This window comes from Pan troglodytes, chromosome 1 (assembly GCF_028858775.2).
Source record: "Pan troglodytes isolate AG18354 chromosome 1, NHGRI_mPanTro3-v2.0_pri, whole genome shotgun sequence".
In the NCBI taxonomy this organism is placed as follows: domain Eukaryota; kingdom Metazoa; phylum Chordata; class Mammalia; order Primates; family Hominidae; genus Pan; species Pan troglodytes.
In genome coordinates, this window is record NC_072398.2 from 81,978,073 (window position 1) to 82,088,253 (window position 110,181).

The 110,181-nt window shown below is 44.4% G+C and overlaps 2 protein-coding genes, 2 long non-coding RNA genes and 1 other non-coding gene across 5 annotated transcripts; 2 read left to right on the forward strand and 3 right to left on the reverse strand.

The window, feature by feature from the left end:
* Positions 1–13,294: 13,294 nt before the first annotated feature.
* On the reverse strand, positions 13,295–48,181 carry STYXL2 (serine/threonine/tyrosine interacting like 2). Its single transcript, XM_513970.9, has 6 exons — positions 48,062–48,181; positions 47,297–47,422; positions 28,595–28,689; positions 24,844–25,075; positions 22,937–23,154; positions 13,295–16,656 (listed from the first exon to the last, which is right to left on the reverse strand). The coding sequence occupies exons 2-6, from the start codon at positions 47,404–47,406 to the stop codon at positions 13,817–13,819; spliced, it is 3,495 nt and encodes a 1,164-aa protein (XP_513970.5). The 5' UTR covers positions 47,407–47,422; positions 48,062–48,181; the 3' UTR covers positions 13,295–13,816.
* Positions 48,182–51,896: 3,715 nt separating this feature from the next.
* On the forward strand, positions 51,897–90,764 carry GPA33 (glycoprotein A33). The gene is made up of 7 exons (XM_001174712.5): positions 51,897–52,029; positions 68,723–68,877; positions 73,116–73,332; positions 78,459–78,614; positions 87,761–87,880; positions 88,498–88,633; positions 89,130–90,764. The coding sequence occupies exons 1-7, from the start codon at positions 51,987–51,989 to the stop codon at positions 89,260–89,262; spliced, it is 960 nt and encodes a 319-aa protein (XP_001174712.1). The 5' UTR covers positions 51,897–51,986; the 3' UTR covers positions 89,263–90,764.
* Positions 83,656–91,096, reverse strand: LOC107969148 (uncharacterized). The gene is made up of 2 exons (XR_001710789.4): positions 90,834–91,096; positions 83,656–83,891 (listed from the first exon to the last, which is right to left on the reverse strand). It is a non-coding gene; the product is annotated as an uncharacterized LOC107969148 (long non-coding RNA).
* A 48-nt stretch (positions 91,097–91,144) lies between these two features.
* LOC107969147 (uncharacterized) lies at positions 91,145–94,212 on the forward strand. The gene is made up of 4 exons (XR_010151892.1): positions 91,145–91,220; positions 92,794–93,120; positions 93,572–93,698; positions 93,925–94,212. It is a non-coding gene; the product is annotated as an uncharacterized LOC107969147 (long non-coding RNA).
* A 7,846-nt stretch (positions 94,213–102,058) lies between these two features.
* Positions 102,059–102,160, reverse strand: LOC112207530 (small nucleolar RNA U13). Its single transcript, XR_002941970.1, has one exon. It is a non-coding gene; the product is annotated as a small nucleolar RNA U13 (small nucleolar RNA).
* Between the last annotated feature and the right edge of the window lie 8,021 nt (positions 102,161–110,181).

The following is a 110,181-nucleotide window of genomic DNA, read 5'->3' on the forward strand; positions in this document are numbered from 1 at the left end:
TTAAAAAAACGCTTAGCACACTAGGAATAAAATTTAATTTTAATTTTTATCCAAATAATACATCTACATTGTTTTACATGTATGTCAATTTGGATGGCCAGGGTGGCTGACATTATCAGATAAAAAAGGATTAAAGACATTGGGGTTTTAATTTTCAATCTCTTTGAGAGCAGCATACAATGGCCTGGGACAACAAGGTTTGCCTCACTTGGCCGAGCTGACGGAGGATCTAAACATGGCTGACTTGCACATGCTGTTAGCATTAGCACAGTGCCTGGCACACAGCAAGCCTTTAGTAACCTTAGCCGTTACTCACATTATTATTGGCCAAGGTGAATGTATTTGATAATGCCAAGCACGAGTCGGAGTATGGAGAACTAGGTATTATTGCTGATGCTGAATTTATACATACCTTCTAGAAGGCAATTTGGCAACATGTTACAAAGGAGTTTTTGTTTTTTAAGTATGTATGCATTGAGGTAGTGACTTCATAGAAATTATTCTGAAGAAATAACTGGACAGATACACAACCATGTGATTCATGCCAGTGTTGTTTATAACCAAATGATTCATCTCCGTGTTGTTTTTGTTTGTTTGTTTGTTTGTTTGTTTTTTAGGGATGGGGTCTCACTATGTTGCCAGGAGGCTGGTATCAAACTCCTGGGCTCAAATGAGCCTCCCCCTCCTGGGCCTCCAAGAAGCTGAGACTACAGGCATGTGCCACCATGCTCAGCTTTAGTGTTGTTTACAACATGAAAAACTAGAAAACATAATTTGTTCAGTAATAGAGATTGGTAAAGTACGGTAGTCCCAGCCAAAAGATAGAGCATTATAAAGTTATTAAAACTCATGTTACAGAAAAATGTCTTCCATGGGAAAATGCTAAGTGAAAATTAACTTTAAAAATCATCTGTATCATATTATTTCAAATATATAAAGAGTGAAATGTTATATACTTAGAAAAATATCAATGGTGATTCTCTCCCAATGGTATGATTACAGATGGTTTTAAATCTAATTTCTTTTTTATGTTCTTCTGCATGTTCTGTGTTTACTTTTTTCTTCTTTTTGTTAATGGAGGGGGGAAAGTCAATAATGTTATTGAAAAAAAGTATAATGGTCTGTAGCACCCCAGTTCACATTTCATTATCTACTCTTTTAATATTCTTTAATTGATTCTGTAATTGATCCTTGGGTGTTAGTTTCATCTTTTCCAATCTGGAAACTGTACATCTTGTAAGAAACTCTTTTGACATGAAGAGTTTTCTGTTATTCTCAATGTGTGTTTCAGACCAGAGCAATTAAACCCTCTTTAAACAGTGGCTCTACTCTGAATGGCGGCAGAAGTCTGCACAAGTTACTAAACTCGCCAACATCCTTGCACTGCAGCCCTTGTAATACACTAATAGAATTATCAATCGTCTGCAATAGGTACAGATCTTTTTTCTTGGCACTGTGAAGAGGGCACCTCAGCTGTAGAACACCATTAACACGGGATCCATTTTTCTTCTGTCTTCTTCAAAATACCTAGAACATAAAGTACCAGCAACTTAAGAAAGCTGATAGTGGCATTACTAACAAAGGCCATTCTCCCTTTCCACGAATATTCTGAAGCCATAGGTAGTAATAATGTTTGTGGTATGCACCAGCAACTCTGATATCTACAGTAAGCTTAAAGCAAAATGAGAAAATTGTTCCAGAAAATAACAGATGCTCTCAGATCAAATTTATTTCCCTAGAGGAAGACGAAACAAACAGAAAATAACCCCAGACATGATAAGGACATCCAACTGAGGAAACATCAATATTATAGACCACTCAATTAAAAGTTATGTGCCCAGGATTTATTTATGATATTAGTCCTTAATTTGGGGACCTGGGAATGGCAGATAAAATAAATTAGGAGTATCATAGAAGTCTCTAAACTTCCAGAATTCCATGTTGTACCTGTTGGAGCACTTTGTAACTGGGAAGCCACATAGGTAGGAGAGAGGGTCAGGCAGAAATGTATTTTAAGGTTAGCTCCGATAATCTAGACATGTGACTTTGAGTAAGTAATTGAATTTATCTGAACCTATTTTCTCATCTGTAAAATGGGTATAGACACATCTGTCTCAATAGGGTTGTTGTGAATATGAAATAAAAGAATGTACAAGAAGTATCTGGGATAGTGCCCACAGGCAGTCCACAAATGGTGGCACTTAGCATTACTGGCAGCATGCAGGGACAGTGCACAATATCCTATAGAGATGCAAAACAGACTTGGATAAACAAAGAAATACACACAAATGATTGGGTGCTTTAAGGAGGTATCTAGTTATTTATTGGAGAAAATGGCAGAAAACTTTCGTTTAAGACTAATCATGAGGTTAGACCACTGAGTAACCATGGGCTATAACCATATCTAATGTAACCAACATTCATTTGTTTATGAGAATCTTGAGTCCAACACTTCCACATTAAAGTCCACACTAAAATATGGCAAATAGATACCATACCAGAAGAAGTTTGGAAGAAAAAAAAGTGTTGTCTGGAAATTTTAAAGATACTCTTGCGGAAACCCACAATTTCATTTTAAAAGGAAATTAAAAACAACAACAGACTCACCTCAAGGAAACTGATAATATTCTGGAAAGTTCCTAACGACTGGAGGATGGAGGTAGGTGTGAAAAATGTGTAAAATCATTTTCCTAATCCATAACATTAAATTAGAAAATACCTACAATGTTGTAATAGACACACTTAAATTATTAACGAATTATTTTTAATTAAAAAATTTAAATGTCTTTAAATATTGCTTAGGATCTAGAGCTCAAATCAATAAGGGTAACATGGTGGAAACATCGTGGCAGCTGGGGTAGAAGGTATAGCATGGATTCCCTACTCTGCCTTTCCTTAGTTGATTGACCTCCGGCAAGTAATTTAACTTTGAATCTGTTTTTGCGTCTCTAAAATGGTGATTACAAACACTTAGCTTTCGTTATTGTGTGACCACTGAGATTATGCAGAGTCACAAAAGCTGAGATGTATTGGCATCAGCTGACTTAAAGACCATGGAGAGTCCTGGAGACACAGGGTGTTTCCAACACAGGCTGCTGGAGATGAGCTGGGAGATGTTTGTGGAGAAAGAGCGGGGAAAGCTGGCGCTACAACCAAAGCGTCTGAGTCCTAGAGTAAGTCAGAGAGGAATTTCTGAAAACTTTAGACTTAGAGGCACATAATTATACTTAAAAACAAAAAAGATGAAAGTATAATGTGTGATACCATTTTATTGTAAAGATTTTCTTGATTATTTCTTAACTTTATCACACTGAGACAAACATACCATGACAGGCATCTTACATAGACAGATGCAGAGGTTAATGAAATAGTATTTTGGGGCTAAAGGGAAAGAACTTTTGAATGATCTCCATGGAACTGAACTGTCCTGTTTGTTTGCCTTCCATAGTAAATCCCACTTGCTTGGCCAGGTGTATCTGAGACAATGCAGGTGCTGTAAGGATCTGATGGCCAACCCATTCACATTCATCTAGCATGATTTCGAACAGAGCTTGTTCTTAAAGCTGAGATTTCATTGAGGGTCAGGCCTGCAAAGCCAGAGTTTTCAGTACTTAGATCATATTGTTTATTATGAGAGGGTGAAAATATTTTATTATAGTAGTTGCAATTTTGAAAAATCATCCAGTTTATAATAATATCAGAACCAATATATTTTGTGTCCAGTAAACATTATTACCGAAACTCTACCATTTTAAATAAAAAGCATTGATGAGCTTGACTGAACTGCTGGCACATGGGATTTAAGAAAAAGAAAATTTTTTTGTAGTGGAGGGCCAGTATGTGGAAAGTGAGCTGTGCTATGTCTTGGAATTCACTGCATCTCTGCACTGAATAGGGAGGAAAGGAGGTCCGTGTGTTGATTTGCAAATAGCCCCATATTTGCCCTTGTTATTCTTCTGACACAACTTGCAGGCTCCTGGACCTTTTGATATTCCTCCACCAAAACTTACTGTCTGGGTGTCCTCTTTTCAAAGAGATCCTGGCTAATCCATGCCACTGAGTTACCCCTAATTCACAGACTTTTTAACCGCAGCTGAGGCTTTAACTCAAAGGATTGAGTGTAACACTGGGATTTAAAGCCGAAGTAGCCCCTGGGCTTCGAGTGTCTCTCTTTGTTAGCAAACTCACTAGACTTGTGTTGGAACTCTTCAGAGGAAGACATTGCATTTCCATCAACTAGAACAATTCTTGTCCCATGATTAAGTACCCCATGAATACTTGTTGAATGAAAGAAAGAGTAAAAATGAAGCTGATGAGGGAGATCTTTTATGGCAGATCTCAAATTATTGTCATTAATGTATTTTAATAAGTATTTCTTAATACCTATTAAAATTTTCTAATATCTATTAGAAAACACCTATTAAAATATATTAATAGTAGGTATTAGAAGATACCAGTTAAAATATATTAATAACAATAATTAATAGGTATACTTTTAGACCTAATTGTCTAAATTTTGCCCTTGTCTGAAGTCCTCTTTCATCCTGACCCCATTGCTCTCTAATAGGCAGCAATTTTGCTTCTGTTTGAGAGACACTGTTGGGATAAGTAATTTGCCTAATATCTCTCTCTCTCACACACACACCAAAATAGATCTGGGAACAGATCCTGCCTCGACCCAGAAAAAGCCTGCTGAAACTCCCCTCCTCCAGCTCTTTGCCATTCCCCTCCCTGCTCCCCACACCAGCAGCCTTTGTAATAAATCGAGAGCTACATAACTACCTGCACTGTGCAGCTTTAAAAAGAGAACACTGTCTGAAAGACGCACAAATATTGTGACTCCCTGGAATGAAAGCTTCTCTCCTGGGAGTCAGGAGGAGAGAGCGCACAGAAATCTTAACCTCTTTGAACATCCCGTCCTTTAAGTAAAGCTCCTATTTAAGAGCAGTCCCTGGGGGCTCCCTGCTTGTCATCTTCCTGACACTCTTTCACACAGGACTGTTTATTAGTGAGACGGCTAACACAGACGATGGAGGAAGACCAACTGGAGCACAGGCTTTGTTCAGGGACTGTATCTTCTGAATGGCCAATCCATCAGCAGCCCTGCACTCTGATTCCAGATTTCTCTGCAATTGCAGTTTTAATCTCTCCCTGGGCATAGATCTTTTTAAGGCAAAATGGTGTGGTAGAAAAAGTGGCTTTAAAATCAGATATAGCTAGGTTCAGATCCTTGCTTGCCTACTTATTATGTGATTCTGGGCATATCACTTAACCCCTTGTCTTAGCCTATTCATGCTGTATAACAAACTACCATAGACTGTGTAATTTATAAACAATAGAAATGTATTGCTCACAGTTCTAGAGGCTGGGAAGTCCAAGATCAAGGCACTAGTAGATTTGGTGTCTGGTAAGGGCTTGCTCTCTGCTTTTTAGATAGTGCCTTCTTGCTGTGTCCTCACATGGCAGGAAGAGAAAGCAAGATCCCTGGGGTCTCTTTCGTAAGGGCACTAATCCATTCATGAAGATGGAGCCCTCAGGACCTAATTTTCTCCTAAAGACCCCACCTCTTAGTATGGCATTAGGGATTAGGTTTTGATATATGAATTCTGGGGGGACAGAAACATTCAAGCCATAGCACCCCTCTGAATTTTCCCATCTGTAACAAGGTGGTATTAATACATGCTTTGCAGAGTTGCTGTATTGTTCAGCAGATTTGAATGGAACCTGGCTGAGAGGAGGTCAATCAGCTTTCCAAATGGAATTCCAATAAGAAAAGTGGTCGAATTCTGGGGCCTCTTTTGCTCCGCCCCTCTCAGGGGCCACCAGGGCTGGGAGCAGGAAATCACTTGCCTTGTCTTCCTGTTTAAGGGCTCATTTGCATTACATTCTTGTTTGAGAAACGTTAATTAGAGAAAGATCCATTTAAGCCACATGTTCTCAGTGTCCTGCAAAGGCAGTGAGTCATGCATGCTGTCTGCCCTTTTGCTTGCCACAGGGGTTTTAGTTACTCTGTGTTCCTTTGAGGAATGTCTGGTTCCCCCAGAACAGCTCTTAGCCATTTCGTGTGAATGAGGTCACAGCAGGCTGGTTGCAGCTGGCATGGCACAGGGCAGGGCTAGGACCAATTATTACCATGATGGCCTTTAGAGCTGCTTGTTTTCCCTCCCTTCTGCCCCACCCCAGCCTCTTCTTTGCCTTTCAGAGCATGGACATTTGTCAACAATGGCTGTACTGAAGCACTCGCAGCATCCCTGTGGCTTGGAGAGAGACACTTTCAGTAACTCTGGCCCAGCAGTCAGTGTAGGTGTAGTAGGGGCTATTCTTCCAAGCAGCTGGCTAAACTCTTGCACCTCCCAAAGATGCTTGGAATTCCCTCCAACCTCCAGTATCCTGTGACACTCTCGATTCCATCACACCCTAACCATCTTGCTCACTCATGAGAAATTTTTTAAAAAGGAAAAAGATTACTCTGAAACTAGACAGAAATGAACTGGCTTCTTTGGGTCCTAAATATGATTCATGCTGGATTAATTAGCTAATCAATACTTCCATGCTTTCAAAATAAGAATAATTTTAAAACTTAAAATGCAGTAGAGGATGTAAAAGATAGCTTCCTGGGCAATTATTACGTGCCAGGCATTGTCCTAAGCACTTTCCAGATGTTACCTACCCTGTAAGGTGTATGGGCTCTGAAATCAGACTCTCAGTTTGAATTTTGGCTTTGACATGGAGTAGCCATATGGCCTTGGCTAATTTGTGATTTCACCTCCCTAAGCCTCAGTGTCCTTGTCAGTTTCCCAGTGTTGGCTCTGGGTCCTTGCTTGGCTGGCTCCTTCTCCTTCTCCAGGTTTTAGCTTAAATATTACCTCCTCCTAGAGATGTCTTCCTGATTGCCCTATCTTAAATAACGCCACACCCCATCTGCCATTGTTATCTATCAGATTAACCTGATAATCTCCTTCTAAGCACTTATTGTCTTGAACAAGAGCACATGTTTGCTGCAAGTCCTGCTTAGACCAGGCCTGGTTTCTAGTTGCAGGGGATACAGCAATGAATACCAACTCCTCCCATGGAGCTTACATTCTAGTAGGGAGAGGCAGAGAAGTAGACAGTCAGGGCGAAAACAAATAAATAATATTCCAAATATTCTAAATTACTTGTTTACTGCCCATCTGCCTTAATAAAAGTGTTAGCTCCTTAAGGGAAAGTTTGATTTGTTTTGATTTCTGTTGAATGCCCAGAGCCTAGCCCAGTGTTTAGCACATCTTATGCTTAAAAAGGAATTTATGCTTAAAAAGGATTTTTTTTTTTTTCCTGCTTAACAGGAAACAGCACACCCAAAGTGGTGACTGATAAGAATTTAGTGCAGGGATCATTTACAGAGGCATAGGAAGGGTCAAGGGAGCCAAAAAGATATAGTAAAGACACAGAGGGCTATGTGGGAAACAAGGTCTCCTTTATATACTACCTGGCTACTGCAGTAACCTTGTTAGCCAGTTCCAGCTTCACCTCCTTTGCATCTACTCTAGGACCAAATTAATTTCCCAAGTTCCCAATTCTGGTTCTTTTTTCCTCTGCCTAAAAACTCTAACAGTTTCCTATTACCTATGAAATGAATCTTAAACTTCTTCGCTTGGCATTCAAGGACCACTTTCCCCTCCCTTTCCAGCCCTACCGCATTACTCCCTCCGCGCACCTCACCTTCCGGCCATGTGTGAACCGCACAACATTTGGAACACCCTTCTGTGCCCTTGCTCAGGCTTTTCCCCCTGGCTCAGCTTCCCCACCCCAACCTACTGTCTCCCTGCTGAGATCCCCCTACCCTCCAAGGTTCTTCTAGGAGCTTCTCCTCTGATAAACCTCTTCCAGCCACCTTGGCCACATGAGGCTCTCCCTCCTCTGATATCGCACAGCACTTTGTTTATGTCTATCCATGCTTGCCACAGTCTGCTTCTTATTATAGGAATTTGGTGCATAAGGATAAGAATGTCTACCCCTCAGGATTATTGTGGGGTTATAATGAAATAAGACATGATTTTAATGTGCCTAGACAGTTCATAGCATTAAGCAGAATTCAGTAATTGTACATTGTTATATATAATTCTATAATATTTGTCAGTTATTTTGGACACAATGTGGTAAAGTAGTTGAGAACACAACTTTGTAATCCAATTGAAAAACAACCAACATATTAAATGTTTACCACGTGCCAGGCGCTACACCAAGAGCTTCAACGCAGCTATCTTTGGAGACACAGAAAGCAAAGGCATTTCTTGAGGGCTTCACTCTGATACCTGGTTTGGGGAGGTGGTAGTGATGATAACAGAATGGAGAGAGCAAATGCAATGGGCAGAATTACCTGGCCCAGGTGCAGGCAAGAGGCAAAGGAAGGTGTCAAACCCGACTGTGAGGTTTCAAGCGTGAGTGGTTGATGCTCTTCTGATATACTTGGCACACTATTAAATTCAGACCCAGATAGCTTGAGGGTTCTTTAACTCACACAATTTTTCAAAAATTCTTTCTCATGAGGGAGTGGGCCTTTCTCTAACTTGAGATTGTCTCCACCTTCCATGACTTCACGTAGCATGCGCTCTTGATAGCACAGTACCCTGGTGCAGTGCTAGTGCAAGGTTGGCATTCAAGAAACGTTTATCAAGCTGAGCTAAATGGAATCGAATGATTGGTTTGAGGCAACTTTCTTGGTTGCCACCAAAGGTGAATCCAACTTCTGTCTTCAGGAACCTAGAGACAGATGAAGCTAATCCAAGTGGGTCTTCTCCCTGCTCTGAGGGACTTCCACTCAGGATCCAGGGGACTGAATGGCGGGCAGTGGTGTGGCCTGGCTACTGCATCGGCTGATCTATATGCACAGCTTGCTTACAGACACTGTAAGGATCACAGTGTCTGAAAATGATTGCTGAAGTGTTTGGAACCTATGAGATTAAAATTATAGAATATTGTTAATTACCTCTATGAGGCAAAATGGCTGGATGGGTTTACACTACATCTGGCAGGTATTTTGGGGGATGGTGTGACTTAAAATACAGGTTTTACATGAAATTCACTCGTGCATGTATGTGTGTGGGAGGGTGGTGGGCAGGTGGTTTCTGTGTGGCACCTGGGACAGATGGCAGGCATCTTGCAGAGCAAGTGGAGCTGAGGGAAGACTTATTGCAGGGTTCACAAAATAGGTGATGCTTTAAAGCAAGAGCCTTGGATCAGAACTCCGAAGAGTAGATGTTCCTAAGAACAGGTATAGATTTGTATTCAAGATTCTTCACACAAAGGCAATTCTATGTAGCATGCTTTAAGGCAGGTTACTAGTTATTCAGTTGTCGTTGGTTGATAATTCTCCCAAATGACACAAGAAATAAGTTTTAAGAGTCCAGAAAAATCAGCATTTCCTCTTCTGGCAATATTCAAGACACTAAAAGCAGGGTCTTCATAACTCAGCACCAACAACATGTCACCAGCCTGAAATTTCACCCTTGTTGTATATCTTCTGTTTGCTCTTTCAGATCTACATCCACCCTTCTCCCCACTCTCCCTGGGGTCCCATGGGGCTGACAGAATGGACCGCACACACCAACTCTCTTCCCTATGGGTTTTGGTTGGGTTTGGCCTGTGGGGAGGTTGACGGAGGTCAGAGTAAGAGGGGCTAAAGTCCTCTGCCTCCTTTCCTATGGGGTCGCATCAGGCTGGCTCCCTAGACGCAAGGTCTCAGCTCTTAAGACAGCCCCTCCACATAGCCCTCTGTGTCTCTAGGGGCCCAGTAACAGCTCCTCCCTTGTCTCTCCAGACCTAGGAGAGGCCCCTGGCCTTGGAGTGTGCACTGTGCCTGGTGGTTTCCCTGTCCCTGTACCCTGTACCCTGTACCATGTCCACTCCTTTGTAAACAGCTCCTTTAGAAAACGCCCCCTTTGAATCACCCTAATTTGGGCATGCCTTCTGTTTCCTGCTGGGATGCTGCCTGATACCTTATTTCTTATTTCTTCACAGCCCCCACATATCTCATTTCCTCCAGGGCCTTAACTTTGGATGAAGAAAAAAATCTGTTTTCCCTCTCTCTGCCCCTCTCTTACCCAGCCCTCACTTCAGGAATCAGAGCGGGATTTTCATCTTGTAGGGCCCCTTTCAGTGCATGATTCTCTGTGCTGAATAACGTGGGAGCTTTCTCCTAGTGAACTGTTTCTGTGACTCGGGAGTGGGCTCAAGTAATTCAGATCAGTTTCCTCTTTTTATTTTCTGTAAAACAAAATCATTGACTCTGATAGTTGGTTTTATGTAGCTGAAACTCTATTTGAATTCTTAATGAATTCTTTTTTTTTTTTTTTTGAGATGGGGTTTCACTCTTGTTGCCCAGGCTGGAGTGCAATGGCATGATCTCGGCTCACCGCAACCTCCGCCTCCTGGGTTCATGATTCTCTTGCCTCACTAGTAGCTGGGATTACAGGCATATGCCACCATGCCCAGCTAATTTTGTATTTTTAGTAGAGATGGGGTTTCTCCATGCAGGCTGGTCTCAAACTCCCGACCTCAGGTGATCTGCCCACCTTGGCCTCCCAAAGTGCTGGGATTATAGGTGTGAGCCACCGCAACCGGCCTGTTGATGAATTCTTAAGAGAGAGTTGATTTTGTGTTCATTGTATAGTGTTCCTGGTCATTTAAGACAGACATCAATGGAAAACTCCTACAGAGATGGCCTCTCCATTTAAACATATTGACCTCTGTGCTGGTCGTTTTCTGTTTGCCTCCAGATCTACTTATTGTCCTTCTCCAGACTACTCTGCTCTCCTACCCACTTGCTTCCAGTTAGGTTTAGTCCATGGAAGTTACTAGCATTGAACAGAAAACGAGGAGCAAAAACTGGAAAATTTATTCCCCCTACTCCTCTGCCAGGTTGTCAGGTGGCATTCTCCATGGTGATGACTCTTGCTGGGCTCTGGAAACAGCTTTGTCCCTTTGTCCCTTCAGTGCTAGGGTGGTATCAATGTTGCTAGTACACGGGTGCTTTACTATTTCTTTTTGGCTCCCTTGTTCCTTCCTATGCCTCTGTAAATGGTCCCTGCATTAAATTCTTATCAGTCACCACTTTGGGTGTGCCATCTGTTTCCTGTGGGGACTTTTACTGAGATATCTTTAATTGCCATTCGGAGGCTGGAAGACTGGCTTGCAACTTAACACGCTAGGTTAGGTAGAATTCAGAAGTCACCCTTGGGATTCTAACACTTCAAATCTCAGATATTTCTTCAAGTTCATGATAAATCCAATACATTTTCTATTGATGTGATTTCCCAAAATATACTCTAAACTCCAGGAATAAGTTAAATTAAGAATTCTGAATTCTCTGGCAGACACCTCCCTGAGTACAGGATCTCGAGGCAGCTATCTTTAGAGACACAGAAAGCAAAGGCATTTCTTGAGAGCTTTACTGTGAGACATCTGGTTTCCTCTGGTGAGCCAAACTGGTCTATATGTGGGCCATGGGGGTCATTATTGCCCCTCTAGCCTAAGAGCTCAACTAAAAGCAAACTAGGCAGTCTCCATGGTCTGTTTCCCCAGACTCACATCCAGGGATGGAGAAAAACTGGGGTGACTCTTTAAACCAATATGCTTGAAATGTTTGTTCAACACTTATTCAGTGGGGTATGGGTTGAGAGTTACTAAGAATAGTTTTTTTTTAAATTTCTTGTCTACTTTGACATGAGTGAGATCAATTTATATATTTTGTTAGTTATAGTGAAAAAACAAAAAGACATGTATAGAGATCTGAGCTAATTGGCTCCTTATGGGTGGGCACAGGGGACCCATCAAAGAATATTCCGATTCTTCTCTCCAGAAGGTCAGCCTTCTAGAGTAGATGCCCAATTAATTGTGCCTATATCAGAAACTTCTCTATAGGAGTGAAATGAGAGCTCATCCAGAAGGTAAAATGGACCACAATCAGCCTTCTTGCTGTGGGGTGTATTAGAACAACACTTTTTAAAAAAGAGATGGGGGTCCTGCTATGTTGCCCAGGCTGGAATCAAACTCCTGGGCTCAAGTGATACTCCTATCTCAGCCTCCCAAGTAGCTGGGACTATAGGCACGCAGCACCATGCCAGGCTAATAACACCATTTTCTGTGGTGGGAATGACCCGTCGAGCGTTGGAAACTAGGGGCTGAGACTGACTAAAGATGAACAAATGAAGAAAAAGGGGTAAATGGGACAAAGACTGAGCAGTACTTTTTTTCCCAAGTCCTCTTTTCCCCCCCTCAATCAGTGAAGGAGAGATGAGTACCATCAGCAACTGAATGGTGGGCTAAAGTGATAGAGGGAAGGCAAGCAAATTAATTCAGTTGCTTTAACAGCAGCTATGTGGCATTGTGAGTTTGTGTTCAAGTCAGCTCCTGTTTGCCTTGATATATTTATCTTTGTGTTCTTTGAAATATGTGATGCTGAACTAATCTACATAGGAAGGTTACATAATCTCCATGTCCCATGAAACTCCATTTTTGGAAAAAATGATCACACAATTAACACGTACTATTTGTCTCATTGGTGGATTACTTCTTACTCTTTTTCCCTCTCATTAATCATTTCACCACCATTTGTGTCACCTGAATTGGATTTTTTGATTGATCAAGACATCTCAGACCCCTGCATAGCACAAAGTTGTTTTCAAATCCTTCAAGGTGCCGCAGCTTGAAAGGAACTGTAGAAACCAGTCCATCAATCACTGCTGTAAAGTGCTCAAAGTGTCTCTCTGATTTGGCAACTCAACCTGCGTTTTAGGGGAAGAAATGCCTTGGGAACAAAGGTAAAACATTCTCACCAACTTAGCCCACTCAGAGCACAGAGAAGAATCAAGTGTACTATCCACTGCATTACCCAGTGATCCTCCTAGGAATAAGAAGCGAAGGCGACCACTAGATTTTATAAAAACATGTCTCCATCTCCTTGTACTGGGTTTATTTTCTTCTCTCACCATGCTCTGTTTTTGTTTTTCTGCCTTCCAGAGAGGCCTTCTCTCTACTTTACATCTTGCCATTCTCACCACAATAAAACTCATTCTCTCTTTCTCTAGTTCCCTTTATTACTCTCAAGGGTTTTCCAAGTGTAATCTCCTGCTGTATTGTATCATAGGCCAAATACTTGTTTGTTATTTTTTATAATGAGACTATGATGGCATTGTCTGGAGGCACAGCTTTTGTGAAACAAGGTGAGACTGGCTCAGGATAATACATTTGTGTCTTTTAAAGTGGTTTTCTTCTAATATCCAAAAAGTTAAACATGACTAGAATAAAGAAGAACTATTTGCCAACATACCATTTTTAATGGAGACTCAAAACATTAAAAAAAAAAAATCAGAACTGAGCATTGCCAGGAGAGGTCAGACTTGCCATAGGATAGACTTTCTGGGTCTCATATGAAGCCTCTACAGACAGAAGCGTGTCCTATGTTCATGGCCTTTCTGGATGTAAACTGGAGTCTCTGACAAACTACAGTGCTTTTCCAAGCTCACCTCTCTAGCCTGTGATGAACACTGTCAAATACATTAAGTGAAACACCAAAGCTTAGAGGGCGCTGAGCAACAGAAAATGGTATCAGTTGGTCCAGCATTCGGACCTCGTATTCGTATTGATGGTTCTCCCCCTCTTTGCCTCCTCCCTACTCCACCTCTGCTGCCCTTATGCTTGGTACCTCTCATTTTGGCTCTGCCCCTCTGGAAGATCCTCTCTGTATCCTCATCCTTTGATGAGTGGTGGCAACGTGTGCCCTGAGCCCTATGCTAACGTGAGTGGTTTCTTTCAGTGTTCTCAGATTTTCCCCAGCTCAGTCCTCCCTCCTTTTCTGCAGCTTGGCCCTGGTTTCTTCTTGCCGGCGTCTCCAAGCAGCAATGATGGCTTCATCGTCCATTTCTTCCTCTTCCTCCCTGTCAGTGCTTCTCCGATACTGGGACCGCCGTCCAGATGCAAACCTCCCTTCTTCTCTGTTTTCTGTCCTCTCTTTCTCTCCCTCTTCTTCAGACCTCATAAAGCTCTGGGTGAACTTCCTCTTGGCTCCAAATTCAGAGAAGTCTGACTTGGATGACTCTTCCACATCTTCCCAGTCCCTGGACCTGGCCCAATTTGGGCGCTGTGGCTCTGGCGACTCTTCCCTTTCTGAGGACTCTGGGGTCCGGCGGAAGAAGTGGGGCTCTGGGCTCTCCTCTCGGGAACTTGAGGTCTCGTTGTACGTGGACCTGGAGAACTTGTGCATCTCTCTGCCCTCCCTGGTGGAGGAAGATGAGAACCGTGAAGTGCTTCTTACAGAGTTGCCATTTGCCTCGTGGTAGGAGGAGGTGTCCTGTTCCTCTGACTGGGATTTGGAAAACTTGTAACTGGAGGATTTAGACTCTGTCTCCCTGAGCAGGGACGATCTGGTGTACTTCCCTCTGGAACTTCCAGACCAGTCACTTTGGAAAGGAGGTTTTTCCTCTGTCCTGAGGCCACTGAGCCACTTATTAACACTGCTATCCATCTCTTTGCCAACTCTGCTGCCGCTTGCATAGTGATCACAGACAGCCAGGGAGGAGCATGTGTCTGTTTCAGGTTTCTGGGAATTACCGCGGGAAGAATATCGGAAGCTCCCTATGGCACTGTCAGTGTCCTCATCCCCATCACCCACACCATCATCCTCATCTTCCTTGACCTTCTTCTTCTTGAAGAGGGAGCTGCGTTTGTTGTCTGAGGCCAGCTTTTCCATTTTGTACTCAGACATCTTCTCCCTAAGCTCCATCTGCATCTCCTTCTCCTTGCGGCCAAGTTCCTTTAGGTCCACATTGTCAGTAAAGAGGCTGAAGATGGGCTTGCTGGTCCCCCTCACTTTGCTTCTGCAACTTTCCACGGGTGAGCTCAGTGTGGTGTTGCAGGACAGCACAGACTGCATGTCAGAGCTGGGTCTTGCCTGGCTCTGAGGCAACAGGCAGCCACCCAGGGAGGAGCTGCTCTGTCCACTAAGCATGGAGACTTGGTCATCCCCCAGGCAGCTGGCCGCTGGTACTGCCTTCATGCTTGCAACAGACGGTGAGCGGGACAACAGCAGCATTTCATTTTGCTTCTGAGCAAGGGTCTCGCTGACTACATTGGCAATCCAGTTCTGGATACTGGCAATGGAAATGGTGTCTCCAGGCCCCACTGGCAGGTTAGGCAGGGGTGTGGTGGGGTTGGAGGTTGAACACCCCGCTATGTTGCTTGCAGCCTGAGACAGGTGGGAGCGGTGGCTCTGGGTGCTCAGTACTGACGTCGTGTCCCCATCAGCACTGACTGAGGGGGCTGCAGACCAGAACGCAGACAGGGGAATGCTCCCGCTGGCGGTGGAGCTGTCCGCCTCCCAGCTTGCCATAGACTGGCTCTCCTCCAGCGTCTGCCGGCTTCTCTCCAGCAGCTCCAGCCTCCGTTGTCTCTTCTTAGCCAAGGCCGAGTCCTCCCCCTTGCTGAGCTCCACCACCTCCTCCTTGTTCTCACTGCCCACCTTCTCCTGGTGTTTCAGCTTCCAGGCCTGGTAGGCTGTCAGGCTGATGTCGGAGGGGTTCTTCTCCCCTACTGCCTCCTCTGCACCGGGCTCACTGCTGCTGTCTCCCGCTCCCAAGTCTTTCTTGTGAAATCCAAATTGGATTCTCTTGATCTTCCATCTTTCCAGGGCAGTGAGCTTGTCCTTGTTCCTGCTGCAGAAGTTGTAGAAGGAACTGGCCTCAGAGCCCACGCTGTCCTCATCATCCTCCCGCACCCTGCTCCCTGCTTCTGAGCTCCTGTCCGCCGCCTCCTCTCTCTTGCTCTTGGCGTGGTACCTCCGGGAAGCCTCCTTCTCAATCTCCAGCAGCCTCTCGTTCCATGCGTCCCAGGTGCTCTCCGAGGACATCGAGTCTGCGCGGCGCCTCCTGCCGTGGTCCGGGCGGTTCAGCTCCAGCTGCTGCTTCAGGACCCAGATGTCGTGGCTGCTCACGCTCTCCCAGGCGCTGCTCTCGCTCAGGGTGCGCCGCCGCCTCCCCACCGAGGAGCCAGCGTCGCTCTCCTCCTCCTTCTCCTCCTCCTCCTCCTCCTCCTCCTCCCTTCCCCACCTCCGGTACCCTTCTGCTTGGTACCTCTCGTTTCGGCTCTGCCACTCCTGGATGATCCTCTCCACGTCCTCGTCCTCGAGCTCCTCCCCACCCTGGCCAGCGGAGGCTGAGCGCAAGCCACCTCCATCCTGGGGGACCTTGTCTGAGAGGAGGCCCTGCCCCTTCTTCCACTGCTCGTACAGTTTCTCCTCCTCCTCCTCGTCTATGAGGGTGAGGGGCTTGGAGGCCTGGGTGGCCTTCCCCAGGGAGGAGCCACTCAGGTGGCTGGCGCTGTCGTCCTCCTCTTCCACCGTCAGGGCGTGCACTCTGGCCCCGAGCGTGCTCCCAGTGCCCTCGCCCTCCTCAGCCTCAGCTGATCCCCCCTCCCGGCCATAGTCCTCTTCTCTCTCCTCCATCAACTTCTCATTGAGCTCCCGCAGCTGCTTCAGGAAGCCGTCATTGGGGTAGATGGCCCGCTTCTTACGCACGGTCATCAAAGCCTCCAGGATGGCCATGTTGTGGAAGATCATCAGGTAGGCGACCACCAGCACTGCTGACCGGCTGATGCCCATTTCGCTGCTGACCAGGACTTTCCCTGAAATGAAAACACAAGAGAAAATGATGTAATGACAGTGGCTTCCTTGTAGTGTTCTTGTTTGTTTGTTTTCTTTGGTAAGTGCTGTTTTAATATGCTGCACTTAAGGTGTTTACTTTGCCTCTGAAGTTCATCCGGGCTCAAGACACAGGAGGGCTGAGCATCACTGACCCCATATTACAGATGGGAGACATCACAATCCCCACTGGCCCTGTATTTGAAACACTGGAGTGCATTTCTACTTTCTCCTCACAAACCGAGCAACAGAGGGAGGAGAAATACAAGAACAGGGGGAAGGGTGATAAAGCAGAAAAGGAATGAGAGGCTAAGATAAATGAATCACAGAGAAATAGAATCTTGGTGTTGGGAAGCATCATAAGTCACATCCTAAACTTGAGAATTCCCTTTACAACATCCCTGATGCTGGATCACCTGTCACACCTGTTATCCAGCCACTGCTGAATGCTTCCAGTGACAGGGAGCTCATTAGCTCACATGGACACATAGACACAACTCACTCCATTTTTGGATCACTCTAGTGCTTCAAATTTTTTTTCATATGTTAGGGAAAAGTATAAATTTCTGTAACAAGCATCCAGTACTCCTGCTCTGACATTATAAAGTCAACTATGGATATATTGTATGAAACAGGGCTTTTATACAAAAATCCTTAACAAGATTGCTATCATATTCTTCCCGAAATATATATATTTTTCTTTTCCTGGCTATTTTGAGTCCTTCAAACATTATTTGAACATCTTCTCATGTTCCCTTACTATTCTAGCTACTTTCCTCTAGGTCAAAACTTGAATTTATCAGGTTTTTTTTTTTTTTTTTTTTTTTTTTTTTAGGAGTTTGTACTCAGGATGGAGCAAGATATTTCAGGTTTGGACTGACTCACTCACATAGAGTAGAAAGGGCCCTTCCCCACCCTTGTTTGGGTCACTGGGGCTTTACTGATGCCATATAAACTTGCAATATGGGAGGATATGTCACACAATGAACTCAAGTTATCTTTTACATCCGTCAACTGAAACCTGTAAAACGTTTTTTAAAAACTGCAATTAAGTCATGTTCCTTTTAATGTGCAGTCATTTTTAAACTTAAGGATAATTTCACAAATTCCTACTAACATCTTTTGGTGGATGTCTGTTTTTATAGCCTACAGGAGCTTTTGCGAGTCTTGACTCTACCATTCAACAGATCAGTTACCTGCTCCTGGCCTCCTTTTCGGCTTTGCATCCTTCATGAATGTGACAAATATGCCTCCTATGCCTTCATTGTAATAGCTGTTTAAAATGCAGACAGGGACCACTGGAGACCTTCCTCCCTGCTCTCATCAATCTACTTGCCAACAGTCTTTGGGGATGTTTGCTAAATCAGTTAAAAATCCTCTCTAACAATATGAGATGGGAGGTGACTCTTTCAGTATTATATCTTTGCAGCAGTTAAGGTCATGTCTTGGTCACACAGGAGGTCAGAGACAGAAAATTCAGGGGACTTGAGGCCCAGTAATGATGAAAGGTGTTATTGCCAAGAGCCAGCAGCCACTAGAGGGAGGTAAATCAGCAGAGTCAAAGCCACAGGCCGGGGTGTGGTGGCTCATACCTGTAATCCCAGCACTTTGGGAGGACAAGTTAGAGGATCGCTTGAGGCCAGGAGTTTGAGACCGGCCTGGCAACATAGCGAAACCTCGTCTCTAAAAAAAACAAAAACAAAAAACCATGGCAAGCGCCTGTAGTCTCAGCTACTTGGGAGGCTGAGGTGGGAGGATCACTTGAGCCCAGGAGGTTGAGGCTGCAGTGAGTGGTGATTGTCCCATTGCATTCCAGCTCAGGCAACAGAATGAGACCCTGTCTCAAAAATAAACAAACAAGGGTGTGGTGGCTCACATCTGTAATCCCAGCACTTTGGGAAGCCGAGGTGGACGGATCACTTGAGGCCAGGAATTCAAGACCAGCCTGGCCAACATGGCAAAACCCTGTCTCTACTAAAGATACAAAAATTAGCTGGGCGTGGTGGAGAGCACCTGTAATTCCAGCTATTCGGGAGGCTGAGGCAGGAGAATCACTTAAACCCAGGAGGCAAAGTCTGCAGTGAGCTGAGATCATACCAGTGCACTCCAACCTGGGCAACAGAGTGAGATTCTGTTTCTTGAAAAAGAAAAAGAAAAACAAGCAAAAGCCTTATAAGGAGCATCTACAGAAGCACTTGTCTTTTTTCTCCTCTCATCCTCAGCCCAGGGCTTAGCTGTCCCTTACAAGGACCTCCCCTCCACCCTCTGACCAGGCTACCATATACTGTGGCTAGTCTCTAAGTCTCACTGGTTTTCTTTGGAGGTGGAATCACGAGACCAACTCACTTCAGGACACTTCAGGACATGACCAGCCAGTCTTCTTCATAGGAGCATCAAATACTACTTAGACTCAGTCTGGCGGAGACCAGGTTGGGGTGCCACATTTTTCCTGCTGTGTTCCTAGCACACTGGGACTCCTCTGAGGAGCCTAAAGGGCAGCCAGAGGGACAAGAGAGAGGCTGGGTGGGTGAGACTCAGGGATGTTTACCCACTTCATCCAAAGCAGCAACAGGATTTTCTGTCTTCTCTGTTAGAGGCAGGCTGATGCTGTATAGATTCTTCTCTGCACAACTCTAGGGGGCCTCTTCACATCAAAATCAAAATATCAAAATACACTTGGGTTATGGTGAAAATTTTTCCAACAGTAAAATGGTTTGAGGAAGGTAGTGTTTTTCTAATTAGCAGAGTTACCATTTTGATTACCAGCAGGGCTGATTGTGAAGAGGGTCCCTGTTTTTGAAATTTGAAAAGTACAGGCTGGGTGCAGTGGCTCACACCTGTAATCTCAGTACCCTGGGAGGCCGAGGTGGTGGATCACTTGAGATCAGGAGTTTGAGACTGGCCTGGCCAACATGGTGAAACCTTGTCAATACTAAAAATACAAAAATTAGCTGAGCAGTAGTGGTGCGTGCCTGCAATTGCAGCTACTCAGGAGGCTGAGGCCTGAGAATCGCTTGAATCTGGGAGGCAGAGGTAGTGAGCTGAGATCACATTACTGCATTCCATCCTGGGTGACAGAGTGAGACTCTGTCTCAAAAAAAGGACCTTCAAAAAAAAAAATTTTTTTTTTAAGAGTACAGCTACTGGGGAGAGCATCAGACTTGAGCAAGCCTGGATTTGAATTCTCTACACTCTCAGTATGCCTTTATATGGCAGGCAATTGTGCTATACCCTCCCAATTCGTAATTCCCCCTTTCTTCAGAAGGTATCCCCCTCCACACCCGTATTTGCCCAGAAGCCACCCCACTTGCCACCGCTGATGGAACTCAGGGTACACAAAAAGACCAGTATCTGACAAATTCGCCAGGAAATTTGGAAATGGGACTGAGGCAGGAAATTAGCTAGTTTAATGTCAGGCCTGTGGATGGCCATTTGCTATCTGAAGTAGAGAGAGAAAGAAGAGGGAAACCAAGAGTGCTGAGATTCTCCAGTCCTTGTTCCAGGCCTGCCCGGCGTGCCAGGCTCCTGTCTTTGGCTTCTTTCCTGCATCTTCAGAATTAATGCCTTTGCTGCTTGTGAAGGAGTTTGAGATGGTTTCCACCCACTAGCAACCAGGAGAATCTTGATTATTACACCGTGCACCATACAAAGTCACCACTTAATCTTCCATAGGTCTCAACTTCCCAGTGTGTACAATGTAAATAACAACACCCCCTCATAGGCTCTTTGTGATTATCATGTAAAACGCCGGCGCCAAGTGTTTCTTTCCCTGTTTTGGTCAAGAACTGACTCCCAAGCATCCTAAAGTAGAGAAAACCACAGGACCTAAGGCTCAGGGAGTAATTCTAGGGATGCGACGAGCTCTCTGTGGTGGAGTAGAAAGGACCCACAAAAGCAACAAGCACATCAACAATAAGGGCCTTTCCCTGCCTGGCAGGGAGAGTGAGGCTGAATCGGGAGGAGATGCCCACAGGGCGCACTGGCCCCTGCAAGGGATCTGGACACTCAGTGCTCCGACCTACGGTCTCCGGCCGGGGTAGCTGGCTCCTGGCCAGCATGACCCAGCCCGCCTTGGGTATGCTGCAGGGAAGGCAGCGCCTGGGTTACACCCGCGACAGGAAACTTCCTGCTGAGCCCTCGCGGCTCCTGGCACCGACTCCGCCTCCGCGTTTGGGCTCGTTCTTCCTCCCTCCACCCTCCAAGGCTGGCTATCGCTTCTGGGATGCGTTCCACATTCTGGGATCTGCCTCATCCGCCCTGGGATGCTGCGGGGGACCGCCGGCTCGTGGCCGTGTCCACACGCTGGAGCTATTGCGAGCGTACCCGCTCCGCCTCGAGGTCTGCTGGTGCGCGCCAGGACCTGTGAGCGAGGTGGGACACACTCCTTACGCCGCAGGCGACCGACAGACCCATTCAATCCCACGTTGGTCAAACGTCCTACATTTTAAAAGGAAGGAGTTTTTTGGCCGGGAGCGGTGGCTTATTGTAATTCCAGCACTTTTGGAGGCCGAGGCGGGCGGATCACCTGAGGTTAGGAGTTCGAGACCACTCTGGCCAATATGGCGAAATCCCGTGTCTACTAAAAATACAAAAATTAGCTGGGCGTGGTAGCAGGAGTCTGTAATCCCAGCTACTCGGGACGCTGAGGCAGAAGAATCGCTTGAACCCAAGAGACAGAGGTTGCAGTGAGCCGTAGATGGCACCATTGCACTCTAGACTGGGCAACAAGAGCGAGACTCCGCCTTAAAAAAAAAAAAAGGAGTTTTTAAGCATTGAAAAAAGGAGAAAACTGAAAACTGTATATATATGTGAGTGTGTGTATGTGTATATATATGTATATGTGTATACATGTGTGTATATATACACATACATACCTCTCTCTCTGTATATATATATATGTGTAATTTACACACACACATACATATACATATTTAAAATATGTGTATTTGGCCAGGCATGGTGGTTCACGCCTGTAATCTCAGCACTTTGGGAGGCCGAGGTGGGAGGATCGCTTGAGCCCAGGAGTTCAAGGCTATAGTGAGCACTCCAGCAGCCTGGGCAACAGAGCTGCATCCTGTCTCTAAAAATAAAAAGTAAAATTAATTAAAAAAAAGAAAATATGTGTGCTTGTATTTTCCCTTAGAAGTTACCCAACCTGGCCATTGGTGGTGACAGGCAATGCCCTTTCCAGGAAATCATTAACAATATTATTATAGCAATGGCTATAATTTTTAAAGCATTTATTGTGCCAGGTGTTGTCCCAAGGGAGTTATTTTATATGCATTTTTGAAACGTTATTCCTCACAGCAACTTTAGGATTTGATATTTTTGTCTTTGTTCTCTGCAGTTCCTAGGGCTAAAGGAAATGGCCCAAGGTCACATTGTATATACAGTGTAGCAAATCCTGGACTCAAACCCAGGTTTCTGGACACCATATCCTCAACTCTTCCCAGCCAGGCTGTCGGCCCCATTGCCTGGGCTCCACCTCTCCTCCCTGAGGCCTATGACCTCTGCAGACTAGTCTCATGTCACCTTTCACTTGGATATAGCAATAGCAACCCCAAAGCACTACTCTCTACCTTCCCAACTCGGTCTGTTCTCCAACGTGGAGGGAGGGAGTTTTCCAAAACATAAATCAGATCAAGGTGCCGCTCCAACTTCTTACCCTGGCTTTTAGCTTCCTGTTTGATGGGGGGCCTCTGCCACTTCAACCTTCATCCACCATGCTCATCGACACTGGCCTTTGATTCCTGAATACACCAAGCTTTCCACCTTTGGATCTTTGCACTACTAGTTCTCTTCTGCAGGAATGCTCTTCTTCCAGTTTTCCCATGGCTAGCTCTTTGTCACTTGGCTTAAATGTCCCACTGTCAGAAGGCCTCCTCCCCCATGCTCTCCAAGGAGCTAGTCAGTCACTCTAGCACATTGTTCTAGTTAGTCTCTGCCTCACACTTATCACCATCTGACATTTTTTTCTCTTTTTTTCATTTTCTGTCCCCTCTTACAGTGTAACAGTCAAAGGCTGGAAGCGTTGCCTGTGTCTTTCACCACAGTGCCTAGAATAGTAGCTGGCACTTGCTAGGCACTCAGTAATTACTTACTGGATGAATGATTATCCTGTCTTTTCTCCTTTTCTTAGAGAAAACAGCCTTCTTAAGACAGATACCCCTCACACACGCCAACTAATCAGGTTTTCATAACATTCCCCACATTACTTTTCCCCCCGTGGAATTCCAGCAGCCTGGAGCGGCAGATCCCTCTCACCTCTGTAAGTCAGCAGCGCCTCATCCAGGAACTCAGCCGCCTTCCGGAAATGCTGGGAAATGTCCACCTCAGGAAAGTCATCCACCTCTACACCCAGGTACTGGATCTCCAGGCCAGTGTAGAATTCGGGGCCAGTGTAAACGCCGGTGCCATGCGCAGCATTCAGAATGTGGGTGATTCCCAGCCTCTTCAGCCTCCCCTTGTTCACAGCCACACTCCTGCGGGAAGAGGCAGGGACCTGTTTGCAAGAGTCGGAACTAGAAAGGTGTGTCACCACTGTGACGGTGAGCCTGCCTCAGCCAGTCTAGGGCCACAGCTGGGCAAGTGCCTCCTTTTCTGCCCCTGGTTGTCTGGGGATCACTGCAAATACCATTATAGAAAGAGTTGATGACTTGGCCTCAGCAAAAGGGAGAAAAGACATGCAGTTAGGCAAGGAAGGGCGAGATGAAGAGGCCAACAAAATGATGTGTAAGGAAACATTTGAATGATCCAGAGACTTCTAGTTTAAAACCCCATGCCTTGGGAATGGACATTCATCAAGGCACAAAACTGGTAGGCACAAATAATAAAATTAAGTGTATTCCACATTGATATGGCATGCTATAATTGTCAAAATCCTTTCACATGCATTATTTTATGTTATCCTAACAATAAACTTAAGAAGTAGACAGGAACTCTAGTTTTATTCCCATTTGAAGATTATAAAACTCAATCTGAGAGCTCTTATAACTTCCCAAGATTGTGAAAGGAGAAAAAGACAACAAGAACTAGTGTTTTAGATTTCTAGTTCAGAGCTCTTTTTGCTGTAGCTGAATAAGTGCAGCTTAGTTTGAAGAGGCCCTGAGGACAGGTTGTCCGAGAAGGAACAAAAGCTTTTAGCTGAGGATACCTGGCGATGCCTGGGTTCTTAGTGACCATAAGATGAATGCTTCTGTATCTGAAGATCTATTTAAAGATCACTTAGGACTTGGTGCCCAGCTCTGAGGATCAAGTTCTAGGCAACTGATTACTCCTTGGTGAAGATAAGACCCACTGTTCAAAGCTGTTTTCCCTATTCCCTCCCCTGAGGCCAAATTTCCTCCTTTGCTTCTGGATATCTGGATAATTATACTGGGAAAACATCTCATTAAGTATTCGATGAGTCAGCAAAAATTTGTTTCACTAATTAACCAAGTGGTCGCAATTATGCACTGGCATCCTAAAGAAATAGGATGTGAGTGAGTTGTTTTTGTTCTGGAAACCGCTGATAAACTTTTAGAAAATAATAGTTTTTGGATTATAAAAACAATGTCTACTTTAGGAAACCTGTACAAGTTAAAGGAAATCTAAAGAAGAAAATAAAAACTGCTTGTAAAAACACCTCCCAGAGAGAAACATTGTTCACATTTTCTCACATTTCCTAACTGTTGTCTATGCAAAAACATGCACACACATACACATACATCTGTTGCTCAATTAGCAGCACACTGTACATGTCTTCTCTTGTAATCTAATTCTTTCTTACTGTATTGTGAACATTTTCCAATGTTGGTAATTACATATGCATGTCAGTATTATTGTCAATGGCTCCTAGTGTCCGGTTCTGTGGTAGCTACAGATGTCATGAGATGGTGAAGTCGGCAAGACTCTGTGGCAGGAAAGGAGGCCCAGAGGCCTTCTTGAGGGACAAGAGAGTCCTGGCAAGAGGGCAAAGGATAAGCAGTCATGGCGGCATCTTGCCTGGAGACCTCCAAATGCAGGTGGATGGAGGGGCCTTTCTCTGGGCTGGGGCAGGGTAAGTGGCTAGGCAGCCTCATTGTGCTGGATGGACCTATGGGCGCCTTTGGTGAAAGTTGGGGGAGTTTCGTCTGTCTCAGGCACTAACCAGAGGGTTAGGACAAAGGGTCATGAAGAGCAGTCAGACTCACTTCTCAGCTATGAAGACATTGGGCCAGACCTCATCCACCTCATTCCAGGGCGCCTCTTGGCGATCCTGAACCAGGGCCCGCTGTAGGTCCAGGACACACGGTGTATTATAGAGGCTGGTGTCATCCATCTTCTCCCTGACGCGGTTGTACAGGTCCTCCACCAGCAGCTGTTCAGCAGACTCCAGCATGCCTGGACACTCTGCGTCTGCTCTGACCCCCCGTGGCTTGAGTTCTAGAGGAGACAGGCAGCATTCTCATCAGAGAGTTAGGAACATCATGGCCTTCCTTGTTCCTGGGGAGAACATGCTCTTGGCCAGTTTGCTGCCAGGATTCTGGGCATGGACTGAATGCCAGCAGGATCTCCCAGGAAGGACTTTAATTGGGCCCAGGGTACCTGCTGCACTGGCCCAAACACTTGTAATCAGGGTCAGCAAGAAGACTGTATAGATGTGGGTAAAGGGGATCCAATTTCTTTTACTCCCTCCCATGCTTCTCTGAAGCTGGTCGATAATTTTTTAGACCAAGTTCCTTAAGTATTTGGTGTACTTTGATTCATACTTAATAACTCCCACAGTGCCCAGTACAAAGTGGATGCTCAGAAGTGTTTACCAGCCAGGCGTAGTGGCTCATGTCTGTAACCCCAGCACTTTGGGAGGCCAAGGTGGGCAGATGACCTGAGGTCAGCAGTTCAAGACCAACCTGACCAACATGGTGAAACACTGTCCCTACAAAAAATACAAAATTAGCCAAGCGTGGTGGCGAGTGCCTGTAATCCCAGCTACTTGGGAGGCTGAGGCAGGAGAATCACTTGAACCTGGGAAATGGAGGTTGCAGTGAGCTGAGAGCACGCCATTGCATTCCAGCCTGGGCAAAAAGAACGAAACTCTGTCTCAAAAAAAAGAAACCAAAAAAAAAAAAGGTAGAAGTATTTACCAAATGAGTGAATGGCATTCATTCATAGTATAATTCACTCTGTTAGTTTGACTCTTTTACATATGGATTGCAAATAACCCTGGGAAAAGTAAAACTTTCAGCAGTAATTTATGCAATATTGCCTTCTAATATACACCTAATTTACTGATTTATTTCTTGTATTGTCTTCTTCCCCCTACTAGAATGTAAGGACCTATGATTCTCAGCCTCCCAGCCCACAGATAGGTGGCAAAGGTTGGCCATGAGCTCTCATTCTAATCTCAAAACGTGACTCAGGGCCTTTCTGACAACAGGTCAGAAAAGCTCAGACTCCCAATGAACTCAAACCCCAATTCACTCACATCTGGGGTGAATCTTTATCTTCTAATAATATATTTGCTCACAGCTTATCAAATTTGGGGAAATGTAAGATGCTTTCTTTCTTTAAGTTAGACAAAAATAACAAAGAACAAAATCGTTCCTCTCACATGGTAGCCAAAATACTGAATAGAGAGAGAGAGAAAAAAGAAGCTGGAAAGATGTTTCCTCTGTGTTCCCCATAGCCTCTTGATGGCACCATCTCTTCCCTGATGGGCAGTCTCTGGGTGGGGGCTGCAGAGAGTCCAGCCACATTTGGAAGGTAGACTTGGTCCAGCCCCTCGTGGAATCTGCTCCTCCCAGGGGTCTGTAAGCAGGGCTTGTTGCTCATGGACTGCAAATCCAGGGAGCCTTGGGTTCTGCCTAGGGCTCAGGATTTCATTTCCCTTCTCTCTTCCCTCCTCTAACCCCCCTGAGGGACCCCCACATCCCTGCATCAGGGCTCAGCTCTAAACGTTCTCTGATCTCCGTTTCAAACGCAGAAAGAAGAAAACTCCTGCAATCCCAGAGCTCTATTTTGTTTAAAAATAGATGAAGTGTTCCTATTTTCTCCACTACCCAGTTTTCTCCCCTGGCTCTCCTGGGGTCTTTCATAGCAAATTCAGCCCGCTCTCCTTCCCGTGTCTACTTAGATGTCTTTCCCTTACTACATATAAAAAATGGGACTCCTGACACCTCATTAAAATACACAGTGTTGTCTTCCTCGGCTATTTATCTAGCAGGTTGTTGTTTCCATTTCTTTTCTTTTCAATTTAAAAACAAATGTCCCAGCCCTTCACCCCTGATGGCAACTCCTGCTTTCACTAGGTCTCTGGTTCACACTTCAGCCTCTGTAGAGCTTGCCTCTCTCCCTGCATCAATTTCTTTCTATTACCTGACATTTCTTCAGCAGAAAGTAAAGCCCACACATTTCTCCCCTACGCTCTCGGATGTGTGGCATATGCAGACTTTCATTAAAACGGAAGGTTTTCAGCACACATTTTCACCCCTGTAATCACTAGTGAGCATATATTGTTTTTTCTCTCCCTATAGCCCTTCAGCCACTAAGGCTAATGAAACTTGGGTTTGATGCCCCCAGAGAAGGGAAGAATAGAAAAGAGCCAGGATAAAACAAGGCATTGCACATCTTTTGGTTTCAAACTAGACTGAATGTCCATAGCATTCTATAGACTTGAAAGTGAAGCTTTCAAAGAGAGAAAATGTTTTTTATTTTTTTCTCCCCTCAATTCCTAAAGCTGGACTTTTACTTATCAAGAACCAAAACATGGAGAATGGTCCACAGAATGAAGCACAAAGCAGAGATGATGCAGAGTGGAAGGTTAGGGAAATTTCCAACCACAAAAGAGGAAGAAAAGACTTTCTAGAGCTATAGTGGTGCTGGGAGCAATTCAGAGAGAACTGGACCAGGGTGAAGACACTGCCTGGGTTAGTGGGCAAGATATCTTGGGACAAGATATCTTGGAGCAAGATAACAGAGACCCCAGGTATGGAAGAAAAAGAAAAAAAATCCCCCAAAGCAGATGGGTCTTTGAGAAGATGGGGCCTCCTAGAGTGCCCAGAACAGTGAGCAACAGCAAGTCAAATTTCTGGTTCTATGTGAAGTGTGCAAGAGGTCCAAATGTCCTCTAGAGATCCTGGTGGAGACCCAAATGGGTCAGGGGACCAGTACCAGAGTTAGAATGGACAAAGAGTAGCATGTGATTCTAATAATGAAAGACCAAGGAAAGGATTGTGGCCACTGGCGGTGGTTGAGAGATTAAGCCCAAAGGCCAGCTGGGCCCTGCTTCATCAGTGTGCACCTTATCCCACTCCACCCCATCTCACCAGAGTTGTGAGGCTACCCAGGGAGAAGGGAGAAGAAAGGGGAAGAAAGAAATTGCAAAAGATTATTTACTTAAAATTGATTAGAAAAAAATTCATCTAATCCAGTTAAGTATCTTTGAGTGAAAAATAACTATATGTTGTCTGCTTCAAAATTTTACTGTGTAAATATTAACATATTGAATATTGGGTGCTCCCCACCCAAGCCTTTCCCTCCTCCCCATGCATCCTTCAGTTTGAAGCATCTTTAAGCACTGGTGGAAGTGCAGGTCTAAGTCTAGACTCCCTTGGAAGAGAACCCTCTGGATGCTTCTGGCCATTTCTCGGGCTCTCAGGTCTGTGCCTCTGCCATAAGCCACCTCAGGACCCCTGAGGTAACCAAAAATTGAGCAGGAGGCCCTAGGGACAGATTGGTGCTGCCTCTCTGGTTGTCCCTGTTCACACTGATGCATAATTATTTCCACTTCCATCCTATCAAAGTTGAGGAGGTAGGGTTGGCAGAACTGCCTTCTGCAGATCTGCTCTTCCTAACGTGATGGGCAGCACCTGAGAGGCACATTGACATCTTCCAATGGCCCCCCTCTAAGGGTCTCCAGATGACCACTGGACTTTGCTTCCACCCAGCTTTTGATTGCATTACCTTCATTGATGATCTGTTTGGCTGCCATGGCTGAGGAGAGGTGAATGGGTTCCATGAAAATGCTTTCTGTTTCTGCATCTGAGACCATCGAATACCTAAGGGAAGAGGATATTCATGTGAGATAAGCCTGTAGCATCTGAACTGAAGGCATTCTTTTAGATGAGAAACCTGGTTTTGATTTTAGCAACAAGTGGGAAACAACGAGTGATCAAGGCAAAGCCTTCCTAAGTTTAAGGACCCAAGAATACAGAACACTGGGTATCACGTGACTCAGATGCCCACCCATTTTCAGATCACAGTTGGCACTGATGGTGTGTGATGTTTAATGGCATGGTGGTCTATGTTGTGGAGGCAAGAGCGTACGTCTACACTTGGGGGAACCCACCCTGATGTGGCTTCACTTTCTTGGATGTCCCACTGCTCATTTAAAAAATTTTGTCTCCTTTTCCTCTGCTATCAATCTACAGGGTGTCCTTAATTTTGCCTCTGCCAGTCTTCTGCTGGACTGCTGGGCTGAATAGGTTGCCACCACTCTTTCTGTTCCCTTTGTTCTCCATTCCTTCTCCCTGTTTGTTAGGGAATGGGCTAATGATGAAGAACTGGCATAGCACCAAGTGAAATGCTAAAGATGAACTCAAATGCACGGGTACTGATTCTGAGCACATGAAATCGAGAGTCAGGTTGAGCCCAGGGATGCAAAGAAAGTAACTTGGGTAAATGTCATGGCAATTTCCCAAAAATAATTCGGTGCAGTTGTCAAAAAAGACCTTTAGGAACATGGAGAATCTAGAGCAGAGACAAGACCTGGGACTGCACTATGGCGGTGGGGTTGGGACCACACCATAGTTCACTAGTAAACAACTTTCTAGTGAGTTGTCCTGTTCTCCAGGTGTTCAGATGAGCTTTGGGTCATTTTCTTTTTTCTGCTTAGTCTTTCCTTTAGGTCCATAGAGGGAGGATTTAATGGATACCATTTGTGAGTGCCTTCTATGAATTTAATTCTGACAAACCCTCCACAAATTAGATATTATTTTTATTCCTGCATTACCGAAGAGAAAATTGTGGCTCAGAAAGGTTAAGAAAATTGCCTAAGGCAGTAAGTAAATGGCAGAGCTAAGTTGAGAACATAGGGCAGTCCTGCTGTAGGTCCAGTGTTCTCTCCACAATACACAGATACCATTTAGATTAGAACAGGGAGGTGGATTGGTTGGTGGAAGCAACCCCAGCTGGATTCCCAGACTCAATGCAGACTTTGACAGGTAAGTACTTAAGAAATGCTTTATGGGAAGCCTAGATGCATGCATCAGATGAATTATGCTGAGTAAAGTTGAGTTGAGCAGAATCCCGATGAGCTGAACAAAGCTAACTTGAGCTGAGACAACTTGAGATTGAATTAAGTTGAATTGATTAGTAGAACAATTCTCTCGTGCATCCACAACATCAGAGTCCACCCTAGGGAGAATGGTGTGCTCAGTGTCAGCAAGCCCAGTGCTCTTGCCAGGAGAAAGAAGTAGCCTGGGACTCTACCCAGGACATGGCCAGACCTGCCTAGGCAACCTCAGGGACAGCATGATGTGGCATCATCATCCATAGTATCTGAGAGTTTTCTGATAGCAGTTGTGCTGGCTCATTCCTATTCTAGCACCAAGTACTCCTGTGACCAAAAATGCGTTTTCAAATATGTATGACTGCGGAGTGGGGGTGGATTAAGGGTGAGCTTTGTTCACTAGAGGCTGCATGGGCAGGTCTGGCCATATCCTGAGTAGATTCACAGGCTACTCCTTTCTCCTGGCAAGGTTATTTCCTTCTCCATGGCCTGGCTGACACTGGGCACAGCATTCTCCTGAAGTTGGACAACAATTTGTGGATGGTTACTACAAAATAATTGTTCTGCTAATCAACTCATTTTTTTATATTTCAGTAGGTTTTTGGGGAACAGGTTTGGTTACATGGACATGTTCTTTAGTGATGATTTCTGAGAGTTTGGTGTACCCATCACCAGAGCAGTGTACACTGTATCCAATGTGTAATTTTCTATCCCTCACCCCCTCCCGTCCTTCCCTTCAAGTCCCCAAAGTCCATTCTATCATTCTTATGCCTTTGCCTCCTCGTACCTTAGCTCCTACTTATAAGTGAAAACATACAATGTTTGGTTTTCCATTCCTGAGTTACTTCACTTACAATAATGGTTTCCAATTCCATCCAGGTTGCTGCAAATGCCATTATTTTAGACCGTTTTATGGCTAAGTATTATTCCATAGTATATATATATATTTGTGTGTGTGTGTATATATATATATGTACCACATTTTCCTTATCCACTTGTTGACTGATGGGCATTTGGGCTGGTTCCATGTTTTCACAATTGTGAACTGTGCTGCTATAAACATATGCGTGCAAGTATTTTTCACATAATGACTTCTTTTCCTCTGGGTAGATACTCAGGAGTGGGATTGCTGGATCAAATGGTAGATCTACTTTTAGTTCTTTAAGGAATCTCCCTACTGTTTTCAATAGTGGTTATACTAGTTTACATTCCCACAAGCAGTGTAAAAGTGTTCCCTTCGCACCACATCCATGCCCACATCTAAAAGTTTTCCAAACTTTTAGATTTCTCTTCTTTCTCAGGAACACTGATTATTCTCAGATTTGGTCATTTAACATAATTCTAAACTTCTTGGAGGCTTTGTTCATCTTTCAAAAATTCTTTTTTTCTTTGTCTTTGTTGGATTGGGTTAATTTGAAAACCTGGTGTTAGGAAAATAAAAACAAGAGAGCAATGGAGAGAAAGCATCTCAATGGCCAAACAGGTTTATTCACAGGAATAAGCCTGCAAGGGGTTTCCGTCAGGAATCTGGTTGAGACCCTGATAGCTTAAAGCTGAGGTTTTTATAATAAAGTTTCTACAAGAGAGGGGTTGGGGAAGTGCTGGAAGGTTGGAACTGTAAGGGGCTGGGAAAGGTTGTGGTAAGGGCCAGTCGGGCTTTGTTGTGGTCAGGGTTGTTATGCTCCGTTAAAGGTACCGGTGAGGTTGACATTTGCTTTGTTTCTGGAAACACTGTCACCAAGGTAGAAAACACAATCACCAAGGTGGAAAAATGGCATTACTATTGTTAATTCTCACACCTTGTCTTTGAGCTCTTAAGTTCTTTCTTCTACTTGTTTGATTTTGTTGAAACTTTCCAGTGTATTTTGTATTTCCCTAAGTGTGTCTTTCATTTCCAGAAGTTGTGATTTTTTTGTTGTTGATGCTATTTTTCTGGAGTTTGTTTTGTTCATATCCTGTATTATTTCTCAAATTTCTTTAAGTTGATTTTCACCTTTCTCTGGTGTCTCCTTGAGTTGCTTAATAATTGATCTTCTGAATTCTTTTTCTGGCAATTCAGAGATTTCTTCTTGGTTTGGATTCATTGCTGGTGAACTAATGCGATCTTTTGGGGGTGTTAAAGAACCTTGCTTTGTCATGTTGCCAGAATTGTTTTTCTGGTTCCTTCTCATTTAGCTAGACTATGTCGGAGGAAAGATCTGGGGCTCAAGGGCTACTGTTCAGATTCTTTTGTCTCATGTGGTGTTCTCTTGATGTGGTGCTCTCCTCCTTCCACTAGAGATGGGGCTTCCTGAGAGCTGGACTGCAGTGACTATTATTGCTCTTCTGGGTCTAGCCACCCAGTGGAGCTACCAGGGCTTCAGGCTTGTACTGGGGAGTGTCTACAAAGAATCCTGTGATGTGATCGAGCTTCAGGTCTCTCAGCCATGGATACCAGTAACTGCTCCAGTGGAGGTAGTAGGGGAGTGAAATGGACTCTGTGAGGGTCCTTGGTTATAGTTTTGTTTACTGCACTCGTTTTCTCAAATGCTGGTTATGGTAGCAGTGAAGTTGTCATGTGGACAGACTCAGGACCTCTGGTTAGCCAGGATGTTACAGATGATAGAATTAGCTGTTGTTTTCTCCTTTCTTAGAGCAGCATTGTTCTTTTATGAGTTGTTGTAATGGTTTGAGCTGGTTGACCTCCAGCCAGGAGGTGGCACCTTCAGGAATGCATCAGCTGCGGTAGTATAGGGGGGAAACAAACTTGTCCTAAGGTCTTCTGGATAAATATTCAGGTTTCTCAGGTGATGGATGAGGCCTTAGAGCTTCCAAGAGATTATGTCTTTTGTCTTTGGCTACCAGGGCATGTAGAGAAAGACCATAAGGTGGGGGCAGGGTTAGGTGTGTCTGAGCTCAGACTCTCCTCGGATGGGGCTTGCTGTCGGGGATGGAGGGTGTGGTTCTCAGGCCAAAGGAGTTATGTTCCCAGAGGGATTGTGGTTGCCTCTGCTGCATCATACAGGTTGCCAGGGAAGTGGGGGTAAAGCTGGCAGTGGGTGCCTCACCCAGCTCCCACACAGCCAGCAAGGCCAGTCTCACTTTCACTGTGCCCCACCAACAGCACTGAGTTTATATTTAGGCAGCCGGTAAGCAGGGATGAGATCTTGCCCCAGGCTATAAGCCTCCCTGAGGAGAAAGCAAGCAGAGCTTTCAGGCCCTGCCACTACCCCACTGTGGTGGCTTCTGTGCTCTTGTTTGCACTTCCTGTTTGCCATTCCCCCATCCCCATTCTGCCCTGGACAATTTACACTTGGTTGAAATTATTACAAAGTTCAGCTGGAAGTTTCCTTCTCCCTGTGGTCCTTCCCCAATACCCCTGGCTGCCCTCCCCAAGGACCCCTGTGAGATAAAGTCAGAAATGGCTTCCCTGGGGACTGAGAGTGCTTACAGGGCTCTTCCTGCTGCTGCTTCTACTTTTATACGTTTCTCAGCTCTCTAAATTCATTTCACCTCTAGGAAAGGTTAAATCCTTCTCCTGTGATCTGGATTTTCAGGTTCCCCAGTGAGGATGTGTGTTTGGAGGCAGACTTTCCCCCTCTCACACTTTGGGCATTCACAGTTTTTTGGCTATCTCATGATGTTTGCAGAAGCAAGCTGCTTCTTTGAAAGGGTCTGTGAATTGTTTCAGTTTTCCTGGTATGTTCCTGTGGTAGTTCTTGGAGCAAAGGTTCATGATGTGAGTCTCTATATGCTGTTCTGTTCATCCAAGTGGGAGCTGCAAGTTAGTCCTCCCTCCTATCTGCCATTTTTCCCCCCATAACTCTAATCAACTCAATTTAATTCATTTCCAAATTATTTTGGATGTTAAAACTAGAGAGGCCTTTAGAGATCTCATTGTTTGGTGAAGATAATAGAGTTTTACGATAGCGGTTGTGTTGGCTCATTTCCATTCTAGCACTAAGTATTTTCTGTAATGAAAAGATGCATTTTCAAACAAACATTATTGGGGAGTGGGGGTGGATTAAGGGTAAAGTTCATGGGATATTATCTTTTGGTGTGAAAACTAGAGAGATCTTTGGAATCTCATTACTTGGTGAAGACAGTAAAGACTTAAACACCTAGTGGGGGTGGCAGTGAGCTCTATAAAGGTACAGATTAGGTGGATTAGGTGGTCTTATTTACCTGTGTCTCCAGCAGATGGAAGGTGATCAGTCAGGGTTTGATGACTGAGTGAGTGGATGTACAGACAGATGGGTAGATGGATGAAGAGCTGGATGTCTGGATGAATGGATGGACCATGGTAAGGCTGGGCCAGGTGTCCACATACAACCTAGGGGATCAAACCTGATGATTTCCAAGGGCCTGTAGTCTCTGGCCCTTCCTCCTCCCCAGCCTCAACTTGCACTGGGTTCTCTTTGGCTCACTCCTTTCCAGTACACTGGTCTTCTTTTGGCTGTCATTCTCACCAAGTTCCTCTCTGCCTAGGGACTTTGTAGAAGTCCATTTCTGCAGCCTGATGGTTAGTCCTCTCCTGCTTCCCTCATTTTTCAGATTTTAGTTCAATCATCCCTTCTTTAGGGAAGTCTTCCTTGATCTTGCACCATACACCTGTTTTTATGGCACTTCTATCAGATGTGATTTTACACTTATTTATGAAATCATTTGATAAATATTGGTCTCCTACACTAGATCATACCCTCTATGAAGGCAAGGACCATGACTGGGTATTTTGTTGACCATTGTGTTCCTAGCACCTAGGAGAATGTCTGGCACACAGTAAATGTTTCATAGATAATTTCTGACTCACTGACTGAATATGTCTTCAATAGAACTATGCTTAAGGGAATGTGGCAGTTACAACAGTCAGCAATAAGATCTATCAAGTGTTTGCTGCATGCTCATCATTTTACTGGGACACCAGTAGTAAGTCTCAAAGCAAAAGCAGGATCTTGGCTGTGTCCTCTCCATGCCTACTCTCTGCCCTTCAGAGGCCAAGATGTATACAATATCTGAGGCCTATGTTAGCAATTAGTAATTTTTTCTTATGGTAGAGTAATGGTCACCCCAGATCTGTGATACTTCTTGCCTAGAGAGGTGGGGTCTATGTCTACTGCCCTAGAATCTGGGTAGTCTCTGTGACTACTCTGACCAATAGAATGGAACATGGTGGAAGTGATAATTGATCAGTTTTTGAACCCACGTCTTGAGGGAAGCTTTCCTTCTTTGGGTCTTGACACTCTTTTTCTGGGAACTCCTGAGCTGCCATATAAGAAGTCCGACTACCCCCAGAACACCAAGCTAGAAAGGCCACTGGTCAACAGTCCCTGCTGAGCTCCCAGCCAACAGCCAACCATGTGAATGATCCTCTTAGAAATGGACCTTGCAGCCCATCAGGCCACTCCAGCAGATGCCATATGAAACAGAAAAACTGCCCGGTCAAGTCCTGTCCAAATTCCTGACTCACAAAAAGGGGAGCAAAATGAAATTATTGTCCTTAGTCATTAAGTTTTGGGGTAATTTGTTAAGCACCAATAGATAACAGGAATAGTGCTATTCCAAGGGCTAAGAAGCAAGTTTTAAGCAAATGCTTAGGCACTCTTCTCCTCAATAGTGATACACAACCTATAAATATCAGTGACTGAGGCAAATATGTTACAGATGGGAAGCAACAACAAAATAATGCCAATATGGTAGAGCAAACCTTGCCTCTATAACAGACCTGGTGGACATTCTGAGCTCCAAGGGTTCAGGACAGCTAGTTTTCATATAACAATATTTCATAAAACTAGAATCAAAGCCCCAGATTTTATATAAATGTGAGCAGTCATATTTTCCATTTCAACAATATTTATTAAGGGAGTTTTATTATTTTATTTTTCAGTAATTAATACTATTTATACTCCTATTAACAAAACATTAATCATTTTATTTATTAAGGGTCAGTATTATGTAAAATGAGGTTTGGGGCAAAACCAAACCAAACAGATCCATGTTGAGAATTATTGTATTACTGTAGGGATTACAAGGGCTTCTTCCTTGCACAGCACCACATTTCTCCTACTTGGTCAGTTTTCTTTGTTCCTTTGTGTCCCAAAGAGGCTTTCTCACATCTCTAATCAGTATTCCAAGCAACTGACACAGACTGAAAATAGACACAGGAGGCGCCCTTACCTGTCAGGTGTGCAGAAAGGCCTTGCAAGGAACTCAGCAGGTGGGACTGCCAGGATCCTGGCCTGGGATTATCCATCCGGGAGCACTCCATCCTGCCACTTTCCCTAAACAACGTTGACTTTAAATTGTGAGGATTTGGTTTTAAGTAACAAATACTGAGAATCAAGAATCTGTCCTAAATATACCTACACTCTGAGGCTGTGGGTTTGATAGGGGAGAATTTGAAAAGAGAAATCACTGTGAAACATCTTTCCTTCTTATGGGCGGTAAAGATTGAAGTTCGGCTAATGAGTCAGCAAACCTGAGAAATCATACGTGAAGAGCCTACCCGGTATACTCTTGAGAAGCTGGCAGCTTTGTAATTGAGAAAAGAGGGGGGATGAAGAACAGATTTCCTCCTCAGCCCCACGAAGTTTCTGTCTTTGGCTGCTGATGCTAAAATGTGAGCAACATTAAACTCTGCTCCGTATTACCCAGTGTGGAATGTACAATGTAGATTACAAATGCTTTTACGAGTCAGCCACCATGAGGGGGAGATGTAAACCTAATAGTCATAAAACTGTTTGCCACAGACACGGTTTATTAAGTCTAATAAAGAAAGGTGTGGGGGCAAGACCTAAAACGGACGCTTGTTTTCCACAGAGAAGGAGGACTGCAGAAATAGAAAAGAGGAAGGAGGGAGAGACCTGAACAACTGGCCCTGTTTATATTTGCAAGGTCAGTGAGATGGCAGCCCTAGAGGTTTTGATTTATGACTATGTCTGTGTCCCAACTGGCATACCTGAGATGGAGTGAGATGACACTCACACCCTGATTAGAAAGCAGTGAGGGCTGGCTGTTCCAGAAAGACAGGCAGGGAAAAAAAGGACCTAGGATCGATACATACCTCATCATAGGATCAGGAAGCAGCTGCTAAAAAGCCTTGAGGCTGAATTGAAAGAGGAACAATAAAGGGGAGTTTGATGGACTTCCTAACCAAAAGCAGGAGAGTGGTGCAGCTTGCTTTAGACCTGCGTTTTTCAAAATTGCAGACTGACCAATCCATGTATCATAAAATCAATTCAGTGGGTTGTGTTCAGCATCTGGGACAGAAAGTAAAAAAGGAAACAGAAAAAAAGGAAGGAAGGAAGGAAAGAAAGAAGGAAGGGAGGGAGGGAAGGAAGGCAAAGAGGAAGAAAGGGAGGGAAGGAGGAGGGGAAAGAAAGGGAATAGCACCACCCATTGTAAGGATAAGTGTAGTTTTGTGAACTTTTAAAAATTTACATATACGTGTATATATCTCTGAGTTGAGATGCAAATGGCATTGTCATAGTGCAGATTATAGTCAGCAAAGTTTGAAAGCCATTGCTTTAAACTAGTTGCCTGCCGTCCAGACACGGAATGTAGTGGAATTGGGGTCCTTCAGCCCAGACTTTCCTATAGCTGATCACTTCCTGTCAAGGAGTCCCTTGGAAGTGAAATGGAGGTAGAGGCCCAGGAGGAGGTGTCTTTCTTGATTTGGCTTTTGCAAAAAAGGACAAGGTTTCTGAGCTCTAAGTGTTCAGTGACTTCAGAGAAAATGACTGCACACAGGCAAAGTTCAGGTTCTAAGGAAGAAGAGAAGTCAGTAAACGAAAGAAAATAGATTTTTAGCAAGCTGCTTCCAACAGGCTTAGTGAAAGAGCCGACGCGGAGAAATTTTCACCAAAAAAGAAATGTAAAGGAGAAAGGATGGACGGGAGGAGCCATTTCCCAAAGAAACGTAACGAAAACACAGAGAAATTACACTTCATGCCCCTGTCTCCTACCACACCCACCACAGATGCTTGCTCGCCACAGGAAGGGAAAGGAGAGCACAGTTAAAGAAATTCACTGAAGGTCAAGGGAAACAGTGTCACCGTGACAGGAAGCCTGATCGAGCCTTACCAAGCAGTTCTACAAAACTGCGAAGTCTTGAAAAGTTCAGATCTAAAAGCCAAAGCAAGAAATGGATTTTGACTTGGAAAGATATAAAGTCAAGTAGAAAAACATTCTTCAAATCAGGAACAAGAGAATGATAAGAATGCCTTTGCTCCTTTAGTTGGAAAGGAAGAGAAAACTGATGATAATAGCTAAGAAGGAAGAGAAGGGGGGTGGGGGGGCGGGCAGAGGTTGGTTTGCATTACAAGCGCACTTCTTTTTTTTTTTCAAGACAGAGTCTGGCTCTGTCCCCCAGGCTGGAGTGCAGTGGCCCAATCTCGGCTCACTGCAAGCTCCGCCTCCCGATTCATGACATTCACCTGCCTCAGCCTCCTGAGCAGCTGGGATTACAGGTGCCCACCACCACGCCAGGCTAATTTTTCTATTTTTAGTAGAGACGGGGTTTCACCGTGTTAGCCAGGATGGTCTCGATCTCCTGACCTTGTGATCCGCCCACCTCGGCCTCCCAAAGGGCTGGGGTTACAGGCGTGAGCCACCGCGCCCGGCTGTGCACTTACTTCTTAGGCTGTATTTATTTAGGTGACTGGGAAGGCCTGACGGAGACTATAGGTAAGGGAGAAGTCCCCACCAAGCTCCCCCACTGACAGGGGGTTTTAAATTTCAGTGTCAACTCATGAATCACTTAGGGAAATTTGCCTAGCTGTGAGATGGATGAATCTCTAACCGCCCATTTTCTTCCAGAGAGTGACTCATAGTGGCTAGGTTTGAATTTAAGGTGTTTGAAGTTAGTGCCTAACTCAGGCAAAAATGAAGATTTGATACCCCATCCATTGTCTACACCCCTTTCTCAGATTCTTAATTCACCCTAGGATGAGATTTACAGATAAGACTTGAAATGTTAAGACTCTCTGCCAGGACAGCAAGCAGGGTACATCCCTGCTAATTTTGGCTGGCTGCTAGTGGCTGTTTGGATCACTGGGTGAAGTTTTGCAAGGCTCTGTTCTAGTTCCACAGGAAAGAGTAAAATTCTGTTTCCTAGGGGCTGGATATAGGGCTGTAGTGAGTTGAACGGTGCCCTCCAAAATGGCATGTCTTCCAAAACCTGGGAATGTAATCTTTTTTGGAAAAAGGATCATTGCAGGAGTAATTAAGTTAAAGCTTTTGAGGTGAGATAACCCTAAATTAGGATGGACTCTAAAGCCAGTGGCAAGTGTCCTTATAAGAGAAGAGAAGACAGAGCAGAAGGCCTTTTGAAGGAGTGGCAGAGATTGGAATTATGCTGCCACAATGCAAGAAACGCCCGTAGCCAACAGAAATGAGCAAGAGACAAGGAAGGAGTCTTCCCTAGAGTCTTTGGAGGCTGTGTGGCTCTGTCACCACCTTGATTTCAGACTTCTGGCTTCCAATATGTGAGAAAATAAATTTCTCTTGTTTTTAAGCTGCCTAGTTTGTAGTAATTTGCTGTGCCAGCCCTAGGAAACTAGTACAAGGACTAAGAGTCCAGTGGTGAGGTATTTGCTGACTTGGTGCGTAATTTAACTTAAAGACTTAAAATTTAACTTAAAGACTCAAACCTTTATCTGAAGTCATAAAACCAGAAGGATGGAATTTCAGGCACTTATCAAGTACAAGGAGGACTGTTCAGGACGGGGACAAATATCAGTAAGTGATACTCTGCTTCTTAGAATACAGGATTTGCTCATGGCAGAATTAGAGAAGCATGATGTCTTAATCAGTGTGTGTGGGACTCTGGCTAAATAAAAATTCCTTGACATGATGAGTTACTGAAAAAATTTTGTTGTCAGATATCTTTTTCTGGAAGGAAAAGGTATGAGAACCACCATTTATCAAATACATAGTATACCTTTTTATATGTTGTATTATTTATTCTCTACTCCTGGGTAAAACTGGTATTCCGATTTTTTTGATTAAGTAATTTAAGCAAGCTTTCAAGGGTTTATAAGTAGGAGGGCAGGTCTGACCTCAATTTTGGTCTCCACTACACCACTTAATTTCTTTCCACAGTATCATACTGCCTCCTAAAAGAGGGTTTTATTTATCTTTTATATATATATATATATTTTAAAAACAGCTTTATTATTGATATACGAACTGCACAAATTTAAAATATACAACAAGATTTGATATATGTATACATCCGTGAAGCCATCACTGCAACCAAGATCACATCATCCCTTGTGCCCCTTTTTAAGCCCTCCCTCTCACCCCCTCCCCGCCCTATGCCTCCCAGGCAACCATTAAACTGCTTTCTGTCACTATAGAGATGTGTTTGCATTTTCTAGAATTTTATATAAATGGAATAATATAGTATGTACCCTTTTTTGTCTGACTTTCAAGCAGTGTAATTATTTTGAGATTCATCCATGTTGTTGTATGAATCAATAGTTCATTTTTCATTGCTGTATAGTATTCCTATGTGTAAATGTGATGCAATGTGTTTATCCATTCACTCGTCATCGGACATCTAGGGTGTTTTTAGGTTTTTGGCTATTACAAATAAACCTGCTATGAACATTCATGTCCCAGTCTTTGCATAGACATAGGCTTTTTTTTTTTTTTTTTGAGATGGACTGTCACTCTGTTGCCTAGGCTGAAGTGCAGTGGTGCAATCTTGGTTCACTGCAACCTCCACCTCTATGGTTCAAGTGATTCTTTTGCCTCAGCCTAAGTAGCTGGGCTTACAGGTGCCCACCACCACACCCAGCTAATTTTTGTATTTTTAATTAAGATGGGGTTCCACTCTGTTGGAAAGGCTGGTCTCAAACTCCTGACCTCAGGTGATCCACTTGCCTCAGCCTCCCAAAGTGCTGGGATTATAGACATGAGCCACTGTGCCCTGCAGACATGGGCCTTCATTTCTCTTGAGTATATACCTAGGAGTAGAATGATGGGATCATGTAGATATAGGTGTGCATGTTTAGGTAGATGTATGTTTAATTTTATAAGAAACTGAAAAACTGTAAAATGGACTATTTTACATTCCCACCAGCAGTATATAAGATTGTCCCAAGTGCTCTACATTTTCCACCAACATTTGGTATGGTCAATCTTTTTAATTTCAGATATTTTAATAGTAATGTAATGGTAACTCATTGTGGTTTTGATTTGTGTGTCCCTAATGATTAAGGATTTTGAGCATCTTTTCATGTGCTTATTTGCCATCCACATATCATTTTTGGTGAATATGTATTCAAATCATTTGTCCGCTTTTTAATTGAGTTGTTTGTTTCCTTATTAGTAGGTTACGGGAGTTTTAAAAAATATATTCTAGACAGAAGTTCTTTATCAGATATGTAATTTGAAAATATTTTCTCCAAGTCTATAGGTTCTGTTTTCATTTTTTAAAAAGCACTGTAGACTCATTCATCTGAACTGGTTTAGGTGTGGTTCTGTGAAGTAAAGTGGGATTGATTGGATGATAGCTCCAAAGCCTGTGCAAGTGTAATAGTTTAGAGTTCAGATTTTATGAGGCCATTGTGGGAAGAGATAGCCTATGAAGTGTCACCACATGTTTGCCTTCCTTGAGGATTTCTGAAAAGGGCTAGATGATTTGGGATAAGTTTCTAGAAATCAATTGCTGAGTAGTATACACAAACCAAGAAGTGCATTAAAACCAACAGGATTCTGCAGCAGTCACTGCAAATCCAGAGAACATTTGCTCTGAAAAGGCTAAGGACTGAATGCCTTTGCTTCAGTGCTTTTGTCTTGTGGTAGGCTAAGGTGATGTAAAATTGTGAAGCCAGCAGAATTAATCTTCCCTGCCTCCTATTTCCCCTTTTGGTGACTCCCTTCACCCCTGCCCGTTTGTGTCATATTTGTTATTTGCCTTCCTCAGTCAACAATCTGAGAAGCTCAATCACCCCAAAGTGATAGGCAGTTAATAAAATACGTATTTCCTAGGGCAATTCTATGGTTTGTCCTCACCAAAACTCATGTTGAGGCTTGGTCTCCAATGGGGTGGCATTGGAAGGTAGTGTCTTAAGAGGTGATTAGGTTGTTAAGAGAGAGGAATGCTTTTCTCATGGGAATGAGTTCTTGCTCTTGGGGGACTGGATTAGTTACCATGAGAGGGGGTTGTTATAAAGTGAGGCTGCCTCTTGCATTTGGTCTCTTTTGCACATGCCTGCTCTCCTCTTTTACAGGCACTCATGCTATGTGATGCCATCTGCCATGCTTTGAGGCAGCATGAGGCCCTTGCCAAATGTGGCCACTTGATCTCGGACTTTCCAGCCTCCAGAGCTATGAGCCAAATAAACCTCTATTCTTTGTACATTACCCAGTCTCAGGTATTCTGTTATAGCAACAGAAAAGAGACCAAGACCGGCAGTTTTTAAAATAAATATATATGCCAGACTTTATTTATCTAGCCTACTGCTAATTGGACAGTTCATCATGTTGTTTATACATCCTATATCCTTAATGACTATTAGTTGCTAAACATTATAGTATTTATCTTCTGGTGCACATATGTAGTTGTTTTTGTTAAGTATTTATGAAGAGTGAGCCTGCTGGGTCAGAGGACAACCATATGTTTAGCTTTAGTAGACACTGCAAAATAGTTCCAAATGGTTGTACTAATTTACACTCTCACCAGCAATGAATGGGAGTTTTGATTGCTTCACATCTTCATTAATATTTGCTATTGTTGGTCTTTAGTTTGAGATATTCTGGTGAGTATGTAGTAGTATTGAATTGTGATTTTAATTTGAATCCCTGTTTTTAAATTTTTTAATTGATCTCTACCTTTATTCTTCTATGTTCAGATAACATGTTCTGTATTATTTCAATCACTAAACATTGGTTGATATATGTATGGCCCAGTATATGATCTATTTTGGCAAATGCTCCATGTGTACATGGTAAGAATGTGTATCCTGTACTTGTTGGGTGCATGTTCTATAAATGCTCATTAGGTTAATTTTATTTATTGTTTTATCCAAATATTCTTGATAATTTTTTGATATTCTTATTAAAAATTATTCTTTTGATTTTTTTATTTTATCAGTTGCTGAGATAGTTTTTAAAAATATACATACAGTTGAGGGAGATTGTGGCTTTTAATTTTTCATTCAGTTCTGTCAGTTTTTTGCCTTATATATTTTGAGGCTGTGTTATTAAACATAGAAATTGAAAATTATTTTATCTTTCTGGTAAATTGAACCTTTGATCATTATGAAATGTCTCTTTTTGTCTCTTTGTATCTGGTAATGATTACTTCAAAATCTGCTTCACTGGCTTGCTTTTGCTTACTTTACAATATCACCTTGGTACTTCTCTGATGGAGTGATGAAGTTTATGTTGCCTCCCCTTGAAACTTCATGGACATTTGTGTCAGCAGAGTACAGCAGAAGTGGTGCTATGTAACTCCTGAGGCTAGCTCATGAAAATTAATACACATCTATCTTATTCTCTTGGATGCAACTCTTGGAATTTAGCTACCATGCTTAGAGAAAGCCCAAAGTAGCCCACATGGAGGGACTATCTTAGGTATTCTGGCCAAAAACCCAGGTAAATTTCAACATAAACTGCCAAACGTGAAGATGCCTCTGTGAGTCACCCTCAGCCTTAAGGCATCCCCAGTCTTCAAATCTCTCTAGCTGAGGCCTTGGACATCATGGAGCAAAGACAGGCTAACCCCACTGTGCCTCATCCAGGCTCCTGATTATGAACATAATAAAATGGTATTTTATGCCACTAAAATTTGAAGTTATGAGCAGTAGTAACTGAAACAGTGTAGTATAAATTTTTTATTCTTCATTAACTTTTGTATATCCTTATTTTATTTTTTGAGACAGGGCCTCACTTTCTCACCCAGGCTGGAATGCAGTGGCATGGTCATAGCTCACTGCAGCCTTGAATTCCTGGGCTCAAGCAATCCTGTTGCCTCAGCTTCCTGAGTAGCTGAGGCTACAGGCATATGCAACCATGCCTGGCTAATTTTTAAAAAAAAGTTTGGGCCGGGTGTGGTGGCTCACATCTGTAATCCCAGCACTTTGAGAGCTGAGGCAGAGGGATCACAAGGTCAAGAGATCGAGACAATGCTGACCAACATGGTGAAACCCCGTCTCTACTAAAAATACAAAAATTAGCTGGGTGGGGTAGCGTGCACCTGTAGTCCCAGCTACTCTGGAGGCTGAGGCAGGAAACTCACTTGAACCCTGGAGGCAGAGGTTGCAGTGAGCCAAGATCACGCCACTGCACTCCAGCCTGGCGACAGAGCGAGACTCCGTCTCAAAAAAAAAAAAAAAAAAAAAAAAAGTCTGTAGAGACAGGGCCTCACTATGTTGCCTAGTCTTGTCTGAAACTCGGGGCCTCAAGCAATCATCCTACCTCAGCCTCCAAAAGTGCTAGAATTACAGGCATGAGCTACCATGACAAACCTATATCATTATTTTTAAGGTGTGTCTCTTGTAAACAGCATGTAGCCTTTTTAAAAAAATTGAGTTTGACCATCTTTGTCTTTTAATTGGAGTATTTATTCTATTTACATTTAATGTAGTTATTTATATATTTGAGCTTAAATCTACCATCCTACTGTTTTCTTATTATTCTTTTTCTTTCTTTTTTTTTAACCTATAGTTTCTTGTGGAGAAAGTTGTTCTTTTTCTGTATTCTTTTTCTCTACTTTCTTTTCTCCTTTTGGATTGATTATATTTTATTATTTTATCCACCCTTCATGAGCTTGTTAGCTATACACTCCATTGCAAAACTTTCTGACAATTACACTACAAATTACAACATACATCTTGGACTCCCCACCCAAATTTACAGTTTCAGATAACCTCCCAAGATAACTATCATTAAATGGAGACAAAAAGGCAAATGAATGAATCAGGATTGAAAACTATATCTAGGAAAGAACTTTGAGTGTGGTTAGTAACACATGGAGTTGTCTAATCTACATAGATCATAAACCTATTGAGTTTTTGAAAGGGTCGTATTTTCAAAGAAACCAGGAACTTCCAAAAGCTTTTGTGTGGCATAAACCTTAAAACAGCCCCAGAGCCACCAAATTTTCATAAACAGGACACAGTCTGCAAAAGCTATACAGCCTTCAAGGAGGACATGTCTTCGACAAGGCTATGGAGGATAATGGACAAGCAAGACAGCTAGGAGGGCAGAGCTAGAGGTCAAAGAGAACAACAGACAAGGGTATTTCTCTCAGAGAGACAAATCAAGGTCGAATCTAGGAGGACTCCTCACATCCTGGGTCAACATGTTCATTAATTATATGACAGCAGTATTTCCTCTTCCTCTTTTTATAAAATGGTAGCTGTTTTTGGCAGTTATCCTGATCCGACCATAATGTGTTGCATTCAGGCCTGAGGGACAGAATGCACACCCATTGGAGAACCTAGCCTGGAACTACATATGCAGCAGTTGGTAAGTGGGATTTTGAATTGCCTCACTTAGGAGGCCGTAAATATGTTCTATAGGTGGGGAAAAAAAAGGTAACATGGATTGACTGACTAGAGGAGTACATTGTGGCTGAGACTGCTATTATCGACACACTGATTTCCTCTTTTTCTTGGGCTCATGGGCCTTATTTCCCATCCTTCTTTGCAAGAAAGCATGACCTTGCTGAGTTCTAGACGATAGAATATGAGTGAAAATGAAGTGGCCATTTTCACATCTGGACCATAAAACCTCCTGGGAAATTCTCCATGCTTGTCTCCATTTTATGTTGATACTGATGAGCATTGTGACTTTAGAAGCCATGCTTTAAAGTGGTGAACCTTCAAGACAGAAGGAGTCTTAGTTCTTGAATCACTGCTCAGGTACCTGTTTTGGAACTTATTTGAGGAAGAAAGAAATGTCCTTTAGATATAATAGCTAACATTACTCTTAGCAATACACGAAACTGTCGCCTATCCCAACCACACACGAAGCGACTTCTGCCTTATTCGGGGGTATACAAGAGAGGAGGACCTATGTTGAATCTCTCAATCCTGAGAGTTTTCCTAAGTGGGACCATAATGCTGAATTTTCTTTTCTTTTTTTTTGAGATGGAGTCTCGCTCTGTCGCCCAGGCTGAAGTTCAGTGGCGCGATCTCGGCTCACTGAAACCTCTGCCTCCTGGGTTCAAGTGATTCTCCTGCTTCAGCCTCCTGAGTAGCTGAGATTACAGGCACCTACCACCACACCTGGCTAAGTTTTGTATTTTTAGTAGAGATGGGGTTTCACTATATTGGCCAGGCTGGGCTCGATCTCCTGACCTCGTGATCCTCCCACCTCGGCCTCCCAACATAATGCTGAATTTTAAAGGAGACGTCTCTAAGCTCCATTTGGGTGAAGTGCCCTGGCCCATGAGTGCTGAGCACCTGCCCTCATTCCTGTCTTACTCCACTGGGGAAGCCTTTTGACACAGGAAGCAGGAGCCAGCAAGATCCCAAGAGCATCAAAGAAAAGTGAAATCAAGCAGAATGATAAATTCTTAGAGGGGAAGTTAATTTCAGCTGTTTTAGTTAGGCGTTTCCAACTAAAGGCTCAATCACTTCAGTTATTCTTCACACCAATTTGGTGACAGAGATGTGATTAAAAGTCAGGTCTCCTGTTATGATTTATGACAGAAGAAAATGGACAGGCACACACAGTATTGTTTTAGCAGGCAATTAAGCACGACATTTCTTTAATGTCTTGTGGTTTGTCTTAAAATGTTATGCACATTTTTTTCATTCCACATGATAACATAACGTCGATGATTTTAATGTAAAAGAAAGTTTCAAATTACTTGTGGTAAAAAAGAGGACTCTCCAGGAAGATGCCTCATGCCCCTTGGCATCTTGCCACTTGCCCCAGGCATGCACATGTCCCAGTTTAAAAGACACAGCTTGATTATGGATAAAAAATTATTTTAGTGCTAGGGAATGCTTCCATGGGCTTCTCCTCTCCTCATCCCTTTTCTTATAGTCTACGGCCTGTCATCCCCATATCCAGCCCCAGTCCTACTGAATCAAGCAGGGCCAAATTCCTACTCATCCTCTGAGGTTCGGGTCCATCATCATCTCTTCCAGCCAAGCCTCCTATGACCTTCCAAGTCCAGTTGTTCCCTTCCCTATTGTCTAGTCCACCACATACTAGATCCTGGTCATATTAATATCTAGCACACACCTGCCACATTGCAATCAGTCTATTTGCATATTTACCTCCTCCAGAAAGTAGGACACATACAAGTACTCAATAATATTTGTTAAATGAGTGAACCGAGGTGATGGCTGCAGGCTCCCTGGAGCTAATGGCCCAACCTGTCCCCTGCCCCTCCCAGCTGGGGCTGTGAGGGTGGGAGATAAGTGGTCACTTACTGGCTAGGGGAGGGGCTTCGGAGGTAGTGGGCCTGCACCGCCCTCAGGTTGGCTTCGTCCTCCTCGCTTGGGACTACCTGCTCCTCCTCTGTGTCCTTTCTGGTCGCCATGACAACCTGCCAACCTCTGAAAGTTTGGCAAGAAAAAGGCAGTTAGGGAATTAGGTTCCTGAGGTTTTGTTGGGGGAGAAGGTGTGTTGGTGATGTCACCTCAGTGGAACTAGGACTAGGAAGGTCCCGGTGGGCAAACGACCAGCAAGGAAAACCCAGTCAGACCTGGCCCAGCCACTGTTACTGGGACACCAAGAAGTGCACCCCGCCATATTAGGACCCCACCTTGAAGTGACAATATTGAAGTGCCAGTGTGGCTCCTTCCACAGATGTCAGCAAGGGAGCAGGCAGAGGAGCCAGCAGGTTACCTGATCTCAGCTCAAAAAGTTGAAGAACAATGACTTCCCTGGACCAGCAAGATTTTTCAGTTGAAATTATAGGGTGTGCATACACACGCGCCCCTCACCTATGCCCATGCGCACCCCTTTGTCTCTGCTGGGGAAGACACAGCTGGCCTCCGGTGACTCTAACCAAGGCCACAGGAGGTAGGGCCTTTGGCTCAGGCGTCATCCTGGAGCCTATTAAAGGACATGAAGTATACCAGCAGCTGGTCCCAGCCATCATGGCTGTGCCCTGACACTCAGGGCAAAGCCGCTGCCCCTTGTATTGTAAGTCCTGGGCTCACCAGGATTGACAAGGGGAGAAGCACACTCACCTCTAACCTGCGTGGATGTTCCCCACCAAGGGCTGAGGGACCCAGATGAAATGACTGAAGCTGAAGCTCCGGCCAGTGAGACAGGAACCAGCCACCTCCTTCTTCAGGGCTTCTTCTCCTAGGGGCAGGACAGCTGTTAACAGGAAACCTTAGCCACCCTCTAAATTTAGCCTCTGGCCCCATAGGCTGGCAGATTTCTGGGAGGAAGGAATGCAGGCTCTGGACCCAGGCCCCAAAGCAATCCTCACTTAACTCTTTCCCTCCTGGCTGATTCTCCAGACACTGACATTTAGCAGCAGAATTGGAAGACGTTTGTGCTTGGTAGATGGAGAAACTAAAGAACAGCTTTTCTCTGGGTTCTCTCTTCAGACCCTCTTGCCTGGGACAGCCTATTCAAAGTTCTTCCAGAAGAGAGTCTAAATCCAAAGATATAGAAGAATAAACAAACTTACCACAGCTGCATGTCAACTAGAGAGGCCTAAAAAAAGGACCAGATATGTAGAATGGAAAGGGTACTCAACAGATAGATATTGGGAGAGCACTGTGGTACAATTAAAGAGTAGTCATTGCTTGTGACCAGGATTACATTTCTTTTTCTTTTTTTTTAGACAGGGTCTCACTCTGTTGCCCTGGTGAAAGTGCAGTGGTGCCATCACAGCTCACTGCAGCCTCAACCTCTCAGGGTCAGGTGATCCTCCCACCTCAGCCTCCTGAGTAGCTGGGAGTACAGGCACATGCCACCACACCCAGATAATTTTTAAATTTTTTGTAGAGATGGGGTCTCACTATGTTGCCCAGGCTGGTCTCGAGCTCCTGGGCTGAAGTGATCCATTCACCTCGGCCCCCCAAAGTGCTGGGATTACAGGTGTGAGCCACCATGCCCTGCCTGCATTTCTTTCAATAGACATGTCTCTGGATGGTCAACTGGACAGTTGTGCTCACCCTCCACGTTTCCTCCCCTCTACTCACACCCCAAGGTGATAATGGATTGGCAACCTTGGGTGACTTAAGAATTCCGTGAGCTTCATAAATGTCAAATAAGCTGTCTTACCCTACTACCCCCTCTACCATCACAATGATCAAAGCAAAGCCAAATAGCCCACACCTCTCATCCCACACATACCATAGTCATCCTTTCATCCATTTATCCATCCATCTATTTACCCACTTAAAATATTCATTGATTACCTACTACATATGGCACTGTACTTGACCAAAGTTGGTAAAACACACAGCTTAAAGTTGTCTTTCTTCCTAGTTAGGTGGAATGATGCCTGGTATATAGTATCATTAGAAATGGCTGAATGAATGAGCTCACTGTTTATTAGGAGGAATGAGACACAGACCAAAAATAACTCAAGCATAAGAGAGAATGTAGTTAGTGTCCTAAAAGAAATCCAGAGTGCTGTGTGAGTTCAAAGGTGAGAAAGAGCCCTTCTGACTGAAGAAATCAGGAAAGACTTCATAGAAGCAGTGGTGATATATGAGCTGACTTCTAAAGGACAAGTAAGATTATAATAGCAGATATAGTAGGGGAAGAGAATTACCGAGGGGGTGGCATCAATAAAGTTTTGGGGGTAAGGAAGTATGAGTTCTGGGGATGAAAATATGTCTAACTTGGTCAGAGCATAAATGATGTATTCTGGAAGGTAGACCGTGTTTGAGAACAAATGCTAGAATACCTTAAAAGCCAATTTGTTAGGTTCTGCAGAGTCAGTGATAGGACCCAAGCAGACAAGTAATATCATCAGGGCTGTGTGTTAGGAAGACTAATTTGGCAAAGATATTATAAAATGTTGGGGCTGAACAATTATTACATATAATAACAGAATTAACAAGGTGCCTGAGTGAAATGTAATAAACAGAAAACAACAAATTTTGTATGTCAACCAAACCTAGCAGTCAAAAGGATTGATAACAATAAGTCATGTAGGATACTATGAATTCATAACACAAAGAAATGCTAGGGGAAATATTTGCAATGCTTATCACATCCAAAAGTTCCTTTCCCTAATATACAAAGAGCTGCTAGAAGTCAACAAGCTAAAGATCAACAACTCAATAGAAATATGGCCAAACGGCTGGACGTGGTGGCTCATGCCTGTAATCCCAGCACTTTGGGAGACTGAGGCAGGAGTGCTTGAGCCCAGGAATTCAAGACCAGCCGGGTCAATGTAGCGAGATTCTGTGTCTATATTTTTAAAAATTTATTAAAAAAAGAAATATGGGCAAATGAACTACCTAGTCTCAGAAAAGAAAATATATATGATGTGCAACTATATTAAAAGATTTTCAATTTCACTAATAATTTTTTTTTTTTTTTGAGACAGAGTCTTGCTCTGTCGCCCAGGCTGGAGTGCAGTGGCACCATCTCGGCTCACTGCAAGCTCTGCCTCCCGAGTTCACCATTCTCCTGCCTCAGCCTCCCAAGTAGCTGGGATTACAGGCGCACACCACCACACCTGGCTAATTTTTTGTATTTTTAGTAGAGGCGGGGTTTCACCGTGTTAGCCAGGAAGGCCTCGATCTCTCGACCTCGTGATCAGCCCATCTTGGCCTCTCAAAGTGCTGCGATTTCAGGCGTGAGCCACCGCACCCGGCCAAATTTCACTAATAATTTTAAAAAGTAAATTATATATACGTGGGATATCATGTTCACTTAGATTGGTGATGAGCAGAAAGTTTGATAACTGTGTCATAAACACTTGGTAATTGTGTTAGTGAGTGTGTGGGGAGATAGGTATCCTTATATGCTGCTAATAGGAGTGTAGGCTATAAAATTCTCATGGTAGCTAGTTTAGCAATATCTATAAAAATTACAAATATGCATAACTTTCAGTGAGTCATTTCATAAATTTTACTTTTAAGAATTTATCTTACATGTATAATCACAACACGTGTGAAATATCGTACACATAATAGATATTGGTTGCAATCTATTCATAGTTGTGAAAGATCAGGAAAAACAATCTTAAAATCGTTTGGTTAAATAAATCATGTCACTCATATACAGTGAAATATCATCCCCATTTTAAAAAGATGATGGTGGTGGTGTTATACATACCGATACAGAAAGCTTTCTAAAACCTTTCATTAAATGAAAAATGAATAAATCATTGCAGAACAGTGTATATGGCACACTATCATATATCTAAAATATCTATGGAAGAAACCAGCAACAGCCGCTGCTCCTGGAGAATTATGGTCCCACACCACTGATCATTCTTTCAGTAGGGTGACCATCATCCAAATTTGCTTGGGACTGAGGGTGTTCCTTTTGGTTTGAAAACCACGACAGTCCTAGGAAAACTGAGACAAGTTGGTCACACATCCCCAAGATGATCTTCTTTCACTTATGAACTTGCTACTTTCCCAGTCAGAATATAAACTCTGAGGGGAGAGACTTCCTGTTTTCTTCATGACTATATCTCTTGCGCACTGTGGGGGGGAGGCTGTAGAAGAGGAGAGAAGTAGAGAAACAGATCACATTGTGTCTTGAAGTGTTTCAGCAAATATGGGCAACACCCTTCTTTTACTAGCTTGGAACCCTACCTCTGAGTGCATTTCCCTTTTTATTATTTATTTCCTGTCAGTTATAAGAGAGGCCTACCCCTTTGTGAGCAGTCTAGGACTTTGTACACCTGCTAAGTAGGGAGAAGGCAGGGGAGGTGGCTGGTTTAAGGGGAACTTGAGGGAAGTAGGGAAGACTCCTCTTGGGACCTTTGGAGTAGGTGACACATGAGCCCAGCCCCAGCTCACCTGCCAATCCAGCTGAGGCTGGGCAGAGGTGGGTGAGAAGAGGGAAAATTGCAGGGACCTCCAGTTGGGCCAGGCCAGAAGCTGCTGTAGCTTTAACCAGACAGCTCAGACCTGTCTGGAGGCTGCCAGTGACAGGTTAGGTTTAGGGCAGAGAAGAAGCAAGACCATGGTGGGGAAGATGTGGCCTGTGTTGTGGACACTCTGTGCAGGTGAGTAGGCCCCTTTTCTGTCCAGTGCCCAGGGGTGGGTGAGACATTGGGACCTAGGGCTGAAGGAGAGGCTCTGTCAGAGCCTTCCCAGGAAGGGCCTCCAGCAACACAGCTGCATTCCTGCTGGGCCAGAATTACACATTCCGGACCAGTGCCCAGAATCAGAATGGTTTTTATTTGCATATTAGTAAATAACATTCTAGCCCACTGCTGAAATGAAGAATTCAAAGTACTCTCAAGACCATATTTTCTTATCCCAAATTAGATTATAGGATCAGACACAGGATTTGACAATGTGGACAAAGTATTTGAAATCGGAGTTGTCCTAGAAAATCCAGGATGTGTGGATCTAGATTCGTTCATTATCTAGTATATTAACGTTTGTGTTAAAACCAGAGAAAGAGACAGGAAACTGAGGCAGAAGAGACAATGCAACTTATCCAGTATCATTCACAGAGCAAGAGAAGATTCAAACCCTAAAAACAAACAACAAACTAGATGGGTCTTTTCCAAAGGCCAAAGCTCCTTGCCACTTCTGGGACCCTGGTCATTGAAAATTCTGGGACTCTGAGCATTTCCCTCTGGGAGGGAAACCTCCCAGAATAAAATCAGACATTCATGAGTATATGGTTGAATCCACATCAAGTGCTTAATAGCACAGTGTTCTGTGGGGACCTATGGAGTGTCTAAGGGTTAGAATGAAAGTCTTGGCATTAAGGTACCAACCATTTTGCTGGGCATTGGAAGGAAATAGAATGGAGAGAAGGAAGTTGAGAGACGCAGGGTTTGGCAAAGTTTAGGAATATCTTTGGTTTAGTGTATTTGGCCATCACCTTGCAATTCAGACACTGTTGAGGGCTTCCAGGATCCAGCTGCAACGGGGAGGAGAAGAGCTATACCAGGAAACTCAGGAGCACCAAGCCTCGGGAAGTGGAAACCAGGAGACTGGTTTAGAGCTCACTTTTTAGCATACACAGGAAAGCCCCGGGCCATGGGGCCTACAGCTCATTCTGGTTCTCCCAGGCCCTAGACATGCTTTTCTCTCAACACCTGGCCTTGGGGCTCTCGAGGGAAGGGCAGCCTGCTGCTGGGGAAGGGCTGGGTCACACGGTTTGGAGGAAGATCTGGGTAAGATCATTCTCTCAGGCTGGCTCAAGTCCATCTGACTGAAGGCAGAAAGCCCCTCATCATCCACCAAGATGGACTGGTTGGCTCATTCCTTTATCCAAACAACTCTTTACTGAGCACATAGTTTGTGCAGGTGCCATAGAAGTGAGGAGTCTGGAATGATTAGTCATAAGTGGGCCTATCTCAGCCATCAGATTCAGGCAGGGAGGATGCTCCAGGGCCTGAGAGAGGGAGGCTGAAGGAAATACCCATCCTTCCCTGGCTGGGCCAGTGATTCTCCCATCTTCTCCTGGTAAGCCAGAAGCTCCTCCATGCCTGCACCACCCCAACCCCCAACACATATCCCCACACTTGTAGCCTGGCTGCGACCCATGCATGAATAAAAATAAGAAATTTTGGCTTAGAAAAACGATCTTAAAACAAGATGCTCACCCAACTTGGAGGGAAAAGTGGCCGTAACTCTGAATTGCCTGGAGCAGGACATTTTGCTTCTTCCTATGAGAAGGCAAGTGACCCCTGGGGAACTCACCCAGCAGAACGAGTCTTGGGCATGTTTTCAGACACACTGATGAAGTGTCTTCTACCTCTGCCCCATCCCTCCCCACAGCCTGCCCAGCCCAGAATCATGTGCCCACTAACTTTTCTTCCTCCATATCTTACATTAAGAGGAAGAAGGGGCCAGAGCATTGGGGCAGGAGAAGCCAGGCTTGGTGGTCGACTTGAGGCATATAGACAGAGTTTGCCAAATAGTGAAATAGCCATTGCCACTGCAGGTGAGCAAGGAAGACCTTCAAAGGTCGACCAAAAGCAACCAGGCGGCCCTCCCCACCATGCCTCATGAGAGGATACCACCTCTTCCTTTGCGCAGGTAAGGGAGACCCAGGTAGGAGCAGGGACATTAGGAAAGGCTTCCTGGAGGAGGTGGAGCTTGACTTAGGTTCCAGAGGACCTACTGGGCTTTTCTCTTCTTTCTCTTCCCATCTGACCTTTCCGAGGAATTGATTCTGCTAAGAACTGGGCAGGGAAGCACTGCACTGATGAATGGGCCTCAGGACTCAAGTGGTGTTGGAGGAAGCAGAAGCTATTCATAAGGTCCCATGCAGGGGGCACAAACGCAAGGCCGTGCTTTTAAAGTAGGGAGTTTAAAAGCAATCATAAAACCGACTAAGAGTTGGTCTGCTTTGTGTGTGTGTGTGTGTGTGTGTGTGTGTGTGACAGAGTCTGGCTTGCTCAGGCTGGAGTGCAGTGGTGTGATCTCAGCTCACTGCAACCTCCGCCTCCCAGGTTCAAGAAATTCTCCTGCCTCAGCCTCCCGAGTAGCTGGGATTACAGGCATGCACCACCATGCCCAGCTAATTTTTTGTATTTTTAGTAGAGACAGGGTTTCACCATGCTGGCCAGACTGGTCTTGAACTCCTGACCTCGCAATACGCCCGCCTCAGCCTCCCACAGTGCTGGGATTACAGGTGTGAGGCACCGTTGGTCTGCTTTTTATGATTATCACGTGCTGACAATTCTAAACAGAGTCAGTGACAAAACAGACCTCCATGCCTGGGAAATGTTCCACCCGTCCCTCCTAACACTCCACTGCCATCCCAGGGGACCAAAGGGGGCTGACCCCATTGCCTCTTAACTGACTATGGTGTGGGCAAATGGCTTCACTTTGCTAAAGTCTTCTTGCACAGTCTTCTAGTCTGAAATGGAGGGGTGTAAAATTCACGCTGTGCCCCAACAGGGCTATTATAGGTACTAAATGAGTTTGCACGTGTAAAAATCTTAGCAGACCTGACACATAATAACCACTCAATAAATGCCAGTTATGAGTGCAGTTATTATTATTACTGTGGGGGAATGTAAGTTACAGAAAATTAGTAGACTTTGGTGACCAATCATCCGAGAGCTCTGAGATGGCAGACACGTGCCAAGAAAGGGAGTCAGAGGTCACTGTGGATGAACCCTAAATTATCACCAAAAAAGCCGCCATGTGCTGCCCCCCCACAAGGCTGTTAGAGAAAATGCTCCAATGTGTGCACAAAATCAAGGCACTTCCATTCCAGGATTTTTTTTCAGCCACCAGACTTCATGAAAGATTTGATGTGCTGCAATGTGCCGCTGCATGAAAAGGGATGCATAAAGAGGCAAGCTCCAGGAGAAAAAAGTCACTGAACAGCTCTGCTCAGAGCCAGTGAAACCTTTGAAGACCCAATCTCTCACACACACACACTTACTTACACACCCCACCTTCCTAGAATGAGAGGAAGCTTCCTTGTTTTTCTAAGTTAAATGAGAAAAACTCAGGAGAACTTTAACCTGGGAAAGGTGTAAAAGCTTTTTTCTCTCTAGAAAAAAATGTTTTTTCTCCCCCCATATAAAAAAGTTTCAGAAAACCCACAGATGCTTGATCCATGAAGGGTTTTTGAAGGGAACCAAGTTTGCAAGTTGCTGACATTTTGAGGCTGATTGTGCCATTTTAGAACCCTTCCCTGGCATCTTTGTTAGAGGCACAATCCCAGCAGGAAGATTTTTCCTAAATGTGGTGCCCTACACTTGTCTGCTCTGAAGTGCCATGTTCCTGTGGATCACACAGGTGTGGGTTGGTCCCTGGGGTCTGCCCTATCACGATGGCCTATCTGAGCCCAGTGTCACATGTCTAAGCTCTGTGCAGTGGCCTAGCCTAAGATATGTGGTTTAGGGGCTTAGCCTCAGATGTGCACTTCTGATGAGACCCTGGACCTCAAGAGGGTAGTATTTGGGCCAGAGCCGGGGTGGTGTGAGCCCGCAAATGCAACTGCAAGATAAGCGGCCCGCCCACCATCTGCTCTGTGGCCCTGGGTCCTGTTGCCATTCCAATCCTAAATTAGCCTGGCTCCCTGCTGGGGCCTGGGCCCCACCTGCTGGCACCTGAGCACAAGTCAGAAGCCAGTGCTTGTAGGAAGAGCTCATGCACCTGGAATGAATCACATTGCCTCCCTGTCAGAGATGCAATCAGGATTAAAATGTCCTACTCTAGTCTCAGTCCCAGCCTCAATGGAGAAAAGATGTTATGAATGGTCGGTCTAAGAAGGTTAGGTGTTCAAAAGAGGAAGACTAATAGTTTAGGCCAGTGGCTCTCAACCCTGGTTGCCCATCAGAGTCACCTGGGAAGTGAAAATACAGATGCCCAGTCTCCCCCATACCTTCTGAGTCAGAACCCAGAGGGGCAGGATCTGGGTTTCTCTCTGGTTTTTGAAAAGTTACTCAGGTGATTCTGATGTGCAGTCTAGGTGTAGAGACAAATTGGAACTTAAGGAAAAGTTGGTTTAATGAACAGTTGCCTCTAATACACTGCATGTGACTTTTAGCTCAGTTTTGCATCATCCAGCTGCTTCTCTGGTTACTGTCCGATTCCCTCAATTTAGGGGGCTCAATGGTATGCATTCTCCCACATTAGTGTGCATACAAGTCATCTGGGGATCTTGTTAAAATGCAGATGATTCGGTATGTCCAGGGTAGGGCCTAAGATTCTGCATTTCTAATGAGCTCCCAGGGGATGATACTCCTGGTCCAGGGACCAGAGTCTGAGAAGCAAGGCCATAGGGAAGAATTGATTCATGGGCACAGGTGTGATCCTCATCTTGCCTTTGCCCACCAGAGTCCCCTCTCAGGGTTTTTTGGTAATACAACCATGCTGCCTATTGTGATGCTGGTCACCAGGAAGCCTGGGGAAAGTGTGCCTGGCCCAGCATGTACTTGTAATCCTGGCAGTGTTTGACCTGGCTAATCTCTCCCGCATTTCTGAAACACTCTGTCCTGTTGGTTCCCATGAGACTTCCTCTCCTTGTTCTCCTCCTACATCTCTGGCCTTGATGTTTCCATGTCTCCTTAGCAGCCTCATTCTCCTCTGTCCTGCCATGAAATGTCAGAGTCCCTCACCCTCAGTCCCAGGCTCTCCTATTGTCACTCTACATCCACCTCCACCTGCAAAGCTTTAGTTGCCACCCATTCCCAGCTGACTTCTAAATTTCTGTCTTCAAACCCAACATCTCTCCTGAGCTATTGTCTCACAAGTCCAACAGCCCACATGACTTCTCAACTTAGATTTGTGGAGCACTGAAAACTCTCAAACTGAAAACAAAACTCATGATCTTTGTCCCCAAACCTGGGTCTTTCCCAGTGAGCTCTCTCTCAATAAATGACAAACTGTCCATTCAGGAATGAAAGCCAGAAACCTAGCAGTCATCTCTTACATTTTCTATTGCTGTGTAATAAACCACTCCAACATTTAGTGACCTAAAACAATAATAATCATTTATTTTCCTCTTAAATTAGCAATTTGGATGGTGTTCGGCAGGGACAGCTTGTCTTTGCTTTATGCAGTATCAGCTGGGTTGGCTTAACCAGCATTGGAAGACCCACTTCCAAGGTGGTGCACTCACTGGCTAACAAGCTGGTATATAGTCTAGTTCCTCTCTCCAGGGGCCTCTCCACAGACAAGCTTGTGCCTCCTCATAACATGATGGCTGGATTCAAGAGTAAACATCTAAAGAGACAAGAAGTTAAAGCACTAGTTTCTTAGGGCAAAGCCCAGAAACTGACCCAGCATCACTTCTGCCATAGTCTATTGAGAAGCAGTCACAGAACCCAACTCAAGGGAGAGAATAAGAACACCTTTTGTTGAGAACAGTTTAAAAGAATTTGGGGACCACATTTTAAAACCGCCACATCACCCTTGATCTCTTTATCCCCCACCTACAAATTCAGATCATCACTTTCTGTGATGATTTTAGCTCTCCAGCATTTCTTCAATCTGCCCGTTTTTCTCCATTTCCTCTGCCACCTCATGCTCTACACTGCCTCTCCTAAGCTACTGCCACAGCTGCTTCACTTGTCTCCTGAGCCTGTTTGCCCTTCTCCTAACTGCTCTCCACCCTGGAGCCAGAATGATCTTGTAAAATAAAATCATGACCATGTCACTACCTCTGCTTAAAGCCCTTCCATAACTTCCCATGACTATTAGGATAAAGACTCAAATCATTGTCATGGCCGATAAGGGCCAGGCCCAGCCCACATTTCTGGCTGCACTGGCCATGTATGGTGTGATTTGAGTTGCTTGTAGGAGGGTCTTGGTGCGGGCAGGCAATCTGGCTGAAAGGGTGGATAGCAGGATTTGTCCTCAACTACTTGGATGAGACAAGGATGCTGTTTTTACTTGTCCTGTATTTGGACAAGTTTATTTGGATTGACAGTGGGAGGCTAAAGGATATCATATGGGGAATCATACACCCCCAAGAAACCTCCCTGGTGCCATAGCTACACACTGGTTTGTGTTAGTTTCTGGAACATGCCTCGCCTTCTGCCACCCCCTGACCGCTGCATGATGCCCTTCCCTCACATCTCTTCTCCTATTTTCTCAAGGTTCACTCCTGCTTATATTTCAATCTCAGCTCAAAAGGCCCTTCCTCAGGGCACCCTCTCTGTTATATCCTCCCATCATAGTCATGACACTCATTACTATGGTGGTTTTACATTTATTTCTATGATTATTTATTTATTACCATCTGACTTCCCTGGAACGGTGAACGCCGTGAGAGCAGCAACTGCATCTGTCCCTGCCCCACGTTGTATCCCCAGAGTCTGGCATAGTGCCCAGGACACAGGCACCCAGCAGCCGTTTGCTGGATAGGTGTTAGTGAATGAGTGCCGACCCTTCTGAACCTCCCCTAGCAGCAGGCTGGCTGGCTTCACCATTTCCTATCCTGCCTTTCCTGCTTTTCTTCCTCCTCCAGGCTGCCCCTGCTTGTCTCCAACCTCTGTGTTCCTAATCTCACTTGCTTCTCTCAAAATGTTCCTGTCTCACATTCCTTTCCTGGGTTTGATAGATAAGGGGCACTAGCTAGTTAGGGAGATGGATTACTCCACAGGTTAAAGTGACTTAGAGAAAGTCACTTAGTGTGTCTTCCCTGCCTCTCAGACATCACCTGCATTTTAGCAGGAGCTTCTGTGCCTTCTGTCGATGGTGGAAGTTTCAGTATTGCAAGAGCTGGTGGAGGACATAGAGGACTTGGGGGGAAGTTCAGTTGCCCCTCAAGCCACCCCGGGTTGGCAGCACTCAGGTTTTGCCCTCCATCGTCTTCTGTCTGCCTGCTCTGTGGGGCTTGTCTCTGTTCCCAGATCACCCTGTCCCCTTTCTGCCTGGGGCACCAACCGTCAAGCTTGGAACCCGCCTCCTTCCTGAGGTGTTTCCCTCTCCTCTCCTACCCAGTGACCTTTGGACTGCTTCCTCATTTTCTGCCCTGGTGAGTCAGGGATGCCATAAACACCAGGTATGGGCAGAACATGGCGACAGACAGACGCTTCCCATTAGGGCCGTCACAAAGTTCACTGGGAGAGGAGCATAAAACGTATATCTGTTGGCTAGAGCTCACGCCCTGCACGTGTCCACCAATGTATCTCCATCTGCATTTGGGGAACAGGTGACACTTGCCGTGAGCAAAGCTGGCTTTCCAACTGTGCCCTGGCCCTTCCCCTCCTCTCGGGTCCCCTCCCAGGCTAAGGTCTTGCTCCATCTGGTGTCTGCTGCACTTTCAGACTCTTCCTTGCTGGGATCACCTTCCCTATAACCTACAAACCCACCTCCATTTCTCCTTCTTCAATCCCAAAGGGGCTAAAGAAATCTGCTCAGGATCCTCTGTGCCCCTCTGGTCTCAGCTTTCTCATCTTCCAGTGTTAGGCGAGCTCCTGACAAAATAGGCTGCCCTCACTGTCTCTACTTTTTCACCTCCTAGTTGGCTTTATTGTTAAAAGAGGGCTGTATGTTTGTTGCAGAGCATTTGGGAAATAAAAGTACACATAGAAGAAATCTCAGATTGCCCCACGATCTCAGAATCCACAGGTAACTGTTATTAATACTGTATTTTGGTGTATTTTCTTCTAGAAATATTCTCTCTCTCTCTCTGTCTGTGATTGTGTAGGACTGGGACACTGTTGTATGCACAATTTTGCATCCCGCTTTATTCCCTTATATATGCAGTCCAGCACCGTGAATTGAATCCCTTGGGTTCTACCTCCTCAATAAGCCTTCCCATTAAATCTCTTTTCCTGGTTTTAACTCAGCTCCTCCCCTACACACCTCACTCGCTTAACACTTCCACTTTAACACTTAATTAGGCTCTATTAGGATGCTGGCTGACAGTAACCTCTGACTGCTTCCTGAGCAGGGATTGTGCCACAGACCACTCAATCAACAAGGCCTTATTAGGACCCAGCTCAGTGTAGACACCTTGCAGGTAAAGCCGGCAAGTGGTGGATATAAGAGAAGTCTGAGACTCAGACGCTGCCCCAGGGAGCCTGCCATCTGTTGAGGGAAGGAGCCTGATGCACAGCCCATATCAACACGAGAACTACATGTGCCTGGGATACATCTGCCCGAAGTGGCTCGGGAAAGCCAGGCAGCAGGAAGGGCTGGGGTGGTCCTGGTGGGCTTCCAAGATGGCGTGTGAACCCACCTCTAATCATTTTTCTGGTGCCTTGCACTAAACTAGGACATTGGTAGAATTTTATTGGATTGATCTGAATTTATAGATGCATAAAGAATCATGTTGAATGAACGGTTCAACATTTATTGAGTCCTAAACCACCTCCCTCCCTGCCTCTCAATCTCTCCTCTCTCAGCTGCCAGTTTGAGAGCCTGCAGGGGCTGTTCCCCCTGCCCATAGAGGAAGGACAAACCAACCTGCGTGTGTGAACTGCCTTCTTCTCCCTAGAGACCAGCACTTTCTCAACACCAGCACATGGTACTTGGTCCTGGGGCTGGCTGGGTCCCTTCTGGCCTCCAGAATCTCCTCCCTAAGAACATGGTTTCTCTGAGCAAATAGATTTTCCTAAGTGGAGGCATTACTGCCAGTTTCCCAAGGGCTCACATAATGTGCTATGTATGCCTCAAGCCACCGGTTCCATCAAGCATTTCATTATCCTCCAACGTATTACTTTCCATTTAGTTCTCAAGAGACCGTTTATTATATTCTTAATAAACCTTAATTTTTTACAAGCAATCATCGAGACCTCAGGCTGGCTGTCCATACGGACCCCCTTAGGGAGGGGAAATGACCTCTCCCATTTCCAGCTGAGGTATCTTGCAGACTCCACTTCTCATCTCTGGGGCTCCTTTGGTCCTTTATTTTACTTTTGGTCACTTTCCAGCGATTCATTGAATAGGTTCTTCCACCAAGTTTCTCTGGTTTTAAATCCTACCCATCCTGTAAGCTTAAATTCTCTATAATTCATTCATTTGCTGTCAAAAAGCATGTATTGAGACCTTTTACATGTTAGGCACTTTGCTGAGCTCTAGGGATATGAAGATGAAGAAAACACAGGGCAGCAGAGGAGAGAGACATGACAACCTAGATTGCCTGTAGAGTCCTTTATGTCCCAGGGTAAAGGATATGCACTTTATGTGAAGTCATTCAACCCTCTCACAACCTGGAGTTAGATAATATGATGATACTCACTTCACAGTTGAGGAAACTGAAGCCCAGAGAAGTTAATTCAGTTGCCTAAGATTACACAGTTAGGAAAAGTAAGAAAGAGGATGCCAACCCGGATAGTTTGGCTGCAATGTTTGTGCTCTTGGCCATACTGCTGTATTGTGTAATAAAGTTTTACGAGAGAGAAGCACTAGGAGGCAGGAAGCCATGGGTAGTAGGTGACACAAAGGACAAAGTTATCAATTCTTCTTGGGAAGGTTGGGGCATCTTCTTTAGGACAATGCATGTGCTATCATGCAAGAGATTGTTATGATTCCTTCCTTGCAGGTAAAGGCGCTTGCACTTCTAACCTGTATACCCCTGGAGGTTAACACATTGATACATTATTAGTTAGTAACACCTTACAGTAAATTAGCTTATCCGATGGATGCTCTTCTTGAGCATCAGAAGAGCTCAGCCTTGACAAGGAGAGTAGGGGAGAGAGGATGGAAGAAAGAAAATGTCTAGAGCATGACGAGCACAGGGCAAAGGGAGTGACTGGATGGGAGAGCCACAGCTACTGGGAGGAGGGTGGGCTCTGGGCAACTGGAGACCTGATATTCAATGCCAACCTATACAAGGAAGCGGAAAGTGAGGTAGCTGGAAGACTCTGAAAATGAGCTTCACTTCTCAACTTCCTAATCCCAGCTTAGATATCCTACCTGGTGCTTTGGTCTCATTCACTGAGTACGGATGCAAAGACCCCCAGGAGAGAAAATGAGGGATGCAGTGCTAATAAAGGTAAAGCCTATGGAAAAAAGTAAAAGAAACTGGATTTATTCCAGATGGAGGTGAAAAAGCTGGTGAATGCAAACATCAGAAGCCTCTAAAGCTACAATGGCAAATTATTAAAAAGTCCAGCCAGATGTCTTCATTGCCAGTAATGTCAGAACAAGAGGATATTGACTGAATGGGTGGAAAGGATTTAGGCTAGCTATGAAGGATTCCCAAGATGGCTGTTGGCATAAAGTTCTTAAACACGGAATAACTTCTCGTCTCAAATTATGGAAAATGTAAGTGTGCCTCAGGGCACGGGATGAGCTTTTTAAGATGCTTCTCAGGTTTACAAAGAACATTGAAAGAGTGCTCCACATTTTCCACATTTGTGCAAGTTTTCTTTTTTTTTCTTTCTTTTTTTTTTTTTTGGAGATAGAGTCTCGCTCTGTCGCCCAGTCTGTGGTGTGATCTCGGCTCACTGCAACCTCCACCTCCTGGGTTAAAGCAATTCTCCTCCCTCAGTCTCCTGAGTTGTTGTAACTACAGGTGCATGCTGCCACACCTGGCTAATTTTTGTAGTTTAGTAGAGACAGGGTTTCACCTTGTTACTCAGGCTGGTCTCGAATTCCTGAGCTCAGGCAATCCGCCTGCCTTGGCCTCCCAAAGTGCTGGGATTACAGGAGTGAGCCACCACGCCCAGCTGGTTTTTTTCTTTATGAGCTCTTTCTTATTCATTCATTTCTATTTCTTCCTTCACAGGTCTAATAACATCAAATGGATTTTAACTCTCTGTTATAATGATCTCTAAAATTGATCTATTCTTTAGTCATAATCATTAGCAATTACTATTCTTTTTTGACAGCTCACCCATGGTGATGGTGAGTGCTGCCTCTTGTGATTAACTTCTACCAAGGATGCACCTCCACAACAGAGTATGAGACAAGGAAGCAGAAGTGGCTCAATATGAAAAATATATGTAATAGTAACTATCATTTATTGATTATGAGTTAGGAACTATTCTAAACAAAGTACCCGTTTCATGTCACTTAATTCTCACACGGCCCGTTTCTCAAAGGAAAACTCTATGGCACAGAGATCTTAAGTAAACTGCTCATGGTTATATGTATAGTAAAGAAAGGAACCAGAGTTCCAACAGGGGCATTCTAGTTCTAGAATCTGTGCATTCAAATTCTATGCCATGCTGCCTCCTGAAATGGCCATGGAGAAGTTGTGCGATGCAGAGCGGTACACGCTCCAGGATTAAAGTATCGAAGGGATGTTTCTGAACCAGAAGAAAGGGAGAGTTGGGAGACAGAATGAACAAGCGGTAGGAGTGGCTGATGGGAGTATATTGCCCTCCTTGGAAGGGGATGTTCAGAGAATCTGAATACAGCCAATTCGGCCATTCCATTTGGCAGAGTCTCGCCTCTCACAAGGATGTGAGGCTCCTGAGAACTGTGAGGTGCTAGAGAATAGTGGGTGTTGTTTCTATGCAGTTGCCAGCCCTAGTTCTTTTCCTACATAAAGGTCACACTGAGTTCTCTTCTATAAGCAAATACTGTACTTAGCATTTGGTTAAGAGGATCTAAGTGTGTGTGTGAAGCTCGTCTATGTCCATTAATTTGCCAGGGTAAGAAGATGACTTTGTGGGCATCTATCTTATCTCCCTGAGTAGAGCAGGGGGCTGGTTTTATATGCTAGGCACATATTAAATACTTGTTGGTTGACTGAAGAAAGCAGAAGAGTTTCTGTGACAAGATTGAGGGGTGTGATGTGGTCAAGGAACAAAATAGGAAATAGATTCTGTTGACAGCCAAGGAAAACACCATCCTCCTGTCCCTGCAGGCAAAAATTAGCACTTTTCCCTGACTGTTGGGCAGCAGCCCTATACCCTCACCAGGGCTGCCTCTATCTGAAGGACTTGCCAGCAGCTCTGCCATTTGTTAGCTGTCATATCTAGATAGAGCAAAGGGTTTAACCTTTCGGAACCTCAATTATGTCACCAGTAAAATAGGGAAAATACAAATGTCTATCATTAAAGAGAGTATGAAAATAAATGAGAGAATATCTGTAAAATACCTGTATGGTGCCCGTACCATTGAGATGTAATTAAAATAACATGAGATTAACAGGGAATTGAGAATGATTAACTCAATAGAGTGACTCATTTTTCATCCATTGATGGTTGACTTAACATGCCTTTAATCTTGAGTGAGCAGGTAATTAGACACTCCATTGTCTAAAGGAATGACTTAGTGGGTTGGTTCTCTTTGATTTGAGAGTGAGAATTGTTACTATCAGATAGAATTTGCTTGAGTTTTGGGGACCAACTGTGCATGGGCCGTTTAGGTTCTGCCAGTGGCAGAAGTCCCTTAATGTGTAGTGTGTGGCCAGGGTGATAGACAAGAACAGAATCAGTGTAAAGGTCATGGAGAGGCCCGAGAGTGGTCACCGTGAGGACAGGGCTCTAGGGAAAATGCCCTGGTCCAGGCAAGGACAGAAGAGGTGAAGTAAAGATCTCTGGCAGTTGCCATGACTACACCAGGCATATGAGAAATGATATCTAGATGGGCTGTCTGCTATAGCTGGGAGCTGGGCAGACGGCACTGGAGGGCTCCATTCAAGCAAATAACCTTCTGATGAAGGGTGACTTGTTAGTAATGATGACTAATGTGTTTTCTTTTCTTTTTTTTTTTTTTTTTTTGGAAATGGAGTCTTGCTCTGTTGCCCAGGTTGGAGTGCAGTGGTGCAATCTCAGCTCACTGCAGCCTCCACCTCCCAGGTTCAAGCGATTCTCCTGCCTCAGCCTCCTGAGTAGCTGGGACTACAGGCATGCACCACCACAGTATTTTTAGTAGAGGCAGGGTTTTACCATGTTGGCCAGGCTGGTCTTGAACTCCTGACCTCAGGTGATCCATCCACCTCGGCCTCCCAAAGTGCTGGGATTACAGGCACGAGCCACTGTGCCCTGCCAGCGAATGTTTTCTGATAGACAAAGGTGGTGGAAAGACCAGTCACATGGAGGGTCATTTGATAAGTCTTGGCCACTTTGGAATCACCTTCTGGAGCAGCATCAGTGACTCGGGAAGCCAACATTTGAACAAATTTTCAGGGGCTTCTGGCACTGGCATCACCATGAGGAAAATATGCAAATGCCAAAGAGGGGAAACCTGTTTTTTTGACATCTTCCTGTCTCTCATTGCCAATATCCAATACTCCCTGATATTATAAACTCACCCCAGGAGCTCACATGGCCCTCACTATACAGTGCCCATTCCAGGAGGGTGGCTGACTTTCACCTTATGAAATACTGCATAATGAAGTATGAACAACCCAAATGCTTCCCTGTTTCCCAGGAGCGATTTGCATTTTGAAAGAGAAGTGTGTTAATCCAGCTGGAATTTGCCTGGATAGTGGAGTCTTCCCAGCTGGGCGGGGGGGCGGTCTTCAGCAGGACATTTTCCTTCTTTATGCTGCAGCCTCATCATGGGAACATTCAGTAAGAACTTGCTCACCCTTCTACCACCAAATCTACCTGCCCACTTGCACCTTTAGCCACATCCTGTTACAGTGGGTAGACAGCCCGGCATCTCTTCTAAGGCCTGTCCTCCCATAACACCGTACCCCCAGCCCCATTTGCCCTACAAGGACATCATTTCTGTCCCCATTCTCTCTTGGCTCATTCTCATCATCAACAAACAGTGTAAAAGTATTATTTTTTAAATCATCATACACATATTTTGGAAAAAAGGGCGTAAACTCCTCTTGACCCTATAGCCTCCTTTAGCTGCTACAGTCCCCCTGCTCTCTTCCCTTTCCAGCAAACACTGTCTGCTTCCTCTTGTCCCATCAGCTCTTGAACTCACTCCTTTCAGGCTCCATCCCCACCACCCCACTGCATCCACTTATGCCAAGGCCACCTCCATGTGGCCACATCCAATGACCATCTCTCTGCCCTCAGGTCCCTGGTTGAACATGTCAGCAGCATTTGAGTAGCTGACTTCCTTTGCTTTCAAGAAACTTTTCCTGCTCTTGGTTCTCTTCCTATCTCCCTAGCCAGATTTTCCTACTTCTCCCTTACTGATTCCTCCTAATTTCCTCCATCATGAAGCACTGGAGTGTCCCAGGGTTCAGTCCCACATGTCTTTCCTGTCTTCACGCACTTCCTTAGTGATCCTCAACATCCTCTGACCTTAACTGATGGAGAGCCGGTGACTCCCAAAGTTGAGTCTCCATTCCGTGCCTCTGTGGCACTCCAGACTTACATAACTGCCTCATTGCCACCTCCACCAGGGTGTCTAAGGAGCATCTCAAACTTTGCAAGTGCTCAAACAAACTCCTGATCTGCCCCCTGAAACTTCCTCCTTCCTTAACTGTTGTCATTTCAGTAAATGACAACTCCATTCTTCCAGTTGCTGAGGCCAAATCCTTCTGTCTATTCCTGACTCCTGTTTTCCTCTAACACGCCAAATCTAGCCTGCAGTCAAATCCCATTGGCCCTACCTTCTAAATAGATTCCAGTTTGGATCACTTCTCACCACCTCCCCACAATCACCTGTGTCTAAGACATTAGCCCTCATCTGGACTATTGAGTCAACTCTTGCATGATTTCCTTGCTTCCATTCTTGTTCCCCACCCCACTTCTATCTGTTCACCCCACATTAGCCAGAATGATCTTTTAAAAATGCATGTCAGGCCAGGCATGGTGGCTCATGCCTGTAATCCCAGCACTTTGGGAGGCTGAGGTGGGTGGATCACCTGAGGTCAGGAGTTCAAGACCAGCCTGGCCAACATGGTGAAACCCCATCTCTACTAAAAATACAAAATTAGCTGGGCGTGGTGGTGCACGCCTGTAATCCCAGCTACTCGGGAGGCTGAGGCAGGAGAATCACTTGAACCTGGTGGGAGGAGGCAATTCAAGATCGAGCCACTGCACTCCAGCCTGGCAACAGAACGAGACTCTCTCTCAAAAAAAAAAAAAAAAAAGTACGTCAAATATATTTCCTCTGCTTAAATCTCTCCAGGGCATTTTCACTTCATTCAGAGCAAAATACAAAGTCCTAAATAAGGGCTACATTGCTCTATGCAATCTGAGACCACCCCCACCCCCACAACTTTTCCATTTCATCTCTCCTCCTCACTCACTTCCCTCCCACTACACAATCTCCCTTGCTGTTCCTTGTGAGTAGACTAAGCTGACTCCTGCCTCCCTGCCTGACCCTTGCTTAGCCTCTGCCTGGAAAGTTCTCACCACTGGGATCCACATGGCTCTCTGTGCCAAGCATCTATTCTGTATAACAAACCACCCCAAAACTCAGTGCTTAAAATAATAACAATTTTTATTTTACTCCTGAGTCTTCAATCTGGGCAGGGATCTGCAGGGTAGCTCAACTCTGCACCCCTCAGCATCAGTTCCAACAGCTAGGTGGCTGGGTTTGCTCACTCCCATGTCTGGGAGTTGAAGTAGGCAAAGGACCTCAGTTGGTGTCCCAAACACAGACACCTGTCTTTCCATGTGGCTGCTTACCTCCCTTCAGAATGTTGATGGTTTTCCAGAGTGAGCGTCGCAAGGGACCAGGTGAAGTGAATGGCCTTTTATGAGTTGGCCTCAGAGCCACATAACATCCCTTACACTGGAGTCACAGGTGCACCCAGGCTCGAAGAGAAGGAACACAGACCCCACCTCCTGAGGGAGGAGAGTCAACATCACGTGGCAAGAGCATGTGTGATAAAATATGCTAGTGTGGCCACATTCTTTTTCCTAACCTTGTTCTGACAAACTTATACGAGATAAACTCCTGTGAAAATATGGTCCATCTCTTTACCTCGATATAATCTTATTCATAAAATTCTTTACCACATACAAATGTTCCATAAATACTTGTTAAATGAGAGAATACATCATCATCACAACCAAAACGATGGCAGGTAATGTTTATTGAGAGTTTTCTATGTGCCAGGGAGTAATAAAAATACTTACACATGGTACCTCCATAAATTTTCCCAATAACTCAAGGAAATAAGTATTAGAGCTCCTATTTTATTGATGAGAAAACTGACGCTCGGACAAGTTGACACAGCTGGTAAGAAGTAGGGCTGAGGTTCAGGGCCACGCAATTCATCATGCTGTGGGGTGGAGTTAGGTGGACCAAGGCCCATGTGTTTGTCCTCATTGCAGTCTTGGAGGAGAAGCTGGTTGCCAGGGCCAAGGTGGCCAAGGTGGCTCTAGCTGTGGCTGGAGGTGCAAGAACAGCCCTGGGCATTCCCTCAGTGGTCCTGCGGGCAGTGAGTGGGTATGTCTGTCTGTGTCGTTTACTTTTCCCTTCCACTGCCTACTTTCTTTCCAGTCAGGGTGACCGTCGATGCCATCTCTGTGGAAACTCTGCAGGACGTTCTTCGGGCTTCGCAGGGAAAGAGTGTCACCCTGCCCTGCACCTACCACACTTCCACCTCCAGTCGAGAGGGACTTATTCAATGGGATAAGCTTCTCCGCACTCATACGGTAAGGATACTTTACAAGTTCAGGCATCATGGGAATGATTATCACCTGACCAGGACCTCTTAGAAGGAAAGCACTATGAAGTCTTTCCATAAATGATAGAATAAACACTAGCACCCAGGCTGGAGTGGGTGGGGAGGGAGCAGTGAATGTTGGACTCATGGAGGGCCAGAGTATGTCACCTTTATTTTGAAAATGTCACCTGCCCCTAAAATATCTTTCTGGTGGCCAATCTCAAATGACCTAAATTGTTTCATGCGCGTCAGTCACTCCTTTTGATTAGCACAGCCCTTGCTCTGAGGCCAAATTTTATGGGTTTTTTTCCTGTTTGGATTCTTTTGGGAAGTGTGGAGGAGTTTTGTTTTTTTTTTCTATTTCTATTTTTAAATAGAGAATATAATCTCATGGTTTGAAAATCAAAACCTCATAAAAAGTGTGCATTGAGAAGGCTCATTCCCATCCCTGCTTCTCCTGTCTCACCCACCCTCTTCCCACACCCTCATCCTCTATCCCCCACTTTCCTCCACCCCCAGGCAGGGCATATACAAACATGGATATATGTTTTTATAGATGTATTTGCATATATGAACATGTATATTTACATATACTACACACATACTGTTTTGCATTCGACTCTTAATACATCTTGGGCTCTTTGTGTATATGAGTATATTTATCTATCTCATTTTTCAACATTTGCAAAAGGCATTTCAATTTATGAAGGTACTATATGTACCATGAATGGACATTTGGTTTGTTTCTTATATTTTGCTGCTACAAATAACGCTGCATAAATATAAATACCCTTATATGTACCTCTCTCTATATACATATATATAATAAATTATTAAAACTCTGGGTCATGTGAAAAAGGGTATGTGAATTAAACATTTTGATAAATAACATCAAATTTTTCTCATTAAATGTCTCCCAATCTTTATTTTCACCACCAACAGTGAGGACACCTATTTCTCCAACACAGAGCATTCTCAAACTGTTCGCTATTTGCCAGTCTGATAAGTGAAAAAACATCTCATTCATCATCAAATTAACATTTCTTTAATTATAAGAAGTAGAGCATCTATTCATAAGTTTAAAAGTGAGGTCTTCTTTTAAAATGCAAACGTGCCTGGCAGAGATAAGCATTAGGTCCCCGACCACTTAGAGTGGAAAGACTTAGCTTTTTCCCTAACAGGAAAGAAGGGGTGGCCTAGAACACTCAAGGCCTCGAGCGGCAGGACGGATGGGGAAAGAGAGCAAGTCTCTCACACCAAGGGACCATGATGGGCCATAGCCACCTGTCCCGACTGCTCCCAGAGTCCCAGGGTAAAATCCCAGAGAGGGGAGCTGCTGCCTTTAGCTTGTAGGAGCGAAAGGGCACCTTTTCTTGCCATCATACTTATTTAGCAGGCCAGACATGAGGTCTCTGCCTGACAGTTTTCTGGGTGTTAAAGTAGATACTAAAGTTATTTTATTGACTGCTGGGTCCCTTACTTCTAGAAGGATTTCAGGCAATTGCCTTGAGACCCTGCAAGAGTATAGAGAAAGGGATTTAAATACGGCCCCTCAAGGAGATTATTGTGACAGGTCCTAGCAGGTCTTCTAGCCTGGGGGAGGTCCAGGGAGGGAAGCTTAGGATATCTTTGATGGGAGGAGGGTTAGTGGGCAGAGGGTCCTGGGCAGAGCCAGTCAGCATCAGAAAAGAGCAGAACTGGGAAGGACCGGTATCCATGGACTGATCCACAGCCCGAGACACCTTTGCATCTCCCATCTTGTTTCTCCCTCGCTTGTCAGCTAAGCTTCCTGAAAGAGCTGTCTGCCTCAACCAGGTCTGTTGCCTGTGGTTGGGTAGATTGCACCCTGCACAAGGGTATGTGCTTCATTAGCCAAGCCATGTATCCCAGCACAGGCTGTAGAGCCCCTTATTCTAATGTTGCACAAAGCGCACTGCACGCACAGGTGTCAGACTTGACATCGGGTCTCCACATTCTCTCTGTCCATCATGGTCTCGCTTCTATACCTAATGCTCTACAGAAATCAACAGCAACCTCTTTTTTCGCTCAATTCAGTACACTTCATTCAGCCATCTTATTTCATCTCTCATTAGCATTTCACACCGGCAGCCACTTTCCAACCTTGGAGTCTTCTTGTCTTGACTTTCTGGCAGTCTTGTCTTGGCTTTTCCTCTTAGCTCTCTGACCTCTCCTTGACCCTTCAAATGAAGTAACTTGGTGACTTGCCATTTCTCTACTTATTTATCCTGGGTGGCTTCATCTAGCCCATGTCTCAGTGAACGTCGACATGTCGTTGGCTCCCAAACCTTCATCCCCAGTTGCGCTAAACTGACCTGTCTGGCTCTTACTGACTCCTCCACCTAGATGGATCTCCCACCGACACTCCAGACACCCCACACGTAAAGAGAACACATTGTTTATTCATAAAACATTCCCTTCCTTTGTGTTTCCTCTCTTGGAAATGACATCACCAAATATCCAAGCCAAAAAACTCTTACCCTGGAGGTCTGCCGTTCCCTAACTCTGTCCATCAGATCTTCTCCTGGCTTCATGGTCTCATTGGTGCCCCCACTTTCATACTCCTCAAATTCATTTCATTCTTTCCATCTGCATTGCCACAACCTTATCTGAGGACCCATCATTTTTTACCTGAATTGTTAAACGGATTTCTTAACCAGTCCCTTTTCTCCTTCCAAGTCACTTTCCATCCCGTGTTGAGAGCTGACTTCCTAAATACATGGCTCTCTAGCGCTTCAGGGTAAATGCAAACTGTTTAGTCCCATATACACGATGTCTGAGACCTGGCATTGTAGAATCTCCGGACTTCAGGCTCTGGAGCCACAATGCCCGGTTTGAACCTCAGCCCTGTCATTTACTTAAACATCATGTGAACTTGGGGGAGGCCTTTAACTTCTTAGTGCCTTGGCTTCCTCATTTGTAAAATGAGTATAATCATATACCTACTTTAGGGGTGTTGTGAAGATTCCATGAGATAATACATACCAAGTGCATAGGCTAGTACCTAGCGCATAGCATACACTCAATAAATAGCAGCTATGATCTTTATTGCTACCTGCCCGAGCTCACCCTCTCACCAGTCCCTCACTCACACACTTACCTCCATTCATACTGAATGACTGGGGTTGATATGTTGCTTCCCACATCTAATTCTTTCTCTGTGGTTCTTCTTTTGCCTGAAATGCCCAACACCTTTATCCTACTCCAACACTTACTTTCTCAATACCCCCAGCCCTTTGCCTGGCTAATTCTTAGTTGTTTTTAGGATTCAATGCAACTGTCACCTCTCCTAGGAAGCCTCCCCTGACTTCCCACTCTGGAAGTGATACTTTCTTCTGGGGTCCTAGAGATAATCACAAGATGTTGTAAGGTTTGGTTGTCTATCACTTCCATCACTCTTTGGGTGCAGAATTCATGAATTATCATCTTTGAATGTCAGACACCTAGTAGATGCTCAGTTATAATAATGGCTAGCACTTCTAGAAACTTAACATGTCACATAATGCCCTAACTGCTTTGTGTATATTACTACTGTAATTCTCACTACAGTCCTGAGAGGCAGGTGTTATTGTCATCATCTCCATTTTGCAGAAGAGTTAACAGAATCACAGGTGGAACATTTTGCTCAAGGTCATACAATTAGTACATGGCAGGATGGGGATTTGAATTGAAGCAGTCTGGCTTGAAAGTCTGTGATTTACCATTACCACATACAATTTGATAAATGATGATTCTATCAATCAATCAGTACATTCCAAAGGCAAGAGTCAAGAAAATAAAGTGGGTTTGGCAGCCAAGGCTGGCTGCCCAGCATGATGCCTGGTACATGGAAGGTGCTCAGTAAATACTGATAGACTGAATGAGTGAGGATAGGCTATGGAGAAAATGGAATGGATAAGAGAGATGCCGGAGATTACAAGAGGTGAAAGTGCTGGGATCCCAGATGGACCCATTCACCCACATGTGTACTGCGGTATGAACTGCCTAACTTCTTTCAATATTTTCATTTTAAAAATAAATTAAAAATATATATATATAATACAAGAATCCACAAATGGGTAGCACATATGCGAGCTATTTGTTCTGAGGGGTTGGCAGGTCTGTGCTTCTGGGCCCTGGAAACTGGGGGATGAGGGTAGTCAGGGCAGGCTGGAAGCACCAGGCAAGGACCTTTGGGTGAAGACCTGGTGCCATTTCTTCTCTCTCCAGGAAAGGGTGGTCATCTGGCAGTTTTCAAACAAAAACTACATCTATGGTGAGCTTTATAAGAATCGTGTCAGCATATCCAGCAATGCTGAGCAGTCCGATGCCTCCATCACCATTGATCAGCTGACCATGGCTGACAACGGCACCTACGAGTGTTCTGTCTCGCTGATGTCAGACCTGGAGGGCACCACCAAGTCACGTGTCCGCCTCTTGGTCCTCGGTGAGTGTCTTCATGTCTTTCAGGAGTTGTAGGAAGAGGGTGGGCTGGTGGCAGCACAGGGAGAAGAGCCCAGGTGTTGAGACGAAGCCAGAGGCAGCAACAAGGAGCTAAGACTCCTCACCTCGTCCAGGCTGTCTTCAGCAGAGGGACCGCTCCTCCCTTTGGAACTAAACACTATTCTGAGTTCTCCGCCAATGGCCAACAGTTCTCGAGGACAGAGAAGGCCGACTTGGAGTGGTCCCTTGCTCTGTCGGTGTCCTTTCCTCCACACCAGCTCCTCTTTTTCATACCACACTTATTACAAAGATAAAGGAAAATCTTAAATCCTATTGCAAAGACTCATTGTGCCTTAACTGGGTGCTCAGGGGGCCACATCATGATTCTCTTATATCTTTCCCTGCCGTAACTTTGGCTACCCAGCAGAAATTCTTCCTGCCACCATCTGCTCACCCCCATCCCTCAACAGATACTCCATCAATCAGGTTCTACTCCCTTTGAAATGTGTCCCAAGATAACATTCTTTTCATAGGAATGACTTATTATTGGAATTTATAGTTTGGGAAGGATCTGAAAGATCATCTACTTTAATATCCTCATTTTGTAGATGAGGCCCAGAGAAAGGAAGCAACTGACTCAAAGTCAAATCGTTATTGGAAAAGAACTGTTATTTAATGAGCACTTAGTCTATGTCCAATATAAGAAATGGCACCACTGCTGGGAGGTAGCAATGCTTTAAACCAAAACAAAGATCTTTTTTCCTTCTTCCTTTTACATATTTGATTGCATTTTATTTTTAATTAATATGTTTAATTTAAATTAAATTTATTTTAAAATTTAATTTAATTAATAATTAAGATATTTTTATTGCATAAGGTGGTTGCCTGACGTTTTGAAAGCATTATAGTGAGTCCAACTATACAACTATGCAAACTAGCATTGTATAAAGAATAACTAAGGTCTCCTTCCGCCCTACCCCCTAGAGAGGTAGCCAATGGCAACACAGGTAGGTATTCCATATTTTCCTCATGTCCTTTCAACACACACACACTCTTGCATACTTTTCTCTTTTCCTTTCTTTCCTTTAAAAAAATGGAATCATGTTATAAAGATCACTCTGCGTTTTTTCTTTCTAACCTTGTTTCATGCACATTTCTCCAGATCGGCACATGCAGATCTACCGATTAACAGCATACATTCCATCACACGGAGGTACCATGATTTATTCAAGTGTTCCATACTGATGAATATTCAGGCTGTTAACATTTTTTTGTATGAACAATACTACAATAGACATCCCATACACACACGTACATATGTATGTTAGGGGTCCCTTAAATAGGTCTCATTTCCTTTGGGCAATGGAAGTATTAATGCACAGTCCCCCGAAATCCTCCACATAAGCATTATATAAATGCTGATCCCTCTCCCTCCCAATCAGGGCCAGCCAGAAGGATACAAATTTAATCTGAGATTATGGAACTCGGTGAAACCAATGTTTTACTTTTTTAAAAAAGAAGAAGGGTCGGGTGCGGTAGCTCACGCCTGTAATCCCAGCACTTTAGGAGGCCGAGGCGGAGACCAGCCTGAGCAACATAGCCAGACCTCCTCTCTACAAAAAAAAAATAAAAAAATTGAGGTGGAGGATCTCTTGAGTTGGGGAGGTCGAGGCTGCAATGAGCCGTGATCGAGCCGCTGCTCTCCCACCTGGGTGACAGAGACCGGCCTCAAAACAAACAAGCGAGCAAGCGAGCAAGCAAGCAAACAAACAAAAAACACAGAGAAAAGAAAGAGCCCATTTTTTAATGCACTCGAAGAAACAAGTTTAAATTATATACATATAAACATATATAAACAAATAAAAACATATATAAACATTCACACACACGTTTTCTTTCCTAATGGCTTTGCAGCTAGGCTATTTTAAGGCAGCCAGCCCACTGGGGCTGGATGACCTCAGTAAACCGAGGCGAGCATGAAGCTCCCAGCCCGGCGGCCTCTCAGCCCGCGCCTCGGGGCAGCACGCGTGGTCTCAGTCTCGGTCTCGGCTGGGAAAACTGGGGCTCCGGGACCGGGGACCCGGTGCTCCGGCCTCTGGCGCCCCCTGACGTCTGTAGCGGGAGTCGCAGGCTTCGGAGAGGCCTTGGCACCCGACTGGTTCCGTTTCCCCTCCCTCCCTATCACTGCTCCTCCAGTGAATATTCAGGTAACATCTGCATTCTGCTGGGGAGGTAAGACTGATAATATACCGAGTCCCCCGGAGGTCTCACGGGCCCCACATGTGTGGAAGGACGATTTGATCTGTTAAAGATCTGTTTGATCGGAGGTCCTACCTGTTTTTGACGGTGGAAGGCTGAGGAGAGAGACCTTAGTGAGGGATCTGGACAGGGTGAGAGCAGGGGTTCCTGGGTGAGGCCAGAGGGTTTAGGGGCTGGGAACTGACACATTCCGCCCTAAGGCTGATCTTTTTGGGAGTGGCTGGTCACTTCTTTGCCATTGTCTGTACCTCTGCCTCTGGAGAGAATTAAGGATTTGCTTTCAGCAGTTTTCCCTTAGAAAATGGTGGTTTCAGCAAAGCTGTAACAGTTTTTGGATGCATTCAGATGCCTTTGAGTGCTCTGTAGATGCCAGTAGGCCTCAGTTACTTTTCTTCCCTTTTTGTCTTTTATCCCAAAGAACCCTGGTTGTAGAAAGGCTCTACTGTCAGTCATGCACACTTGGTGTGACTTTGGGGACACCTGGGACTCCTCAGATGGGATTGGTGTTTTGCCCGCTCTCCAATTGTGGAATAAAGCCTTTGCTTCTGATTCAAGGCATTCCTGGGAAAAGGCTGAATGGTTTGGATGCGTGGAGAGGGATGCTCCTATACCTCTGAAAAGCTCAAGAGATAAAGCTTGGCTCAGCAAGCCCATCCTAGGGGTCCTCTGGGAAGTGGTGTTCACCTTCTCTTGTTCCCCGGGGACCTGCTTGTTGGCTGCTGGTAAGAGTGGTCCTTAGGCCGCAGACTCCCCCTCCCCACACAGCTCCAGTCCCAGGGTCTGGTGCAGGATAGATGAGGCCCGGCCTTGAACTTTGGACCTCTTATGTTTAGGAACCATCCAAGGGAAAGTGACAATCAGGGAGGGCCTCTAATTTCCCTCATGCTTGCCCCACACCTGGCCAGCCCTCACTATGGCAGCAGGAGATGTTGGGCACACCCAACAATAGCCTGGCTCTTTCCAAGAGGAAATACTGTGGCTGCTGGGCTAGAGGAGAGTGGTGTGTGTGGAAGGGTTTCTCTCAGCAGCTGCCGGGTGGGGCCGAGATCAGAATGCACTCCTGATGCTCAGCGACTGTGCACCTGGATTATAGAATGGGCAGCACTGTTTATTGGGCAAGCAAGCCATCCAAGGGGATGTGAAAAGAAAGACGCAGAGGAGACAGGCTTGCCACCTAGGGATTCCAGGAGCAACCCTCTCCACTCTGTGTCCTCCCCTTCTCACCTCCAAGGACACGACCTGAAGTCTCAAGCATGCTTCATGCTGCTTCTTGCCTCTGAGCCTTTGCACATGCTGTTCACTCTGCCTGGAGTACCATCACCTCTTTCTCCGACCACCACTCCCACCTCCACCACTGGCCTTGTTTACTGTCATGCTTCCTTCACGTCACAGCTGATCTTGGGTTTCGGGCTGTATTTAGGCCTTATCTGCCCCAGCAGCCTTGCCTCCTGTCTGGTCATTGTTCAGCTACTTGTCTTTTGCCCCCACTAGATTCCTTGACCCACTCACTGTGTCCTCCAAGTGCCCAGCATTGTCAGACACACAGTAGGCACCCAGTGAGGTTTGTAGAATGAACCCAGCTCCACAATGGTATCTTGACAATGCTGAGTGAAAGGCACAGGCTTAAGCTTCCCAGAAATCCAGGGAATCGGGTTGGGGTTGTGAGATGAGGGTGGCTGCCGTTCTGGGTAACCTCCAGTCTATGGGCTTCCCTCTCCTTACCTCTGCGCCCTCTGCCTGCTCGAGTCCCCTCAGTCCTCATCCTTCACCCTGCACATAACTTTACTGCTGCCTGTGGGTCCGCCCATCATCCCGTGCTTATGGCAACTGCACGTTATCTGCAAAGCACAGAAGGAGGATGGTGCTGAACCCAGAAAGAACATTACTAAGAAGTTAAGAGTGGAAGGCTTCAGAGATCACTTAGTTCAGGGGTAGGCAAACTAGGACCAAATCCAGCCCACAGACTGTTTTTACATTTCTAACATACTATTTAAAGAGAAAAAGTAGCAGCAACAAAGACAATATGTAGTCTGCGAAGCCTAAATATTGCCACCTAGCCCTTTACAGAACAGGTTTGTAGTTCACTAATTTTACAGAATGGAACACTGAGGTCGAGGGGAAGTGAGGATTTTCCCAAAATGGCACAAATGAATTAGTGGCAGAAGGAGCTCATATGGGCTGGTGGAGAGTGCACAGGATCTGGAGTTATAAGAGCTGAGATCTAGTCCCAGCTCTGCCAGTACCTATGAGCAAGTGTCCTCTCTGGGCCTCAATGTCCCCATCTTTCTTTCTTTCTTTCTTTTTCTTTTTTTCTTTTCTTTCTTTTTTTGAGACAGAGTTTTGCTCTTGTTGCCCAAGCTGGAGTGCTATGGCACGATCTCAGCTCACTGCAACCTCCGCCTCCCAGATTCAAGCAATTCTCCTGCTTCAGCCTCCTGAGTAACTGGGATTATAGGTGCGTGCCACCACGGCCAGCTAATTTTTTGTATTTTTAGTAGAGATGGGGTTTCACCATGTTGACCAGGCTGGTCTCAAACTCATCTCGAACCTCATCTTTCTAACGGCCATGTTCCGCTATCTTTAAAATCCCATGACTGTAAACTAGAACACACATGAGGCCATGCCTTGGAAAGCTACTGCAGGCCCGCAATGCTTCCCAGCATATGTACCGCTCCTTTGTGATGGTGACAGACCACTGAGGCCATACTGGGGTGAATTGGTTTTACAGCATTCCATCTCACTACTCAACTATGGAGTTTTCTGCCTGTGAACAAACAAGGCAGTATGTTTGTGGGGGGGGGGGGAGGGGGGGGTGGCTGTCACCAAGCCCCACCTGCCTCATGCCTTCTCTTTGGTCTCTCCTCTATATAGTGCCACCCTCCAAACCAGAATGCGGCATCGAGGGAGAGACCATAATTGGGAACAACATCCAGCTGACCTGCCAATCAAAGGAGGGCTCACCAACCCCTCAGTACAGCTGGAAGAGGTACAACATCCTGAATCAGGAGCAGCCCCTGGCCCAGCCAGGTAAGGGGGCAGTAGGGAAGGCGGGCTCCCCATGTCAAAGTGCAGCACATGCAGCTGATTGGCTAGGGGCTGCAACTCGGGTTGACCGATCAGATCCCCCTGAAGGCCGCTTGCTTCCCTACCCCATCCCTATCCCCATATCCCCACCTCTCTAAGCACTGGTTTCTTGTTTTTAGACAGATTCTCGCCAGGTGGCCCAGGCTGGAGTGCAGTTGGCACGATCTCGGCTCACTGCAACCTCCTCCTCCCAGGTTCAAGCGATTCTTCTGCCTCAGCCTCCCAAGTAGCTAGGATTACAGGTGCCACCACTATTTTTAGTAGAGACGGGGTTTCACCATGTTGGCCAGGCTGGTCTTGAACTCCTGACCTCAGGTGATCCACCCGCCTCAGCCTCTCAAAGTGCTGGGATTACAGGCGTGAGCCACCGTGCCCGGCCAGCACTGGTTTCTTATAATAATACCTACCTCATAGGTTCTGGCAAGAAACAAAAATGATTCATGTAAAGCGCGTAGCGGAAGCCGTGGTAAATGTTAACTTGTTTTCTTTGTTCCTCATTCCTCAGTTCTCTTGGATGAACATGCCCTGATAAGCACTCTGTGCAAAAGCATGGGTAGGATTTTAATTTGATTGTGTCCTGAAGTATACATTTGAGACCCCAAGTCTAACTCGGGGGCTCCACGCAAAGGTGGGGAATTTAACTTTCCCATTCCTTATCCAGGCCGGTCCCTCTCAGCCGTCACGGACCCCCGCTGCCCCAGACACACCACCGTTTTATGGCTCCACACAACTACAGCACCATGTTGCTGTAAGGGTCCCACCTTCTTAGGGGAGGCGATGGTGGATTCAGCTATAGTTGCCAGGAGACCAGTTTTGTACTGGGCAGCTTGGTATTGGACCTTTCAGTCAGGAAACTGGAAAAAAAAAAAAAAAGAAAGAAAGAGCTATATAAAAATCCTACCGTCCTTTCCACACCCAGAGCCAATGGGTGTGGAAATACCCTGGTGGAGTCCCAGGGCCCCTAGTGCCCACCCCTGCTCCTGAGGATCAAGAAAGACAAGGCTTGCTGGGTGCCGTGGCTCATGCCTATAATCCCAGCACTTTGGGAGGCTGAGGCAGGAGGATCACTTGAGGTTAGGAGTTCAAGACCAGTCTGGGCAACATTGTGAGACCCCTGTCTCCAAACAAAATTTTTAAAAAATTAGCTGGGCATGGCAGGACTCACCCTTTAGTCCCAGCTACTCAGAAGGCTGAGGTGGGAGGATTGCTTGAGCTCTGGAGGTCGAGGCTGTAGTGAGCCATGATCACACCACTGCACTCCAGCCTTGGTGACAGAGCGAGACCCTGCCTCAAATAAAATAAAATGAATAAAATAAAATAAAATAAAATAATAAAATAAAGTAAAATAAAATAAAATAAAATAAAATATTTTTTAAAAAGAAAGACAAGGCCTGAAAGGTGTCCATCCGATTTAGCTTCTGGGAGGTCTTTCAGTTCAGTGTAGGTGGAAAAGGAGGCCAGAGGTGGAAAGCAAAGCCAGCAGGGCACACAGCTCTTCTGAGAAGATGAGGTGCCTGGGGGTGGGGGTGAGGACCCGGGGGAAGAATATCTGGTGTCCTGGATAAGCCCAGCCGGACGGATGCACACATTGGGGGTGCACTCAATCCAGGAAGAGCTTTATCACTCGTTTGGGGGCAAATCGACTTCTTAAAAAAGTTAGTAGACACTTTGGGAGGCTGAGGCAGGCGGATCACGAGGTCAGGAGATCGAGACCATCCTGGCTAACACGGTGAAACCCCGTCTCTACTAAAAATACAAAAAATTAGCCAGGCGTGGTGGCGGGCGCCTGTAGTCCCAGCTACTCCGGAGGCTGAGGTAGGAGAATGGCGTGAACCTGGGAGGCGGAGCTTGCAGTGAGCCGAGATCGCACCACCGCACTCCAGCCTGCAGCCTGGGCAACAGAGCGAGACTCCGTCTCAAAAAAAAAAAAAAAAAAAAAAACAGTTAGTAGAATCCACTCGACCTAACTTAAAATAGGTCAATGTAGTGTAGGTTTTCAACAAGCTTCTAGTTGTGTTTACGTATTTCTGGTTGGCAACTTTTTATCGAGTGTGTCTGGAATTTTTGTTGAAACCACCTGGCAGCTCTCCGGGGGCTCTGTGGCCTCCTCTCTCTGGCCTATGAATAGTCTAGTGACTCCAGCCATGGTCACGGTAGGTGTGCTGTGGACACTGGTAGTGTCTGATCTTCTTTCCAGCAAAGTGTGTATAGGGAGACCCAAAGCTGAATGTTATAGGTGGCAGATGCTATAATAGCTTTATACCCAGTGGTGATGTAACACAGAAGATGCATAAGAAGATCAAAGAAGGTTTCTCCAAGGAGTGGGTATTGGAGTTGACAGTGGTTAAGAGCATGCCATGGGCTTGACTCCTGGCTCGGACACTTGTTAGCTGTATGACCTTGGCAAGTGACTCAGCTTCTTTGTGCCTTAGGTTCTATGTCTATGAAATGGGTACAATGCTAGTGTTTACTTCATAGGGTTGTGAAGATTAAAAAAAAGTAGATGTAAAGCATTGAGACTAGTGCCTGGTAGGCAGTAAGCACTCATTTAATGCTAAGTGTTATTAGCTGTTATTTGAGTTGGGTCCTCAAGGATGAGGAGGCTTGGCATGGAGAACAGGAAGGAATCATGACTGTCTGGTGTGGCTAAGGGGTAGGGTGCATGTGTAGGTGTAGGAATGGTGGGAGATACTCTTGTTAAGAAACACAGTGATGAGAAATCATGAAGAGCCTGTGCGTCACGCTAGGGAGGTTCGTCTTTGCCCTGTAAGCCACGGGTACCTTTTGAGGAGCCTCACAAAGGGACAGCCCAGCTGCAGTTCTCTCCTGCCTCCACAGGGAGACTCCTCTGGTTGTTAGAAGCCAAAACTTAGTTCTTTCATTATGCAAAAGGGAGAATCCTGAGGACAGGAAAGGAGGTGAAAAGAGAATTGCGTCTTTAATTTGTGAAAGCTTTAATTTGTGAAAGCTTTATCCTGTCTCTAATTAAGATTTGCTGAGTCAGAATGGGGACCTGCGGGTGACAGAAAAGAATATGGTTAATGTCCGTAACAACACGCCCTGGCATCTGGAGACATTGCGGGGTGAGGGCAGAGTTCTCAAAGCCTTCGTTTCCACTCTGCTTTGCAGAGCCTTGGAGAATCTGCCAATTCTGGCCAGGTGCAGTGGCTCATGCCTGTAATCCCAGCACTTGGAGAAGCTGAGGCGGGTGGATCGCTTGAGTACAGGAGTTCGAGACCCACCTGGGCAACATGGTGAAACCCTGTCTCTACCAAAAATACAAAAATTAGCCTGGCATGGTGGTGTGTGCCTGTAGTCCCAGCTACTTGGGAGGCTGAGGTGGGAAGATCCTTGGGCCTGGAAGGCAGAGGTTGCAGTGAGCCAAGATGGTGCCACTGCAGCCTGGGCACTAGAGCCAGATCTTGTCTTAAAAACACAAAACAAACAAACAAAAAATAAATAAAAAGAATCTGCTAATTCTTCTTCCTCTGTGGGTCAGCCCAAATTGTTTCTGGCTTTTAAAACATTTCAGTCCACCGTGGACAATTTGGAGAGGAGGGTACCTCTGCTCTCCTACATCTGAAGACAATTTCCAACATTAGAGATTCATTCCTTTGACTAAACCCTCAGTGGAAACAAGCTAGCAGTGAAAAGAACAGGGAATCCAGAATCAGGAAACAAGAAGTCCTGACTTCTCCACTTTGGAGCTGTGAGTCACTCTCAGCCTCTCTGACCCTTAGTACTGCCCTTTGAAAAAAACTGGGATTCCCCAAAAGCTGCGAAGAGGATGAGAGGAGATCCCATGTGTAATAGCTCTGAACAGACTTGGTAAGCTGTGTCCCAGGAAGCTGAGTTTCATGCACTGAAGAAACAGGAATTTGGATATCAAGGAAGTGGGGGAGGGGGTAGTTCTGGGGCCTGGAGCACTTAAGGGGAGGCGGTTGTGAAGGTTGGGGACCAGTCCAAGGAGGATCGTGAGGGCCCTTTGTGAGAGAGAGGTGGCAGCAGGGGCTTGTCGACAAGCTACGGGATTGGGTAGGGGTTGGGGGGATGCGGAAACGTTAGATCTTGTCAACGTGACATTAGCGTCTTGGTGAGACCGGAGGTTCTCTTGAGGGGAATCTCTCCACAGCTGGAGCAGAGGAACGTGGGAAGCGTATGACCGTCCTGTGCATTCCCCTTTCTGACCACAAGGTGTCGCCACTGCAGCGGAAACATTAGTTTTCTCCGGATATCAGAAATTACTAGTCCCTTTCCAAAGGAAAAGGGGCTTGGGAGCCCCAACTCGGAATCAAAGAAGGTCCTGTGGCACAAGACCTGCACTGGTTCATCCTAGCAGCTTCCAGTGCACACGGTTTGCATCAGGGAACTGGGGGAGGATAGCGCTGACTCATTGGACTAGGAAACCCCATGTTTCCCACCCTAAACAAGGCCTAGAGCTCAAAGCTGGACTCTTGACAACTAAAAAAGTCCTGACTGTCTGCAGTGTGCTGCCTACACTAAACCCAGAGGCCGAGCTTCACACTCTTAAGTGGTGGGGATCTGTTATGAGCTCTAGACCTCCTAAGCATGCCCAGGGCCATAGAGCATTTCCTAAAGTGTGTTCCTTCAAGATGCCTCTTAAAAATAACAAATCCAATTCATTTAGCAAATGAGAGCATGAATACCACACCCCGCTGTCAGAAGTTCCCAGTGCTCAACAGCATTGTAGGAGCTCTGAAAGTGCTGCCCTTAGAAAGATTACTTAACCCTAACTCAGTGATTCCTAAACTTGCTTTTTTAGGGACTCCTTCTCCATGCCGCATATTAATATCACATGTAAACAATGTTCCAGAAAACATACTGAGGCGTGGAATTCTAGGATAGAAGGGGACACATTTTATGAAGAATGAGCATCCAGAGAGTAGTGTCCTGGGGGTCAAGGGAAGAATTTGAAGAAAGTACAAGTGAAAAGACTGAAAGAAAATAGCACCAAATCAAAGTGTTATTTATAGGTAATGGAATTATGAATGATTTTTATTTGTTCTCTCTTCTTTAAAGAGGCATTCCTTGGCCCTTTGGATGAGATTAAAACCCCTTGCCATAAGCTCAGATAGTACCTCCATCTTGAACTGTAACCACCATTGTTTCATGTCTGTCTTCTTTGGGAGACTGGAAACACCAAGAGGACAGGGACCCTCTTCATCTCGTTTATAGCTGTGATCAGCAGCTAAAGATTTTCTGTATTGAATTGAATTGAAATAATAGTTTTATATCATTTATACATTATTATAAGGAGCATACATTGCTTTTATCATACAAAATTTTATTTATATATATATATTTTTCGAGATGGAATCTCGCTTTGTTGCTCAGGCTGGAGTGCAGTGGTGCGATCTCAGCTCACTGTAACCTCCACCACCCAGGTTCAAGCGATTCTTTTGCCTCAGCCTCCCAAGTACCTGGGACTAGAGGCGCGCACCACCATGCCCGGCTGATTTTTATATTTGTAGTAGAGACGGGGGGTTTCACTGTGTTAGTCAGGCTGGTCTCGAACTCCTGACCTCAAGTGATCTGCCCGCCTTGGCCTCCCAAAGTGCTGGGATTACAGGCGTGAGCCAATGCACCCGGTCACAAATTTTTAAAAGAAAATTATCAATGGCTCCAGGGAGTTCTAGACCTGAAACAGGATTTTTGTTCCTGTTTTATAATTTCTTAATTTTGTGACCTTGAGCAGTTCACTTAACTTCTTTAAGCCTCCAGTTAACTCCATGAATTGGAGATTGAAATATTGAGGATTGCTGGAAGGATGAAAGGACATCACATTTGAGGATGTGTACTGAGCAGCACATCCGGAGAAGGAAAATCTTGAGATGCAATCTTGCAAGAAAGTGACGGTGGGGCGGAGAGAGGACAACTCCCCTGGTTTTGCCCCTAGCACCAAGTGGCAAGAGACAAAGCTGGTATGATTGACAGGGCCAGATCTGTGACCTGAAGCTTGGACTTGTTACTGAAGATTACGTCTAGTGGTTGCTGGGCAGCCCCTGAAATGTCTGAACAGAGCAGTGACAGGATCGTATTTACAATTTAGAGCGTCTCTTAGGGATGGCGTGTAACCACCTGGTGGCAGCAGGGATCAGGCAAGGCTGGCTCTGCAGCAAAATTAGAGGAGGTAGGTCTCCAGCTCCTCTCAAAATAGCAGTTATAACAAAGCGTCTTGGATGGCAGGACATATACATATGCCCAAGCACAAAGCTCTTGCTTTCAAGATGAAGAAATGCATAGGATGATAGATTGAGGGGAAAGGTCTTCCATGGGACATTCTGGTCCGTTCTCTTCGATTCAGGAGGATCAGGTGTTTTCACTCCTACTTTCCAAAGGAAGCCTACAGCTCAAAGAAGTTAAATGGCTTGCTCAAGTGGCGGCAGATGTAGAGGAAGAGTCTAGACAGTCTGCCTCCGTCCCACCCCAACAGCACACACATTCACCACCCCCCATACCACAGACACTACACATGCAACACACACCACACATCACACACCACACACATTACACCCAGCACACACCACACATCACACATACTACACACGCCACACACACCACACACATTACACACCACACACACCACATGCAGCACACACACTACACACACCACACACACTACACACACCACACACACCACACACACACCACACACCACACACATCACACACTCACCACACACACTACAAACGCTGCCACATACACACCACACCACATGCACCACACACTACACATGCCACACACACCACACACAACACACACTCACCATATGCACCATACACACTACACACACCACACACATCACACTCACCACACACACCACACATACGACACACACCACACACATCACACACTCATCACACACACCACATGCATCACACACACTACACACACCATACACACACCCCTCACATACCATACACTACACACAACACACACACTGCCCCCATACCACACACATATACCACTCAGACACCCCAGAACACCATACACCACACACACGCCATACACACACCACACACACCACATACATCACACACTACACACGCACTACACACACCACACACACACCACACACCAGACACATCACACACCGTACCACACACACTACACACACCACACACATCACACACTCACCACACACACTACACACACCACATACCACACACATCACACACCACACACCAGACACATCACACACTCACCATACCACACACTACACACACCACACACACACCACACACATCACACACCACACACCACACACACTACACGTGCTGCCACACACACACCACACCACACGCACCACACACTACACATGCCACACACACACCACACACAACACACACTCACCACATGTACCACACAACTACACACACCACACACCCCCCCCACACCACATGCACTACACACACCACACACATCACACACCACACGCACCACACACATCACATACCACACACACCACAGACACTACACACACCACCACACACACACCACACACCAGACACACCACACGCACCACACACTACACATGCCACACACACACCACACACATCACACATGCACCATACACACCAGACACCCTACATACACCACACACATCACACACTCACCACAGGCACCACACATATTACACACACTGCACACAGCACACAGCACACACCACACACATCACACACTTACCACATGCACCACACACACTACACACACCACACACATCCCACACTTACAACACACACATCACACACACTACACACACCATACACACACCCCTCACATACCATACACTACACACAACACACACACTGCCCCCCATACCACACACATATACTTCCCAGGCACCCCAAAACACCATACACCACACACACGCCATACACACACCACACACACCACATACACCACCCACACCACATACACCACACACTACACACACAAACTACACACTCTACACATACACACTACACACACCACACACACTCACTGCCCCCACACCACACACATATACCTCCCACACTTTACACACATTCACATACCACACACACACCACACACCACAAATACACATTCACCACCCCATACCACACACAACCCAGAAACACACACAAAACACACACTACACACACACAGCACACACACTCCTTATACACACACCACACACTACATGCACACACACAACTCTCATAGTGCACAGCACACCATACACCACCCAGTCACCACATACACATCTCATATCACACACACCCCTTATGCCACATACATACACCACACATCACACTCCCATCACACACACTATACACACATACCACACATATGCCACACACACCACATACCATACACACACTACTCTCACAGAGCACAGCACACACACGCTGCACATCACTGACACACCACACACACTGACACACCACACACCACACACACTGACACACCACACACCACACACACTGACACACCACACACACCACATAACACACAGACACACACACACACACATATACCCCACACACCTCTCTCATGGCAGAAATCCAGAGATCAGAGTTTTTCATTTCCAAAGGCTTCTTTCATATGAGTCTAAGCTAAGAGATTTGGTTTCTGAAGATCATAAAAGTAATAATATCTTCTGATTAGAAAGCTTTTTCATGTAATACATAATGTGTATTATGTTTCCTGAGCACTTACTACATATCAGGCATTCTGTTGTGGGCTTATATTTATTATTAGTACCTCATTTTATGCTTGCAAGTACCCTGTGAGGCAGGTACTATTATTTCTGATTTTAGATGAGGAAATGGAGGTTGAATGAAGCTGAGTTACTTGCTAAAGACAAATTAATAAGTGGCAGAGCCAGGTGTCAAACCCAGGGTGCCTGACTGAATTCTGAGCACTTCACATTGTGGGCCCTGCCTGGTTTAAGTGTCCTGTAGCCCTGGAGGTGGACATGGGGCTCTGGCCTGGAGAAGCTCAGTGGCAGAGGTTGTGCTTCCCAAGGAGTCCAGACCTCCCATTCCTGGCTGTCTCCACTCCACTGTAGTGCCTCTCTTCACCCTGACTCTTCTTCCCCTGCAGCCTCAGGTCAGCCTGTCTCCCTGAAGAATATCTCCACAGACACATCGGGTTACTACATCTGTACCTCCAGCAATGAGGAGGGGACGCAGTTCTGCAACATCACGGTGGCCGTCAGATCTCGTAAGAGCAGCCTGCGGGGGGAGGGCTGACAAACGCCACAGGGTAACTGGTGGGGGTCCAGAGAGTCAGCTGAGACCACCTGAGGAGGAATAGGGGAACCTCTCTAGGGCCACGCACCTGCAGGTTAGCTGTGGTGACCTAGGCAGGATGACTCTGTCCCAGGCTCCCCTCACTCTGAGGCCAGTCCAGTTCCACTGGTGTTTGGAAGTGGAACCTAGGACTGACTTCTAGGACTCAGAGGCTTTGTCAGTCCCACCTGCCTAGGAACCACTCGGTGGGCATGGAGGAAGTGCCCAGGGCAGCTGCCGCAGAGTCTGGACCACATCCTTCTGGGGTGAGACACCAAATCTAGCTTAATGAGCTGGCCGGGCTGACACCTGAGGACTTTTGCAGAGCCAGGGTAGCCCAGAAAGTGTTAAGATGTGAAGTGGTCCATATGTCTCTGTCTGCACCTCCATCCTGAAGAATATTCCTGGGCCATGGCTGGTCACATTCCTCCAAGACCATGCCTTTCATGGAGTGTTACCAGAAGCTGGTAGCTGCTGCTCCCCTGGCTGGGAGGAGTCCCGGAGCTAGCTTAGAAGCTCGGCAAGTGCAGCTGCTCTGTCCTCTTGCAGCCTCCATGAACGTGGCCCTGTATGTGGGCATCGCGGTGGGCGTGGTTGCAGCCCTCATTATCATTGGCATCATCATCTACTGCTGCTGCTGCCGAGGGAAGGACGACAACACTGAAGACAAGGAGGATGCAAGGCCGTGAGTGCCTGTTGGAAGGGTCTGGGGAGACTGGAAATATGCTTCCCAATTCCTCACAGCCTCTTCTACTTGCAGCACCCCTTGGGGTATATCACCCCCATTTTGTGCTGACGAAACAATGACCTGTCCAAGCCATAAAATGTGCATTGCAGCCCCAGGACCTGCCTCCCAGTCCTGTGGTTTTCCAGTCTGGGAGCTCAGGGCCGGGCTTCCTGTGGCATGACTAGAGCCAAGTGTGGCCTGGAGCCCCTGTCACGGGGCCAGTTCCTCCTGGGCTGGTAAAGCCAGCCTGTTCCTGTAACCCCCTCAGCTCATGCGTGGAACAAGTCTGTGGCACCTTTACTCTCAGCCCAGCCTTTCAGCCCAGTGTCCTCTGCAGCTGGTGGGTGGGGAGGAGGTCTGGAGGCTGCTCTTCCTGTAATGCACATGAGGCCCAGCTCCCTTGAGGGTCCACCTGAGAGCAAATCCTTCCCCTCTGTCCCCTGCTGCCCTGCAGGAACCGGGCAGCCTATGAGGAGCCACCAGAGCAGCTAAGAGAACTTTCCAGAGAGACGGAGGAGGAGGATGACTACAGGCAAGAAGAGCAGAGGAGCACTGGGCGTGAATCCCCAGACCACCTCGACCAGTGACGGGCCAGCAGCAGAGGGCGGCGGAGGAAGGGTTAGGGGTTCATTCTCCTGCTTCCTGGCCTCCCTTCTCCTTTCTAAGCCCTGTTCTCCTGTCCCTCCATCCCAGACATTGATGGGGACATTTCTTCCCCAGTGTCAGCTGTGGGGAACATGGCTGGCCTGGTAAGGGGGTCCCTGTGCTGATCCTGCTGACCTCACTGTCCTGTGAAGTAACCCCTCCCGGCTGTGACACCTGGTGCAGGGCCTGGCCCTCACTCAAGACCAGGCTGCAGCCTCCACTTCCCTCGTAACTGGCAGGAGCTCCTGGAAGCACAGCGCTGAGCATGGGGCGCTCCCACTCAGAACTCTCCAGGGAGGCGATGCCAGCCTTGGGGGGTGGGGGCTGCCCTGCTCACCTGTGTGCCCAGCACCTGGAGGGGCACCAGGTGGAGGGTTTGCACTCCACACATTTTTCTTGAGTGAATGAAAGAATAAGTGAGTATGCTTGGGGCCCTGCATTGGCCTGGCCTCCAGCTCCCACTCTCTTTCCAACCTCACTTCCCGTAGCTGCCAGTATGTTCCAAACCCTCCTGGGAAGGCCACCTCCCACTCCTGCTGCACAGGCCCTGGGGAGCTTTTGCCCACACACTTTCCATCTCTGCCTGTCAATATCCTACCTGTCCCTCCAGGCCCATCTCAAATCACAAGGATTTCTCTAACCCTATCCTAATTGTCCACATACATGGAAACAATCCTGTTACTCTGTCCCACATCCAATCATGAGCCACAAGGCACAGTCTTCTGAGCGAGTGCCTCTCACTGTATTAGAGCGCCAGCTCCCTGGGGCAGGGCCTGGGCCTCATGGCTTTTGCTTTCCCTGAAGCCCTAGTAGCCGGCACCCATCCTGGTGGGCACTTAAGCTTAATTGGGGAAACTGCTTTGATTGGTTGTGCCTTCCCTTCTCTGGTCTCCTTGAGATGATCATAGACACAGGGATGATTCCCACCCAAACCCACGTATTCATTCAGTGAGTTAAACACGAATTGATTTAAAGTGAACACACACAAGGGAGCTTGCTTGCAGATGGTCTGAGTTCTTGTGTCCTGGTAATTCCTCTCCAGGCCAGAATAATTGGCATGTCTCCTCAACCCACACGGGGTTCCTGGTTGTTCCTGCATTCCGATACCTCAGCCCTGGCCCTGCCCAGGCCATTCGGGCTCTGGTTTTCTGGTGGGGCTGTCCTGCTGCCCTCCCACAGCCTCCCTCTGTTTGTCAAGCATTTCTTCTACTCTTGAGAGCTCAGGCAGCGTTAGGGCTGCTTAGGTCTCATGGCCCAGTGGCTGGTCTCACCCAACTGCAGTTTACTATTGCTATCTTTTCTGGATGATCAGAAAAATAATTCCATAAATCTATTGTCTACTTGCGATTTTTAAAAAAAATGTATATTTTTATATATATTGTTAAATCCTTTGCTTCATTCCAAATGCTTTCAGTAATAATAAAATTGTGGGTGGAAATTCTTATTTCTTTTTTAATGTGGATTTTGTTTGCAGTAAGATAAAGCTTGGGTCTCATGGATCATCTCTACTCACCATAGCACTCTTCTCCTTCCTAGGGGAGGTGAGACAAGGTAACAGAGTTGAGAATCCTGGGGTCCCTCTGCTTGTGGCCGCAGTAGGGTCAGGCAGTGCCTCTAGTGGTTGCTGGGAATAGGACAGATTCCTGCCTGCTGGTGGAGGTATATTCCAGGAGCCTGCAGTGTCAGGACACCAGGAGGCCTGGGTGTCAGTCCACGTGCTTGAAGGAAGATGGTGGAGATGCTCTAGCCAGTTCTGCTCCCTATGATGCCCCTTTTGAGAAAGGGGCGGGGCAGTCCTCTTGTTCTGTCACAGAGAACTGTGACGCTTCCTCCTCCAAGGCAACTTCGCTCCGCTGTGGGCTCTTGGCTTTGACATGGACTCTCCTGCGAGACATTCAAGGTCTGTTCTTCAGTGTCCTTTCCTGTGCTCCCTCCTGTCCGAGCACTTGTCACACAGTACCGTGTGCCTATTATACCTGTGTACAGGTCTGTCTCTGCCTCACCCTGTACGATTTGTAAGGATAGGAACTGTAGCTTCTTTATGGCCTGGCATGTGTTGACCCTTGACAAAGGTTTGTTAAATGAATAACATTTGGTATCACAGTATCTTGCCCAAGGACATCTCCTAGCTCTCTAGATACTCTGAGGTGCCTTCCAGTCCTCACGGTGCAAGGTTCCACAAGCATGTTCTTGAGGGAGCCACGGAAGCAGAGGCGGCCACCTTCCCCCAGGTTTGACTTGACTTCTCTCTGCCCCTCAAAGGACTCTGAGGGTTCACCTGCCTTAGCTCCAGGCTTAGGGAAGAAAAGGAGGGAAATCGAGACCCGCTGCATTAATTCAACAACAAATATTTTGTGAGCATCTACTACGTGCCAAGCAGTGTGCTGGTTGCAGAGTATATAAAAGTCACTAAGACACTGTTATTCAGGAGGAGCTAAAATCTAACGGTGGTCACAGACATAGAAACATAATCATGTGAGCAAGAGAAGGGGCTAGAGGACACAGAGGAGGGCTTAAGTAACTCAGCCTAAGGGAGTTCAGGAAAGCTTCAGAGAGGAGGTTGCATTTGGGCTGCATCTTGAAGAAGAATGAGGAGTTTTACAAGTGGAAAAGGGCTCGTGCTGACATTTCTTCTGTCCTCCAATGCATGTTTCTATTACGTGGGTGTCAAATCATATTAGCACTCAGTAAGACTACAGTTTCCTGCTGAATTTATTTCAGTCCACAGACTCTAGGAATTAGACTGTTGTAGGTTCTTATACAATCAAAATTAGCCCAGCAATGCAGTCTCCTTAGAATGTTAGGCATCCCTTCCCAAATTATGGTTTCCAGCTGCTGGTTCAAAGACTTTATGGCGTTTTAGAAGAGAGACAAATGCTACCCATTAATTGAGGGAAGATTGTGTACTATAAACCCTTATTAGGCACTTGAGACAGTTTTTCATATAATCCCCACTCGCAGTTTCAAATACTTGGGCATATGCCAATGTTAGGTGTTCATGTTATCACCGAAGGAGGGACTCTGGCTGCCCAGAGAGGAATCCATGAACTGATATACAGCTTGGTAAATTAGCCACTCTTCAGGGTCTTGTTATTTATTTATTTATTTATTTTTAATTTTACTTTAAGTTCTGGGATACACGTGCAGGATGTGCAGGTTTGTTACATATGTATACATGTGCCGTGGTGCACCTATCAAACCGTCATCTAGGTTTTAAGCCCCACATGCATTACATATTTGTCCTAATGCTCTCCCTCCCAAAAAGTCTTGTTCTTAAGCTGCTTTTGTGACACAGTGACAGGGCCTCAGCTCTCAAATGCAGAGTCACATTAACCAAGCCCACAGTGCCTGATGTACAATGCTTATGGCAGCAGCACTTGCTCTGGGCCAGGTACTGTTCTAGGCCTTTTCCATAGAACATCTCATAATCTTCACACTATGAGGTAAGTGCTATTATTCTTCCCATTTTACAGATGAGGAAGCTGAGACACAGTGAATTTAAGCAATTTGGATCAACACAGAATGTCAATTTGCTATTTATAGCTGTCAAGTAGACCAGCCTTTCTGTCCACCTGACCCAGGCCATCTCACCCCATGGGCACTATGCCCTCAGTTGCTTACTGGGCATGGAATCAGAACAAGAGAAGTCGGCTACTATCAAGGAGCTCTCATCTTTGATGGCAGTCTGTATAAGTAGGTGTCATATCCCCTGTGGAAATTCTGGAAGATTCTCTGGTCTTGGCTCCATCCTTGGATATTCTGGCTTGGGGCCCGGGGCATCTGCAGAAGTGATCCTATTGGTAAGTCTGGTCCGATGGGGAGGGCCTCTTTGGGGACGCTTGGCTATTGAGTTTGCTCACCGAGACTGCCTCTCCTCAGGTAGGTTTCCAGAAAGACTCAGCCTGGTTTCTGTCTGTGACGGCCCTTTGTCTGCACTTCCTCAGCTCACCGTGTCATCCCTTCCTACAACATTTTTTCTCATGCATACACTGCCTTTTTATTTGCTAAAACTTTCCTCCAGCTCCAAATAACTGTTAGGTCTGGGAACTGGTCTTTCCTCTTGAGGGGATACTGAATATTTCTGCTCGGATCTAGGATTTTAAAGTTTATCTCTAAGAGGCAGTCTTATTTCCCTGATTTCCATGTTGTTGAGTAAATTTTTTGTTTCAATTAAGATGAGCTAAACTGCTATAAAAGTGGACTAAAAAGCTATAATGACTCAAATACAATAGAAGTTTCTTTCTCACACAGGTGAGAAAGACTCAGGGGCCCACTCTTCTGTTCATCTCCAACTATTTACATTAGTGGGACTTCTATCCTCAAGGGCCTGGAAACTGTCTGAAACCAGCCAGCAGAGAGGAAGGAGAGCAGAGCAAAGGTGCAAATGCTTCCTCAGACTTGATCCCGAAGTAACCACCCTGATTGTGCCCACATGCCATTGGCCCATTGGCAAGCACTAGTCACAAGGCCACACGTTGTGCAGGGAAGGCAAGGAAATGCAAACTTGTGACCTTATTATATGTGCTCAGGAAGAAAAAAACCAGCTATTGGCTTCTGCCACAGTTGCCTCTTCCTAAGTTCCACATACCCTCTCCATTTTACAGATGAGGAAACTGAGGCTCAGAAGCAGAAACTCATTGGAGGTAGCATTGCTAGTAGGTGATGGAATGAAGATTAGACTCAATTCTGTCTGATTCTGAAGACGTTGCTCTTTCTACTTGAAAACATTTTCTCTTGATTCCGTGTATGAACAGGATGATGGAATGGAGGACATGTGGGAGTGGAGACAGAGTTAAGGTTTTTTGTTTTAAATTTGTAAAATTTGTATATGGCAGTTGTTACTTATAATACAGGCATCTCAAGTATAACAATATATATGCATTTCTGAAAAACCTTGCATTCTTCAAAATCACACACTAAAACTAACAGGACATACAGGAAAGTTAGGATTAGAGGAAGAACACATAAAACCAATGGAACTTTGAAAACCAATGGGCCTTTGCAACCAGATCACTTTCAAAACATTAACAACCCTTGCAAAACCACAAGTGATGTTAAATCTTGGTGCTAAATCTGTTAGCACCAAGCATCACAGTCAGTCACTCTTAATGTGGGCACTCATTTCTACAGAGACCTACTCATCACAATTAAAAAACTATCCACTGATCCACTTGTCTATCTTTTTGCCAATATTGCACTGTTTGGGTGAGTGTAGGTTCATGATATCATCATTTTTCATTGTAGAGTCCTCTTGATTATTTAAGATTGTTTTGGCGAGTCTAGATCCTTTGCTTTTCTACATAAATTTAAGAATCAACTTTTACATTTATAAAATATATGCTTATGATTTTGATTGGGATTGCATTTAATTAATAGATCAAGTTGGGGAAAATTGACATCAATATAGAGTCTTCAAATTTATGAAAATGACATATCTTTTCTATTAATTAGGTCTCTTTCATTTCTCTCAGAGGTATTTTTTAGTTTTAGCCATAAAGGTTTTGCAAGTATTTTGTTAAATTTAAAAGTGTTTTATATTTTTGATACTATTATAAATGATATTGGTTCTTAAATTTCTATCAGTTTTGATTAATTTATTTTGAAGTTCTGTTATTAGGCACACACATTTAAAGTAGCCATGTCTTCCTACTGAATTGGCTTTTGTCAATAGAGAAATATTCCTATTGATCTCTGGTAAATTAATATGACAACGTTTTTATGCCTATTGTCTTTATGGTATTTTTTTCATTATTTTACATTCAACTTATCTCTGTTATGATATTTAAAGTGGATCTTCTTTTTAAAATCCATTCTGACAATCTCTGCCTTTTAAATTGAATGGTTTAAGTCATTTATATGTAATTATTGATATGGTTTTGAAAGTCTACCATTTTGCTGTTTGTTGTTCTATGTTTTGTTTTGAGTTTTTGCAGTTACAATTCCCTTTTCCCTCCCTATTTTGAGTTAATAAAATATTTTAAAACATTCCAATTAAATTTTATATTGGATTAGTAATAATACATTTAAAAGTATCTATGACATATATATGTAGGGAGTATACACTTAACTAATTATTAGTTATGTTTTAGTTTTTCTCTCAGGAAAATGGGACTTGATATATTAATCTCACACAGGTTCCACTGAGAGGCTAGAGAAGATCTGTCTGGCTGAAAGGTAGCTGCTGTAGCTCATATAGAAAGCCTGTGAAAGCAGGTCTCTGATCTCTCGCAGCAAAACCTGCCCTCCCTGTCTTGCCCAACAAAAAGTAAAGAAAGAAAAAAAGAAAAATTATGGGAAAATCCTCCACTTGGGTCTCAGCATTACTCCTAAAGTCATTGCCATTTTTATGGGATGGGATGTTCACCCAGAGTTACAGAGGAACAATCATGCATTGGGAGGAAGAGAAAGAAGGAGAGAGGAAAGTGATGTTGGGCTAGTCTAAGGAGCCACCAAAGTGAAGGCTGTAATTTCTAGACTCATTTTGGCATTTCTGACCCTCATTGGTATGGCAGGGCCTAAAGCTCCTTCTGATCCTAGACAGCAAATATTGTCCCCTCTGGCCTTGCCAGGAACAACACAGCTCCACAGTTGCTCCTCTTCCCTTCATGAGGAGAGTGCACATCCAGATTTTCACCCTCACTCTCTTGGAAAGTCATTCCCCCCAATGATTAGAAGCTGCAATTCAAATGTCTGGGAAGATAAGCCAATGAGTTGAGGTAGATGAAGGCCAATAGCCATGGTGTCTTAGCTGTAGAGCAGAGAGATGACCAACTCAAACTGAGGTCTTAGTAGCTTTGATCACCAGACACCAAGGGAAATGAATCAAGGGCAACATGCCTGACCCATTGAACTTGTCTCCCCTCTACTTCCTTAGCTTTAAGGTAGGAGAAATTGAAGATAAGAGATAGTGAAAAGGCAGTTGATATCTACTCAATAAAGTTTAACAGAGACAAACTAACTTGAACTATTACAAAAATTTTCTTGTCTGCTCCTGGAACTCCTCCTTTTTATTATTTGAATAGTGACACATCTACTTCTAGCAGCCAGATCTCTTAACTCTTCTTTTATATTTTCCATTACTGTATTCCTTCCTAATGCCTTTTGGGGAGTGTTCCTTGACCCAATCTTATAGTTCACTAATTCTGGGATAGAGGCTGGCTTAGTCTAGGTTTCTGTGAAAGCGGAGCCTGAGATCACGATACCTGTCTTACTTAGGAGATGATCCCATAGCAATAGCCCACTCCATAACACAGATTTTGTTGACTTTTTTTCTGTCCCACTTTTCTTGTTCCATAACTTCTGCTTCCTGGGCAACTAGGGCTCATTCTACTAGGGGCCCTCTGAGAAACTGTAGAATATGCCTCAGGATTGTAGCACTGAAGGGAGGAACAGCTGGGGCATTTATCTACCACTTCCATCCCATAGGGATCTACTGGCTAAGGGCTGTTTCTGGGGCTGTCACCTCCCCTACACTTCCCAGCTGCCCCCCATAGGTTGGTAGAAATCTCCTGAGGGAATAAAGAAGAGTGTAGCATGCACTTGAGTAGGTGCAGAGGCATCATGCGTGGACCTGTCCATTATAGCTGAACTACAAGCAGGTGACCAAGGGAATGAGGTGTAGGGACCACAAGCACTTGCCCAGGCCCTCAGGGTGGACAGCCTACAGGCTTCCCCACCTCAGGGAGACCCTGACCCTGGGAGACTGCTTATACCTCAGCTTCAGGCACTGCTTCTCTTCAGAAGCCTTCGCTCCTGATTGCAGTGACTCGGCCACAAGTATGGGCTCGGGGGAGTCCCTCTCTTGTTATTTTCTCTGGCGAGGCACCCTCTTTGAAGCTTGCAGCTGATTCCTGTAGTGTTGGGCTGCAGCAGCCCCTTTTCTCTTTACCAGCAGTAACTGGACAGGGAATGATTTGCTCAGAGCAATACAATGACAAGAAAAGAGCCCCTGAATGAAAGTTTTTCCCAACCTGAGAGTCCTCCTAGATGCCACTTTTTTTTTTTAAGTCAACTAGTGGCCAGTTTTGAAGACATTATCCCTTTAGCATCTCTCCTATGAGTCTTCCTCCTCCCCATTCTCCTTTCTGTTGCAGCATTGTTCTGGGGCATAGAGACCTGGCCTCATCTGCTTATTTATTCCTGGTTTGGAGCAAACCTTGTTTTCTGCTCATTGGTAGCCCTTCAAGCCAACTTTATGCAAAACCAGGGAAGTGGCCTCTGCATGGGCAAGTGTCTAAATTAAGCATTTCAACCTTCATAAAAGGATGTCACCCTAACCCCACTCCACCCTTCTAGGCTGGCTTAAATTTAAGAATATTTGCACTTAAATCCAACTAAGAATATTTGCACCCCAGAAATTTCAAGAGATTATAAGTTTGGACTTACTGCTGATCGATACATTTCAAAACTTCCAATAAAAGAAATAGTACTTACAGAGAGTTGTACAAAGTATAGAATATTCTTTACTTTTTCCTTGTCTCAAGCCAAGCCATCGGATCTGCATCTTCGGTTGGAATCACCTTGAGTCCCTCTGGAATTCTTTTACATAACTACTTTAGCATTATTCCACTGGGCATCATTGTAGGAAATTGTTAGAAGCAATATTAGGTCTCTCATTTTTGTATTTATCATTAGAGTATTGTTGAGGACACTGCTCACTACATTGTAAATTACTTGTTGATGAAAATCCACCAGATAATTTTCTCTCAGGTCTGCTTACTAGGAAAGTTTTTGCTGCTCAGTTTTTTGGGTTTTTTTTCCGTGATCTTGGCTCACTGAAACTTTCACCTCCTGGGTTCAAGAAATTCTCCTGCCTCAGCCTCCCAAGTAGCTGGGATTACAGGCATCTGCCACCAAGCCCAGCTAATTTTTGTATTTTCAGTAGAGACAGGGTTTCGCCATGTTGGCCAGGCTGGTCTCGAACTCCTGACCTCAGGTGATCCGCCTGCCTCGGCCTCCCAAAGTGCTGGGATTACAGGCGTGAGCCACTGCACCCGGTTTCTTCTTTTTTTTTTCTATTCCCATTAGGTCATAAATTTTTGCTACACATAAGCAAGTCTGCTATAGACACATTGTGTTAAGGACACCATGAATTATATACAACTTGTGCTTTCCTCATTGCAATGATTGCTAGGAAGTTCAGAGTCAAACATATATGTCAAGGAACTGTTCAGGATTTTTCTAAATGGAGTTGGTGAACTAACTTTGTCCATGATTTCATCTCGCTCTCTCTCCTTTTTTGCCCTCATTTTATCTTCACAGTGATTTTGACTTTATTTAGTTCTCATCTTTTATGTATTTGTGGAATCCACCTTAAGTCCTCTTGAAAACAAGATGGGATTGAGTAGCAGTGAATACGAATAATAAAAACAGCTGTGGGGAGTGAGGTATAAGCGCCTGGAGTTGGGGTTGGGGAGGGAGAGTTTTGGCTGATTCAGCTCCTTGGGAGTCACAGGCCCGGATGAAGGGCATGACATGGAGGACATGTCCTGAGTGAGGGTGTATGGTGAGAAAGCAGCTGAGGACTGGTTCTGAGGACAGCTTTATAACAGATGGAGGAGATGACAGTGAAAGGCCTGCAGCAAGGCTGGAGGAAAGCCCGAAAGAGGACGGGCTGGGAAGCAGGAGAATATAGGTTCTTCCCTTTTGAAGTATTTTAAACAAGCCCATCATGTTTCTATTCTGCCCTTTTCCTCATAAAATCAACAAGAGGAATTGCACAGTTGAAAGACTTAATTGAGCATAGTTTATTTGGCTTGGCAGGCTTCTGTGATTTTTTTTTCTCTCCTGAACTAAAAAAAAAAAAAAAAAAAGGCTACCCACGGAGAGAGAAGCTTTTCTGTTTCCACCTAAAGTTCACTTCCCGCATTCCCAGCAGCCTTGGCAGACCCCTGTCAGTCTGGTCTATGGCGAGAGTAAGCGAGCCTTCCTGCACTTCCAGTCTGAGAGCACACCCTGGTCTACCAGCGGATCCCCCGGGGAGCCAGGGCCCCAGCCTCTCCAAGCTCCTGTGGCCGAAGGTGACGTCAACACCCACTGAGCGCCTTCAGAGCGGCAGCGAGGCGGAAGTGGATTTCTGTAGAGAGGCACCTGGACTCATAATTTAGTGTACTTTCACTGCCTCCCCCACTTGGCAATCAAAACCGGAGATGCTTTTGAGCTTTCTTTTGTGCTGCCCGGAGAGGAGATGGGCTTATTGTGCCAACGGGCAATTATTTCATATCGCTCTACAGAGCACAAGCTGCAGCTGTCTTGGAGCAGGAGCTTTGCAAGGTGGATTCAAAGTGTCTCGTCTCACCAGGCATCCAGGAAGAGGCTTCAAACACCCTGCGGGAATACTTAGTGAGCAACTTTCTAGACACATCAGCCTCAATGAATCGCAACTAGTCAGTCTCCCTGTCTCAGTATCTTCAGGTGTGCATATACCTGCTAGAGGTTGTCCAGGGTAGGGACAGTGTATTAGAGGAACACGAACAATCGGCTGAGGAAATGAAAGAAGAACTGAATTTTATAAAGCATATTCAAAGGCATGACCCATTTTAATCTTCACAGCCACATTATCAGCCAGGCATTATTCATCTCAGTTTACAGATGAGGAAACCAAGGCTCGGGATATTAAAGTGACTTGTTAAGGAACATGCAGCTGGTTAGTGACAAAGATAGAGCCCAAACTTAGTTTGGCTGTCTTATGTTAGTTCTGGGCTGTCTTATAGATTTTTTTTTCCCCAGAAAGAGATTGAGAACCCTTAAATAAAGATGTTAGTTGCTTAAGTACAATTCATACTATGAACCTTAGTCTCTCCCTTCAGGAACAATCTATATGGTTTATCAGCTCAGGGCAGCCTTCCTCCTCTCCCAGCATGTTACTTTCATCTTCTTGTTCTGACTTTTCTCTAACTGGCTTTCATTGTCTTTTTTATGAAACTAAAAACATCCTGCAGTCCCTTTGAACCTGTTACATGACAGAGGAGAGCTCTGTGGCTTGGCCGGGGAACAGTTAAGCAGAGCAGAGAAACAATGCCACCATCAAATATCGCCCAAGGTCCCATTAATAAGGGTTGTTCTCCAGACCCGACAGGACCAAAAAGCAGGGTTGCATTTGTGTTATTTCTGCTCCCTTAGCTTCTCTACAAGTTTGATACCATGGAAATAATTGAGGAAGACCTAAAAACCAGGTGCTCCGGCTTTGTGTGACTTTGAACAGTGGCAAGGTCTCTGGAGTTTTTTTCCCTCTTATTGATAAAAGAATCAGTCAGGAAGAGGTTCAAGATCCTCTTCTAGCGCCAACAGTCACCTGTATGGAAGAAACCAATATTTTTACCTCTGCTTTTGACTTATCAGTGGGGTTGACCTGCAATTTCTGAATATGGCAAATGGGAATATGGGGAAAATCATATGAAAGAATAGTCTATTCTTTTAGAGATGGTCTTTCAGCTTGAATCAGGAGAATAATGTCATTTCTTTTTCCATTACTTTCTGAGGAAGGAAAAGATGTTCACTCTTGTAACTCCAGTGCCTAAAACAGTGCTTGGACATAGCGTGTGTTCAACAAATATTACTTGAATTAATGAATTAATAAAATAAACTTAAATATCCAAGAAATCCAATATTTCTTAAAATTCAAGACTCTAATTAATATTTGAAAATCTTTGTTTTTGTCCATGTGCTAAGTACATGTCTGTGATACTCCATGGTCCCCATACCCCACCCTCCAATTGAGTTTCCATAGGACCTGAGGTCTCTTTGGCATAGTCAGATCTTGCTAGAATTTAAGGCTGTGTTAGTTAACAAAAATATAATAACTTGAAGCATGAGGAAAAGTCTCATCAGAGACACAAACAGACAATGCACAGGAAAAGAAGTGAGAATTACACTTAACCCTGGGAAAAGATGCTCAACATCATTCACTTATAAGTGTAAATTGAAACTACACTAAGATACAATTTCCCACCAGTAAGATTGGCAAAAATCCAAAATTTGGACCACATACTTTATTGGTGAGGCTAGGGTGAAACAAACACTCTTCTACATTGCTGGTAGGAATAAAAGATGGCATCATGATGATGGAGGGGAATAGGGGGAAATTTAGCAAAATTATATGTGCATCTACCATTTGACTCGGCAATCATACTGAAATTTATCTTTTAGAAATCTAGATTTTAGAACACTATCCCAAAGCCACAGTAGCAAAAATATGATAAAAGATGTATGTATAAGGTACTGTTACAGCATTATTTGTAATAACAAAAGACTGGCATCAATCAGAATCGATAGCACAATAGTTAAATAAACAATGCTTCAGCCACATAATGATACACTGCAGTGTAAAATGGGGATTATCTCTATACAGTAAGTGATCTCTAGGGTATATTGTTAAATGAGAAAAGCAAAGTGAAGAAAAATATGTGTAGTAAGCTACCATTTACATATAAAAGAAAGAGTAGAACCTATCTACCTATCTCTGTAGGTATGCATTTGCTTACATTATAAAAACCAATAAGGGAATAAAAACTATTTTTAAATAGCTGTATAGAAGAGGAGAGGGAGGAATATCTTTGAATATTCCAAAGATTTGTCTTTAGAAACATAAATTATTTTTTAATTATAAAACAAAATTAAATAAATACATAATCCCCCAAAGCAAAAATAAAATGTGATTATATTTGTGTAGCCAGTAAACACCATTATGAAACAAAGAAAAATAATTTCAAATGACTTTATTTATTTTATATTTTTTCATGTCAGATGGGTAATGTGTCCATGCTGTAATAAGGTTCGAGGGTGGCACATCCCACACATGCACATGCAAACTCAATCATCACACTTAAGCTACAAAAGCAACCTCGAGTGACTTTTTTTTTTTTTTTTTTTTTTTTGAGAGCATGTATCTGAACTTGGCTCACTGGAGCTTCCACCTCCTGGGCTCAAGCAATCCTCCCACCTCAGCCTTCCAAATAGCTTAGACCACAGGCACGTGCCACCATGCTCAGCTAAGTTTTTTAGCTTTTTGTAGACACAATCTCTCACTATATTGCCCAGGCTGGTCTCAAACTCCTGGTCTCAAATGATCTTCCTGCCTTGGCCTCCCGAAGTACTGGGATTACAGGAATGAGCCATCACGCCCAGCCTTCACATGACTTTAAAACAGCAATTTGGCCATATATTCCCATTGAGATCAATCCTAAGGACAAAAAGAACAACAAACACAAAAACAAAACCTTGACCTGTTCTCAGTAGTCATATTGTTGGTGGTAGAGTTGGTATTGCTATTTTGAGACTACTGTGTTGTAGGATAAAGAAAAGTGATTATTTGGTTTCATTGAGAACTATATATTTTTGGTGTGGTTGAAAGGAGATACAGATGCAAGATTGATAAGTTTAAGTAGGAACCTGTAGACCTGTATTTCATTTGGAATATCTGCATGAAATCATGACATTTTTAATCTTAAAAACATATTTTCTAGTTCTGCCTGCTGAAGAAATCCAGACAGAGTTTCTGACTGTAGTCAGGGATCCCCAAGACCAAACTTAGGTTCAGTGATTCTCTAGAAAAATTGGCAGAACTCAGCAAATCTGCTGTACTCATGGTTACAGTCCATTACAATGAAAAGATACAGATTAAAATCAGCAATGGAAAAAGGCACATAGGGCAGATTGCAAGAAAGACAAGATACAAGCTTCCATTTTTCCTGTCCCAGTGGAGTCATATGGACAGACTTAATTTTTCCCAGCAATGATGTGTAGCAGTGCATACAAGGTAGTGCCAACCACAGAAGCCTTTTTTTTTTTTTAAATCTGGGGTTAGTGATGTGGGCATGAATTTCCAAAGGTCAACTGATACTGCATGGCCCAAGGCATCTATCAAAAATCACATTGTTAGCATAGACTACCTGGTATGGTACTATAGACTACCTTCCAAGGTCCTAAAGAAACAGACATTCTTACCAGGAAAGACATCCCAAGGCCTTCAAAGTTATCTCCCAGGAGTTGGTCAAGGGCTAAACTTTCTGTGGAATGTACAGGGTTTGGGCAACCCATGCCTGCTGAGTTAATCCTTTGCTGCAAACTGACAGCAAGGCACCACTAGTACACAGATTGTGGTAAATACCATTGCTGACAAACAAAAATAGGGCTTTTTGGAGAAATGGCTGAATCCAGGTCTAAGGAAGGTGAGCCTAGAATATATTCAACTCAAACAACTCAACAGGAAAAAAACAAATAACTTCATTAAGTTATTTGTGAGCAAAGGACGTGAATAGACGTTTCTAAAAAGAAAACATACAAACAGCCAACAGGTATATGAAGAAAATGTCCAACATCACTAACAATCAGAGAAGTATAGATCAAAACCACAATGAGTTATCATCGTACCCCAGTTAGAATGGCTATTAAAAAGGAAAAATATAAAGGAATAAGGAAGCTATCAAAGATTATTAGAATTGTGTCACTAGGACTCAGATGTCAATCTAAATAAGTTTCCACTGGCCAAAAGACAGGATGACTTAAGCAATGATAATAAAGATAATTATTACAGTAAAAACTTTAAAACCACATATCCATTTTTATAATGATACTAAAATAACCACAACAACTCATTGGTGCCCTTTGGAAGATGCTAGGAATAACCCACATTATTAATTTAAAAATAGGTAAATAAAACATTTGTTCTCTCTTTCTTAAATGATTAGAAAAACCAGATATTTGATATGATGTGTTGGCAGAGGGGCTTCTCTTTGCAAAAGTATTTCCGCTGAAAAGAAAAAGAAAAAGAGAATGGGATAGAATTATAGTATCGTTATGTTTCAAAACCTACTGAAGTAGTGGATTTGGACAATGATCATCACCCTTAAAAAAGAAAACAACAGAGACTGTCCCTCCTATTAGAAATACAAACACCACCCGTAAAGGCCTGAGGTGGGGGAAAAATGTGACCAAGTATCTAGACGTAATTACCAGTTCATAAGTGATACAGGCCAGAGGAAAACATGTTAAATGATCTTTTAGGGCAGCCATGCAGTCAGCAAAATCAAGACTATAGGAAACTACAGTATAACTATGGAAAATTACAGAGCTTGTTTTATCACAAAATTTTTTAAGTTTGCAGAAAATGAAGGGGAAACCTACAGAATAAAAGAGACATATCAATAAATTAGAATATATGATACTTATTTGTATCTCAATCCAAACTATCAAAGTGTAAAACAAAAAGCAAAATCAAAATCATTTCTAAGACAAGTGAGAAAATGTGAAGACTGACTACTGAATAATATTAAGGTATTATTATAAATGGATTTTAGGTGTGTACTGAGATTGCCTGATTTTTTGGGTTTGTTTTTGTTCTTTTTAGTCCTTATCTTTCGAAGGCACAGACTGAAATCCTTATAAATTAAAATAATATGTTTGAAATTTGCTTCAAAATAATCTGGTGGGAGGTATAGGGAATGGGTGGGGGTATAGGTGAAACAAAATTTGCCATACTTGTATTGATAGCTGTTTAATCAGGGTGAGAGGTACACTAGATTCTTTATATGTTTTCTCTACTTTTGTATGTTTGAAACTTTCTACAATAAAAAGTTAAACCAACAAAAACAACAATAAAAACAAAAGCCCTATATCAAATAACAAGATGGCCCCAGCATTTTGATTGAAAAAAAGTATAGGGAATCTCCCTTCCTTCCTTCCTATCTTCCTCCCTTCCTCCCTCCCTCCCTCCCTTCCTTCCTTCCTCCATCCCTCCCTCCCTTCCTTCCTTCTTTTTTTCCTTCCACAAATATTTATCCATTATCTACTCTGTTCCAGGCAATGTAAAAACAGCAGTGAACAGCTATAGTAACCAAAACAGCATGGTATTGGTATAAAAATAGACACATAGACAAATGGAACAGAATGGAGAACTGAGAAATAAAGCCATGTATTTACAGCCAACTGACCTTTTACAAAGCCAACAAGAACTTACATTGGAGAAAGGATACTCTCTTCAATAAATTGTGCTGGTAAAATTAGCCACATGCAGAAGAATGAAACTGGACTCCTAGCTCTCACCATATACAAAAATCAATTCAAAATGGATTAAAGCCTTAAACATAAGACCTGAAACTATAAAAATACTAGAAGAAAACCTAGAGTAAACTCTAGGACATTGGTCTATGCAAAGAATTTATGACTAAGACCTCAAAAGCACAGGCAACAAAACCAAAAATAGACAAATGGGACCTAATTAAACTAAAAACTTTTTGCCCAGCAAAATAAATAATAAACAGAGTGAAGGGACAACTTGTTGAATGGGAGAAAATGTTTGCAAACTACCCATCTGACAGGGTACTAATATCCAGAATATAAAAAGAACTCAAACAACTCAACAGAAAAAACAACTCCATTAAAAAGCAAGCAAAGAATGTGAATAGCTATTTCTTAAAATAAGGCATACAAATGCTCAACAGGTATATGAAAAAAATGTTCAATATCACTATCAGAGAAATGCAAATCAAAACCACAATGAGATATCATCATACCCCATACCCCTTTTTATAATGGCTACTATTAAAATGACAAAAAATAATGGATGCTGCTGAGTATGTGGAGAAAAGGGAATTCTTACACATTGTTGGTGGGAATGCAAACTAATACAGCCACTATGGAAAACAGCATGGAGATTTCTCAGGAAACTAAAAATAGATTGACCCAGCAATCCCACTACTGGGTACCTACCCAAAGGAAAAGAAATCAATATATCAAGGAGATACCTGCACTCACATGTTTATTGCAGCACTATTTACAATAGCAAAGATATGAAATCAACCTAAGTGTCCATCAGCAGATGAATGGATAAGGAAAATGTGGTATATATACATGATGGAGTACTATTCGGCCATAAAAAAGAATGAAATCACGTCATGTACAGAACACTGATGGAACTGGAGGTCATTACCTTAAGTGAAATAAACCAGACACAAAAAGACAAATATCACATATTCTCACTTAAATGTGGGAGCTAAAATATTTGATTATGTGGAGACAGAGAATAGAAAGATAACAGGAAGGGTGAGTTGAGGGTAGGCAAAGTTGAAGAGAAGTGGGCTAAAGCACACAACTGTACACTTATATAGAAATAATAAATTTAATGTTTGATAGCAGAGTAGGGAGACTATAGTTAATAAAAACGTATTATACTCAGGTGATGGACACCCTAAATACCTTGACTTGGTCACTACGCATTACATATATGTAATAAAATTTCACATGTACGCCATAAATTTGTCCAAATTAAAAAAAAAGCAGTGAACAAAGAGAAAGACAAATTTCTTTTCCCTGTGGTGGGAAAAGGTAATGCTAAAAAAAATGAATGAGTAAAACAAAGTATGTCCAATGCTTGTAACTACAATGGTGGATAATAAATCAGGCCAGGGGGCTACAGAATGTGGAAAACTGCTATTTTGAAGAAGGGGTCAAGACCTCATTGAGAAGGTGACATTTGGGTCAACACCTGAGGAAGGTGAGGAGAGAGGTATGCAGATATCTACAGGAAGAGCATTCTGGGCAGATGAACCACCTAGGGCAAAGGCCTTGAGGCAGAAGTGTGCTTGGAGTATTTAAGGAAGAGTAAGGAGGACAGTGTGGCTGCAGCAGATGGAGCAGAGGTGTGTGGGAAGCAAGGCCAGGGAGATAGTGCAGGGTCTTAGCGGCTAGAGAAAGGACTTTGACTCTGAATTTTGACATGACTTAAGATGAAGAACCAGTACAGGTTTGTTTGTTTTTAAGCAGCTTTATTGAAGTATGCATTAATTTCCTGGAGCCGCCAAATAAATTGCCATCAATGTGTAGCTTAAAACAGTAGAAATTTATTCTTTCACAGTTCTGGCAGCAATAAGTCTGAAATTGGGATATCTGGAAGCTGAGCTCTGGGGAACTATAAAATTTTGAGAAAGGGAGATAATGAAAGAGCAGCTAAGACTGAGGAGCAACCAGTAAGGCAAGAGAGGACCAAGAGGATGCGTGGTCCTAGAAGCCAAGTGAAGAAACTGTTTCAACTGTGTCTACAAAATATTGCTTATAGGTCAATTAAGTTGAGGACTGAGACTTGGACCATTTGATTTAGCAATGTGGAAGTCACTGGTGGCCTTGATAAGAGTAATTACAGTTAAGTGACATGGACAAATGCCTGATTGAGTTCAAGAGACAATGGGAGGAGAGAAATTGAGGACAGGAAGAAAAGATAATTCTTTTGAGAAGCTTTGCTCCAAAAGGGAGCCGATAATGAAGCAGTAGACAGAGAGGGGCTCAAGGGTTATTTTTATTTTTAATGAGAGAACTAATTGTACAGTGATGGGAATGATCCAATTGGGAGGGAACAATTAATGATGCCAAAGAGGGGAGAACTGCTGGTTCAACACTCTGAGTCTGGGATAAGATTTAGAGAAGAGGAGAGTTATTGGCCTTAAGAGGAGCACCAACAAGTTATTCATTCTAACAGGCAGGGTTGAGGATGGAGTCGGGGACACAGCATATGGTGGTGAGAGCTTATAGAAGTTCTCTTCCTCAGTGAAGTGTGAAGCTAAAAGTGAGGATGGGAAGGAGATGTTGGCATTTTAAGGAAAGAAGAGAAGGTATGAAAGAGTCATCTAAAAGAAGAGTTAGCAAGTGAGTGGACTAGGAAAAGAAAAGCATGACTTGAGAGGCAGTGGATGAGGGAAATGCAGTAGTGTTAAGGGCCTCATTGAGGGTGGTGGTCATGAATTCACAGTGAGACCAGGTAGCATGGCAGTGTGCTTTTCTTCAGCGTTATTCAGATGTGTAGGTGTTGGTGTGAAGTAGGCAGAGAGTTGTGTTTAGCAAGGCTTTAGATTGTGCCACACAATTATTTAGTAAGGGAAGTGGGAATGTATACCGGGGAGGTATCATAACACTTGATTGTGGACTTTGAACATGGTAAGGGTCAAAATGTGAACAAAAGAATTGTATGACACAGGAAAAAATATGATTAAATTAATGAGTTGTAGGTCCCATTAAACCTACAAGTTCAAAAATAGGAGAATTGTTTAACTTGGGGTGCCAGAATTTATGAGCTAAAAATGGAGGTGGTGAGCAGAGAGTATAATGTTGAAATGGAAGGTGTGGAATTGTGATATTGGTATATGTCTAAGAAAGTGGACAGTAGAAGCAGGGTGAAAGGCAAATTCCTGAGGAGAGGATGTCAAAGAACCAAGACATCTGATCCATGAGAAGATCATCTCATGGACACTGAACTCTGCAAGAACTAAGGCAGAAGTAGTGTTGGAGAGTGTGACAGAGCTCAGAGCTAAAATAATCAAAGAATGAGTGGGAGTGATCTGGTGGAGTAGATGACAGCAACAATGAGGAAGAGTGGTGACATAACTTGTCAACCTGACCTTCCCCTGAAGTAAGTCATAAGACCCTCATGTGAGAGGTGCCCTTCCTGTACCTGGAGGAAAAGGAAAGGAACATCCTTATCTCTGAAGATCAAGAGATGCCAAAAAGCATATGAACAGGCAGGCCTCGCTAAGTTTCTCCCAGTTCATTACCATTAGACCATACCAATTCATCCTATTGTATTTCTCCATGACTATCCATTCTTTATGAAATCTATGAAAAAAAACACTTAGGTTTAACTGTTTATTCAGGTCTTTATTTATCAAGGCTCCCATGTCACATAGAATTTATAAATGTGTATGCTTTTCTCTTGTTAATCTGTTTTTGTTACAGGATCTCAGCCATGAACCTAAGATGGGTAGAAGGACAGATATCCTCCCCACCTCACATAACAATTTCCATTTTTTCAAAGAAGGAATAAAGAATATATGACTGTATGCCTGATTGTTATAGTTCTATAGGTGTATAATACTTTGGAAAAATAACCAACAACTGGCCACATTGATGTCCTGGGGAAAGGAATTAAGTACATGGGGACAATGGTGTCATCCCTAGGGGTTACCATGTATCCCTGGTAACTTTTGAATTTGAGCTACATACATACAATGCCAATTACAAATAGTAATGGTGATATTAATTTAAAAGGATGTCTTTTTGTTTTCAAGTTGGGGAGACAAAATATACATACACTTCTTATTATAAAATGGAAAGTGTTTAGTGTCCTAAGAGAGGCAGAGATGAGATTGCATTCCAGACTTGGCTAGAAAGTCAGGGCTGGTGGAAATTTAGGTACAAGTGTGAGTTTGTATTTTGTTTAAATATACTTCAATGGAACTGGAATGAATGCCCCAGTCTCCAAGTTCAGGTCATGTTCAGCAGTGCTTTAGCCTCCAACAAGTTTTTTGGGTAAAAGCAGGTGCCAGAAAATATGTAAAGTTCCATAAGGGTGCTGCTAGCATCTGGTAAAAGTCAAGGGTTTAATATTACTAGTTAAAAGCTTTTTAAACACTCATCACCTTCTTTTGTGATCTGTTCCAGTGTTGAAGTAGCTGTGCTTAACACCATTGTGTGCCAGCGGGAGACAGAAAATGCATGTTATTTTTAGCAAAGTCTAGTGCAAATGGTGGATGCTCTTTGGACTCTGCTGGCAGATTTGATTCTTAGCTCCTGGAAAGCCAAATTTATTTAAATTGCCATCCTTGTCTGTCGTCTCAAAGAGTGAAATGAACTTTTCCAGTTCCTCAAACTGTGATGTGGTGGGTGAATAAAATCCCAAGGTGGCATCCAACTAGGACTGGATTGAACGTTTCTTTCTTTTTTATTTTTATTTTTTTTTAAAGCTAAGTAAGGACACAGAGTTTCAGCTCAGCAGCTGATAAAGACAACTGATTTACTGGAAAAGCACACAGAACTCTTCCACCTTTATTTTCTAAAACAGGAAAATTCTCAGGCAACTCATTAACTCTAGCTCTTCC

What these genes read in the sequence shown, in the direction of transcription:
- STYXL2 (XM_513970.9), bottom strand. Translation starts at nt 47,406, where the DNA reads ATGGCGACCAGAAAGGACACAGAGGAGGAGCAGGTAGTCCCAAGCGAG. An exon ending in CGAAGCCCCTCCCCTAGCCA is followed by an intron (nt 28,690 to 47,296) that starts GTAAGTGACCAC and finishes CTCTTCCCTTAG; the next exon opens with GTATTCGATGGTCTCAGATG. An exon ending in GGCGCTGCTGACTTACAGAG is followed by an intron (nt 16,657 to 22,936) that starts GTGAGAGGGATC and finishes TTTTCATTTCAG; the next exon opens with GGAAAGTCCTGGTCAGCAGC.
- GPA33 (XM_001174712.5), top strand. Translation starts at nt 51,987, where the DNA reads ATGGTGGGGAAGATGTGGCCTGTGTTGTGGACACTCTGTGCAG. An exon ending in GCAGCCCCTGGCCCAGCCAG is followed by an intron (nt 78,615 to 87,760) that starts GTAAGGGGGCAG and finishes CTTCCCCTGCAG; the next exon opens with CCTCAGGTCAGCCTGTCTCC. An exon ending in GACAAGGAGGATGCAAGGCC is followed by an intron (nt 88,634 to 89,129) that starts GTGAGTGCCTGT and finishes GCTGCCCTGCAG; the next exon opens with GAACCGGGCAGCCTATGAGG.